General features: G+C 43.8%; 1 long non-coding RNA gene across 1 annotated transcript; it reads right to left on the reverse strand.

Annotated features, from left to right (window-relative positions):
- Positions 1–11,921: 11,921 nt before the first annotated feature.
- On the reverse strand, positions 11,922–105,023 carry LOC115089331. The gene is made up of 3 exons (XR_003856079.1): positions 104,936–105,023; positions 96,141–96,278; positions 11,922–12,286 (listed from the first exon to the last, which is right to left on the reverse strand). It is a non-coding gene; the product is annotated as an uncharacterized LOC115089331 (long non-coding RNA).
- Positions 105,024–144,179: the final 39,156 nt, after the last annotated feature.

Below are 144,179 nucleotides of genomic sequence, written 5' to 3' on the forward strand. Positions count from 1 at the left end.
AAGGCAAGGCAAGGAATAAGGCCCGAAGGCCGCGCAAGGCAAGGCAAGGCAAGGAATAAGGCCCGAAGGCCGCGCAAGGCAAGGGAAGGTCCAGGGACCAAATGCACAGCAAGCAAGGAAGGCTAGAGCAGGGACCCCAGGCAAGCTCGATGCCGAAGCCCTGAGGGAACTGTCAGGCAGGGTTATAAGGGACAGCCCAGAACATAGAGAGGAGAAGGGAGATGGACTCGGCCTGTCAGGAGAGCCAGCACTAGAGGGACCCCTGGTGGTGAGGCGGTTGCACAGCAGCCATAGCCGTAACAGTACCCCCTCCTCAAGGCCTCCCCCTCCTCCTGGGTCCCATCTTAGCAGGGGGTACTCAATAATGAAGTCAAACCCCTCCTGGGGTGATGCGGCAGGTTCAACTCCTTCCCGAGGCAGCAAGGCAGTCCATAACCCCTCCTGGGACAAGGCGGCAAAGTTAGACCCCTCCTGGGGTAGCAGAATAGTCCGTAATCTCTCCTGAGACGACAGCAGGACTGGTCTGCACCCCTCCAGGGTCGGCATTAGGACCAGCACAGACCCCTCCAGGGTCGGCGACAGCAGGACCAGTACGGACCCCTCCAGGGTCGGCAGCTGGACCAGTACAGCAGGCTCAGATGGTTGAGTAACAAAGTCTGTTGGCAGGCCCGGTTCGGACCCCTCCGGGGACTGCAGCAGGACCGGTTCGGACCCCTCCGGGGACTGCAGCAGGACCGGTTCAAGCCCCTCCGGGGGAGGCAGCAGGACCAGTTCGGACCCCTCCGGGGACTGCAGCAGGACCGGTTCAAGCCCCTCCGGGGGCGGCAGCAGGACCAGTTTGGACCCCTCCGGGGACGGTAGCAGGACCGGTTCAGCAGGCTCAGATGGCTGAGTCAGAAAGTCTGTCAGTAGGACCAGTTCGGACCCCTCCGGGGATGACAGCAGGACCGGTTCGAGCCCCTCCGGGGGTGGCAGCAGGACCGGTTCAGTAGACTCAGATGGCTGAGTCAAAAAGTCTGTTAGTAGGACCGGTTTGGACCCATCCAGGGACAGCAGCAGAACCGGTTCGGACCCCTCCGGGGGCGATACAGCAGACTCAGGCTATTCTCGGAGTAGTGCATCAGGCTCGGACCCCTCTCGAGGTGATGCAGTGGACTCGGACCCCTCTCGGGGTGATGCAGCAGGCTCGGACCCCTCTCGGGGCGAAGCAGCAGGCTCGGCCCCCTCTCGGGGTGATGCAGCAGGCTTGGATCCTCCTCGGGGTGAAACAGCAGGCTCGGACCCCTCTTGGGGCGATGCAGCAGGCTCGGACCCCTCTTGGGGTGATGCAGCAGGCTTGGCCCCTCCTCGGGGTAAAACAGCAGGCTTGGACCCCTCTCGAGGTGATGCAGTGGACTCGGACCCCTCTCGGGGTGATGCAGCAGGCTCGGACCCCTCTCGGGGCGATGCAGCAGGCTCGGACCCCTCTCGGGGCGAAGCAGCAGGCTCGGCCCCCTCTCGGGGTGATGCAGCAGGCTTGGATCCTCCTCGGGGTGAAACAGCAGGCTCGGACCCCTCTTGGGGCGATGCAGCAGGCTCGGACCCCTCTTGGGGTGATGCAGCAGGCTCGGACCCCTCTCGGGGTGATGCAGCAGGCTCAGATGGCAGAACAGCAAGGTTAAAAGCAGTGCACATGGAAGACACAGATTGCACTGCTGTGGGCTTGATACCTCAAGCCAAACTCTGAGGCTCCTTATTTTGTTTCTGGAGGAGCAGTTTAGAGAAGGCACAGGCAGTTCTAGGACGTCTAGGGAAGGTGCTCGTTAGTGTCCACTTGGCAGCTGTGGGAAGCAGAGCCCTGCTAGAGTTAATTACTTCCCTCTGCTTCTGTTTCTGGTGCTCTAGCGTGGAAGTTATCGAAGGCTTCTTAACCCGGTGAGTTCTGAGATTTTCAGAGCAAGTTTTTTCCAAAGTGTCCAGAGATGAAGTGCTAGAATGCTTAATCCATAAACTGTTACATGAAATAATGTTGTTAACTGGGCCAGAAGCTGAACGCACGGTAGTAGAGCTGACTGTTCTCCCTAATGAAGCAGCTGGTCCTGTAGCTGAACAACAGGGGCACGGTTTGCCTGGTGGTAATAGGCTGGGAATACATGAACATTTCCACCATCCTGGCTTTGGAGTAGAACAGTTTAAACACTCTTGGTAGAAAGAGACATTTCTCTTATTGCAGTTACTGCATGTCCAGTGTTCCTGACCAGCAAGTTGACAGGCTAGGCAGTTCTGATAGCTTGGGTAATTCAAGGTCTGACAGGAATTGCAGGTATAAAACTTTGAAGAAGGAGGCATCTTGTAATAGTGAAAAAGTTGACTCACCGGTTTAGCACACAGACCTATCTCTTCCCCTGGAAAATTGGTGGCTTCGGCATACTGTTACACTTGGGCTCCGGTCAGGAGTCGTGAACACCACCCAGCAGGGTGGCTCCAGGTGGAGAGAGACAGGAAAGGCTATAAACAGTGTCTGGGTCCAGGCTGGGTCAGGGCAGGTGGCAAGTAACAGTGTCTGGGTCCAGGCTGGGTCAGGGCAGGCGGCAAGTAGCAGTGTCTGGGTCCAGGCTGGGTCAGGGCAGGGCAGGTCAGAAGGCCCGTAGGCCACACACACACACCAGAAGGCCCGTAGGCCACACACTGTAAGCAGGGCAAGGCAGGTCAGAAAGCCCGTAGGCCACACACACACAGAAGGCCCGTAGGCCACACTCAGTAAGCAGGGCAAGGCAGGTCAGAAGGCCCGTAGGCCACACACACACAGAAGGCCCGTAGGCCACACACAGTAAGCAGAGCAAGGCAGATCAGAAGGCCCGTAGGCCACACACACACAGAAGGCCCGTAGGCCACACACAGTAAGCAGGGCAAGGCAGATCAGAAGGCCTGTAGGCCACACACACACAGAAGGCCTGTAGGCCACGCAAGGCAAGGCAAGGCAAGGCAAGGCAAGGAATAAGGCCCGAAGGCCACGCAAGGCAAGGCAAGGAATAAGGCCCGAAGGCCACGCAAGGCAAGGCAAGGCAAGGAATAAGGCCCGAAGGCCACGCAAGGCAAGGCAAGGCAAGGAATAAGGCCCGAAGGCCGCGCAAGGCAAGGCAAGGAATAAGGCCCGAAGGCCGCGCAAGGCAAGGCAAGGCAAGGCAAGGAATAAGGCCCGAAGGCCACGCAAGGCAAGGCAAGGCAAGGAATAAGGCCCGAAGGCCGCGCAAGGCAAGGCAAGGCAAGGCAAGGAATAAGGCCCGAAGGCCGCGCAAGGCAAGGGAAGGTCCAGGGACCAAATGCACAGCAAGCAAGGAAGGCTAGAGCAGGGAGCCCAGGCGAGCTCAATGCCGAAGCCCTGAGGGAACTGTCAGGCAGGGTTATAAGGGACAGCCCAGAACATAGAGAGGAGAAGGGAGATGGACTGGGCCTGTCAGGAGAGCCAGCACTAGAGGGACCCCTGGTGGTGAGGCGGTTGCACAGCAGCCATAGCCGTAACACATATTAGCTGTTAAAAATAAGACCATAAATGTTAAACCAATAAAATACTAAAAATATAAGTATACATTTCCAGCATTAGTAAACAGTTAAAATGAGATAACTGTTTCTCATTTTCCTTATATGCCGCGTTAAACAACCATGTTTTGAGTTCTGCTTTGAATTTACTTTTTTCTTGCTGCATCCTTAATTGAACTGGGAGTGAATTCCAAAGTTTTGATCCTGGTACATTTTACTTCCCAGCTTTGCGCCAATTCTCAAAGGGAATTTGCACACATACTTTCCTTTTGAAAAGTGTCCTGGGGACAGAGTACCTCCAGGTACGTGCATCTACTTTTTTCTGCGGGGATGTTTCCATAGAAAATAACATGCATAGATTTGAAAATGCTATATACATGTGCTATTTTCCTCTCCCTGACCTAAGCACACCGTCATGGTGGAACAACATGCCTACTTGTAGCTACACTTTCACACACTTTCAACACTGTTTAGCATTTCTCCCAACAAGTCCGAGATCTTGGAGTTGTATTAGATGATCAAATGTCCCTCAAAAAATTTATTAATGCTACCCTCAAGGAGTGTTTTTTCAAGATCCATACGCTCAAAAAACTTAAACCGTTATTACACTTCTCCGATTTTCGTACTGTGTTACAAGCCATGGTTTTTTCTAAAATTGATTATTGTAATGCTCTGCTAGTGGGCCTGCCTAAAAATTCCATACACCCATTACAAATCCTGCAAAATACTGCAGCTCGTATCCTCACTAACACGCCCACAAAGGAACACATCACTCCCATACTTAAGGAACTACACTGGCTCCCCATCCACTATCGTATACAATACAAGATTTTATCACATATCCACAAATTTCTCCACAACCCAGAAATGAATTGGCCCTCCAATTCTTTTCAATTCAATAACTCTAACAGGCCTACTAGAAATCCATACATAGCCACCCTACAAACCCCCTCACCAAAACTTTTCAAATACGCATCCACCAAAGCTCGTGCCATATCCCTAGCTGGCCCTACGCTATGGAATTCCATGCCTACTGATGTACGTCTTGAACTGTCCCCAAAGACCTTTAAGCAAAAGCTCAAGACATGGCTCTTCACTAAAGCCTACACGTGACCTTCACGTGTTCCTTTCCAGCCCTATTTACCCTCCCCTCTTTATTTCCTCAATCTTTTATCCTTTAAGTTAAGACACTGAAGATGTCACCCCCCTCCCCGACCCCTCACTCCTACCTCCACCCTACAGCAGTCAACTCCAGATTCATTCTTACCTCTCTCATCCCTAGCACCTTTTTTGCTATTTTATAAAACCGAAGAATTTGCTGTATTTAACAGCCTTACATGTATATAATCCTTTCCTCCTTTACCTTTTTCTCTTTCTTCCCCTATTTAAACTTATACCCCTTCATTCCTTTTCCCCTCCTACAGTTCTCCCTTGATACTATAATAAACTGTACTATTACAACTAATCCATATAATATTATCTTTATATAGCTATATATATCTTTATAACCTGTTTTTTGTTAATGCATTTAACTGTTTTAATGTATAGTTACTCAGTTGTTTTCATACTGTTTTATGTACAACGCAATTGCGTATTTTTCGTTCTCTGTACACCGACGTGATATCTCTGATGAGCGGCGGTATATAAAAACCAATAAATAAATAAATAAATAAATAAAGTTATAGCAGTATCTTATAAACTGTGTGATAGGAGCAGCACAGATTATAAAATGCCGTGTATCTCTGCCACCAAGTTATACACATATGTTTCAGTGCATGCATTTTTTAATGCAGGGAGTCGCTTTCTATACCCATTTATAAAAGTGCATGCATCTATTGTACATGTGAGATAATTGTAACGTGTGCATAGCATAATAGCCCACAGTTATGTGTGGAAGCAGGGAGTTTATAAAGTATGCATGAATTCTGTTCACACTTTGACTCACCAGTTCACTGAGCCCACTGCCATTTCATCCACACTTCCACCAGGTCACCCAGACCCCCTCCCACCACCACCACCACTTAACCCAGACCTCCCACCCAAAAATTGCAGACAAAAGACCAGTGTGATTTCAGTTCTGTGACTCAATTAGCAGGTATAAAAATGTGTATTTAGCTTTGGTAATGTATGCGCATATACCACTTACAAATACCAACTTGAGTGAACATCTGAACCCCAGCTCAGAATGCCACTAAACTGCCTCTTATTTTTCTCTTTATTTATAAATGCTTATATTTTGAATTCTTTATCAAATGCTTTTCGAAGCAAATCACAACAGTCATAATAAATAATCTTATACAGTTATTTTAAAAAGCATCACTAAACAAATATGTTTAGTGGTATTTACGTGTCACAGCTACTATGTGCATACTTCCAGCAGTTGTAAAATTCTGCTTACATGTGTACATCCTACTTACCTGCATAACTTCAAATTTTATGCACTGAAACCTTTTCAAAATTAACTCCTAAAAGTCCACTTTCTAACAACGATTACATATATTAATTCACACATACTTTTTGTGTCTGAGGCAAAACTCTTCTGAATATAGGGGTCAATATGGTCATAGTCACTTGAATTTAGTAAGAAAAGCTGCACTGACATTAATCTGCTGGTGCCCACCAATATGATACTACTGCTACTATTTCTTATCCTTGCTATAGCACGACTGGGTGTACGCTACAAAGAAACTCAGAAAAGACATTCTGTGGAGTTCTGCAATCTAGTGAAGACACACAGGCAAGACAAATGTGAGACTTCAGGAAATGTATTTATTTTAGAAAACATGGTTAACATCAACAAGGCTATGATTAGGGGGAGCCAAGGTTTAAGATTCCAAAGCAGCTTCAAAAACATGGGGTTAAAGTAGGATTTGATAATGAATAGAGACGGAGCACAATGCATTAACTCAGAAAAGCTGTTCCATGCATGCGGTGCAGCGTCAGGACGTGGCAGTGGAGGAGAAGGGCACAGACAGGAGCAGCTTACCTAATGCATGGGGTTTGCAAGGAGCGCTCTAAGGCAAGGTACGAGAGAGTTAATGTGGAGCTGCAGAGAGAAGGTACTTGTCAGTGGGTAAAAGAAGCCTGAATTGTGTCCAGCAATGGATGGAGAGCCAATATAATAACTTGAGAAAAGGGGGTCACCTGGTCATAATGGCAATAACTTATTTCTATCTAGTTCAGGTCTTAGTAAATAAGTAAAGGGGCAATTTTCAAAACTGTGCAGGCACAGGTGCAAAGTGTGCAGATACTTTTACCTGTGGAAATTTACTCCAGTTCTGAAAGGGAAAGTAAGTGCATTCCTCCCTTTGAAAACTCCCCAAGGAAAAAGTACCAGCAGAGATCTGCACCAACTTTTCCTGTGGATACCTTTTCCAGCCAAAATAAATGCAAAACTATGCCTGCTGTTGCCTCCTGTGGTTTAAACCTGCCTTAAGAACACCTTCACTAAAATGTGAAAAGTCTGTGCATTGTAGAACAATGCGTTTTCTTTTAACTGCATACAGGGTGGGCAATTTTCAAAAAGCCCTTTTACCCAGGTAAATATCCATTTACAGAGGTAAATGCATTTCAGAAAAGCCCTCTTCCTGAGCAAATGGAAGAAACTGTGATAATGTGGTCACATGTGTGGAAGCAGGTTGTTTATAAAATATGCATGTATTCTGTTTAATTGTGCGCATACCAGTTCATGGAGACCTCTGCCACTGTAAGCAACTCAGTAACATGTGTTACTGGGTAGCTTACAATGCATTTAATTTTTAGGCTGATGCCAAGAGAAAAGAATTTAGGGCTCAATTATTGGTTTATAGACAGTGAATAATGGGGAATGCCCAAATAGAAACAATTGCTTTTACAATTTAGGTATTTAGGTATTTAGGAGATATTTACAATTTAGGTATTTAGGAGATATTCATAAGAAAAAGAAAACCTTTGCCATAGTCTGAAAATTCATGTCTGACAAATGGAGTTTGCAAGGAGGCTTGTAGGTCATGGATAGGCAAACTATGGGGAGCTTTGATCTGGTCAACTCATCATTTAAAATTATTTAAATTGAATAAATAGATTTTTGGGCCCATCATCCTATAGCTCCATTGTTCTCCGTGCCCATGTGATCAAAGGCACAACATCGTGGACCTTTAATGATGATGTAAACAAGGACAGCCACAGAGCTATGGTGATCTTATTTCCCTGCTTGCTCTGCGATACAGGAGAAGGGAGAGGTAACTGCATGAAGAAAGAGGCAGACATCATGCAATAGAAAGAGAGGGAGCCAGAACCTACACTTTGTTCTGCTGCAGCCACTGAAGGGTCATCTTACCTTATGTTTTGGATCAATGGTTGATGAATGCAAATTCTCCTCCAATATTTTCTGTTAAGAAGCTGCATTCATCCTGTCATCAATTTTGACTAAATTTTCTGTGCCACTATAGCTCAGCCCTCCCCCCTCCCCAAAACAGCAGAGATCCACCTCCATATTTCACAGTAGGGATGCTGTGTTTCTCTTCATAGGCCTTGTTCACTCCTCTTCAAACATAGCATTTATGGTTGTGACCATAAAGTTCAATTTTGGTCTCATCACTCCAAATTATTTTGTTCCAGAAGTTTTGAAGCTTCTCTAAGTGCTATTTGACATATTGTAAGCGGGCTGTTTTATGGCCTTGGTGGGGCAATGTTTTTTTCCTGGCAACTCTTCCATGCAGCCCAATAAGAAGATACTTTTGTTTAAGTATCTCCTTATTGTGCATGCTGAAACACCCACACCACTTTGTTTCAGAGAAGCCTGTATTTCAGAAAAGTGGGTTTTCTTTGCATCCTGACAAAGTTTCTAGGCAGTTGTGTCTGAAATCTTTCTTGGTCTGACTTGCTATTCACTGAATCTATAAATTTCCACTTCCTGATCAGAGTTTGAACAGTACTGATTGGCATTTTCAAATCTTTGGCTATCTTTTTACATCTTTTTCCTAATTTATATGGTTGAACCACTTTGCTCACAGATCCTTTGACAGTTGTTTTGCTCTCCCCATGCTTCAATAAGCACCAAAGTCAGTGCAGCCCTGGATGAAATGCACAATGGATTTTCAAGGGCTAAGAAACGTATTACTATTTATACACAGACACTAATTACAATCAAACCCTTCATTGCCATCTCAACCTGTGTGTGCCAACTTTATTGTATATTATCAACCTAAACATGCAAGGGTATGCAAACTTTTGAACAGGCCCAATTTATTATTTTCTTTATCGCTATGGTTTGTTTAATGATTGTGATGTATAATAGTTTAATTTGACGTACATTAAAAATAACAAACATGTTTTGTCAGATCACTCTTGTTTTCTTAAAATGATACACATCTTACATATTCAGCCAGGGCTATGTAAACTTAGGTTTACAACTGTAGTTTCTGTAGCCCTGTAGCCCAGTCTTTTTTAAATAATACAACATTTTCTAGTTAGCCTGCAGCATCTGTTTGTCTAGCAGAAGAAAAGCATAAAATTGAAGCAGAAACATTAAACAATGTTTATTAGCAATTGTAAAGTTCTTATGATCAAAATCAAAAACTTAGGAGAACAAGAATACTGACTTCTTGTGTGGCATGTCAAAAAGTGTATCACTGCCCTTTCACTGCTCTTTATTACAAGTTATATCTAAGGGCCTAATAGCATCTACAACAATACACAGCCCACATACGCATGTACGTGGGCATTTTTTCACAAGCACCACTTTTAAAATTGTCTTCTTAGTGTTTACATTTTTAATCTAGGAGTATAAGTTGTTCTGTCCTTTCTTGAAGCAACAGCCTGACCAGATCCCCAAGGGGAGAACTGCCCCTCTACTCTCTGACAGGAGCTTTGAGGGGACCCTCTCCCCAGGCCCTGGTGCAGATGAGAACCACAAGTGTGGTCATGCACAAAAAAAAGTTTGCCCACCCCTGCTGTAGAGGATGGAGCAGTCACCATAGATTTCATTAATGACTTCCACTTGACACTCAGATATATCCTACTGGCTCTGGAAGCAGTTACTGTGAAAGTTGCAGCTTCCTTGAGATATGTTGTTCTTCCACAAGCAGAAACATGATATTTTCACAAATAGTTTGATTTTATTTATCTCTGGGAAGGAACATGAATACTTTGTTTGATTTTTAATTGTATTATTGGTTTGTTAATTGTAATGTGGGCAGATACTTGCTCAGTCATTTAAACATTGTAACTTTCTTAGTATTTGTTAAAATAAACCAGTGAGAAATATTTTTAAATAAATAAATACCCATTTATCAGAGCATGTACTTTCCATTTGTTGCCAGCAGCCCTCTGACCTCAATGCATTCACTCCAGATTGAGGCTATGTAAATGTAATCTGGAGTGCTGCTTCACTGGCACTGTTCCCATTACTTCTACTGGAACAGTTTTGGCATTCTGAAGTATATTCCATGTTTGTTGGAAAATAGGAATGTTACCTGCACTAAACTCCCTTCTCTCAATTTTGAAACAAAGCCAAATCTTTTCTATGCAAAAATCTGCTTACAGTCTTCAATTAGACTCCATGCATCATTTGTTCTCAACTGCTACAAACCAAAAAAGAGAGCTCTTTCCAGCGCTATTAGAAGAGCTGTCTTTGGTCTTAACCTCTCAAGAGAGTCTCAAGTGTACTTCCTTGTTCTCCCAAGATCTCCAAGAGTCTGACAGTGAAATAATGGACTTCATTTTTTGAACAGTTGAATCCATATGAAGTCCACTGTTTGCTGAAATAAAAAGTTTCTAAAAGTTCCTTCAGATATTTTTATAATTTCTGTTTGATTTTTATGTATGTTCACATGTACCCCACCCTGAACCATGGAAAGGTGGGTAATAAATATTTTAAATAAATAATACAAAAAAAGCTTTATTCTGTCCCCTATACAACGCAGACACACAGGACCTGATTTTGAAAAGAATTTACACGATTAAAACTGGATTTTGCACATGTAAATATACTTTACCCATGTAAGTGGGCTTTTTGAAAATTGCTACAATATATACCATTGAATTGACCATAGGTTATACAAGTGTAAGTGCAGTTTACATGTAGAAATGGCTTTTGAAAATTGCTACAATAGAATGTTATATTTACATTGTATCTCCTTTGAAAATGACCTCCATAGGGGCAGATTTTTAATATTACGCGTGGGGGGTACATTTCTGCGCGCTACCCAGAGCACACAAATATACACCCAATTTTATAACATGCGTGCACTGCCGCGCGCATGTTATAAAATCCGGGTTCGGCGCGCACAAGGGGGTGCACACTTGTGCACCTTGCGCATGCCGAGCCCTAGGGGAGGCCCAATGGCTTTCCCCATCCCCTCCAAGGCCGCTCCGAAATCAGAGCGTCCTTGGAGGGAACATTTTTTTGGGTCCCCCCCACCTTTCCCTCCCTTCCCCTATCTAACCCACCCCCTAGCCCTACCTAAATCCTTCCTCCTACCTTATTTCGTTGAGTTACGCCTCTGGCAGGCATAACTTGCGCGAGGCCCCGACACAGGCCACTGTGTCAGAGTACTCGGCCACGCCCCTGGACTGCCACCACACACCGGCCACGCCCCCGGACACAGCCCTGCCCCCAGACCGCCCCTTTTTGAAAGCCCCAGGACATACGCGCATCCCGGGGTTTGCGCGTGCTGCCGAGCCTGTGCAAAATAGGCTTGGCGCGCGCAGGGGTAGGTTTTGGGGGGTTACGCGCATATCTTACATGCGTAACCCTTTGAAAATCTTTCCCATAGTGCATAATCAACACCACGCTGAACAATAGATCTACAGTATGTAACTTGCAAAGGTGCCTTCTCTCTCATTTTATTTCAAACTGGCAAATGTAACAGAAACAAGGGAATATTAATTTATTCATGCCTTCACGCTCTGCTGATTGGTCTCTCCAGGGTCACATGTCAGTGAAAGGGCCAATACCTTTTCAGAAGGCTGTTCCTTCAGAATTTGGAAAGGAGATTTGTCCTTTCACTGACACATGACAGTGGAAGGACCAATCAGCTACCAGTGGGAACAGTCCTGGCAAAGGGGTTGAGACCTTCTCTGGCTGGGAGTCCTGGTGGTTGAGGATTTGGAAAGGTTAGAGTTCTGCCAGGCATGGATATCTTTAAGGAGAGGGGGAGGGGCTGAAAGGGAAACTGGGACCTACTGGACTGGACCTGATCAGACCCGGACCCAACAACACTGCTCCAACTGTTTCTTTTTAGGTGAGATGGATGCTTGGGAGGGGAGGGAGGACTCACTGGATTAATCAAATGGATCTGATCCAGTCTGCCTGAGTGGGGTTTGGTGGGCTCCTCTTACTATAGGAAGTTTAACTCCTGCCTCTGACCAGGTATTACATTTCCTATTGTAAAAGGAGGCACAATGGTACCCTCCCCAATAGCATTCCTCCTTGCATTGCAGGGTAATAGCTAATAAGGTTTATTACCTTGCAATTAGCATAAGCCGCGCTTATCATACAGTGGGATTTTTTTACATGGTTTTTTTGGCACTAAAAGCTTTATTGCATGCCCAGGCAAGATTAGTGCTGAAAAATCCATGCTAAAACATGAGAAAAAACCTAGGGTAGAGTCATCACTGCTTATTATATGGACCCCCAAAGTTCCTTAATCCATTCAGATCCATCTTGCTGTCTCCAGAATGTGTTCTGTCTGTATTTTTATTCTGGTCTTCCATCTAGTTCTCTTTGGCCCCTGTATGATGGAACCAGAGCAGCCAAGGCAGGTATGAACTGATGAAGATAAATCTGAAGAAAAAGGATAGTGGGTATGAGAAGCAGAACTCAATTTTTAAAAATACATATATAATACGTTTTACAATGTAAAGTCATTCCTACATCATAATACTGTCACAGCTCCAGCTCTCCTCAACACTGCTTTAAAGCAAGTTAAATCATACATCTTTTATGGACAAGCAAAACGCTGACCATGAATACGGACAAGAGAAAATCGTGTCTGGATAATAGTAACCATCTTATGAAAGATTCTTCTTGCATTTAAATGTATACCTCATGGAAGACCATTTTTTTTAAAGTAGCAAAGCTCTAGTTTAAGAATTAGCAAGTAAAAGTGGCATGGATGGCAGTGGCATATATGTATTTATTCAAACAATTGAAAAATATTTGAATAAAAATGTAAAAGTGTAAGATGGAGAACAGTATTTCGGACTCATATAATTCAGGCAATGTTATTTAATGTTTTGTATCATGTATTTAAACAGAGAATGCAATTACTATGTTAATCCATAATTATCTCAACTGAACTGAAGAGGAATGCTCATAGTTATAATCTGTCTACCTGTTAAAAGTGTATTTTCCATAGCATCTGACAATAGTATCTTTGATAAATGTACCAAAACCATCTGTCTCTTCACTGCATTATTAGAACAATTGGGTGTAGTTTGTAGAATTCAGCATATCCTCAACTGAATTTCAAAATGTTTTCAGGCACTTAAGAACTTGCATTATTTCTAAATAATGAGGTAAAGCTATATTTAGCCACTTGGAGAAATTTTCCAAAGGATTTATGCACAAAAACCTAGTTATATTGTTTGTTGGACTTTGTTAGATGTTTAAACTGTGAGACTCATCAAATGATATTTTATCGTATTTGCAGAATATAAATGTTTTAATAAATCAAACAAAATAAATCACCTTTTAAAAATTATCTGGAGCATTGTGCAAAGAAAAATAAATGTGCAACTCGATTGACTTTTCCTTGCATTCACAGTAAGCACTCCAGGGGGGAGAAGCTGGGATGGGAAAATCATTTACACACACTTTTAATTTTGGAAGCAGCATATGTGTATGTGTATGCAAATTCTGGGAACCGATACATTTTCAAAGTGGACTTATGCATGTTAAGTCCAATTTGAAAAATTAGGCTAAAGTCTGTGGGTACATTTAATAGGGTTAGGTGAGAGGAGACAACAATGCATGTAGTTTTTTATTTTCAAAATTACATGTATTGTTTAGCCTGGAAAAAGGGCCCATAAGAAAAGGCACAAATATCTTTATGCACTTTTTTTGTGCAGCAATAGTCAAAAGAATACTATTCAAGTAGTTTTGTTTTCATTACAGGTTCAGACTTCACTGATAAAAACTACTCGTGTGTGCAAAATGCGAACAGTTTAATTATTGCCTCAATGTTCTTATGCTAGTGGAGTTTGAGGTTTGAGCTTATATATTAATTTAAGGTCAATGATGTACTGAAGGGGGTCAGCCTTCAGAGTTCACCACCAACGCTGACTCTGTTCTCTAGTGGCCCAAGTCCCTGCTCTCCCTTGTGCATGTTCCTACTTCTGCCTCTGGCCTTCTCCCTCCATGCGCCAGCACCAGTCATGATAGTCCATATATTCCTAACACAATTGGTGTAGCCAAAGGCATATATTTCCTTTTTCGCTTGTACATGCATGGTTCAATGGTTGAACTGTTTAGAGCTCTATAACACAAAGCACTGCATAGTTCAAATAGCTGATCACTGAAACTCATAAGAACATAAGAAATTGCCATACTGGGTCAGACCAAGGGCCCATCAAGCCCAACATCTCGTTTTCAACAGTGGCCAAACCAGGCCACAAGAACCTGACCAAACACTAAGTAGATCCCATGCTACTGATGCCAGTAATAGCAGAGGCTATTCCCTAAGTCATCTTGATTAATAGCAGTTAATGGACTTCTCCTCCAAGAACTTATCCAAACCTTTTTAAAACCCAGCTACACTAACAGTATTAACCACATCCTCTAGCAACAAATTCCAGAACTTAATTGTGCATTGAGTGAAAAAGAATTTAGTACGATTAGTTTTCAATTTGCTACTTGCTAATTTCATGGAGTGTCCCCTAGTCCTTCTATTATCCGAAAGAGTAAATAACTGATTCACTTCTACCCATTCTAGACCTCTCATGATTTTAAAGACCTCTATCATAGCACCCCTCAGCCATCTCTTCTCCAAGCTGAAAAGTCCTAACCTCTTTAACCTTTCCTCATAGGGAAGCTGTCCATTTCCCTTTATCATTTTGGTCACCCTTCTCTGTAACTTCTCCAGTACAACTATATCTTTTTTGAGATGCGGTGACCAGAACTGTACACAGTAATCAAGGTGCGGCCTCACCATGGAGCGATACATAGGCATTATGACATTTTCTGTTTTATTCACCATTCCCTTCCTAATAATTCCTAACATTTTGTTTGCTTTTTTGACTGCCACAGCACACTGAGCCAACGATTTCAACTATGATGCCTAGATCTTTTATCCAATATGTTAACCTCTTCAAAAAAATGAAGCAGATTTATGAGGTAAGATTTCCCTTGGGTAAATCCATGTTGACTGTGCTCCATTAAACCATGGCTTTCTATATGCTCTGTGATTTTGATCTTTAGAATAGTTTCCACTATTTTTCCCAGCACTGAAGTCAGGCTCACTGGTCTATAATTACCCGGATCGCCCCTGGAGCCTTTTTTAAATATTGGGGTTACATTGGCCATCCTCCAATTTTCAGGTACAATGCATGATTTTAATGATAGGTTACAAATTTTAACTAATAGATCTAAAATTTCATTTTTTAGTTCCTTCAGAATTCTGGGATGCATATCATCCAGTCCAGGTTGATTTTCTACTCTTTAGTTTGTCAGTCTGTCCTAATATATCATCCAGGTTTACAGGGATTTGGTTCAGTTCATCTGACTCATCACCCTTGAAAACCATCTCCGGAACCAGTATCTCCCCAACATCCTCATTAGTAAACATAGAAGCAAAGAATTAATGTAGTCTGAAACCAGACAGAGAGAGTGGGAAGGAGTGGGGATTAAGGAGAGAACAAAGATTAGGGAGAGTGAGGACTCAGGGACCAGTGGATAATTGGGGAAACTGGGGATTGAGAGGCAAAGAAAGAAATGGGGATAAAGGGGGGACCGGGAAATAATGATTAAGAGGGACGTGGGAATTGGCATGATTAAGGAATCTGGCTGAAAATAGAGCAGTGCCACCCAATTCCTATGTTCTTGTTCTCTCCCAATCATGCCAAGATTGGGAGAGAACAAGAACATAGGAATTGGGTGGAGAATGGGGGACAGCAGGGACTCAGGGACTGGCTGAGAGAGTGGGGATTCAAAGATTGGATACGAATTGAGGGCAAGACCATGGATTCAGAGTTTGGGTGAGAAAATGGGAAAGAGTAAGGTCTTTGGGATAGGGAAGAGAGCTGGAGTGAGAATCGGGAGAACAGTAGTTACTCTGCAATTGGATAGAGTGAACTCTAAATGAATATACAGAATAGAGAGAAAAGGAGAAGAGACAGTTGAAAGGGAAATATCTATCTTAGAGACAGCTGTAGGGGAGGAAGTGAAGAAGGCAGGAAAGAGAAGCAATGGTAAATTGGCAGGGGACCCTGGAAAAAGAATTAGGGCAAGACAAACAGGAAATCAGAAAAGAGAGGCTGGGACCCATGCAATTAGAAATGGAAACTGCCTAGAAAACCAAAGGCAGTTGAGTGATTACAATATGTCTTCTTTGGAAATAGTCACATTGTAAATTATAGCACATAAAGAGTAAAGACCAATATGGTCCATTCTGCAGCACTTGGTCTACATTGGGTATATATGCATATAAATTCCTATATGTAATCTGTCATCCATTCCACCATCCCCCATATCCTTCTCCCAACCTAGTCCTAAGGCAGACCAGCGAGATGCTTAAGGCGTGTCCCATCTGACTCCAGCTGTCTGCAATGAAAAAGGAATTGACTCAACTGAGAGGAATTGTCTCTGATCCTCCCTCACTATGCAGCAGCCAGAAAATCTGCCAGTTTTCCCTAAAGGATTCAAAAAAAGGTATAGATGGGTTACAGTAAGCTCTGGCAGGTTAAGATCAGTGATAAAGAGAGAATCACCTCAGATAATATCCATCCAAAATGCATTTGGAGCCTGGGAAACAAATGGTATTCCAGAAATGACATCTGATGTGGTAACAGAGTTGCCAAAAGCTACCTATGGCACACAAAAAAAGAAGGTACTGCCAAAATATCATAAAAAAGGACAATAATCCTTCACCTAAGGCACTCTCTTATTAAAGGTATTAACTTGAGGGGCACATTTGGAGGTGGGGGGGGGGGGAATGTATATTCATTGAGCAGGGGGAAATGTTTAAAACCCCAAATTTACTCAGATAAGTCCCAATCTTGACTACATATTTTGAATATGAACCCCAAAGAAGCTAGATAAAGGCAAATAAAATGGTACAGGGTGTGCCCCAGAATCCATATGATGTGAACCTCTGCATATGCATATCCCAGGGGAGAGGAGTGACAGGGAGGAAAAATATGTATAAATATCTGAAAGGTAGTAATGCATAAGAAGCTAAGCTTTTTTAATGGAAAGGGTCACAATAAGAAGCTCCAAAGGGGTAGACTAAGAACAACTTCAAAAAATATGTTTTCACGTAAAGAGTCCTGGATGCCTGGAATAACCTCACAGAGGAGGTGGTGGAGTCCAAAATGGTGAGAGAATTCAACAAGCATGGGATGAGCAGAGAGGCTCACCAGCAGCAAGAGGATGGAAATGAAGCACTGGAGTAACCTGAACAAAGCAGCACACAACTTGCTGCATTGTTTTGTTTCTCCAGACATCCCTGTGCTTAATGATATTTTTAGCAGTTAACAGTATGTCAAGTTCATGCTAAAGAAAATCTCTATAGAAAATATCTCAGCTGGGTTGTAAAGAATATTGTGCCAGAGATTTTTCACTTGTACTGTAAAAATAAAAGATTAAAAAGTTTGTCTTGATTTTAATGTAAATTTATCTTTAATCATGTTCAGTCCATGCTTACTGGTGTTATACTCCCTTTGCACAAAGTAATCCTGTTTAGCTGTTAATTATTATATTTCTGAAGAAAGAAAAAGACTGGAAGTGAGTTTAGGGGATTTATTGAAGAATCTTCAAGAAAGCATAGCTAAATTAGGAAATTAAAACAGCAGCAAAATCAGAGAAAAGTGATGTCAAAATATATTATCTTTCTTATCTTATGTAATTTTATATGCGATAAGTTTATTGTTATTGACTCCCATCTGGAGCAATTGGTTGGAATGGTAGTATGCAAATTTCAGAATTAAATTAAATTTGAGGAGCTATACAAATTGCAATCGAAAAGTATTAAATAGGAAGATAAGTGGATCCAGAATGGGGACATTGGCGCTATTGTTATAATTACAGGTTCTGAATACCCCTTTTGCTTCTATATGGAGTCCTGAACCCCTGTACTTCGCACTAGAAGGTACTATAGCACCTACAGCACCTCTCATTCCAGCATTTACTCCTAAGAGCGAAAGTGACTCAAGAAACAGACTTGAATGTCTGTGAAGAACAAAATCAATAAGCACCAATGTATGTATTAAATTGGGAAAAGGAACCAGACTGCACCGGCCGGGGATAGCACTAGCAACCTTCCGTGATCCATTTTTGAGAAGGTACTGGGAAGGTGGGTGGGATTGAGGCTGGGGTTAGGGGGTTGAGGGGAGAGCAAGGGAGGCATAAGGAGGGCTGATTCTTTGAAAATGATGATGCCCTGTGGAGCAGCTGGGAGGAGGTGGACGGCAGCTCTGGACCCCTAGCTATTTCTCTTTTATAATAAATCAGAAAGGTTTGCGGAGGGTGGGCAGAATCGGCCTGGCAGGGCCCATAGGTTATTGAATAGGAGGTAGGAGTGTGCTTTGGGCCACGAGGCCCCCAGTGAGTTCTTTTTTTTAGAATCTGCTTCCCCACTTAATTGGTTACATTTTGTTTGAATATAGCCAGTTAAGGCAGAAGTTATCCAGCCACACAAGGTCAGATAATTTTAAAACTAACTAGCCATATTCAAAAGATGGCCAGTTAAGTTTTAAAGTTATCTGGCTAAACGTACTATAGCTGGATAACTTTATGTGATGGTATTCAGTGGGTCATTTATCCCACTGAATAACCAGGATAACTTATCCGGCTAACTTTAGACCTATTTGAATATTGGCCCTTACGTGTCTATCCCAAGCATGCTGAATTCTGCCAGCATTGGAAGTTTTTTCAGGCATCCACCACCCACTCAGTGAAAAAATATTTTCTCATTTTCCTTTTGAGCTTCCCTCCCTTCAGCTATATGTGATGACCCCTTGTCTTTAAACTTTCCATTGAATTAAAAATGCTAACCTTCTGGTACTTTACTGATGCCTTCTAGATATTTTAATGTTTGTATTATATTTCCATTTTCCTTCTTTCTTTTAGAGAATAGATCTCTAGCTTTTCAGTTTCTCTGTGTCTGCCTTATAATGCAAGCCATGCACCATTTTGGTGGCTTTCCTTTGAAAATCAATGCAATAAATTACGCAGTTGAGCTATAATTCAAGTCACCCATAATTCCTGTAGATGCAAATTTATTTTCACTTTTGCACATTTTGCTGCCTCAGGGACTGCTCATTGCATCTGTCCATGGGAAGGACAATTTTCAAAGTCAGTTAAATAGGTAAACAGTGATTTCCATGTATAAATTGGCAGTTTCAAAATTGCCATCCCTCAATATGGATTTGCATGCACATTCTGGAAGAATGCACATTCTTTTAGCCACATATAGGGGAGGCATTTTCACGAGAATGTTTTGGGTGGAATCACAAAACAATGCATGTGGGTTGCATTTTTCAATTCTATGCATGTTAATTTTCATAAGGAGGTACAAATTTCCGCAGATACTTTTTTCCTATGGAAATTTTCAAACTGAAATCATGTGTGTAGTTTCTCTTAGAAAACTGGTAGAGTCCATAAGTAAAAAATACCCGTGGACTTTTTCCCCAATGCTGCTAGTTTGAAACTAACCCCCAGAATGTATAGGGAAATGGCCATACATAGGAAAGATCATTTTCAAAGGGATTTCTGCATGAAGAAATGGCCTTTTGCAAAATTCCCCTCCTGATATGCAAGTGAGCTTACATGCAGGATTCATGTTTGCACGTGTTTGTCCGGACAGAAGAAAGACATTACTGGGAGTAGGGTTGGGAAGAGGCTTGCCCTTATGCACTTACTTTCGAACGTTCACAATCACACACCTAAAGTTTCCTGAAAATTTTCTATGCACAATTTAGCAGGCATAATTGTGTGTGGATAGTTTCAGCAGGATAATTGTAAAAAGGGCAAAGACACGTTCTTTCCCTTTGTAAAACTAGTGCATCTTATACACTTATTTGCCAACTAATTTATGCAGGCCTTTAAAAAATTGCCCCCACATAGACTACTAAGCAGTCTGTAGTAAAGTCCCTCTACTTTTTACAGACTCCCACGCTTAGGGGGTAGACTTTTGAAAAGAACATACGTGTGTGTTCATGTGCGCCCGCTGTAGCATGCACATGGACGTGCACAAGGGGGGGGGGGGGGCGTAATTTAGCGAATTCATGTGGCAACACATCGTCGCGCTTCCCCAGTTCCCTACCCCCTACCCTAACCTCCCTTACCCTTTCCTTAGCCCCTCCCCCCCATTTTTTTTAAACTTTTTGCTCCTGCAAAGGAGCAGGAGCAAGTTGCGCGCGCGTGCGATCCTCCGGCCCAGCAGCAAATGGCCCCGCCCCCGGACCACCCCACTGCCGAGGCCTGGCTCTTGTGTGCTTAACAACAGGGGTTACGTGTGCGGCTGGGCTCCTTTTAAAATGCGCGCGGTGCTCGCAAGGCCCTGGCCATGCGCATAACCCCCTCTGTTTTACATGCGTGGGCTATTAAAAATCCGGCCTTTAGATTATAGAAGATTTTAGAGTCATCAAGTAATGAGGATCATACATAACTATGCTTTTAGATGGTATCTTTGAAGCAGTCACACGAGCGCACATGTACGCACCTATGTCAGCTGGCACCACAGAACGCAGCCATTTTATAACATATGAGCACATACGTGTGTATGGTATAATATAGGATGTACGCATGTACATGTACGTAGAATTTTATATGGATGCGCAAATGCCGCTTCTACCATGTAAGTGAGGGAATTTTATAAGGGAAATGCGCCATCACTGGGAGTTTTCCCAGTTCATTTCCAGTTTGCCCAGTTAAGTGATAGGACTTCCCACCACCCCCCTAGTTTAATAGTCTCCCTTTCCCCCTATTGGCCCCGACTCTTAAAACCCTGCCGACTAGCCTAGATTTTTTAATTTTATTACTTAAACACCATCCATAGCAGAGGTAAAGTTACATGGCAGGGGACCCTAGTGCACTTGTGTGCATAAATACGTCTGGGACTTTAACATGAAATGTGCACATAACTCCCATGTGCACATAACTCCCATGTGCACATAACTCCCATGTCCCGCCCATGCCCCGCCTTACCTTTTTTGGGGGTTTTCTCACTTGTGTGCGTACAAGGGCAATTTTTAAAAACTGCTCAGCATGTGCTGGCCAGATATGCTCTTGTATCTCCCGATTTAGGCGTGCACCAGGATTTTTAAATTCACTCCTTAATGCTTAAAAAGATGAAAACAATGCATTTGCTGTAACCAAGAACAGGTCCTCAGGGACTGTCAATGATTTATATTATTTATTGTGAGAATGAAACAACAAGCAAACATTTCAAGAAACGAATCGTTTTCTTGACTACTTTCTCTGCAGTCACTTCATGAGTAAATGCATAGATATTGGCTGTACTGCTGTGGTGAATTCCCAGAAGACTGACTGTGCAGCTTTATTACAAGCATGCAACAGATACAATTGTTTAAAATTTCCCTACAGTTTTTAATTGCAATTTTAGTTTAAATCTGTTTTATTAGTTTTCAACTATCAAGCATATGTCTATACAGCAAATCTCCATAATTGCATTTTTAAAAAAAATGTTATTGGTATACTCTTATATTCCACAAATTTCCAATATTTTTTTCAATGCAGATCACAGAAAAATATCCATAAATACAAATATTGACATCGGCAATACAATTTACACAGATTCTGTAAAAAAAAAAAAAAAAAAAAGACATCACAGTAAAATTAAACAATTAATTATAAGCCTGCTAAAAAGAAAATGCCTTAACTTTTAGAAACTCCAATAATAGACCTCCTCCTTTAATTTACTGGGTAAACATTCCATAATGTAAGTCCCTAAAAAAAGATGACTCATTAGCTGCTATGCTAAAAAGGATGTGCTAGGGAAAAATTGTGCATCCTTAGTGCATCCATGGCATTGGTTGCCCCGGAGAAGTAGCCGTGCGCAGGTTATGAAAATGGACGCTCAATTTTGCAAGCATCCGTTTTCCTAACCTGTGCATAGCAACGGGTTATGAAAATGGACATTCATAAAATGAGCGTCCATTTCCCTAACCTGACTGCAGACAAGACACTTTTTTTTCACGTTGCTACTGTTGCGGTCCTGGCCGCGAGCACCGCGGCCAAGCCCTTACCTCTTGATTCCCAGACCTGCTCCCATCTACGGAGTCCTGGCTTGCGGCCTGTTTGGCGGCATCCCCGCTGGGGCAGCGCCGCCGTGAAGGTTCCGGTGGACGCCCTGTTCCTAGGCGCACGCGCGCGCCACTTGGGCGCCTTTGTAGCCCGTTTCCCGCCAGCACTGACTCCGCCCAATTCCTGACGTCAGACGCCGCAGCCTTGATAAGCCGGCCGCGGCCACCCAGCCTTTGCCTTGCAACGGGTTAGCATTCTGGTTTCCTGTTGCGTTGTGCCCCGGAGTGACCTGCTTGGCTACGTCGCTCTGTTCCTGCTACAGTACCTGCTTGGTTCCTGCCTGCCTGCTACAGTACCTGCCTGGTTCTAGTACCCGAGTCCTGCTACAGTTCCTGCCTGGTTCCAGTACCCGAGTCCTGCTACAGTTCCTGCTTGGTTCCAGAACCCATACCCAGTTACAGTATCACTACTGTCCTAGTCTGGCTCCAGTTACCTGTCCTGATCCAAAACCCGCCTAAGTCCCAGCGGCCGGGCCCCTATGGGCTCCTCCTGGGGGGGCTTCGGCTTCCAAGGGTGAAGCCACCTAAGTCCCAGCGATGGGGCTCCTACGCCTGCTCCCGGGGGAGCACCAGCTTCCAGGGTGAAGAGCATCTACGTCCCGCCTGAACATCTGCCTCCCGGCCCGCTGTCCATCAGAGACATTGTCCATCTCTTCCTAGTCTCCAGCAGGTCGGCCCAAGGGTCCACTAAACTGAGACTCCCACAACAGGTACTTTCTGTGGTTCCTCCAGCCTAATATTGCCATGAAATTAAGTAGGAGGAACCAGAGAAAAGCAGTATTTTCTGCTTTTCTGTAAACCTTTGGGGCTCCTCAAGACAACGCCAGCTCCAGGGCTGACGTTAATTTTTGAGGGTAAAAATGTGTGCATTAGGTGCACAATTATTTCTTACATATGTGGGAACTAGCTAATAGGGAAGTGCATTCGTTTGCGACGAAATAGGAAATATAGACAATATTTCCTATTTCATCGTGGTTCGGGGGTCCCCGAAAATGATAGGAAAACCCCACGAAATTTCATGCCATTTTCTTATCATTTTCGGGTGGGGGGGTGGGGGAGAAAGGGCACATAAAAAAACCCCAACCCTTCAGATTTAATTAATTACAATCTCCTACCCTCTTGACACCCCCACCCCCAAAAAAAAAAAACTTGCCTAAAGTCCCTGGAGGTCTAGCGGGGTCCCAGGAGGTATCTCCCCCTCTCGGGCTGTTGGCTGCCACTAATCAAAATGGTGCCGATGGCCCTTTGCCCTTACCATGTGACAGAGGCTATCGGTGCCATTGACCAGCCCCTGTAACATGATAGGAGCAATGGATGGCGCGTGCCATTTTTTAAAATGGTGCTGGCCGTCCATTGCTCCTACCATGTGACAGAAGCCGGCCAATGGCACCGATAGCTCCTGTCATGAGGTAAGGGCCACTGGCGCCATTTTGTTTACTGGCAACCGACGGCCCGAGAGCAGGCGATCACTCCCGGGACCCCGCTGGACCACCAGGGATTTTAGGCAAGTTTTGGGGGGCCAGGAGGGTGGGGGACTGTAATTAATTAAATCTGAAGGGTTGGGGTGGGGTTTGTTTTTTTTGTTTTGTTTTTTTTCACGAAATAATATGATAAAAGTTTTCCGATCTGGGGAGTGGACCGAAATGGCCCTCCCCAGACCCAAAAATCAAATGGAGACGAAACAAAATTGCATGCACACTCCAACTAGCTAATAGTCTCATCAACATGGCAGTGATATGTGATGAGCACTATTAGCTACGCGCTGGTTTGGAAGCATATTTTGGATACGCTAATCCCCTTATTACATAAGGGGTTATGGACGCGCATCCAAAATGCATGTCCAACTGTAGGTTAAACTGAGTGCTAGCCTGAATGCTTGGTATTGCTTTGGCCTGTAAATGACTCTGCCCACATGAACACAATAACCAGGCAAAGGTGCATGAATTTATGAGTTTAGTAAGACATTGCTGATTAACATCATCAAAAGTCAATTAAGATAAATTTTCTAGAAGTTGAGATCTTGCTATTCAAATAACTACAGATGTGTAAATTTAAAAATAATTTGTTTGCAAGCATCTATTTATTTGCAATCTTAAAAGTTAGTCTATACAATTCTATTGGAGTGTTGCCATCAAGGTTACAAGAAACAAAAAATTGTTTCATGTAACAATATATCGTCTGCAGCCAGAATGTTTCCCAATGGTTGGAGATAAACATTGAACAGGACAGATGATAACACCAGTCCCTGCAGAATTCCTAAATTCAATATTTTCCAAAAAGTGCATTTATTTCCTACCCGAATCAGTTGTTTTCTTCCTGACAAAAATGACATAAACCATGTGAGGACAGTGTTTCGAAACCTAAATTATCAAAGTCATTCAAGTAATATATTATGGCAAATTATATCAAGTAGATAAATCAATGTGTAGAGAGGCAAGTAAAGAAAATCACAAAATTGACCAATGGAATCTTCACCTCAAAGTTAAGATATAATGCCACTCAAAAAGGAGGAAAATAACTCAGAAAAAATATGCCACTGCTCCAAGGCATGTTGCGTTTCCCAGCCATGGCAGGCCCGCAGACAGCTCCTCTCACCCCCAATGCCTGGTCCCGGACCTGGCCCTTCCTCTTTGGTAATGGTAGGCAGTCGCCTGTGTGCTTGCGCTCCTGCCACGCTCCCAGGCTCCTCCAGCAGTTCTGCGGCCTCCTCCGGTCCCAGTCGGTGCTCCCCACGTGCATCGAGGAGAGACGCCACCATCTCCTAGTTCCGACCTGCCCACCTTAGGGGCATACGCGCACCTTCGCTGACTTTAAAAGGGTCAAGGTGGGAAACCCTCCCATGGTCCCGGAGACTTTCCTCACTCCAAATGACATCAAATCTTCACCAAGGTGTACTGTGCAGTTCATACATCTCACTCTACATGAGAAACTGGCCCCTAAACCCTAAAGCACCACCAACACCTCACCTCGACCTATTAGATGGCCCTCCTATAGAGATATAAATAGTTGCACACTGTGAGGCCCTCCCCAGAGGCTCTCTCCCTTTCCCCCCTTCCCTCCCTCCAAGCCCAGAAATAGCCAACCAAAATGCAATTCCAAAAATTATAGCCATTTTGGGCCTAATGCTAGGATAAAAGCTGTAGTTATTTCCGATGTAAAACTGTGTGATATTGCCTCTCAAACTGTTCCCTGATCCCACTCCTCCCAAAAATTTGCATTCACGCTTTGCATTAATGTTCTTATCACATGCGTTAACGCCATAATGCATTTTGATGAATGACCCTATAAGCTGGTTAACTTATTCAGTTAAGACCAAATATCCCACTTAGACAATATATTATGTGGATAAGTCGCTCCACCTCGATCCGCCCACTGCCCACTCACAACCTATGCAGCTAAAATGTTAGCTGCATAAGTGACTTATGATGCTAAGTGGCACTGTTGAATGTAGGCACATATTCATTGGCTGGCCACTTAGCCACATAAGTTATACTTATGCAGCTAAATAGCTCTGAACACACTGGGGTACATTTTAAAAGAATGTGCGCTGGATTTTATAACATACGCGAGTAGCTGCGCGTATCTTATAAAATCCGGGGTCGGCGCGCGCGCAAGGGGGTGCACATTTGGGCAAATTGCGCGTGCCGAGCCATGCTCGCACTGCCCGTTCCCTTCACCCCCCCCGGCACCTTCCCCTCCCTTCCCCTACCTAACCCACCCTCCTGGCCCTATCTAGACCCTCCCCCACCTTTATCTGAAAAGTTACTACTGCCTTCGGGCAGTAGTAACTTACGCGCGCCAGCGGGGCAGGCCCCGACACAGGCCTCTGTGTCGGGGCACTCGGCCACGCCCCCCAGATCGCCCACATGCCCCCGAACACACCTCCAATCCGAAACCACGCCCCCTGGCCACGCCCCCGGCCGCCCCTTTTTGCAACCCCTGGGACTTACATGCGTCCTGCGGCTTGCGCGCATGCTGAGCCTATGCAAAATAGGCTCGGCGCACGCAGGGGGGTTTTAAAAGGGTTACGCGCGCACCTTATACGCATAACCCTTTTAAAATCTGTCCCACTTTGAATATTGACCTACTTATCTTTAAAATAATCTGCTATATGCTCACCATTATTAAACAGAAACTCTAACTTTTCTGGCTTCTTGAGCAACTTTTTCTCTATATAAAATAGTTCATAGGTTAATTAAAAGAGTATTTTATCTGACTTGAAGAATAGTCCATTATAGCCTGCCGGACACAATTTTTATAATACTTCAATTCAGACATCTACAACTCTTTATTGCATGTTGTGGCATTTTTACACCATCTTATCTCAAGTTTCAAGAGCTCTTGTCTTCTCACTATTAAATCATGAAACTAGGGAACAATGGTCTTGTCTCTTCTGGTATGAACAGTTTTCAAATGAGCTACTCTATCATACATGTCTGTTAATGTAAAAAAAAACACCTATCTACTAGGTCTGTAATGTCATTAGTTTCAATCCCTTCAAGACACTGTCCCCAATCTTTCTGAAATTTATTCAGGTCAACCCTCAATTTAATAATGTTCTTAATGAGTTTATTAATTTATTCTTTCCCTGGGCATGAGTTCCTTCCCTTGTGATTTTTCTAATAACAATTTTTCAGTAGATGGTAGCTGGTGGTAATTGCTGGATTGAAGGTGGCTCTTAATACATATCTCTATGGATATGCTATGCCACAATGCTGGTTTGAACTGAAATAGCCTCCCCTACACATATAAGAGTAGCAATGTACTACAAATGCCTACACAGTTCAATTCTAAATTGATTTTGGGGCCAATGCAATACGGCGCATTTAGTAGAGTGCATAGTTTTACCCTTAGTTGTAGGGATATTTTTTTGTGCACAGATGTTACTCCCGATGTAGCAAGGAGTTTTGCGCACAAAAATGTGCATGTAAAATAGTGCATGCATCCTACTTAGCGCCCTCGAATGGAAATCCCATGTAAGTGATGGCATTAACTATTACCCCTCTCCCCAATGCAACAATGAGCCTTGGCTTAACTGAGCATGTTTTACTCCTGGTCAGAGATTTTACTCCTGGTCAGAAATTTTACTCCTGGTCAGAGATGAAGTAAAGTTTGCAGCTCTTGTGTCAGTTTATGGGCAGAAGCTGAAATTCTGACACCAGTACCTGTAATTGGGATTTATGCATAGAAACATGCTTTGCACTCTTATAAGTGAATTTTAAAAGGCGTTACATGTGTAGATGTAACATATCTTAGCAATTTTCAAAAGCCATTTATGTGCATAAAGTGCACTTACATGAGAATATCATATAGACAATTCAATGGCATATATTATAGCAATTTTCAAAAGCTTACTTACTTGGGTAAAGTGCATTTACACGTGTACATTTTCAAAAACATTTATACACTTAAAAATGGGTTTTACACTTGTAAATGCACTTCACCTGTGAAAGCGGACTTTTGAAAATAGCTACAATATATGTAGAGACCTTCATTTTCAGAGAATTTTGATATTACAGCAAAAATAATCAGTTTAAAAATGACTCTTCCACTAAATTTGTTCCTGTTTCTTATAAGAAAGTTATTTTTCCACTGATTTATTTATGTTATAAATTTGAAATTCCCAGGGAAAATAAAATAAAAACTGAAAGCAAAGGTCCCTAAATAATATATGCCAGCGAATTGTCCATAGGATTTACCTCATAACTGTACTTTTAGTGGGCTTTTGAAAATTGCAACATTAGTATTTTACATTTACTCCTGTAACTCCATTGAAAATTACCTCCCACAAAGCATATTTTCTAAGCATACATATGCTTTATGTCACAAAAATTCCTTTCTGCACTGAAAGCATTTTTATGTGCATAAAGCATATTTTATGTGCACAAATCATATTTTGTTCATATAAAAGTGTTTTATGCAGATAGAACATGAGTTTTGTGCACATAACTCATGACTGAGAGGGGGCGGAGTCAAGATGGCGGCAGGAGAGTCACGGCAGGGACTCGCTGGCCTCTTCTGTTTCTTTGTTTCACGAAAAAACGCTGTTAAAATGCCTCCAAAAAGGAAGGGCAGAGTGAGGGTATATCCCTCAATGCCTTCGACCCTGCCTGGCCAGAAAACGATCCCTGAATTTGCCGCAATTTATCCAAATGGGGGAGCGGACCCCATTGATGGAAAGCTGTTGGGAGCAGCAAATCTACCTGGGGAGACATCATTAAGCCCCCCAGATCTGAGAACGCCGATAGCGCCAGATTCCCTTCAGCTCCCTGTGCTGCCACGGAGCGAGCGACCACCGAAGACTGAAACTTGCAACATGGAGGGAGCAGCCTCTGAACCAGAAGGCCCCGGATCAACAATGGCGCTCGGTGAGTGTGGTTTAGAAGAAGCTGTGGCGGGAGCAGAAACAGGCCGTAGGAGTGGAGAGGTATCTTCCCCCGAGGGAGAAGAAGCGAGTGGAGGCCTGTCGGAAGAACAACTAGAGCTCCAAAAGCTCCTGGAAGTGAAAGACATACCTAAACCAACAACAGTAACTCTAGACTCCCTGTGGGAGTTACATGCCTCATATCGCCCCATGTTTAAGGGTTATTCTCAACAACTATTTTTGTTATCTGGGAAAATGGACAGAATCTCATCAGAACAAGATAATCGCTTTAAGGAATATGCAGACAAGATTGGAGTTTTAGAAGATTCAGTAAAGGAAACGCAGAATGTTTGTGCAAAGTTAATTCAGGACAAACAAACTGTGACTAGAAAGCTGGAAATCATGGAGAATAAGATGAGGAGACTAAATTTGAGAATTCTAAACTTCCCAAGAGTTATTGGTGAAATGCCTCGGGTAACTCTAAAAAAGTACTTAATAGAAGTACTGAAAATACCTAATGAAACCTTGCCATAGTTTAATAAGGTGTATTTTCTTCCTTTTAAGAGAGGTGGGAAGTTAATCAACAACAGCTAGACATTGGAAACCTGACAGAGTTTCTAGAGTCCTCATGTGAAATAGTAGAAAGATCTACTTTACTTGTTTCTTTAATAACTGAGAGTGATGTAAGCCTGCTTATGAGATATTATTTTCAACATATGGGTGAAAGTTTTCTGGGATATCCTGTACAAATTTTCCCAGTTATGGCCAAAATAACACAGGAGAGGAGGAAAGCTTTTTTGTTGATGAGGCAGGAATGTGTGGCTATTGGGGCTAAGTTTCTTCTAAGATATCCATGCAAATGCGTAGTAACATATAATAAAGATGTTTTCATTTTTTTTTGCCCCAGAGCAATTAAGAATGTTTCTTGACACAAGGAAAAGGAGCTTATTAACATCTCCCCTAGAGATAATACTGTGAATATTTCAGACAATACAAGTGATGGATAAATGATATTAATCCTTGTGAAGCCTATTACCTTTTGTTTTAGTATTTGTGTATTCTCCCAAAATTTTTCTGCCCCCCTCACAAGAAGTTAGTGGTTAAATATTATTTAAATTCAATTTCTGAGTTTAATAAATAGATGTAATATTGGCAAATTGCTGTGTTTCTGTGCAAAGATACGTATGCTTTGTATATGTTTAAAATCAATAAAAAGTAAATAAAAAAAAAATAACTCATGGCTGAGAGCCTTCCCCACTTCTGCGAGTTTAAAATGTGCATCATCCTGTGCTCAGTGCACATTTTAACTTGGGTTTGTGTGCACATTTTCCAGCCAGAGCACTTTTAACTACTGCTACAGTAGCATACCATTAGCTTACTGCATTGGGATTTTAAAAAAATATTTAACTAGTGTGTAAGGAAGGTAACTTTGAAACAGCCATGCGGGTGCACATGTAGGCACATATACTGGCTCACACCAAAGGACGTGTCCATATTATAACATATGCATGTATATGCGCACATGGTATAAAATAGGCTGTACATGCGTTCATGTGCGCACAACTTTATATTGATGCACACATGTGCGTACAAATGAGGAGATTTTAGTAGACATGTACTGATGTAATTACCAATTTCCAGAGTTCATTCCCAGTTCGTCCAGGTAAAGGATAGGACTTCCTATCGCCCCTAGCTATCTAGCCTACCTTTTACCCTGTGGGCCCCAATCCTTAAAACCCCGCTAACCTCTTTGGTTTTTTTTGTTTCAGATCTTACATGCCATCCATAGTAGAAGTAAGGTTACGTGGTAGGGGACCCTGTCGCGCACTTTTACGCATAAATACTTACATGTAGAGTTCATTGAAAAATCTAGGAATGCCCATGGCCCACCAAGACCGTGTCTATGCCCTGCTCCTTTTTTGCTAATAATTTTTTGTGTGCATACTGGGAGATAGGTGTGCCCTCATGTGCTTTTTAAAATCTGTGCAGTGCATACCGACCCAACTTCTACACTTATCTCCCGGCTTTTGTACATAGAGCTTTTAAAATTTGCCTTTTTAACCCATACATTATTTCTTCGGGCCCTGTGCAATACAGGAATTGCAAAGTGACACAATTCTTCTCACAATATTGATCATAAAGCCTCTTTGCCTTGTCTTTCTCTGTTAGCATGTATATTCATGGAAATGTATTTATTTATGAACATTTGATATTCTGCCTTTTCCCGAAATTGGTCTCAAGGCAGATTACAATTAATTTAAATGAGCAGAGATATTAGAACAGCTTACAATTGAAACAGAATTTGCAATTAACGTAGCACTGAGATCCAGCAGAGGAAAAGCCATTTGTGAACAGTTTTAAAACCTAGTTGTGACTTTGTTATAAAAATGGGCCATTCTCTATATCAAGACACTGCCATTCCTATTCATTTTCTCAGTGCTGTTTACTATGGATATTTTGTTTTAGATTCTAGAACGTTTCTGATATCATTTTATATGTAACTTCCTATCTGTTAAGGCATCTTTCTGGTGCATTTAGACTAATGATCTCATGTACAAACTTAAGCATATATAGATAAATAGATAGATAGATGCCATGAAAGAGAGGGCATTATTAAAATCCCATCAAAATTGTAGTCTATTGATAAATATAGACTGGTATTATACACAATACAATAAAGTCAAGATACAGCAGAACTTCCCAATGAAACAAGGTAAACTGCCGAATAGATTTTACCAAGCACTAATTATAATCATATATCAATACAAATCCTTTAAACATAATCAATTCCAATGTTTAGTCTTCTTATAATATGTTTTTCAATCAGGTAAAATGTAATTCCAATAAACATGGGAAAAATATACAAATACTTAGCTTAAATGCAGCTTAGATATAGAAACTTCAAAATATGGCAACCCTCCCCACCAACACCATTGTTGATGATGCCTTCCCTCCACCCAGCGCTGACCATCCTCCCATTAATAGTGCCCCATCTGTTACGCGTGCTGTCCGCGGCAGACCTGCTGCGTGGCCCCCTCACCTTCTTATACAGACTCCAGCTCCTGGTTCCTCCTTGCTAGTGGCAGTGGGCCGCCGGTTCTGACCTCGGGCCGCCCCCGGTGCCTCCGGCTCTGCCATGGCCCCCAGTACTGCAGCTCAAGATGCCATCGCTTGTCGGGCCTCTTCACGTGGTCCACGGAGAGATGCCACTACCCTAGCTGTGCCCCTCCCTAGGCATACACGCGCATCTCTGAGCCTTATGAAGGGCCCACAGCGGGAACCTGGCCACGGCCCCGGATGATGACGTCAAACTCTTCAGTGTATTTAAGCTCAGGTCTCGCTCCATAGGGTGGTCTTTGCAACAGCTCTCCTTGCTACTCGAGTACTCATTGCTGCTAGAGAATCCTCTTTTCTTTTCATTCCTGACCTCTGTTGTTCCCAGTTCCTGTCTTCTTCGTTCCTGAGCTGTCTAAGTTTTGGACTGACTCTATGGATATCAACTTTGCTTTGCTTGACTACGCTTCAGCCTATCTTCAGACCCAGACCTCTGCTACGCCTGACTATGCTACTGACTTCTCCGTGATCAGACCATTGCCTTGATTGACTACGCTATTGACTTCTCCATGATCAGAACTCAGCATTGCTTGCCTCGACCTCCGCTTTGCCGCCGGCCCTGATCCAAGCTGGTCATTGAAGCCTCTTCTAGCCTATTCCCTGGACATTGACTTATTAGGCTTCGGCCTACCTTTGCTCGAGTACCCCCAGCTAATCTCTGTTCAATTGGCGCCCGAGTTCCAGTACCATACCCAGTCCAGGATAGGACTATGCCATCTATTATCTGCTGTCTCTGGGCTGAACCAACCTCTCTTGTTAACCAACCTTGAGGCCCACCTAAGTCCTGCTGGCCCCGGCACCCAAAGGCTCAACCCACGGGGAACGAGGGCTTGTATAGGTGAAGCTCCAGCGGCCTCTACTTTCAGTCCACTCCACCTGCCAACAGTGGGGACCCGTAGGTCCTCACCTACAGGTTGCATCAACCCCACCTCGGCCCAAGGGTCCACCTCCGACACAACACCATCTTCCCCATCCTACTGCTAATACTATCTGCTGGGCCTCCTCTTTGAAAGAAGCACCCTCCATGCCCTGGGAACACCACCACTGCTAACATATTTGTCCAGTTCTTCAAATGTATACTGGGTGATTGCCTGGTGCTTGAACCTGGGCACAGTGAGCAATCATATGACCCTATCTCTTTGTGTTACGTTTTAAGTGTGTCCTTTAAATTTAAAGGGTTGGGATGGGGTTTTTTGGGGGAAATGAATACATACATAACTAATGAATGGATCGGGGTCCCCCAAGAACGAATGCAACGGATTTGGCTCTCCACGAATACGAATACTGAATGGGACGAATCCGTCCCTGCTGCACATCCCTACTATGCGCATCTCACTAAAGTGGATCAGATTCCCACATGGAACCCAACCCCAATCCTATTGTGTCCCCATTAGAGTAGCAATTGCTGCTTTGTTTGCTTTTGTTCTAGATAATACAAGTTGACACAATGAATGTTTCCACCTTTTTTAGAACCCCTAGTTTAGCATTCCCAATATTATGAATCCAAATAAAGAAGACTGCTGCTCTGATGCTCTTTATCAAACCACATATGCATAGACAACATTTATGGATCACAAACAACTAAAAATGAGCTCAGTGGAAAGAATTTTAAGAACAGGGATGTGGTCATAACCAAACACACACATGTTTTATTTCCTAATAATGGGAAAATATATGACAACAAGAAGGAAATAGATGGAAGAAGAAGTGAACTCTATTAAGGGGGTACAAGTTTTCATTATTTGGGATTCTGGAGTCTTGAATGGAAGAGTCGAGCATATAAAGGTAAATTTTAAGACTCTCGCACATGTGCGCTCATTTGCTGGCGCACACATGGACGTAGTGATTTTATAACATGCGAGGATATGCACGTACACACACGCATGTTATAAAATTGGCTATACGCACATGCACATTATTTTATATTGACATGCACATCTGTGCACAAATGTGACTCAGGTGCATAAGTGGGGGGAATTTTAGTAGAAATGCGCACTGACACAATTACCTGTTTCCCCAGTTTGTTCTCAGTTTGCCCCTGTAAAGGAGAGGACTTCCTAAAAACCCTAGTTAATTTGCCTCGCTTTTACCCTATTAGCCCTGACCCTTAAAACCTCGCTGACTATCCTAGCTTTTTTTGTTACATGACTTACATGCCATCCATAGCAGAAGTAAAGTTACCTGATAGGGCACCACGGCGTGCACTAGTGCGTGTAATTACTTACGTGTTGACTTCTTTTTAAAGACTCAGCCTGCCCATGACCCACTCATCCCCGTCCAAACTCCGCCCCTTTTTGGATAGTTGTCATTTGTGCACGTAGCGGGAGACACAAGGGTTTTAAAATCCTTGCGGCACGCACCGGGCCAAGTCATATGCATGACTCCTGGCTTGGCATGCGAGGGGTTTTAAAATCTACCAGACAGAGAATAGATTGAGACAATTGAATCTATGCCTTTTGAATTTCCCTAGGGTTGTGGGGTAAAATCCTTGTGTTTCTTTAAAAAGATATCATGTTGAAAGTTTGGCATTTTCCTCTGAGATTACCCCTCCCTAGATAAGGTGTATTTTTTGCCATCTGCTCCAGGAACCCATTGTCAATCTTTTGATGTAGATTTGTCCAACTTTCTAGACTCTTCAAATTATGAAATTTCAGAGAGGGCAACATTATTGGTTTCTTTTTTTTCTGAATATGATTTGAGTTTGGTAATGAAGAGTTATTTAAAAAATGTAGATTTTTTTTTATGGGTCAAAATGTGAGGATATTTCCAGATCTTTCCAGAGTCATGCAGGTGCCAGGAAGCTCAGGCAATAAGTGCAACTTTTTTCTTGAGATATCCTTGCAAGTGTATCATGAAAAATACTAAAGATTGTTGAGGGGTTGTTTTTTGGTTTTTTTTTTACCAGAACAAAAACTTTTTTTTACCAGTTAAAAACTTTCGTTGACTCAAAAAAAAATTTTTTGATCCCAATTGGTTTGTCTAATGTGCCATCAAATTAATTGTTAGAAAAGATATGGATTCAGTTCAAGTTATGCTAATTTCTGAATTTGTTTCCTTATTGTTTTCTCCTCTATATTTCTCTCCTCCCCCCTCAATACGATATGTGGTCTATTGGATATTTTTCTTATTATTTTCATTTTTAGCATGTATAATTTGATTGAAAACATCATGCTTTCTTTACAAAGTGTATGCTTTGTTATAATTGTTTAAAATCATTAAAATAAAAATTTTAAAAAAGAGAGAAAAAGGACTGAGGGATAAATCCCAAAGAGGAAGCAACGGAGCCAGGAAATAGACAAAGTGAAGTTTTGAAGTCTCTAGCTCGTACTGGATCCCCAAGTTTATTGTCACTGTTTGAATCTCCAGTGTATAGTTTGGTATGCCTCTATTGCTGCCATCCTCAAGAGCACAGTTCTAATGATAAGTAGTACTTCTTGTTAAAATGTCACCACCTTAGAATGAAGCAACCAATTTTATTCATTTAGGATGACTTACAAAATTTGCTGAGTTTTGTAAAAGCTGTGGCATTGCTCTCTCAGTCAGATGTAATTGCTCTTTAGAGACAATGAAAAGGACTTAGTAGAGCAATAGATAATGTCGTATTTCATTAGCATGTTAGCAGCTAAATATTGTGTTTTATGAATAAATAGTTCATTCAGCGCTCATAATTACATATGCTTGTTCTGAATCTACTATATGCAACCACTTTTTCAACTAAATTGGACTCCAGATTGCTTGATATAAACAAATTCAAATGTGTTTTTCAAGATTAATTTTAAATTGCTTTCTCAATGGCATCATGCTGTCAAAAACTGATCAGTTCAGAGACCCCACTGTCAATTTAATTTTTTTTTTTTTTTTTTTGTGGAATATGAGGAACTTGATTAATGAAACCTAAGAGGAACAGGGGAAACATTCTGAAAAAAAGGAAAAGAAAACAAACCATTTAAAATCTGTTTCGGGTATTTTATACTAGGTGCATTTTGATTAAGATGTCAAAGGAAGTCAGTTATTCCCTCAATGTCACCGATTAGCCTATGGCACATCCAGTAAATAAAAGGAACTCAATTTAATTATTCCTAAAGGAAATTTACTGTGCAGCTACCACAGCAAAAGCACACTCTTGCTTTTTAATTGAGGATGTGGCCCTGACATAAAAAAATCCATGCAACGCAGCAATTTATTAAGTAGTTTCTCTTAACTGAACTGATTTTAAAATGTTTTCAGCTGGTGATTCTGTGGTTGCGGCATTCACAGACCTTGGCTGGGAAGGAGTCCCAGCCACTGCACAAACATGACAAGATCAAGGTGCATAAGTATCGGGTTCCAGAGAGAAAACCACAATCTGTGATCCCTGGTCAGAGACTGTGATTGTGGCAGCTAGGCTGGACGGGAAGGTGAAGAGGGTTAAAAATGGGGAGTACCTGCACATGAAAACAAATGGTACCATAGCTCCAGCAGCTGAGATTTCATTTTGGGCTGGGAAAACCCAATGGCATCAAAAATGCTGTGGTGAAAAAAAAAATCTACCCTGTATTAATAAATATTTTAATTAATTTATTTGATGCTAGACAAAGGGTTTTAATCAATAGACCATAGTCCTGAATAACTTGCATAACTCAGGCCTTTTAAATTAAAGAAGCCATTTTTTTAAATGATCTCTTTATTGAATTTTTTAAACATGAAAAATGGAGAAATAGCAAAGCAAAACTTATAGGGTCATTCTTTACTGTGCAATGTGCTGGTATCGCAGATGTATTATTAAAATTAGGGGAAGGGGATGAGTGTGGGCACAGTTATGTCCCGACAGTGCTGCGGATGATAAAGATTTTTCACATTATTATCGGCAACACTGCGGGAAATAACTATACCTTTTCTGTGGTGCTATGGGGCGATAGGGTGAAATGTGACTGCACGGTGGCGGGTGAAACCACAATGTGGCCGGCTGTCCACTATCACCCCCCTGTCGCTTTTTTTTTTTGGTGAAACATCATTCTGCTGTAAATAGAGCAGAATGATGAATCTAGGGGATTAGGTATTAGCTTAGGGGGTCATCCATCAAATTGTTTGAGAGAGAGAGAGAGAGAGAGAGAGAGAGAGAGAGAGAGAGAGAGAGAGAGAGAGAGAGAGAGAGAGAGAGAGAGAGAGAGAGAGAGAGAGAGAGAGAGAGAGAGAGAGAGAGAGAGAGAGAGAGAGATTAGGCAACTATTTATACCATTTTAAGAGGGACCATTCTGAACTCGGGGTGAGATTTTGGGGGTAGGCTAGGTTTACATGCACAGTCAGAGGTACGAACAACACAGTAGACATCAGTAAAGATTTTATGTGATTTGAAGTGATGAAAAGTATAAAAAGATGAGATTTGTTTCATCTCATCTTGACCTAGCCTAATTCACTCTCTACCTAGTTGCTATCAAGCTAAGTCAAGAGTACAATGTACAAATCTCATCTCTGAATACCTTTCAGCACTCCATCAGTTTTACATGCACATCTCTGACTGTGCATGTAAAACTGCCCCCAAAACCGAGCCTACCACCAAAACCTCACCCCGAGTTACAAGTTGCCCTCTTACAATGGTATAAGCCTTATAAAGAGTCTCTCCCTCTCCCTCCCTCCCATGCAGTAAAAGCCTGCCTGGGCACTTCTCAGCTTGTGATGTGAAAATATTGCCATTGTAGTACATAATGAGATAAATCACCATAACCACAACCTTTTTTAATCAAGGGTGCTAGTTTTTTGAAATTTTATAGCAAAATTATGAATCTAGGCCTAATAGGCTTAAGATAGGATTTATTCTTAGACAAATACAAAACAGAGGATATCATTTAGAAATATTGCTAAACATTAGACCAGATAATGGAGAGACACTTCAAAGCAAATTGTTATAGGAAATACAAGGATATTTCAAACAGTCCTATGTCATGGAGTAAGACAGAGTTTACAGAAGTGGGAGGTGATCTATCCTGCTGAAAATTTTACAAATGAAACACATCAGAAAATACAAAGGGGCAGATTTTCAAAAGGGTACGCGCGTAAGATATGCGCGAACCCCCCCCGAAAACCTGCCCCAAGCTCCCCATGCGCGCGCCAAGCCTAACAAAGGTAGGGGGGGGGAGGGTTAGATAGAGCTGGAGGGTGGGTTAGGTAGGGGAAGGGAGGGGAAGGTGCAGGGGGGTGGAAGGAAAGTTCCCTCCGAGGCCGCTCCGATTTCGGTTGCATCGGTTGCATCGGTTCTTCTCCACTGGCGACAGGTATTGCTGGGACTGTCTGGAGTGCAGGTTTAGCACGAACCTCCTTCTGAACCGGTCTAGTGGTAGGCTTGAGCTCTTTCACCTTATCATGGAGCCAGTGGTCAATTCTAGTAGCCAAAGCCACTAGTTAATCCAGCGAGACAGGTGTCTCACGAGCGGTCAGCTCATCTTTCAAGCGAGTATCCAGACCTCTAAAGAAGAGGGTTTTCAGGCATTTGGAATCCCAGCATAGTTCCGCAGCAAGAGTCCTAAACTCTTTTGCAAAATCAGCCAGTGGTAGGTTGCCTTGCTTCAGATCCACCAGGGTAGAACCGGCAACAGCTACTCGAGCAAGATCTTCAAAGACGGACTTAAACAAATCCAAAAATCCGTCAATATCCTACAAAATTGGATCCTTACGTTCCCACAGCGTTGAGGCCCAAGACAAGGCCCTTCCATCAAGATAAGATAGAATGTATGTAGTCTTGGCATAGGCCGTGGGGAAGTAAGAAGGCTGTAATGTGAAATACATGCAGCACTGATTTAGAAAACCTCTAGTCCTTTGAATCTCTCCAGAGAAACGAACATGAGCAGCCAGAGGTACTAGGGATGTGAATCGTGTCCTCGATCGTCTTAACGATCGATTTCGGCTGGGAGGGGGAGGGAATCGTATTGTTGCCGTTTGGGGGGGTAAAATATCGTGAAAAATCGTGAAAAATCGTTAAAAAATCGAAAAATCGAAAAATCGAAAAACCGGCACATTAAAACCCCCTAAAACCCACCCCCGACCCTTTAAATTAAATCCCCCACCCCCAAATAACTTAAATAACCTGCGGGTCCAGCGGCGGTCCGGAACGGCAGCGGTCCGGAACGGGCTCCTGCTCCTGCATCTTGTCGTCTTCGGCCGGCGCCATTTTCCAAAATGGCGCCGAAAAATGGCGGCGGCCATAGACGAAAAAGATTGGACGGCAGGAGGTCCTTCCGGACCCCCGCTGGACTTTTGGCAAGTCTCGTGGGGGTCAGGAGGCCCCCCACAAGCTGGCCAAAAGTTCCTGGAGGTCCAGCGGGGGTCAGGGAGCGATTTCCCGCCGCGAATCGTTTTCGCCGGCCATACACGTATGGCCGGCGCCATTTTCCGTACGGAAAATGGCGCCGGCAGGAGATCGACTGCAGGAGGTCGTTCAGCGAGGCGCCGGAACCCTCGCTGAACGACCTCCTGCAGTCGATCTCCTGCCGGCGCCATTTTCCGTACGGAAAATGGCGCCGGCCATACGCGTATGGCCGGCGCCATTTTCCGTACGAAAACGATTCGCGGCGGGAAATCGCTCCCTGACCCCCGCTGGACCTCCAGGAACTTTTGGCCAGCTTGTGGGGGGCCTCCTGACCCCCACGAGACTTGCCAAAAGTCCAGCGGGGGTCCGGAAGGACCTCCTGCCGTCCAATCTTTTTCGTCTATGGCCGCCGCCATTTTTCGGCGCCATTTTGGAAAATGGCGCCGGCCGAAGACGACAAGATGCAGGAGCAGGAGCCCGTTCCGGACCGCTGCCGTTCCGGACCGCCGCTGGACCCGCAGGTTATTTAAGTTATTTGGGGGGGTTCGGGAGGGTGGGGGATTTAATTTAAAGGGTCGGGGGTGGGTTTTAGGGGGTTTTAGTGTGCCGGCTCACGATTCTAACGATTTATAACGATAAATCGTTAGAATCTGTATTGTATTGTGTTCCATAACGGTTTAAGACGATATTAAAATTATCGGACGATAATTTTAATCGTCCTAAAACGATTCACATCCCTAAGAGGTACAGTTGTCTTTAAAGTTACTTCAGGTAACTGACCTTCATTACTGGAAGTAGCGCCTTGATTCTTCTGTGCATGTAGCTGATGGTACGCAGAAGTGAGTTGCTCCAATGCGTCTTGTTATTCAGCAATGCGCAGGGCCAGGCCCAGAATGGCCTGCAGAGCATTGAGCTGTGCCAGATCCATGGAGTTAGCAATCTGTTATGTTTTGTAGGGTTTGGGGTGGACCCTTGGACACTGTGGCAGCTGACCACACCCATGGGGGGAAGTCCCGTGAGGGGCCACAGGTCAGGCTCAGCTCCGGACACACAAACACAGATTATATCTTTTATTAGACAGTTTATGAAGCCACCAGAGGTGGCGGTAGTGAGTAGAAGATGGAGCCCGGCTGGGCTAGTATTCCTCAGGGCGCTGGAAAAGCGGCTTCTCTGGTAGCCGTGCTGTAGGAAGAAGAACTGAGAAAATGAGTACACTGAGATATTCACTGAATCCCCAGTATGGAGAAGCCCCGAGATAGGGAGCGCTGGCCCTCGAGGAGCAAGTACCAGATCCCTGGGCACAGAGACTCGTTGGCAAGTACTCACGCAGCAGTTCTCCATGGAAGATGGCATTGGTGCTGGAACGGAGGCAGGCCCTCGAGAAGCGAGTACCTGGTTCCAGGGAAACAGCTCTGAGGAGTAGATGGTAGTAGTACTCACAGATGGTGTCTGTAGCGAATTCTTCCAAGTAGAAGAGGAGATGGACACAGGCAGCGAGTCAGGGAACATGGGCCCTCAAGGAGCGAGTACCGGTTCCTGGTAGCGAACTGAAAGAAGCAGAGAGGCCCCCGAGGAGCGGGTACCTCGTTTACAGCAAAGAGTCCAAATAGAAGTTGGAGGCAGAGTAGCTGGGTACGGAGAGCGAATCCCATCCGTAGGAAATCTCTTGCTATCTAAAAGGCTAGCAATAAACTACAGGCTTAAATATCCGGGCAGCGTGATGTCATCACAGGGGGATGCCCCTGAAGTTCACGCCATAGAGGAAATAAGAATGATGGCCGCGCGGCACGCACGCCCTAAGGAACCTGAGGAGCATGGCAGGAGGCAGCGCCCAAGTCGGTCCGGGGACACCGAAGAGTGCGGCGGGCAGATGCCATGGCAGCTAGACATCCACAAGGAGCAGGAGGAGTCGCAGAAAAAGAAAGGTAGGCAGAGTGAAGCCGTCGGGCCGTGACGCTTGCAACAGTATCCATCTATGTAGTAGCTTTGGCTACATAGGCTGGGGCAAGGGTGCCCCCATCCCCAATGTGGGATCCAGGTTAAGATAAGATGGGATCTGGGGAGGGGGCAGGGTGGAGCAGGGTTGGATATTAGAGTGGCTTTCACATCGTGGGGCCTGGGGGTGGGTATTGGAGTCTTCAGGGGCTGTGGGGGGTGCACTTTCACTTTCAGCAGGCAGGGGACCTGGGAGTGGGTATTGGAGTCTTTGAGGGCCAGGGGGTGGGCTTTTACTTCAGGGGGCTGGGGGGCATGGGGAAGGCTACTGCCATACTCGTATTTCCACTCATTTTTAATTTTGGAGGGAGTCAGTTGAAATAAAGGTCAGCACTGACTCCTGTCAGTCTCCCTGTTTGGCCGCAGTTTGTTTTGTTTTTGTTTTTTTTCCAAGCACTTTAAATTTGGGACGGGAGCCTTGGGACCCGTGTTAGGATCTAATGCTTCCGTAGGAGGTCTTGTTATTTTATCACAATTGACCACCTTCTCGGTTGACCATGATAAAGTATTTGCATCAAATTGCTTGCATTTGCATTATTCATGCATGCAAATCACATGCAAAGAAAGTCATTGTAATAAGGGATGGAATCTAGGTGGGGAGATGCAAAAATATCATTTATACTAGAGATGTGAATCGTGTCCTCGATCGTCTTAACGATCGATTTCGGCTGGGAGGGGGAGGGAATCGTATCGTTGCCGTTTGGGTGTTTAGAATATCGTGAAAATCGTTAAAATCGTGAACCAGCACACTAAAACCCCCTAAAACCCACCCCCGACCCTTTAAATTAAATCCCCCACCCCCAAATGCCTTAAATTACCCTGGGATCCAGCGGCGGTCCATAGCTAAATTGGGGGAAGGGGGAGGGCAGGAAAACCGGCACACTAAATCCCCCTAAAACCCACCCCCAACCCTTTAAATTAAATCCCCCCCTCCCGAACCCCCCCAAATGCTTTAAAGTACCCTGGGGTCCAGCAGCGGTCCGAAACGGGCTCCTGCTGTTGAAGCGTGTTGTCTTCAGCCGGCGCCATTTTGCAAAATGGCCGCCGCAAAATGGCGGCGGCCATAGACCAACACGATTCGACCGCAGCAGGTCGCTTCCGGACCCCCGCTGGACTTTTGGCAAGTCTTGTGGGGGTCAGGAGGCCCCCCCAAGCTGGCCAAAAGTCTCTGGGGGTCCAGCGGGCATCCGGGAGCGATCTCCTGCCGCGAATCGTTTTCCGTACGGAAAATGGCACCGGCAGGAGATCGACTGCAGGAGGTCGTTCAGCGAGGGTTCCAGACCTCCGCTGAATGACCTCCTGCAGTCGATCTCCTGCCGGCGCCATTATCCGTACGGAAAACGATTCGCGGCAGGAGATCGCTCCCGGACACCCGCTGGACCCCCAGAGACTTTTGGCCAGCTTGGGGGGGCCTCCTGACCCCCACAAGACTTTCCAAAAGTCCAGCGGGGGTCCGGAAGCGACCTCCTGCGGTCGAATCGTGTTGGTCTATGGCCGCCGCCATTTTGCGGCGGCCATTTTGCAAAATGGCGCCGGCTGAAGACAACACGCTTCAACAGCAGGAGCCCGTTTCGGACCGCCGCTGGACCCCAGGGTACTTTAAGGCATTTGGGGGGATTTAATTTAAAGGGTCGGGGGTGGGTTTTAGGGGGATTTAGTGTGCCGGTTTTCCTGCCCTCCCCCTTCCCCCGATTTCATTTAAAGGGTCGGGGGTGGGTTTTAGGGGATTTAGTGTGCCGGTTTTCCTGCCCTCCCCCTTCCCCCGATTTAGCTATGGACCGCCGCTGGACCCCAGGGTAATTTAAGGCATTTGGGGGGGGGTTCGGGAGGGTGGGGGATTTAATTTAAAGGGTCGGGGGTGGGTTTTAGGGGGTTTTAGTGTGCCGGTTTTCCTGCCCTCCCCCTTCCCCCGATTTACGATTTTTTGACGATAAATCGGGGGAATTGGTATTGTATCGTGGCCCTAACGATTTTTGACGATTTAAAATATATCGGACGATATAGTTTAAATCGTCAAAAAACGATTCACATCCCTAATGTATACCATGCAATATACGTGATATAAACTGTGTTAGAACCCTAACACTGTGATGAATGACCCAGTAAGTAAGATGGATAATTCTTAAATAGTGCTATTTATCAGGCTATGTAAGATAAGTTTTAATTAAATAGTGCTACTTATCCAGAAAAGTGGAACTTTTCAGACTTATCCAACTGACTTACTTAGCCAGATAAGTAGCACTTTTCAGACCAATTCTGCTATCTGATTTATCTGGATAAATGGCACTTTTAAGACTTAATCTGGCTAAGTAGTGGCTTTGTTGCTTTTTAGCCAGATAAGTCAGAATTTATTTGTATTAGTAATGGCTTTGCTGCTACTTAGCTGGATAAGTCGGTACTTAACCAGATTAGTTGTGTGCAACTATTATATCTGTGTATTTTTACTTATAACTTTAAAAATATACATGTGGAGATTTTACCCATGTAATTTATTTATTTATTTAAGAACTTTTACTATACCGACATTCGTAGGACACATCACGCCGGTTTACAATAAACTGAGGCAGGCGGAAATTACAATTTATATACTTTTAGCCACTGTAAGTGGGGTTTTTACGCATGTAAGTCAGGAGATTTTCTAACATACGCACGGCAATGAAATGACCAGTGTTACCAATTAGTCTACCAGTTTGCCCAGTCCATCTGCAGGTCATCAAGATCCTTCTGGTTTTTTAGCCTCAACTCCCCCCATGTCACCTAGTCCCCCACCTAGTCAGTATTTCACTTTTAAGACAATTATAATCACTTTACCCAGATTACGTGTAGATATAAATATATGTGAGTAAACTGCAAATCTACACACTTAAATCTCTTATAAACTAGCAACCTACATGCAGAAATGTTGGCCCCACCCAGTAACATTCCTGGATGCCCTTTTATACATGCGTAGATTTACTTGCACACCCATACTTACGCGTGTATGTTGTAAGTTTCTAAAATAGCATATGCTGATTTTTATGCATGCAACTTTTGAAAATTCAGCTTATTGCTTGCATGGAAAGGTAATTCTGATTCCCTAGTTGATTTAAGAAAAACAGGACTACATCTCTGTGTATCCATGGGGTAAAACCAGGACTGACTCAGCTCATTCCCTTTGACATGAAGCTACGGTAAATGGTATTATTCACCCATCGTATGCTGAACCCCATCAAGAGAAATTCCATGAAACAGTTAAAAAATAGCTGCCTTATGAAGGGTTGCATTTCCAATACATAGATTTTTTAATTTGATTATTCGGGTACAGACATGTTGCAGATGCTTACTGAGATAATTTTAAAATATCCTAAGGAAGACAGAAGCTACTGGACAACTACTTGAAATGATTATTCACACTTCTCAATGAATTCTTTTACCTCAAGCAAGAACAACTATGTAGCCACCCAATTAAAATTAATGCAAGTAGAAAATTGTTGTGTTTCTGGCCACTGCATGGCCTGCCCTCCATCAAAGGACCCCGGTGAGTCCAGCTCTGAACTACACTCTTCAGCATGTCTCTGTTTGCTCACCTCAGCCAGTTCTTCAGTCTCATTGCCACCAGGGGACCTCCATGAGCCCCTGGTTGGCCAAGCCCCTCTCTTTTGCCTGCACCACACTCTCTTCTTGGCTCCCTGCTCCAGCCCCCCATATCTTGCGGCCTTCCCAGGCCTTTCCTGATTCTGTCCTGTGGCCTCCGAGCCTTCAGATCTCTGTTCTGTCTTACTTGCTTCTGTGGCCTTTGAGCCTTCTATTCCCAATTGTTTCCTGCTTGTTCTGTGGCCTGCGGGCCTTCTGATCCTGTTTCTACCCCATGGCCTCTCGTCCTTCAGCTCTGCCTGACCTCTGACCTAGCCTGAGACCGCCCTAGGTCTTTTCTGATTCTAGGTCTTTCTCTCTTCCCTCACTCCTGGCCTAGCCTGAGACTTCTTAGGTGTCTCCCTTGTTTCTAGGCCTCTCTCTGCCTTGTCTCTCAAGGCCATCCTATTGTAGCCCTTGGGTTTTTATGTTTCATATTCTGTGTAGTTCTTGTCCTGGTTTGTCCTGTCTTGCCCTAGTTCCAGTGTTCCAGTTCCAATGCTTAACTGCATCCAGTTTCATGCTTATCCATATTCTGTTGCAGTGTTCCTCAGTTCACCCTTACCTTCATACAACTTCAGTCTGTTCCTGAACTCCAGTCCAGCCTACACTTCTCTCCAGAGCTCTAACTCAGCCTGTACTCCACTCTACAACTCTAGTCTGCACTCGTTCCTTGTCCTGCCTCACTGGACTACATTTAGGAAAAATGGCCCATATTATGAAGGTCATGAAAACTATTGAGCATATGAAATAGCCAAGTTTCAAGCTGGACAGACAGGCACAAAGTTTGAGGTCAAGCCCTTGTAGGGATGTAAGGCCTGGATGGACAGGCACAGCATTTGAGGTCAGGCCCATGTAGGGATGTAAGGCCTAGACAGTGGACGTACAGGCACAGCATTTCAGGTCAGGCCCTTGTAGGTACGTAAGGCTTGGAAAGTGGATGGACAGGCACACCATTAGAGGTCAGGCCCTTGTAGGGACATAAGGTCTGGATGGACAGGCACAGCATTAGATGTCAAGCCCTTGTAGGGACATAAGGTATGGATGGACAGGCACAGCGTTAGAGGTCAAGCCCTTATAGGGATGTAAGGACTGGGCAGATAGGCACAGCATTTGAGGTCAGGCCCTTGTACGGACATAAGGCCTGGGCAGAAAGGCACAGCATTTGAGGTCAGGCTCTTGTACGGACATAAGGCCTGGACAGACAGGCACAGCGATAGAGGTCAGGCCCTTGTAGGGACATAAGGCCTAGATGGACAGGCACAACGTTAGAGGTCAGGCCCTTGCAGGACATAAGGGCTGGACGGACAGGCACAACATTAGAGGTCAGACCCTTGTAGGGACATAAGGTCTGGGCAGACAGGCAGAGCATTTGAGGTCAGGCCCTTGTACGGACATAAGGCCTGGACAGGTAGGCACAGCGATAGAGGTCAGGCCCTTGTAGGGCCATAATGCCTGGATGGACAGGCACAGCATTTGAGGTCAGGCCCTTGTAGGGACATAAGGCCTGGACAGTGGACAGGCAGGCACAGCATTAGAGGTCAGGCCCTTGTAGGTACATAAGGTCTGGACGGACAGGCACAGCGATAGAGGTCAGGCCCTTGTAGGGACATAAGACCTGGACAGACAGGCACAGCGATAGAAGTCAGGCCCTTGTAGGGACATAAGGCCTGGATGGACAGGCACAGCATTTGAGGTCAGGCCCTTGTAAGGACATAAGGGCTGGACGGACAGGCACAGCATTAGAGGTCAGGCCCTTGTAGGTACATAAGGTCTGGACAGACAGGCACAGCGTTAGAGGTGAGGCCCTTGTAGGGACATAAGGCCTGGACGGACAGGCACAGCGATAGAGGTCAGGCCCTTGTAGGGACATAAGACCTGGACAGACTGGCACAGCGATAGAAGTCAGGCCCTTGTAGGGACATAAGGCCTGGATGGACAGGCACAACATTTGAGGTCAGGCCCTTGTAAGGACATAAGGGCTGGACGGACAGGCACAGCATTAGAGGTCAGGCCCTTGTAGGTACATAAGGTCTGGACAGACAGGCACAGCGTTAGAGGTGAGGCCCTTGAAGGGACGTAAGGCCTGAATGGACAGGCACAGCGTTTGAGGTCAGTCCTTTGTAGGGACATAAGGCCTGGACAGACAGGCACAGCATTAGATGTCAGGCCCATGTAGGGACATAAGGCCTGGACAGTGGATGGTCAGGCACAGCGATTGAGGTCAAGCCCTTGTAGGGACATACATCCTGGATGGACAGGCACAGCATTAGAGATCAGGCCCTTGTAGGGACATTAGGCCTGGACAGTGGACAGGCAGACACGGCGTTAGAGGTCAGGCCTCTGTAGAGATGTAAGAGCTGGACAGACAGGCACAGCGTTAGAGGTAAGGCCCTTGTAGGGATGTAAGGCCTGGACGGCCAAGCACAGCGTTTGAGGTCAGTCCTTTGTAGGGACATAAGGCCTGGACAGACAGGCACAGCATTAGATGTCAGGCCCATGTAGGGACATAAGGCCTGGACAGTGGATGGTCAGGCACAGCGATTGAGGTCAAGCCCTTGTAGGGACATACATCCTGGATGGACAGGCACAGCATTAGAGATCAGGCCCTTGTAGGGACATTAGGCCTGGACAGTGGACGGACAGGCACAGCGATTGAGGTCAAGCCCTTGTAGGGACATACAGCCTGGATGGACAGGCACAGCGTTAGAGGTCAAGCTCTTGTAGGGACGTAAGGCCTAGATGGACAGGCATAGCGATAGAGGTCAGGCCCTTGTAGGGACATAAGGTCTGGATGGACAGGCACAGTGTTTGAGGTCAAGCCCTTGTACAAACAGAAGGCCTGGATGGACAGGCACAGCGTTTGAGGTCAAGCCCTTGTAGGGATGTATGTCCTGGACAGACAGGCACAACATAAGAGGTCAAGCCCTTGTAGGGACATGCGACCTGGATGGACAGGCACAGCGATAGAGGTCAGGCCCTTGTAGGGACATAAGGCCTGAAAGGACAGGCACAGCGTTAGGGGTCAGGCCCTTGTAGGGACGTAAGGCCTGGACGGTCAGACACAGCCTTCAAGGTCAGGCCCTTGTATGGACATAAGGCCTGTATGGACAGGCACAGTGTTAAAGGTCAAGCCCTTGTAGGGACGTAAGGCATGGATGGACAGGCACAGCGTTTGAGGTCATTCCGTTGTAGGGATGTACGGCCTGGACAGTGGATGGACAGGCACAGCATTAGAGGTCAGGCCCTTGTAAAGGTGTAAGGCCTGGATGGACAGGCACAGCGTTAGAGGTCAGGCCTTTGTAGGGACATAAGACATGGACAGTGGATGGACAAGCACAACTTTTGAGGTCAAGCCCTTGTAGGGACTTAAGGCCTGGATGGACAGCCACAGAATTTGAGGTCAGGCCCTTGTAGGGACGTACAGCCTAGACAGTGGATGGCCAGGTACAGCATTACAGGTCGGGCCTTTTAGGGACGTAAGGCCTTGACGACAGGCACAGCATTAGAAGTTAATCCCTTGTAGGGATGTACGGCCTGAATGGACAGGCACAGCATGTTATAGTTAGTGAGGTTTGGGTGGACCCTTGCACACTGTGGCAGCTGACCACGCCCACTGGGGAAAGTCCCGTGAGGGGCCACAGGTCAGGCTCAGCTCTTGGACACACAAACACAGATTGATTTTTATTTAGACAGTTTATGAAGCCTCCGAGGTGGCAGTGGTAAGTAGAAGATGTAGCCCGGCTGGGCTAGTATTCCACAGGGCGATGGAACAGCGGTTCCTCTGGAAGCAGTGCTGTAGTGGAGAGAACTGAGATAGTGAGTACAATAGAACATTCACAGAGTCCCAAATATTCAGAAGCCCCGAGATAGGGAGGACTGGCCCTCGAGGAGTGAGTACCAGATCCCTGGAGACAGAGAAACTTGTCAGCAAAGTACTCACACAGCAGTTCCACGTAAGAGATGGCACTAGCGCTGGAACTGAGGCAGGCCCTCGAGGAACGAGTACCTGGTTCCAGGGAAACGGCTCTGAGGAGTGGATGGTAGTAGTACTCACTGATGGTGTCTGTAGCAAATTCTTCCAAGTAGAAGAGGAGATAGATGCAGGCAGCGGGTCAGGGAACATGGGCCCTCGAGGAGTGAGTACCGGTTACCTGATAGCGACCTGAAAGAAGCAAAGAGGGCCCCATGGAGCGAGTACCCCATTAGCAGAAAGAGTCCAATGGAATTGGAAGGCAGAGTAGCTGGGTACGGAGATCGAATCCCATCCATAAGATTACCCTTGCTAACTCAATGGCTAGCAATAAACTGTAGGCTTAAATATCCGGGCAGCGTGACGTCATCATGGAGGCACGCCCCTGAGGAACGCCCCAATGAGGAAATAAGAATGAGGGCCACGCGGCACGCATGCCCTAAGGTACCTGAAGAACATGGCGGAAGGCAGCGCCCAAGCCAGTCTGGGGACACCGGAGAGGACGGCAGGCAGACGCCACGGAAGCCAGGCATCCGTCAACAGCACGAGGAGCCGCAAGAAAGGAAAGATAGGCAGAGTGAAGCCGTCGGGAAGTGACGTTCTTTGTAGGGACGTAAGTCCTGGGCGGACAGCCACAGCATTAGAGGTCAGGTCCTTGTAGGGAGATAAGGCCTGGACGGACAGACACAGCATTTGAGGTTAGACCCTTGTAGGGATGTAAGGCCTGAACAGTAGACGGACAGGCACAGCATTTGAGGTCAAGCCCTTGTAGGGACATAAGACCTGGACGGACAGGCACGGCATTTGAGGTCAGGCCCTTGTAGTGATGTACGACCTGGACAGTGGACAGACAGGCACAGCGTTAGAGGTCAGGCCCTTGTAGGGACATAAGGCCTGGACGGACAGGCACAACATTAGAGGTCAGGCCATTGTAGGGATATAAGGCCTGGACAGTGGATGAACAGGCACAGCATTTGATGTCAAGCCCTTGTAGGGACATAAGACCTGGAAGGACAGGCACAGCATTTGAGATCAGGCCCTTGAAGGGACATATGGCCTGGATAGTGGACAGACAGACACAGCGTTAGACGTCAGGCGCTTGTAGGGATGTAAGGTCTAGACAGACAGGCACAGCGTTAGAGGTCAGGCCCTTGTAGGGACATAAGGCCTGGATGGACAGGCACAGCGTTTGAGGTCAGGCCCTTGTATGGACATAAGGCCTGAATGTACAGGCACAGCATTAGAGGTCAGGACCTTGTAATGTCATAAGGCCTGGACAGTGGACGGACAGGCACAGCATTTGAAGTCAAGCCTTTATAGGGACCTATGGCCTGGACGGACAAGCACAGCATTAGAGGTCAAGCCCTTGTAGGGACATAAGGCCTGGATGGACAGGCACAGCGTTAAAGGTCAAGCCCTTGTAAATACCCAGAAGCTATTAACTGTACTTATGCACTTCAGCTGATGACAAAAGAACTTGCAGAGCTCTCAGAAATAAGAAAACCGCTACTCAAGTCCAAATCTACAATATCAACCTATGTTGACTTTGTAGTTTACACAGTTCCTCTGTAAACTATGGGAACCCAGAGGATGAACTAGAGTGCAACTACCACCAGTTTTCTATAGTACTAGAAACATTAATTTAGCACCTAAGAAAGATTTAGGGAAAATGGCTTGACTGAAGGTCATGAAAACTATTGAGCATATGAAATATGCAAGCTCCAAACATCTTAAGTCAGCTTTTTATGTTCTTACATTCCAAATGTTGCAAAACAGGAAAAAGAATATTCTGGAAAGAAGTGATGCACAAATACATGAAACTGAAATTAGAAATACTAGAACTAAACTCAGACAGGCACAGCGTTTGAGATCAGACCCTTGTAGTGACGTAAGGGCTGGACAGACAGGCACAGCGATTGAGGTCATGCCCTTGTTGGGACATACGGCCTAGACAGTGAACAGACTGGCACAGTGTTTCAGATCAGGTACATGTGCTGATATTATCTGGAGCATAGGAGGCAGTTGGAACTGCTGCAAGGCTTTCAATTGCTTTTATTCATCTTGCCATTCACAGGGAAAATTTGGAAACCCAAGCAAAGGAATGTTTATTTTCAAAAACACTAGCATTTCCATCAACTCTGGTGCCAGCCTTGAGTGGTGAGGGCTCAAGATATTTCCTGTCATTGAAAATACACGTTCACTGGGCACACTGGTTGGTGGACATGACAGATATCACTGAGTCACTTTGGCTAGGTGTGGCCAGACAGTGGACTTGTGTGCACAATATGCTAGCGGATCTGTCTGCATGTGCTCTGTGGGCCCTGAGAGGTACCGTGTCACTGACATTTGTGCTGGTGTCTCCTTTGCTTGGGTGGGCTAAGAGTCACTCATGCCATCTGCTTTCTCTCTAGCCTGTTCCAGCAAAGATGATTTTTTATGGGCAACATGGCTTTAGCATACTAAAGTGGAGGAGGAAGTACTAGCTGTCGCTGACAGAGTGCTGCTCCTGCTTGGGCTAGCACTACTCTCTGAAGTGCCCACTGTTTCCTCCTCTGCTTCGTGCTTAATCTGTCTCTGCCTATGGCGCTCCTGTTCACGGACTTTTACTAACAGCAGGTCCTTCACCAATAGGAGACAATCGTACTGTAGGGTGAGTTTCCATTTCACACAGGGATCACAGACTGTGGCGAGCATATATGTGTGGTCTTCTGTTAAAGGCCTTAATCTCTCTTACACCTGCTTCTGCAAAATGTCCAGACAATGCAGCACCTCTGCTGTCATTTCCTCTTCCTGTTTAAAGCCATCCAAATTTTCCTCCAGAAAATTAACTATAGGAATGATGTCAGCCAAGATAGCACTTCTGGAACTCAGCTTCTCCGTGGCATCCTTGATTTTTACCAGCTGACTCATGACTAACCAATCATGATGCCCTAGGGGACTATGCACACCTATGTCCATTGCCGCCAAAAGTTCATGAAGGGTTGTCTGCTGCTCCACTAACCTCTGCAGCATCATATAGGTGGAATTCCACCAGGTGGCAATGTCTTGAATGAGACACTTGTGAAGCATCTCCAAAAGTCTGCTTTTGCGGGAGAACCTGCCCCGCTTTCACAATTCTGTGGAAATGTCTTAATATTTGCTCACTGCATATCATACTATTCACAAAATTTCAATATATAATATTTCTTTATTAATAATTACCTTTCTTCAACATTGTATATAGCCTTAATAAATAAACTAACAAAGTAGACACTACTTCAATATTTTTTTTAAAAACCCTAACTCTCATTCATCCCGATTCAAATCACACAACATTTATACTCACCCCCACCCTATAAAAATTCAACATGTAAGTGTTACAGATATATTAGATTGAACAAACAATCCAATCAATTTCTCAAACCAAGCTTTAAATCACAGAGTTATTCAGAAAGCTGTTCTCATCATGTTTGCCAACATATTAAAGAAGATTTGGTATATATCACAGAATTAAAAACTGTAGAAAACGGGGGGGCGCTGTCTGCGTTGGATGCGTGCCAACTGTGAGAGCTCGGCTCCGGTTCCCCACCCGCTAAAAGACCCGAGAAAACGCTCGCATTGGTGCCAAACTTGGTGAATCTACTCCCCAACGTGAGTGGAGGCTTTTTCTTATTAGCAACATGTCTACGAAGCGAAAAACAGCGGACTTAAGGCAGTTCTCCTATGAGAAGCTGCCGCCGGAGACGGGCCAAGATGGCGCCGAGGCCATGGGCCTCGAGGCCCAAGCACTGAGAGACATGCCTGCACCGTCGGAAGACCTAACTCCCGTGACTAGATCTGACAGCCCGGCACTCTTAACCCACGATGAAGCCCGTACTTGGTTTATTGAATTAAGGGCGGATCTCAAACAGCACCGGAAGGAAATCATGGCGTCAGTGGCTGACCTGAAGGAAGACATTGCCGCTTTGGATAACAGAATGGATGGCACTGAAAATCGCATAGATGGACATGGAGATTCCATTACTTCCCTTATTTCTCAACAATCATCTTTTTCTTCCACTATCATAGACTTGCAAAACAAGGTCAAAGACCTTGAAAATAGAAGCAGACGCAATAACTTGCGGATATGTGGCGTGCCGGAGACCCCGGAATATGCTGAGGTGGGTGTCACAGCCACACAAATCTGCAATTTTATTTTACTGCAGAGCACCGAGGGCGATCAAGCGCCTACCCAGGTACCGGCTGAAATCAAATTTGAGAGAGCGCACCGCGCACTTGGCTCCAGGCAGGACCAACGTCCTAGGGATATTGTGCTATGCTTTTACAGTTTCCCTATCAAAGAACAGGTATACTCTATATCACGGCGGCTGAAGGAAATTCATTGGAACAATCACACTATTTCCATATACCAGGATCTTTCACCCGTTACATTAAAGAAATAGTATGAGCTCCGTGAAGTCACAGCCCAACTACGGGAATGGAATATCAAATACAGATGGACATATCCCTTTGGGCTCACGTTTCAGATACAGGGCACTTGCTACAAAATCACGTCGCTTGAAGATGCGAATGCGGCCTTCACTAAAGCCCAACTTCCAATTAAGTTCCAGCAAGCCAGTACATCGCAGCACCAACCTAAACCGGATACGGCGCCTCGGTGGCAGAGGGCGGACAAGGGAGGAAAGAGGCTCAGACGTCAGCCTGATGTTCGACGATCGATGGCACAGGACCATGGTTGAACAATTGCTCTGACCAGGTTTCGTTTAATAAAACTGGGCATACTCCTATGTCACTGTGGTGAGCTTACGTGATGGACTCTACTAAAGGTTATTGACTGAGTCTTTACACGCTAAGCTGAATTCTAAGCTGTTTCACTTGCATGAGTTTTGGGGAGCACCCTTAAGTTCGTTTCTCAAGTTTGTTCACCAAGTTTATCTATTAAGATGGGTTTTTGATAATTCTAGCAAATGGTATTCTTATTTGGGGTGGGGAAATCACAGAGATCGGGGGGGCACGCTCCATATGCGTAGCAGCAGATCTCTAGAGGAGCAGTATCCCATGAGAGTTTGTAGGGATACTAATGGACTAATCTGGGGTTGTACTGGAGCTCATGACCTATTGACTTGTCACTTGTACTTATTGTTGGGGGTAGCAGCTCTCTCCCGAGGGGGAGCAGTGGATAAATGTGCTGGATGCTGTACAGGTGGGCGGGCAAACAAGATTTTGGATGGGAGCCAGGCCGCAGTGAGAGGGATGGGATTACTAATTGATGGGATAAATGGCGACAAAATTATTATCACGCAATGTTAAAGAGCTTAATACTCCGCGGAAGCGCTCACTCCTACAGAGGGAACTACAACGTCAGCAGGCTGGAATAGTATTTGTAGAGGAGACTCATGTGCGGAGGCACCATGAACGGCTTCTGCATTTATCCCAATACCCCATTACATATTGGGCAGCTAGTACTAGATCTGCTAAATATACGGGGGTGGGTATTATGTTCGCTTCCACCTTTGTACATGAAGCATTATCACATGTTCGGGATACCCAGGGTCGGTATATTTTGGTAAAAATTAGAGTGGGAAAGCACATCTTTACGCTGCTCAATGTATACTTTCCTATTACACACAGGACACAATTCGTATCCACTCTCCATGATCTTTTGCAGCAACATCTTGAGGGAGACCTTATAATAGGAGGGGATTTTAATTTTGTACAGGACCCGGCCCTGGACTCCAGCTCGGGGAAGATTTCTGATTCTCAAACCCGCAGAAGGTGGCACACATTTTTAGAGGATTGGAGTTTAATTGACATCTGGAGGGATAGATATCCTTCCTCTTGCTCATACACTTTCTTCTCTAACCCACACGGCACCTACACCAGGATAGATCACTTTTTCCTCTCTAAATCAATACAAAACTTAGTCTCAAAAACAGATATCGATAACATAACGTGGTCAGATCATGCCCCCATTTGGTTGTCCTGTTGTTTTAAAGATACAGATAAGGGGTTTCGACCGTGGTGCCTTAATGATAGTTTACTTAAAGATACTATCTTTACCAGCTAGGTAGAGAAGTTACTGCAAAACTATTTTAAGGAAAATCATACAGCTGGTATGTCACCTCTGATAATATGGGAGTGTTTCAAAGCGGTGGTACGAGGTGCTTGTATAGCCCGCGCAGCACATTGCAACAAAGAGCGGGAGAGCAAGCGACAAGCCTGGCTGTCGGAACTGACTGCCCTAACCCAGTCCCATAGCCGCACCCATTCGGGAGTGACTTACCAACGAATACTGCGGGTTAAGGATCAACTACGGTCTCTAGAGGATACTGCTATCAGTCATCAACTTATGATACTGAAACAGCAGTTTTTTGAGGGGGGAAATAAGGCGGGGAAATATCTAGCTCACCAACTTAAAGCAGCGCAGGCTTAAACGGTGGTGTCTAAAATCCAGAACACTCAAGGTCAGACAGTTACTTCGTCTGAGGGTATCCGTAAATCATTTACTGACTTCTATTCTACCCTCTATGCTAAGGACTCCTCCATTAGCTGGGAGGCAATTGAGCAATACTTGAGGTCGGTGACGCTCCCAGCATTGACTGAGGCACAGAAGGCATGTCTGGACAAGCCTATAGAATTAAGTGAAGTGCTGGCAGCCATTAAGCAACTTAAGGCCGGGAAGACGCCCGGGCTTGATGGGTTTACTGGCACTTATTACCAGAAATTTGCTGCTTTTCTGGGGGACCCATTAACAGAGGCCTTCAACTCCTTGCTAGAGGGAACCTCTTTCACTAACAAATCTAACACGGCTGGTATTACCGTCCTGGCCAAGCCCAGTAGAGATCCTTCTAAATGTGGCTCCTACTGCCCAATCTCATTAATAAATATAGATCTGAAAATACTGGCTAGAGTGCTGGCGGCTAGGCTTAATGGGGTCCTTCCTGGGTTGGTTCATAATGATCAGGTGGGATTTGTGCCAGGGAGGTTGGCTGCTGATAATGTTCAGAGAATTGTTGACATTCTCGATTTAGTACTTCTTGCCCTGGACGCTGAAAAGGCATTTGATCTCGTTCATTGGGAGTTCCTCTTCAAGATGCTAGAAGCCATGGGTTTCGGAAATACTTTTACGACTTCGTTACGAAAACTGTATGAACATCCACTAGCCAGGGTAAAGGCAAATGGTGGTTATGGGCCCCCTTTTACAATACAGAGGGGAACAAGACAGGGTTGCCCATTGTTGCCTCTCCTGTTTGCCCTATTTTTAGAACCCTTTGCAATTAGGGTCCGAGAGGCCGCAAGTATCAAGGGAGTTATGGGGGGCACTGTTCACTCAAAAATTTCACTTTTTGCTGACGACGTCATGATGACTCTTAAGGACCCCCAGATATCTTTGCAGGGCGTAATGGAAGAGTTGAGCCATTTCTCCGCAGTTTCTGGTATGAGAGTCAATTATGACAAATCGGAACTTCTCAAATTAACTTTATCACCAGCTGAAGCCCAGGACTTACGGCAACGATTCCCCTTTGTGTGGGCCTCTTCCTCCCTTAAATACCTGGGTGTCAAGATCGGGCCTCATATTAACCAATTGTTTGATCTAAACTATAAACCCCTTGTGACCAAGATGCATGATGACCTACGACGGTGGGAACGATACACGCATTCATGGCTGGGGAGACTGGCCATAGTTAAGATGAATATCCTTCCTCGTTTTTTGTATTTTTTTACCACCATTCCTATTAGCATTTAGGGATGTGAATCGTTCACATCCCTAAATGCTAATAGGAATGGTGGTAAGACGATATGGAATGCTAATAGGAATGCTAATAGGAATGCTAATAGGAATGGTGATAAGACGATATGGAAAATCGTTTTCCATATCGTCTTAACGATAGAAATCGTGTGGCAGGGCAAGAAAATCGTCTTAGGCACGATTTTTTAGTTAAAAAATCGTTAAAAATCGTTTTTTCCGATTAGTGCGCACTAACTCGAGTTAGTGCGCACTAACTGGGAGTTAGTGCGCACTAACTGAAAATGATACAATTTGACACTTTTCAGGTCAGTTAAGGTCAGTTTAGGAATGAATATGTATTCCTATTGGCTGCCCTCTTATTTATTCATGTTACCAAGTTTCCTACTGACAGTATATGGGGGATGGGAAATGGAAACAGTTGGTAGCTTGACAAAACAAGTAATGTGATCAGTCAATGTGACTAGAACTTGTGCCCTAACCCTGATACCAGGGGTATTGTGATCTTCCTGCACACAGTGCCCTATCCCTACTAATACCAGGAGTGTTGTGATCTTCCTGCACACAGTGCCCTATCCCTAATACCAGGGGTGTTGTGATCTTCCTGCACACAGTGCCCTATTCCTGATACTGGGGTGTTGTGATCTTCCTGCACACAGTGCCCTATTCCTGATACCGGGGGTGTTGTGATCTTCTTGCACACATCCCGGTATCAGGGATAGGGCACTGCATGCAGGAAGATCACAACACTCCTGGTATTAATAGGGATAGGGCACTGCATGCAGGAAGATCACAACACTCCTGGTATTAATAGGGATAGGGCACTGCATGCAGGAAGATCACAACACCCCTGGTATCAGGGATAGGGCACTGTGTGCAGGAAGATCACAATACCCCGGAGGAGTGAGGGTCAGGCAGCTCCCCCCTGTCTGTGAAGCCAGCCTCTCACTAGTAATGCAGGGAGGGAGCTGTCTCAGACTTCACCATCCTCCCCCCCCCCCTTACCCACACACCATTCACTAGCTGGGACATGGGGGAAGTCAGGAGTGAGGGTCAGGCAGCTCCCCCCCGTCTGTGAAGCCAGCCTCCCACTAGTAATGCAGGGAGGGGGCTGTCTCAGACTTCACCATCCACCCCCCCCCCCCCCCTCACCCACACACCATTCACTAGCTGGGACATGGGGGAAGTCAGGAGTGAGGGACAGGCAGCTCCCCCCTGTCTGTGAAGCCAGCCTCTCACTAGTAATGCAGGGAGGGAGCTGTCTCAGACTTCACCATCCTCCCCCCCCCCCCCTCCCCCACACACCATTCACTAGCTGGGACATGGGGGAAGTCAGGAGTGAGGGTCAGGCAGCTCCCCCCTGTCTGTGAAGCCAGCCTCTCACTAGTAATGCAGGGAGGGAGCTGTCTCAGACTTCACCATCCTCCCCCCCCCCCTCACCCACACACCATTCACTAGCTGGGACATGGGGGAAGTCAGGAGTGAGGGTCAGGCAGCTCCCCCCTGTCTGCGAAGCCAGCCTCTCACTAGTAATGCAGGGAGGGAGCTGTCTCAGACTTCACCACCCCCCCCCCCCCCCCTCACCCACACACCATTCACTAGCTGGGACATGGGGGAAGTCAGGAGTGAGGGTCAGGCAGCTCCCCCCTGTCTGTGAAGCCAGCCTCTCACTAGTAATGCAGGGAGGGAGCTGTCTCAGACTTCACCATCCTCCCCCCCCCCCCTCACCCACACACCATTCACTAGCTGGGACATGGGGGAAGTCAGGAGTGAGGGTCAGGCAGCTCCCCCCTGTCTGTGAAGCCAGCCTCTCACTAGTAATGCAGGGAGGGAGCTGTCTCAGACTTCACCATCCTCCCCCCCCCCCCTCACCCACACACCATTCACTAGCTGGGACATGGGGGAAGTCAGGAGTGAGGGTCAGGCAGCTCCCCCCTGTCTGCGAAGCCAGCCTCTCACTAGTAATGCAGGGAGGGAGCTGTCTCAGACTTCACCATCCTCCCCCCCCCCCCCCCTCACCCACACACCATTCACTAGCTGGGACATGGGGGAAGTCAGGAGTGAGGGTCAGGCAGCTCCCCCCTGTCTGTGAAGCCAGCCTCTCACTAGTAATGCAGGGAGGGAGCTGTCTCAGACTTCACCATCCTCCCCCCCCCCCCCCCCCACCCACACACCATTCACTAGCTGGGACATGGGGGAAGTCAGGAGTGAGGGTCAGGCAGCTCCCCCCTGTCTGTGAAGCCAGCCTCTCACTAGTAATGCAGGGAGGGAGCTGTCTCAGACTTCACCATCCTCCCCCCCCCCCTCACCCACACACCATTCACTAGCTGGGACATGGGGGAAGTCAGGAGTGAGGGTCAGGCAGCCCCCCCCTGTCTGCGAAGCCAGCCTCTCACTAGTAATGCAGGGAGGGAGCTGTCTCAGACTTCACCATCCTCCCCCCCCCCCCTCACCCACACACCATTCACTAGCTGGGACATGGGGGAAGTCAGGAGTGAGGGTCAGGCAGCTCCCCCCTGTCTGTGAAGCCAGCCTCTCACTAGTAATGCAGGGAGGGAGCTGTCTCAGACTTCACCATCCTCCCCCCCCCCCCTCACCCACACACCATTCACTAGCTGGGACATGGGGGAAGTCAGGAGTGAGGGTCAGGCAGCTCCCCCCTGTCTGTGAAGCCAGCCTCTCACTAGTAATGCAGGGAGGGAGCTGTCTCAGACTGGTATCAGGGTTAGGGCACTGTGTGCAGGAAGATCACAACACTCCTGGTATTAATAGGGATAGGGCACTGTAAGAGATGACTGTAGTAGATTGAATAAAGATCTGATGTTTCTGCTCTCCTCACACCAAACAAAAACAACACACAAGCAGAGAAGCCCTTCTTACAAAGCTGAGCTAGTGAGTTAAGTAGGAGGAAAAGTAAACATACTGGTGCCAGTGTGGCTACTTAAAAAATACACTTACCAACAATCAATTACATATATTTGAACTGTGTACAGTTCCAGCCAGGACCACCTTTCTAAAATGCACAGTGATTGGCAAATTCAACATGCACTAGCATTTCAGGTGCCTGCTAACAAAAATAATAAACAAACAAGTTCTAGTCACGTGAGTGCTGATCATTACATTACTTTTTTTGTCAAGCTTCCAACTGTTTCCATTTCACATCCCCCCAACCATATTGGTAACATTAATAGATAAGAGCACAGCCAGCCAATAGGAATACATACATACATATTCATTCCTAAGTGACCTTTACTGACCTGGGAAGTGTGAACACTTTGTTTCATTTTCTGTTGGTGTTCGTTAGTTTCCAGTTCCATTTCCCATCCCCCCAACCATCACCTCAGTGGTAACCTTGGTAACATCAATAGATAAGAGGGCAGCCAGCCAATAGGAACACATATTCATTCCTAACTGACCTTCAGTGACCTGGAAAGTGTTTATTTGTATCATTTTCAGTTAGTGCGCACTAACTCGAGTTAGTGCGCACTAACGGGGAGTTTGTGCGCACTAACTCGAGTTAGTGCGCACTAACACGATTTAACGATTTTTAACGATAAATCGTTAGAATTTCTATTGTATCGTGTTCTATAACGATTTAAGACGATATAAACATTATCGGACGATAATTTTAATCGTTGAAAAACGATTCACATCCCTATTAGCATTCCCACTGCCCTTCTTAAAAAATGGCAGCAAATCATTGGCAGCTTTATATGGAGAAGGAGGCTGCCTCGTGTTGCTAGGGCTATAATTATACCTGCTCAAGGTTAGGGGGGGATTGCAACTGCCCAAGCTGGCCTGGTATTATTATGCTGCCCAACTTCGTGCCTTAGTGGCTTTACACGGCGCCCAAGATGTACCACAATGGGTTCAATTTGAACAGGGGCTGTTGGGCAACTTCCCCATTTCTGCAATACCATGGCAACCTAGCTCATCCTGGGGTACTTTTACATTTTTCCCATATGCTTTGCGTACTACAATGCATGTATGGCATCGCTGGAGACACTGGTTGGTGGGCAAGGAATGCTATTCACTGATGTCTCATTTGTTCACTAACACAGTATTGCCCATCTCTGAATGCTCTACGACTACTAAACGCTGGTTAGCAGCTGGGATCCAGCCTCTGGGCCATGTTATTCAACAGGGAACGCTGTTAACTAGGGAACAACTTAGTGCATTGCACCCAGGTGAGCTACTGATTTTTTTACGTATGCCCGGGTCTCTTCCTTTGTACATAAGGGCTTGAGGGCGTGCACTGTGAGATCCACAAATACTTTATTTGAAACTCTATGCCAACATGCTTTGTCCATCAAGGGTATCATTTCAAAAATTTACGCAATGTTCAATAGCAAATTGGCTGGTGTGCTTAAACATAGGGCGCTCTGGGAATGGGATTTTCAGGCATCCCTGGCAGATGGAGACTGGGACCTTATTTATACTATGGCCAGTAAATGTTCTATATCAGCCGGGCTCCAAGAAAACTGCTACAAAATGCTTTACAGATGGCATTATACCCCAGTAAAGCTTCACAGGTTTTTCTCACATATATCTGCAATTTGCTGGCGGGGTTGTGGCGAACAAGGCACTTACTACCATATTTGGTGGACCTGCCCTTATATCCAAAGCTTCTGGCATTTGGTGTTTCAGTGGAAGGGCAGCTGCTACATTTATCTTTTGATGCAAAGCCTTGGCACGTGCTACTAGGTCTCCCCATGACCAAATACACCACACACAAACCGAAATTGGTCTTGCAAGTTTTTATTGCAGCAAGGACAGAGATAGCGGGGCACTGGAAACAAGTGAACGTACCAACTCTAGCCGAGGTGCAACTCCGACTGCTCTCCTACTACCAGCTAGGGAGACTCACTACTATACATTGGAGTCGGCTACCGTCTTTCCAGGCCATATGGGAACCCTACCGGACATGGTTAGACGTGCAGACCCAAACCTGCAGGCCTTAGTTACTAAGAGGGCGCCTGGCCCGTGAATGCCTGGTTCACAGTGGTCTTACCCATCAAGCTCCAAAAATATATCTCTCTTTCTCCTAGGAGTCTCTAAGTACTGCACCTTTGTCATAGCTGTTACTTCCCCACATGATATTGTTTACTATTATGTTCATATGTATTACTACTGCACATTGGGATCAGGGCCCCAGTAGGGATGGGGGGGGGGGGAGTGGGTTGGTTCCTTTCAGCTTTGCCCTGTGAGGTTATATTCTTACTCAGATTTATGCTTAATACCTATCTGTTTTTAATAAGTGGGTTATATTATCATTCAGGCATGGTTACATTTTATTGTTCTTGCTTTTATGTTGTGTAATTGGCTGTGACCGGACAGTGTTTTTTTGTATTGCCTTTTTTTTCCTGGATTGCCAATAAAAAACAGATTACAAACAAAAAAACAAAACTGTAGAAAACTATGCTCATATTGTCCATGTCGGCAATGCCCCGATACCTTGCTGTTCGTGTATCGAAATCCTCTTTTATTCTCCTGTGCAGGACTTATATTTCTTCTTTTAGAAGTTTCAAATGGAGTCCACTTTCACATATTCCTTTATCAAACCATGCCCGACGCCATGGTGTTTCAGCGGCTCCTTGCCACCTGCATCAGGGGACAGTTCCAAATAGGGCTTCCAATGTTGCCAGTATCAACAAATTCCACAGTATTTCTCAAAAGCCATACGACTTAATTTTGTAAACAACAGTGTCCCAAAGTACTTTCATCCGTGCTCTCAGCACTTCAAAATGCTCTCTGCTAATGGCGGCTCTCTCTGCCCCTGATGCAAGTGGCAAGGAGCCGCCGAAACGCCATGGTGTCAGGCATGGTTTGATAAAGGAATATGTGAGAGTGGACTCCATTTGAAACTTTTAAAAGAAGAAATATAATTCCTGCACAGGAGAATAAAAGAGGATTTTGATACATGAACAACAAGGTATCGGGGCATTGCTGACATGGAGAATGGTCTGATAAAGGAATATGTGAGAGTGGATTTCATTTGAAACCTATAAAAGAAGAAATATAATTCCTGCACAAGAAAATAAAGAGGATTTAGATATACAATCAACAAGGCATTGGGGCATTGCTGACATGGACAATATGAGCATAGTTTTCTATAGTTTTTAATTCTGTGATATACCCCAAATCTTCTTTAATATGTTGTGCAAACATGATGAGAACAGCTTTGGGCCGGATTTTAAAAGCCCTGCGCGCGTAAATCCGGCCGGATTTACGCGCACAAGGCACTCGCGCGCCGGCGAGCGCATAGCCCCGGGACGCGCGTAAGTCCCGGGGCTTCGTAAAAGCGGCGGGAGGGGGCGGGCCCGGGGGGCATGGCACCGGCCCGGCGGCGTTGCCGAGGCCCCCGGTCGGGTGATGGCACGCCAGCAGCCAGCTGGCGTGCACAGATTTACACCTGCTTCAGGTAGGCGTAAATCTGCCGACAAGGTAGGGGGGGTTTAGATAGGGCCGGGGGGTGGGTTAGGTAGGGGAAGGGAGGGGAAGGTGAGGGGAGGCGGAAGGAAAGTTCCCTCCGAGGCCGCTCTGATATTGGAGCGGCCACGAGGGAACAGGCAGCGCGCCGGACTCAGCACGCGCAGGTTGCACAAATGTGCACCCCCTTGCGCACGCCGACCCCGGATTTTATAAGATACGTGCGGCTACGCGCGTATCTTCTAAAATCCAGCGTACTTTTGTTTGCGCGTGATGCGCGAACAAATGTACGCGCGCACGCTGTTTTTGAAAATGTACCCCTTTCTGAATAGCTCTGTGATTTAAAGCATGGTTTGAGAAATTGATTGGATTGTTTGTTCAATGGAATATATCTGTACACTTACCTTATTAGTTGAATTTTTATAGGGTGCGGTGAGTATGAATGTTGTTGTGATTGAATCAGGATGAATGAGTGTGGGGTTTTTAAAAAAAATATTGAAGTAGTGTCTACTTTGTTAGTTTATTTGTTAAGGCTATTTACAATATTGAGGAAAGGTAATTATTAATAAAGAAATATTATATATTGAAATTTTGTGAATAGTGTGATATGCAGTGAGCAAATATTAAGAGCTTGTCTTTTGAGGTTTTGAATTGATAAATAGTATAGCATCAACAGGAACAGCGTCACAGAGCACTGAGTGAGAGCGGTGATTGGCTGCATTAGAAAAATGCTTAGCTTTGTTAGGTTGCATTATTGTCTCCTTGCCAACCTGTCTGATCCACTCTATGACAGGGCTGTGAGGTCACTTATGACTCACAGGAAAGGGCTGGTTTTTGCTATGGATACTCCCACATGGCCTTTCCTATTTCATAAGAACATAAGAACATAAGAAATTGCCATGCTGGGTCAGACCAAGGGTCCATCAAACCCAGCATCCTGTTTCCAACAGAGGCCAAACCAGGCCACAAGAACCTGGCAATTACCCAAACACTAAGAAGATCCCATGCTACTGATGCAATTAATAGCAGTGGCTATTCCCTAAGTAAAATTGATTAATAGCAGTAAATGGACTTCTCCTCCAAGAACTTATCCAAACCTTTTTTGAACCCAGCTACACTAACTGCACTAACCACATCCTCTGGCAACAAATTCCAGAGCTTTATTGTGGGTTGAGTGAAAAAGAATTTTCTCTGATTAGTCTTAAATGTGCTACTTGCTAACTTCATGGAATGCCCCCTAGTCCTTCTATTATTCGAAAGTGAAAATAACCAAGACACATCTACTCGTTCAAGACCTCTCATGATCTTAAAGACCTCTATCATATCAAATGGCCGCTAAGAAATCACTGCGAACCAAAAGAATGAAACTAATATGATATGTTTTATTCGTGGGGGATTGCCATGCGTTTCGCGAACCCATGAATACAATGAATAGGGACTTATGGTTGCGAATTGAACATTCGTTGAAAACGAATGCACATCCCTAGTAAAGGTAAATTCTTATTCTGTATTGTGGTGTAGAGGGTGACTATTAGGGATTGGTAAGACCAGGGGCTTGAGGACCACTGAATGAATGGTAAGTGGGACCATGGATGGAGGACCACCAGGGGGAGGTGAGGAAGAAGAAAGGATAGAAAGAGGAGGGACCCTGGAGGTTGAGCACTGGTGAGAGGTGGTGGAGCTCAAGAATGACTGAGGAATTTTAGGACAATTGGGGTAAAGATATAGGGGAGACTGGAGATGGAGGAGCACTGTGAGAAAATAGGAAGACCCTGGGGGTTGAGCATTGGGAGAAGGCAGGGAATTTCAGGACAACTAAAGATTGGAGGGGGGGGGTCCAAGGATCACTGAGGGATAGAATGGGGCCGGTGGATGAAGTACTGCTAGAGGAAAGAAGAAGAGACAGAGAGAGAGAGAACAAGAAACTGAAGATTGGGTACAGGTGGGAGGCTTGAGGACTACTGATGGGATCAAGGACCACATACATTATGATATGGGAGAAGGGACTGGGGATGGGGGACCACCAGGAGTAGAGAGAAAAGGGGGACCCTAGAGCTGAGTATTGAGGGTCTTGAGGATCATCAGGGATGGAGGGGAGGGCTCAAGGACTACTGGGGAGATAGGAAGGAGGGGCTGTGTATGGAAAACTGTTGGGGAAAGGGGAGCATAAATATGATTAGCTGCCCTGGTTGCTAAAATACCTAATTAAGGCACCTTCTCTCCTCTCCTCTAAGGTATACATATTTAGATCTTTAAGTCTTTTCTCATAACGTTTTGTTTTTTGTTTTGTTTTGTTTTTTTTGCAAACCCTGAACTATTTTAGTAGCTCTTTTCTGAACTGCCTCTACTCTGTCTATTTACTTTCAGAGGTATGACCTTCAGAACTGGTCATAATACTCCACATAAAGTCCTACATGACCTATACAAAGGCATTCTTACCTCCTTTTTTCTATTGGTTATGTTACTCCTAATGATCCTAGCTTTCCTCTAATTCTGGCCAGAGTCTTGTTACATTGCTTCACTATCTTGAGATATTCACATATGATTGCCCCAAGGTCTTTGTTCTGCATGTTCCACCTCCCCCCTACCCTCACCCCACCCCAGGTATGGACCATTTCTTTGAATGTCTGCACCACAAATAAATTACCATGTATGTTTTTTACATGGAAGCATAGCTGCTAAGCCCCTCAGGCTTTCCTAGATCTTTCCTCATTCTTTCACCTCCTTCAGCGGTATCCACTCTGTTGTAAATCTTAGTGTTATCTTCAAAATTACAAACATTTCTGACTAACCTTTTGCAATAACACTCACAAAGCTATAGATCAAAACCTAGCCATAGGACAATCCCTGGATATTCCACTAATCACCCTTCTTTCCTCAAAGAGAACTCCATTTACCATTATCATGTGTTGTCTATTCCTAACTAGTTTCCAGTCTAATGATCTGCCTTGGGGTCCACCCACCGGCTGCTCAGTTTGTTTATGAGCTTCTAATGTGAGGCAGTATTAAAAGCTTTGCTAAAATCCAATTAAATCACATTCAGCCTGAGTTCAAGATCTAATTCTCTAGTCACCCAATCAAAAAAAATTGATCAGGTTTAACATAATCTCCCTTTGGTAAAATCGTGCTGAATTGTAGAAACTTCATTAATCCTTTCTTTTAGTTGACATCAATTTTCCCACCACATGATAAGACCAGGTGACCTGTAGTTCTAACCTCTGTTAACAAATTTATGTCCAGAGATTGAAGCTGTTGTTTCTGTTGTTTATTTTCATTTGGTTTTATTATTATTATGTATGATTTTATGTGAGCTGCTAAGGATGTTGGATTATGCGGTATAGAAATATTTTAACATAAATATGAAGAGGAATGACATCTGCCTTTCTTCAGCCTTGTAGAATCAGTTCTGTTTCCAAAGACTGACTGAACAGATCTGTCAGTAGATCCACTGGAACTTCTCTGAGATTCCATAATACCCTAAAATATATCCCAGTGGTATCCAAATGTGATTCTTGAGAGTTTCAAATTGGTTTTCTGCATATCCCTAATGAATATACATGAGAACTGCATGCACACTGCTTCAATTATATGAAACGCATCTCATGCATATTTGTTAGGGATACATTGAAAACCAGTTTGCATCCCTTCCGGATCACAGTTGCAGCCCCCTAGTGTATTTCATCTAGCCCCATAGCTTTGTCTTCTTTTAGTTTTGTTATTCTATATAAACCCTCTTTTCTGTAAATGGTGTGTCATCTAACCTGCTACCTAATGGTGGTCCTTCTCCAATCCTTTCTTCAGTGAATACTAAACAAAAGTGTTTGTTTAGTGCTTCTGCTTTTTTATCACATCCCATTCTTTCTTATCTCCTCTTAAAATACCACTTCTGCCCTTCATCCTTTTATTGAAATTCTTGGAAAAGTCTTGTCACCTCATTTTACCTTGTTAGCTATTTCTTCTTCTGTTGTGCCTTCACCATCCTGACTAAATTCCACACATCTCAGGTTTTCTATATCTTCCTTATACTCTAGCATTCAAAGAAAGTAGTCTTTTTGCCTTGACTTTTGTAGACACTTGCTTTGAAAATGTACTGATCTTTTATGCCTCATACTTTTACTTACTTTTTTAAAAGATGTGTTGCCCTTTTCGAAGCTCATTTTAGTTTCTCCTGCTTCATAAAAATGTTTCTATTGTCTGCTCCTCATTAAGGTAATTTTACATTTTCACAAAGCTAGTATCCTTGAAATCCAAGACTTTGACTTTTATGTGCCCTTCCTTGCCTTTCATCTTACATTACACCACACCCTTTAATAATCAAGTGATCTCAGTATATCACCTACCTATACACTTTCCTTGTTGGTAACTACCAGGTCCAGTATCACCCCCTTTCCTCATGAATTCCATTATCAATTTTCTGAAGAGTGCCCCTTGAAGGGAGTCCATGATTCTGTAGATGATATGCTCCAATCAATATTGAAATTTCACACCAGCAACACCTCCCCTTCGTTTGCAGTCCTATGTACATCATGAACTAGGTCAGTTTTTCCCAACCTTTTCAAGCCCAAGTCACTGCTACATTAACAAAAATGTTGTGTGGCACACCAACCTCCACAGAGCAGGCAGTGCGGAAATGGAGAGGATTCATATTGTTGTGGTCCCGGTCGCTAGACTCGTGACCGGGTCCTTACCTTTTACCTGCGCTGAGGCCGCGATGGGGTCCGGCGTTCTTCGGGCCTGCCAGGCTTCTCCGCTGCGGCGTCTCCACGAGGGAGATGCTGCCGAGCTCCAATTCTGACTCCGCCCCCCCTTAGACACATGAGCGTGCAAGGGGAAGCCTTTTAAAGGCCCAGCTGCACGAAGTCCCGGCCAGCCCCCTAGATGATGTCAGACGCCGGCAAGGTATTTAAACCCGGCGTCTGACTAGGGAAATTGCCTTGCAACAGAGTTCACTCCTTGGAGTCACTAGTTGCCTCACGTTCCTGTGTTCCTGCCTTGTTTCCTGTGTTCCTGCTTCAGTTCCAGTGTTCCTGCTTCCGTTCCTGTTTCCTTGCTTCAGCTCCTGAGTTCCTGCTTCTGGGTCGGTTCTTCAGCTTCAGTACCTGGTTCCTGATTTTCAGACTGTCTTCCTGGCCTCGTCTTCGGTACATCTTCATTTGCTGTTCTGCTGCCTGCCTTGACCTCGGACCGTTCTACGGACTACGTCAGCTCCTGGGGGGACCACGGGCTTCCCAGGGTGAAGCTCCTGCCTGGTCTCCTGGCCCCGAACTGCCTCCCGTCAAGTCCTCACGGTGGTGGTCCACCCACTGCCATTCCTTCATCTTCACGGCCGGCCCAAGGGTCCACCTCTCCAGTGATACAGTTCACAACACATATGGGCAAAAGAAGACCTAGGGAAGCACTGAAAGCCCCACAAGTCTCTCTTCCAAATTGTAAAACACAGGGAGGGGGGGACAGAGGCACATATATACTCATTACAATGAGATAATTCCCTCTTTGTACAAGTACAGGAGAAGGGAGCAGCAGATGCGGTACAGGCAGCCATATTCTTAGTTACCTTGGTCAAAGCTTCTCCACTGCTGCTGCTATGAAACCGATAGCAAGCCATAGCCAGTGCTTAGTGCATTGTCCCCATTTCACTCAGTCTGGGGTTATGACAGAGGCTGAAAGGACTCAAAGAAGGAGGCTCAGAAAGGAAAAAAGATGGTGGTTCTGTTTGCACTAAACACGCTGCACAAAACAGGGCCCAGCTATCTATTCCCTGCATGCAGCCCATTAATTACCATACTCAGTAACTCATGCTGAAGCTAGAAAGAAGGGGCATGCATAATTACACATGTTCTCAGGAGGGAGCTCCTACATGTTTGAGAGTTATGCTGGTGTTTTTTGTTGCTGTGAGGTGCTGAGAGCAGAATCCAGGTGCTGATCTGGATCTGAGCTTCCAGCAGTGGTGACTTCTCAGTGGCATACCTGATCAGTTCTGTAGCCACACCAGTTTGGTTGGGAAACACTGATTTGGGTGTCCATCCAGCAGTTCTGTCTACACTGAAAGTATGTAGATCACGCCAACATAGATGGAAGTGCCTCATTCCAAGATAACCAATAGAACCTCATTTTACCAAACTCTCTGCATTTCAATTGCTTTGATGATATTTTTTTTATATAAAGCACTACTACTTCCCCTTATCTGACTACCCTATCCTTCCTGAATAGATTTTAGCCTAATCCCAATCTTTGTAACAGGAATATCTAGATCTACCTCTACTTGTCTGGAATTTTATTGCCTAGACCAGAGGTTCTCAAACCTGTCCTGGAGGTGCCCCAACCAGTCAGGTTTTCAGGATATCCACAATGAATATGCATGAGATAAAATGTAGATGCTATGGAAGCAGCACATGCAAATGTATCTCATGCATATTCATTGTGGATATCCTGAAAGCCTAACTGGCTGGGGGTACTCCAGGACAGGTTTGGGAACCACTGAGCTAGACTTAGTATGAGAATTTGTGCTCATAACCTCCCATTTCCCTTTCTGCTGATTACAGGTAGTTTTGTGAGGTAATCACTATCGGTCGAATTTTTAATCCATCGTACGCGTAAATACAGTGGTTATGCGTGTGGCCGGGCCATGCGTGCGCCACGTGCATTTTAGAAGGGATCCAGCTGCGCGCTTAACTCCCGTTATGTGCAGAAGTGCCAGGCCAAATAAAAGGGGCAGGGAGGGGGGCGGGGAGGGGTATGGCTTGAGGTGCTGGTACAGCAGCCATTTGCCGCTGTGCCGGGGAAGCACATGCCGGCAGGGTGCCAGAGCGTGCAACTTGCTGCTGCTCCTTTGGAGGAGCAAAAGGTAAAATAAAAAAAACTGAGGTAGATAGGACTCTCTACCTGGGTAACATCAAGCTAGGTTGAGAGAACATTGCACAAATCTCATCTTTGAGTGAGTTTCCTCACGCCAAAGGTCATCAAATCATCACAAGAGAGCACTGTTCTGTGTGCAGTACTGGATGTCCCATCTCAAGAAAGACATAGTGGACATAATAAAAGTCCATAAACATTTATTAGCCAGGTAGACTTTGGAAAACCATTGCTTATCATTAGAAGTAAGATAAGAAATAGATCAACAATTTGGGATCTGTTGGGTACTTGTGATCTAGGCTGGCCACTATCGAAGACAAGATGCGAGGCTCGATGGACCTTAGACTGAACCAGCATGGCACTTCTTATGTTCTTATTCAGATGCCCAATCTCCTAATCGTATATGGTCCTTCTGCACTTCTCTACAATTTACTGCTGTTTTAACAAATTTGAATAATTTTGTGTGATCTGAAATTTGATCATCTCACTTCTCATTTCCTTTTCACGATCATTTTAAGAATATGTTAAATAGCACAATTCAGTACTGATCTTTGTAGGGATGACAATCCAATTCAATCTGCTTCTGTTCACCAGCTTCCCTCCCCACCCCCACCCACACACATACACACACACATACATAGTTTAAACTCCTGCTAGTCTATGTTTGGAAGTGTAAATCTAGGATAATGGAATCCCTCAGGTGGGTGGAAGCCACACAAATATTTTATATAAGAGGTTTGGGGATTCTAAGCCTCTGCAAAATTTCCCTGAGACAGGGTCATGAAAAAGACACTGGGCAGCTGGAAAAGTCCTCCTCACCATCTGTTGAAGAAGAGAATGAGACATGAACAAGATTAATATGGCTGATCCACAAATTTTGAAAATGCTCAAGTGATGCTGGCAGGCTTAGATGGTCGAACCACAGTACCAGTTAGAAGGTCCATGCAGTTCACCCCACCTCTGTATTTTCTTTGAGAGCTGTAGGAATGGGATTCACCAGCTGCCCCAGTCTCCTCTTCAGCAGCTGCCCTGAGCCTCACTACCTGGGAATTGGTGACAATGAGGTAGATTATATTGGGGTATATAAGAGAAGGGGAGAATAACAGTAAGGCATTACATTTCAAGACGAGTAGGGGGTATTATATTATAGGAAAATTTGCAAGAAGTGTAGGGGTAAATTTTAAAAGCCCTGCGCAAGTAAATCCAGCCGGATTTACGTGCACAGGGAACTTGAGCACCGGCACGCCTATGTTGCATAGGCCACCAGCAAGCACAAAGCCCCGGGTCGCGTGTAAGCCCTGGGGCTTTGATTGGGGGGGTGTCGGGGGCGTGTTGTGGGGCGTATCGAGGGCAGCGTGGCATTCGGGGGCATTCCAGGGGCAGGGCCGTGGGCATGGTGCCGGCCCGGGGGCATGGCCGAGGACTCCGAAGCAGACCCCGGGCCGGGGAATGCCGCGCCGGCACCCAGCTGGCGCACGCATGTTATGCCTGCCTCAGTCAGGTGTAACTTTTTCGACAAAGGTGGTGGGGGGGATTTAGTTAGGGATGGGGGGTGGGTTAGATAGGGGAAGGGAGGGGAAGCCGGAGTTCCCTTCAAGGCCGCTCCGATTTCGTATTTCCTATGTTTAACAACTGTTTGAACCTTTTTTGAAACCCTGTTAATCCCCTTAACCTTGTAACTTTCATATTTTTTGTAAACCGTTATGATGGCTTTATGATGATGAATCCGAATGACAGTATATAAAACTCGATAAATAAATAAATAGAGGAGTTCCAGAACTACAAACTGTAAATGGAGGCTAGATTAATTCTTCTCAGGGAAAGCAAAGGACAGGAAATTAATTTACCTCTGTATCAGATGCTGTCTGAGGAGTTCAGATGCTGTCATGTTTGCCTCTTGACTGAGCTCAACAAACTTTTTTATTTGTTCAGTACAAGAACAGTAAGTAAAATTGATGTGGTAAATCATACGTCCTAGGATCCTGTGATAGTCTTTGTTTGAGAAAAGTGAAAAAGCCCTACATTATTTCAGAAGTGGGCAGAAGATAAGACTCTACGGTATGTAACTGACTGGGTGGAAAGTCAGTAATGATTGTTTTGAAGAAAGAGAAACACTTTCTTAGTCAAGTAGTATTCACATTGCATTTATAAAGATACATTTTTTGGAAACCTGCCCTTCAGAATAGAGAAGCAGAAGAACTGTAAATAAGTATCTACTATATAATATAATATAATATAATGTAAAAGGCAAAATCTCTGGGAATGTCAGCTCTGTTGTGATTTATTTGTGATATCAATTGGAATTAAAAGTGAGTGAGTCCTCCACTGGAGGACCCTGGAAATTATTCTTGCCTTCCCCCTCCTCCTCCCCAATGGACAAAAATACTGAGCCCATCTCTTGTTAAAGAGTGAGCCAGTGTTAAAATTAATATTCTTTTTCTTAGGTAGAAAATTACAATTTTACCTTCTGTGCTATAATAATTCTTCATATTTATGGATGTTCAGTATCAGTGTGAAATAAGCTCACTCACAGGTATTCAAAATAAAGAGAAATGCCAGTGTACACATAGATAAATGGCATCCATATCTTGACTATGTAACAAGCTAAGAAGAGAAGGATGCTTCAGAGTTCACATGTGATTATATCAAGAGTGTAAAAGTAATCTCTATCTTTCTTCTCTTCTACATTTTTTTCTTCATTATACTTCCTCTGAGAAGAAGAATACAGTGTATCAGAAAGTTCAATGAGACTAAAAGGTACAACAATTGTACCCAAAACATTATTGGCTAACTTTGATAGGCAGGCAGTTTTGAAAGCCTCAATAAAAGAAGTTCAACAGAATTAAAAAAAAACCCTGTTATCTTCTATAATTATAATTAATACACAGTTTTGGTCTGTCTGGGAAATGCATGCACATCGCACTAATCGTTACCATGGTAACAATGTTGAACAGTTACCAGTCTGGCTCAGATGGCAGGAGGAGACAGATTCAGCATGAGGCATACCTGTTCTTCTGCCAGTGAAAGGAAGGACTGAATCAGCTGGGAGGGAGGCAAGAAGGAGGACAGGTCCAGCGGGCAGCAGAAAAAGGTGACAGGATCAGCATGGTGTGGAAGCAATGAGATATATTTAAAACATATACATGGTAATAAAGCAAACCTTGGGCTTACTCATAGCCACAATGTGTACCCTCTTCAGACTTTGACTCCGAATATCCTCACACTCACACTAACACACTCACTCACTCACACACACACACACACACACACAGATACACATACACACACTATACCCAACCACTCACTGTCACCATTACCTACACATCTTCACATCACCCACGCCAGTTTCCACACAAACAGAACAATATTCCCCAAAACCCTCAGCATCCAATTCCATACCTAGATGGTCATGATCGAATCTGATGCTTGCCAGCTTGCACAGACCTGACCCTATCATCAGGCATTTCTCAATTGGGAATCACTTTATAAGAAAAGGAATAGGAGAAGCCAGTAAGTTGGGGTATGATGAAGGGACAATATACTTACACAGTTTCAGCTGTAGGCCTCCTGCAGATAAAAACAATTTAACAGATAAATTAAGAATTTAACTGTTAAAAAAGAATTAACTTCCAATGTAAACAAATTAACCTAATTTTAGGTAATTTGTTTCAAAAACCAAGATAGAAATAGGAGTTGGAACCTCTTAGAAAGCAAGAGAAATGTAAGCACAGGTACTACTTTATGTAAATCAGAAATGTTGCAGAAAGGTCTGTCCTCTGAGGGGTAGATTTTAAAAGGTGTGCGCGGTTTCCGGCATACACACATGGATGCGCAGATTTTATAACATGCGTGCGCCGGCACGCACATGTTATAAAATCTGTTGGCCTCCTGCACATGCGTGCTGGATTTTATAATCCGCGCGCGTGTGCGGGTAACACACGCAGGGGGGCCGAATTTTGTAAGAGTGTGCGTGGTGACACAACCGGGCTTACCCCAGTTCCCTACCCCACCCCACCTAACCTTCCTTCCCTTTCCCCTTTCAACCCCGACCCCTAATGCCCATCTAGCTATCCCTAATTTTTTTATTTTTTTACTTCCTGCTCCTTGGGAGCAGAAGCAATTTACAGCTTGCCGGCCAGTTGCCAGCACGTGCTTCCCCCAGGACAGCATACAATAGTGCTGTCCTGGCCCATCGCTCCCCCTGCCCGCCCCTTTGAAGAGGCCCGGATCGTGGCCAGGCCCATTTGAAAATGTGTGCGGCGCCTGCAAGGCCCAGCCATGAGCATCAACCTCGGGTTTTACGCACGCAGGCTTTTGAAAATTTGGCCGTGGGAGTGCATATAAGACAATTTGAAAGTAGAATAGTTGGGACCATAAACTGAAAAAGAAAAACATCAGAAACACTGTAAGCACTAGAGATGTGAATCGTGTGCCAGATCGTCTTAACGATCAGGTTCGGCTGGGGAAATCTGATTGTTAAGATATGTGAATTGGAATCGTTTCCGATTCCAAATCACATCGCTAATTTTTTTTTTAGGGAGGCCCATGCCGCTAAAAAAAACCCCACCTGACCCTTTAAATCGACCCCCTTAGCCTCCCCCACCCTCCCGACCCCCCCCCAAAACCTTTTAACATTACCTGGTGGTCCAGGGGGGCCTCGGGGGACGATTTCCCGTTCCCAGGCATCAGCTGCGCTAAAATAAAATGGCGCTGATGCCCCTTTGCCCTTACCATTTGACAGGGTATCCGTGCCATTGGCCGGCCCCTGTCACATGGTAGGAGCACTGGATGGCCGCCCCCCCCCCCCATTGGACCACCAGGTAATTTAACATTTTGGGGGGGTTCGGGAAGGTGGGGGAGGGTAAGGAATTGGTTTTAAAGGGTCGGGGTGGGTTTAGGGGTTGTTTTGGTGTGCCGGTTTTCCCGCCCTCCCCCAAATAATTCCCGTGCCCTATTTAACGATTTAGGACGATTTATGACGATAAATCAGGGGCATTTGTATTGTATCGTGCACTCTGATGATTTAGGATGATTTTAAAATTATCTGACGATAATTTTAATCGTTCAAAAATGATTCACATCCCTAGTAAGCACCTCTCTATACTTCAGCTTCTTCACATAGAAGCTGATATTACAATATATTGGAGTTCTTAAATTTAGGATCAAACATGTGCTGTCAATATCTCATGGCCTGTCTGAACATTAAAATCGTATTTCCTTTATTATTTAATTTGAACAAATCTATATATTTTTTATTTATTTATTAATTTTTTGGGTTTTTTAAATATATTAATAATAAGAGGAAAGACCTCAGTACTGGCAAAGGATCTGATTTACACAGAAACTATATGGCCAGTTGGTTCAGTCACAGGTCTTATTACCTCTTTTTTTAATTTTTACTTAAAATTCTTCATTTGATTAATGTTTCTTCTTTCATGTCTTGATTGTCTATGATTTACAACTTGCAATAATATTGCTTATGTTGCAATTGAAAGTTGAAAAAACTGGTGTTTTAGATATAATCAACTTAGTAACAGCAACTTGTGTTTGACATATGGCAGTAATAATTCATTAATAGTTTAGTTAAAAGCATATTCAAACTCATAAACTATAACTTCTAAAAATGGCTTGTAAGTGCTGGATTTTTGTACCAAAAATTGAAAAAGGAATCCCTGTAACTAATGAAATGGCACCTGTGATGGCTAAACCTGCATTTTCTTAGAATTAAGGAAATCTAACTGTTGCAATTCTCTCTTCAATAGGGAATAATTAGAGCAAATATTTGGAATTACAGACAAATTTGGAGAATGTGTGTGTGGAATAAAACACTTTCACTGAAACAAGTGCTCAGTATGCTTTGTGTCCTTATACAAAATAATGTCCTTGGAGGGCTACCAAACCACCTGGGTGAGTGCACAGGAAAGTAAAGAAAGTCAGTAAAATAAAAACAAGAAATTAGGGAGAAAAATTATATACCCCTCTTGAACTTTAAATGTGATCAGACTAGCTTCCATTGATAAATATAGGAGGGCTGACTCAGGAAGTGAATGCATATACATATTAAAAGTTATAGGACTGGAAAATGCTGCAAAACATTTGGAATGTAGGGACTAATAAAACAGCATTAATTCAGACAATAATGACATCTGCAAATAGGTACCCAACTAAATATTGACTAGGTATATCATAGCAATATTTTTGTTATGACAATCAGTTATCACATGTCAAATAAAAATACATTAACTCATAAAAGCAAAGAAAACAGCATATGGGTAAGGCATAGAACAAGACAAACATAAAGAGAAAATCAGGCCAGAAGTGTGATTTCAGTCCATATAATGAAGGGTACAAGATGGCTTCTGTGGCAAAGGATGGAAAGGATGGGATTATCTCTGAAATCAATAACATATGACATATACAGTTCTCCCAGTATGGTATATTTCTTTATTTTGACATCAAAGCATGGCATCTTAAACAGGGGTGGGCAATTCCAGTCCTCGAGGGCCACAAACCTGTCGAGATTTTAGGATATCCTAATGAATATGCATGACATAGATTTGCATGCAACTGAGGCAGAGTGCATGCAAATCTCTCTGCCCACCCCTGCTCTTAATTCATTAGTTAGATGTGTATGTTACTGATCAAAAACCTAATATAAGAGTAAAACAAATTCAAATTAATCAGTAAGAAGATTTAATCATGACATTACTTCCTAGTAATCCCTACATATAACTTATTACTACCCACTTTATTATTAGGTAACATGCAAGAACCACAAACAAGTTAAGTGTTCAAACATTACAGAGACACATATATTTCACTGAACTGACACATAAATTCATTTATTGCATTCTTCAGGTGTCAGGACACACAAATAACACATAAGACAAACAACAATTAACACATATTTGAGCTAAAAAAATTAGACCAAAAGGTGTTTGGGAAATATTTGGATTGATCCAGAATAAAACAGGAGTCAGATTTAAAATAGATCTGTTTAAAAATAAAAAGAAATCAAACTAGGAAAAAGTGTCCGAAAAATGTCATCTTCAAACGTCACATCTTTCATGGCAGAGTCAACCTAGAAAAATATAAACCTGGCATACAACAAAATTAAGTAATGGTTAAAGTAAAATTTTAAAGTGACATTACAGTTTTCCTTGAAGCTAAACATTCTGATATGGCTTAATTCAGCAAATAGCGTTCATGAAGCTAGTTTCTTGTCTCTATTGTTATGCCTCTAGGAGGCACTGCCGCAAGTCATGGTGTAGAATAATACCAGTTTTAGTTTTTAACCTTGGAGAATAAATTCTTTCAGCAGAATCTCTAAGGGGAAGGCCTCCTCCACTCTGTGAAACAGCAAATCATTGTTAGTGCATACATGTAATTTTGACATAAAGGCAATTCATATACAATTTGGATTTGCAAAAAAGGGCCTGGTGTTACGATTCCTCCCATAGCTGTGTCACGGGAGGCCTCTCACCTTCTCTGGACGCTACTCCAAAGCCGGGGCCTCGCCTGAGTAATCCTTCAGATCTTGCTCCACAGCCTGGGAGGCCTTCGGTGTCAGCAGGACCTACCTGAGGCCTACTCCACTGTAGCCTGGATGCTCTTGTGGGGGCCATGCCCTTCTCCTATGGGGCGAGCCCGCGGCTCCTCTCCACTCTTGTAAGGCCAGAGAGGTGTGGCCCATCTGGACTCCCCCCAGGCAGTTGCCTGCTCCTGGGGTATAAAAGCTCTTCTCCAGCACTCATGCATTGCCTTGTATTGGAGTTACTCGTCTCTGGATGTCTCCTCTTCCAGCGCTCCATCAGGCCTTCGTTCTTTGTTCCAGCTGGGTGTCCAATATCTTGCACGTTCCTGATATTTCCTGATGTTCCTTGATATTGGTTCCTGTTGTTCCTGTCCCAGTCCTCGCTCCTGACTGCCGGTGTGCAGTACCTCGCCTCTGACTGCCAGTGTGTAGTACCTCGCTTTGATTGCCAGTGTTCAGCACCTTGCTTTGGACTGCCGGTGTGCAGCATTTTGTTCCTGATTCCTTGTCTTTAGTACCTCATTACCTTCCTCCACTGGTCCCACTCCCGCGGTTGTAGGACAGGGTGGTCCGTGATCAGACCAGTGGTACTGGCTGTGTAGGGTGCCCTGAGGGACCGTGCCAATGTCTGAACCTTCCAAGTGTACAGTTCCCGAGTCTTTATCTTCAGTTCCTGAACCTTCGTTTGTTCTCGTCCTGCCCTGGTTCCGCTCCCGCGGATGTAGGACAGGGTGGTCTGTGACCAGACCAGTGCTACTGGCTGTGTAGGGTGCCCTGAGGGACCGTGCTAATGTCTGAACCTTCCAAGTTCCTGAGTCTACGTCTACAGTCTATGGTTCCCGAGTCTTCGTCTTCTGTTCCTGAACCTCTATCTGCCCACGCCCTGAGTCCAGCCTGCTGCCTTTTGCCATCCCAGCGGCAGGTCCGAAAGGGCCGGGAACGGTCGGAGGACTGTTCATTACCAACATTCCATAGTTGGTTCCAGAGGCATGCAGGTCCGGCTGGGGGTCAGGCCATCTCTCGCCACCCACACTGACACACGCTACACCTACCCTTGGTGAGGACCTGATCCATCTGGGATTGTGCCAGGGGCCCAAGGGCACACTCCCTCTAAGGGGAACTGCTCTCCCAGCACACCTCATAACACCTGGGGGGTGCTTTAAGTGTGTCGGTGTGATAACCGACACACTGGTATTATAAACTGATAAAACTGGTATTATTACTGATAAATAACTGGTATTACTGATAATAACTGGTATTATTACTGATTATTACTGGTATTATCACTGATAAAACTGGTATTATTCTCTTACCTGCATCGCCATGCAGAAGAAGGAAGGGAGGCCTGCGCGATCGGCGCCCAGACCCGCCGGAGTAAGGCCTTTATATCCCTTACCCACGGCGAGCCCAGACGCTGACCATGAGGCAAGTCCGCTGCCGCTGCACGCACCACCGCACCGTCCCTCCGATCGGCCCTCCGGCCCTCCCCCGGCAACCCGGCAACTGATCCAGCCAATCAAAAAGCTCGGAGAGGGAGCTTTAAATCAGCAGCTCCCCCGGCGCCGCTTCTCTTACCTGCATCGCCACGCGGAAGAAGGAAGGGAGGCCTGCGCGATCGGCGCCCAGACCCGCCGGGGTAAGGCCTTTATATCCCTTACCCACGGCGAGCCCAGACGCTGACCACGAGGCAAGTCCGCTGCCGCTACACGCACCACCGCGCCGCCCCTCCGATCAGCCCTCCGGCTCTCCCCCAGCAACCCGGCAACCGATCCAGCCAATCAAAAAGCTCGGAGAGGGAGCTTTAAATCAGCAGCTCCCCCAGCGCCGCGCGCCAGAGTCGCGCACCAAAGGAGCGCGTCAAAGGGGCCGGCCCCTTTGTGCGCCCCTTCGTGCAGCCACTGAGTGAAGGAAAAAAGAGAAACTGCTATCCACCTTCTGCACCGGCTCACGCAGCATTGAGAGACACCTCCAGGCTTCCTAAAAAAGTAGGTTGACGGAAGCCAAAGCCTGCCCAATTCATTTCTTTGGCAGTCCTTCCCCTCACCTATTACACATACTACTACCTCCCACCACCTATTCCTGAAAAGCAACCACTCCTCTCCTTGCAGGCTCTTACGACCATTCCAACGCTCACATTAATTAACATGCTACAAACCTTCCCTATCCCTATTATCCCACACTCATCCCTCAACAGAGTTAAATCTCCCTTATTCAATCTACAACGTGCTAAGAGATCTTTGATCCCCATCATGATATCCCCTCTAACACAATTCCTGGGCCTATCTCTAATCACACTAACCCTCCTCAATTCCCAATCCCTGGCAAAAAAATCTCACTTACTCAATGACTACCTCCTGGACAACCAACCGGACCTGTGCGCTATTACTGAAACCTGGTTAAAAAACATGGACACACCCCTAATAAACCAATTACCAACACATCTATTTGACTTTTTCTCTATCCCCAGAATTAAAGAAAGAGGAGGAGGATTACTGCTAGCCGCAAAAAAAGATCTAAGACTAGCCCAAAACACAATTAAAACTTCGACCAAACTGGAAATCGGACTATTTAAATCCACCCAGCTCCAAATCTGTCTCATCTACGCCCTGCCTGGGCTCCTAGACTCTGACCCATCGCCCCTCATAGAACTTGTAGCTAAACATATTAACACCAACTCACCGGCTATCCTCCTAGGAGACTTCAACATTCATGTTGATTCCCCGTCTCCCTCCGCCAACTGCGAAGCACTCCTCTCTTCCCTCCAGGCCATGGGATTCAAACAATTATCAACAAACCCACGCACAAAGCAGGACACACGCTTGACTTGATATTCACAAACGATCTGATCTCACCCACCTCTCCTCCTTCTTGTACCTCTATCCCCTGGTCTGATCACTCGATGATAGAAACTGAACTATCCATAAAGAAAAAACCGACCTCCAAGATCCCCAAATCTGCAATCCTTTTTAGAAAACTATGCTCCATTGAAACCCTCAGCAATGCTCTCACCAAGGAATTAACTAACCTAGACCTCACAAATGCAGACACTGACATGAACTCCTGGCTAGCGATCACCCGTTCAGCTGCTGACAAAATATGCCCCTTGACTTCCAAAGATATCAATCCTGGCCGTACTAATAAAAAACCCTGGTTTTCTTCAGAACTAAGAAAACTCAAACAAGAACTACAACATAAAGAACAACTCTGGCGGAAGGAGCCCTCCACCTCCACACTGGCTATCTACAAAACCGCAATGAGCTACTATAGAGCCTCCATTCTTCGTACAAAAAGGGATTTCTATGCCAAAAAGATACACGGCTTCTTGTACGACCCTAAAACACTTTTCTCATATGTTGCAGCACTCACTACCCCGATTCCCCCAATCATCCCAGAAGAAGACGCTCAAAACAAATCCTCTGAGCTAGCAGTCTTCTTCGACAACAAAATCAAAAACTTACTAACTCCGCTGACATCTTCCAACCCCTCTTCAAACCCCCAGCCTCCACCTACTCAAAACCACGCACCATCGATTCACAAACAGTCTCTAGAATTCTTCGAGCCCACTTCATCCTTGGAAATCGAATCCATCATAAAGAAAATGAAGCCCTCATCGCACCCAATAGATTAAATTCCAACAAAATACCTTCTCACTATCCCAAACATCATCGCCAAACCTCTGGCTGACATTATTAATTGTTCTCTTACCCACGAAATTGTCCTGGATGCTTTAAAAACAGCCTCTCTGAAACCATTGCTAAAAAAACCTAACTTGGACCCATCCAACCCCACAAATTTCCGCCCCATTGCCAACCTACCTTTCATAGTCAAGCTAATGGAAAAATTGGTCAATACCCGACTCACAGAATTCCTCGACTCCTACGACATTTATTTATTTATTTATTTATTTATTTATTTAAAAATATTTCTATACCGTCTTTTCAAACTAGTTTGATCAAGACGGTTTACAAGAATCAATTATATAGATCAAGTTAACCAAAAGATAAATTAAATTAAATATAATAAAAAATTAAAAATAAATCAGCAAAAAGTTAAAGAAAAGTACAGAAAAAAAAATACAATAAACCATCATAATCCCTGCTCAAAAATAAATAAACTAATTTTTTACAAAAAACAGATAAAGAAAGAAAGGAAATAAGAGAGCCTAAAACTTCAACTTGTACAATCCAGGTTCCTAATAAGTGTATAATCAAACAGTCAAAAACTGCAAAGTACATGGCTTATAAAGGTGGGGTGTTCAATTTTCAAGATGACCATATGCAATCTTAAATAAATAAGTTTTTACTGCCTTCTTAAATTCATTGTGACTGGAGATTCGGATTCAGGAAATGCAGAAACACTGAATCCCTCCTACTCTCCTTAACGGACAACATCCTGATGGGCCTCGACAAAGGTCAATCCTACCTGTTAGCACTGCTAGACATCTCAGCAGCATTTGACACAGTTAACCACCCAATCCTCATCAACCGTCTGATAGAAATAGGTATCTCAGGCTCGGCACTCCTCTGGCTAAAATCCTTTCTAAGCAATAGATATTACAAAGTAAAAATAAGTAACAAAGAATCACCTCCTGTAGCTTCCAAACAAGGAGTCCCCCAGGGTTCCTCGCTCTCACCGACCTTATTTAACATCTATCTTCTCCCCCTATGCCAACTACTCAATAACCTCAACCTCACCTACTTCATTTATGCGGACGACGTGCAGATCCTAATCCCCATCAAGGATCCCATCACAGACACTCTAAACTACTGGAAAAGCTGTCTGCACGCTATCAACCTCCTTCTCACAAGCCTCAATCTTGTCCTCAACACGTCCAAGACTGAACTGCTGGTCATCTCCCCCAATGATAATAACCTACTAGCCAACACCACAATTACACCTCTAGTAAATCAAGTAAGAGACCTCGGAGCCATCCTAGACTCCAGAATGAACCTGAAGAAATTCATCAACAACACCACCAAGGAAGGCTTTTATAAACTACAGGTCCTAAAACAGTTGAGACCCCTATTACATTTCCATGACTACCGCTCAGTCCTTCAGGCCATATTATTCTCGAAGATTGATTACTGCAATGCGCTTCTGCTTGGTCTTCCAGCCTCATCTACCAAACCTCTTCAGATGCTGCAGAACTCTGCAGCCAGGATCCTCACAAACACTCGCCGTATGGACCACATCACACCAATTCTCAAAATACTTCACTGGCTAACCATCCACTACAGAATTCTCTTCAAGACACTGACCATCATACAAAAAACGATATTTCAGCAATCATCTCTCCAACTCAGCATAGCCCTCAAACTTCACTCCTCAGCAAGACCAACCAGATCAGCATACAGAGCCTCGCTACAGACTCCTCCTAACAAATCAGTTATACACAACACAATTGAAAAACGAGCGCTATCAACTGCTGGCCCACATCACTGGAACAATCTCCCGCCAGACCTCCGCCAGGAAAGCTGTCACTTCACATTTAGAAAAAAATTAAAAACCTGGCTATTTGCCCAAGCATTTCCTTGAAGAAACCTATCTTGTAACCCACACAGTCCAACACCCATCAGTAGCATCTGTTTTTTCACCTCACGGAAAAACTGTTTTCCGGTTAATTTACGCACTCTTATAACTTGCCTTGTCAACTTATTTAAACAGTAACTCGTAGGGATGTGAATCGTGTCCTCGATCATCTTAACGATCGATTTCGGCTGGGAGGGGGAGGGAATCGTATTGTTGCCGTTTGGGGGGGTAAAATATCGTGAAAAATCGTGAAAAATCGTGAAAAATCGAAAAAACGTAAAATCGCAAAACCGGCACATTAAAACCCCCTAAAACCCACCCCCGACCCTTTAAATTAAATCCCCCACCCTCCCGAACCCCCCCCCCCAAATGACTTAAATAACCTGCGGGTCCAGCGGCGGTCCGGAACGGCAGCGGTCCGGAACGGGCTCCTGCTACTGAATCTTGTTGTCTTCAGCCGGCGCCATTTTCCAAAATGGCGCCGAAAAATGGCGGCGGCCATAGACGAACACGATTGGACGGCAGGAGGTCCTTCCGGACCCCCGCTGGACTTTTGGCAAGTCTTGTGGGGGTCAGGAGGCCCCCCCCAAGCTGGCCAAAAGTTCCTGGAGGTCCAGCGGGGGTATGGGAGCGATTTCCCGCCGCGAATCGTTTTCGTACGGAAAATGGCGCCGGCAGGAGATCGACTGCAGGAGGTCGTTCAGCGAGGCGCCAGAAACCCTCGCTGAACGACCTCCTGCAGTCGATCTCCTGCCGGCGCCATTTTCCGTACGAAAACGATTCGCGGCGGGAAATCGCTCCCTGACCCCCGCTGGACCTCCAGGAACTTTTGGCCAGCTTGGGGGGGGGCCTCCTGACCCCCACAAGACTTGCCAAAAGTCCAGCGGGGGTCCGGAAGGACCTCCTGCCGTCCAATCGTGTTCGTCTATGGCCGCCGCCATTTTTCGGCGCCATTTTGGAAAATGGCGCCGGCTGAAGACAACAAGATTCAGTAGCAGGAGCCCGTTCTGGACCGCTGCCGTTCCGGACCGCCGCTGGACCCGCAGGTTATTTAAGTCATTGGGGGGGGGGTTCGGGAGGGTGGGGGATTTAATTTAAAGGGTCGGGGGTGGGTTTTAGGGGGTTTTAGTGTGCCGGCTCACGATTCTAACGATTTATAACGATAAATCGTTAGAATCTCTATTGTATTGTGTTCCATAACGGTTTAAGACGATATTAAAATTATCGGACGATAATTTTAATCGTCCTAAAACGATTCACATCCCTAGTAACTCGCCCTATTGACTTCACTGCAAATATAGTATTCATTGTATATATTTTTACCATGTTCGCAACTGCTTCTGCTTACATGCGCTGCTCTCCAATTAGAAATTGTTAATCTTTCCTTTTTACTTCTCTTCAAAAGCCTTGTTGTACTTTCCCTGTTGTAATGTAACTTTCGCTCTCAATGTTTTTTACTGGTTTAAATGGTTTACCCCCTAGTTTATTGTAAACCGGTACGATAAGACCTGGTCTTGAGCATCGGTATATTAAAAGAATTTAAATAAATAAATAAATAAATACCCAAATCTTTGGAAACTTTATAATAGCCAAAACCCTGACTGCTGAGACCATCCCCCACCAATAATACCATGCCAAGGAATGCTCATAACTTTTTTCAATGTTCAGGGAAGCTGTACTTTCAAAAACAGCCTTAATTCTCTCAGTAGACATTTAATACTGGCCAAGATTTATATTTGTGTGATTAACTCTTATTACAGACACTTTGAAAAACAGGGATGTGATCTGGCATCATTAGGATATAACATACTCTTTAACTAACTTGCTGCAACATTGAATAACATCACCAGGCCATAACCTACTCTATCAGATTCACTTACGCGCACCTTCAAAAAACTTTCAGTAATAATTTTTTTTATTCACTGTAAACGAAATTAATCATTCTTGCTAAATCAAGGCTATTTTTATTCTCAATATCTTTTAATTCTTTGCCAATATGTTTTTAAATTAAACACACAAATTTCTGTTTTTAAACTAAAAGATCAATTCATGAAAATGGAGTTTTCTCCTCTGTTTATGCCTTCTTCTGAGAAACTGCATTCCTCCACTAGCCCCCCTTTCTCACTCTCTGCAGCTAACCCTTTAACTGCCTGTGTCCTTTCAAGTTCTAAACTGTAACATTAGTAACTTCTCCTTCAGCAATCAAATTGTCAATATCCCCAGTAGAGGAGCTCTGATGTTCCCCAAACAGTTTTTGAAAATACCCACTCTTCTGTATAAACAATTTCAAACATCCACCCCACTCAAAGAGAAAGGCACCCAGAAACTAACTGCATGTTTCACCTCATCCCATCATATAGATTCTTTCCCGAAATAAACAAAAGACAGGGGCTGAGAAACTACAGTCTTCAAACAAAACTATTGTTGTCAAGAGTGCAAGGAGTCAGTATTAAGGTATTTACCTTGATAATTATTCTTGAATAGTTGGCTGGTAATTCCTTCCTCTTTGGGATGCCACACACAAAGAGGAAGGCAAAATTGAGAGAACTTTTCTCTACACCAAATGTAATTGCCTACCAGCCAAGAATTGAGGACTGCTTTGCAAAGACCCCTACAACAACACCAGGAAGTGAAGTCGCAGGAGGATTACACCGGGAGCAGGGGACGATTCTCCAGACTCATGAAACATCTTTAACCCCTGGTGCACCAGCAACACCAGAGCCACCATCCGGAAAGAGAGAGGGGGATCTTCTTTTTGAAGACCCCAAATTGAGAATGGATTTCACACCATTAAGTGACCAGAGAGAAGTAGAGGGGATGATCTGCTCCTCGGAGAGCTCTGGTAGTCAGGGCTCCAGGGAACAAAATGGTGCTTCTTTGCAACATGATGAATCCGGGTAAGCTCCAATGGAGAAAGGAAGTGGAGAATTCCAAGTAAGAACTTTGACTGAGGTACCTTTAATTACACCAAAGAACTTTACTCTAGAAGAAATTGGGACTATGCTAGTTTCAATGCAAAAATCTATAAATAATCTTGCAATTAATATTCAGGATGCTTTAAATAAAAATGTGGTTTTACAGACCAAGGGAGAAAAACTAGATAGTTCAGTAAATTCCTTGGAGAGTAAATTTGATGAAATTGAGAAGGTGCAGGTTAATCTAATTAGGTCAGACAAAATTCACTTAGAAAAATTAGAAATGTTAGAAAATCAAATTAGAAAAAATAACCTTAGGATATTGAATTTTCCTAAAACTCATTTGATTCCCCTCTAGATTTATTTAAAAGTTATTTGACAAATATATTGAAGTATACAGACAATGCAGTTGTTATGAACTGCGCTGCCCGCTGGCTTTCCCGCGAGCAGGCACTCACCGTGTCGCTGCCCGAGATTGGTGCAGTCTGCAGATGAGATTGGTCCCTGTGCTCCGGAGCCTCTGTTCCCACCAGCCATAGAGGGAGCTTCGGGTGACACCGGCGTCATCATTGGCGTTCCTCCATGCCTGGGTCTTCCCTGCGCTGTCCCGTTCTCCTCGTGGTCCGTGACCAGCCTCCAAGGGCTGTGTAGGGTGCGCAGTGGGACAGGGTGGTCCGCGACTCAGTCCCGCGGGTGGCCTGAGTAGGGTGCCCTGAGAGACAGTGCAAATGTCCTTCCGCCCAGCTGTTGTCAAGTACCAAGTGTCTTTGTCAGTGATGCTGTCGCATCAGTCAAGTGTCTTCATCAGTGATGCCGTCGCATCAACTAAGTGTTTTGTCAGCGATGCCGCCGCATCGACCATAGTCCTGTCTAAGTGTCAAGGCCTCCGTCTGCCCTCAACCTCAGGCCAGGCCTGCTGCTCCATGCTGTTCCGCAGCAGGTCTGAAAGGGCTCGGAATGGTCGGAGGACCATTCAGCTTCCTTGGGTGTTGGCCTTGGGAGCTTGCAGGCCTGGCAGAGGGTCAGCCCATTAGCCATGCGGAGCCCACTGTCAACCCTCGGCTCGGCCCTGAAGGTCTGGGCCCGGGCTGAGGCCCAAGGGCACACTAAACCATCAGAGTGTAACAGAATGCAAGGCCTTTAGAGGCCATTCCGACTACTACACAACAGAAGTACCTGCAATCTCTAGAATTTATTATAGTGCCCAACATCAGGGATCAGAAAATTTTCAAAATCAAAGACAGGGTAATCAAATAGATAATTTGAATCTCTCAGAACTATTGGAAAAATCTTTTGAAACAAATATCGCAACATGAGCCATTCTTATAGTGCAATTCTCTTTTGTATCAGAAAGAGATTCAGTATTAAGACTATTTTTTAGATATCAAAATATGAAATTCTATGGCCAGAATGTCAGGATATATCCAGACATTGCCTGGGACACACAAATTAGGAGAAAGAAATTCATACTTATGAGAGGAGAGGTACTACAAAGAGGGGCTAAATTCTTATTAAGATTCCCGTGCGGTTGTATTGTTACCTATCAGGAAGTGAAGTATTTCTTTAATCAACCAGAACAGCTGCAGTCATATCTTGATTCCCAATCCTAGAATCTTCATTGCTCTGGTAGAGTAGTATTTATGGTGGGAGCCAGACACAATAGTAGAGTATGAAAATGTATAATGTTATCTGCTTCTTTAGTCTTTTATTTTTTCCTCCAACTCTCTCAATTTTCTTATGATTGTATACTAAGATAATACACAGAATGTTAGTATGAGATGTTTGAGGTCATTTTCGAGTGGGAGTATTTCTTAACATCTGTGCAGTGTATCTTTAAGATTTGTAAAATTTAATAAAAAGAAAATTAAAAAAAGAAAAGCTAAGTAAAGTACAGAACAGATTAGGAACAGCAAGAAACGATACAATGCTGAAAGAATACATTGCCGAAAGGATACGGTGACAGTGCTGAAAGGATACAGTGACCGCATTTCTCCACCAAAATGTTGAATGGGATCATAAAAATGTTAAAAACCTTGAAACTTACCCCGCCTGGCTTCCCTCCCAGTGGTAGGCAGTGATGAGACAGACTTTCAGTTTCAAAACATAACATTTATTAAATAGCTTAAAGATCTTATAAAAGCTGGCAGGATCTGTTTATTTCATACATGCATACAAAATTAAGATAGTGGAAAAGATAAGGAATCAGATTGTGTTTCCTTATGAAGTAAATGGAGCCCATCTTACAGAATATACTGTTTCGAGAGCAACGCCAATTTACTCAACGTTTAAAATTTGCCTTAAATTTTTATACCCTACTGTTAAACATGGCTCCTATGCTTACCCCTCCCTTCTCTCATACCTTACATTTCCTGGTAATTTTCCTTCATGTACCTCTCACAGTCTGCTTACTCAGTACTTTGTTTTGTTTCTTTTTAACTTTCTTGGCACCTTTCCTATCAGGAATTCACTCAACACTCCCATGCCATTCTCAGTCTCAGTTGTTCTGTTTCTGGGCAGAATATTTTCTCTTCAGGCCTTGTTATTCCAGTTACTTGTTAACATGAGGTAGTAATTTCTTAAAGCAGAAATTAACAAATAACTTAAATCTCTTCATTAGTCCATAGTTCTTCCAGGAGATGAGATATTGCAGCTGATTTTGGAATCTTTGAGAATCTAAATCTCCTAGACCTTGAATTGAGCATATTCCTCTATAGGAACTTCAGTGGTCTCTAGGGGTGGTCTGCCTGACCAAGAAAGAATGGAAAGCTTCATACGTGAAGCATGGAAAACATCAAGAATTTGGCAGTTTGAGCTTGTAAAACAGAGAGCCCAGTTGTCGTTCAATGGGGAATGGACCCATGAATCATAGTGTAAACTTCAAAGATCACATCTTCAGTTTTTGATTTTTAGTGTTGAGCCAACCTAAGCTTCCTGAATGAGGCTGAGGTGCAGGGCAGCATTTCTTGTCAGTGTGTTTTTTAAAATGCTCAGCCACTTGCTCTAGATGATGGTGTGTCTTTTGCCACAGTTCCTGGAATTCCTATCTCATCAGGTTAGCTGCTGGGCAAGAGTCAGAGACTGGACAGTAATGGCTGTATGGGTATGATGTCCAAACATGATATAGAAGGGTTATGACCCAGTGGGACTGTTCATGTGGTTATTATGTGAGAATTTGGCCTATGGAAAGAGGAAGGCCAGTTATCCTGCTGTTGGTTCATGTAGGCTTGTAGGAAAGTTGCAAGACTTTGATTTACCTACTCAGTTTGTCCAATGCTGTTGGGGTGGTAAGTTGAAGTGTAATCCAATGTTATTCCAAACTTCCTGCATAAGTCTTTCCAATAGCGGGCTGTGAACTGAACCGTTTGGTCAGAGAGGATGTGAAGAGGGAGCCCATGCAGATGGAAGATGTTTTGGACAAAGAGTTTAGCCAGTTCAGGCACAGATGGGAGACCCAGGAGGGGTGTGAAAAGGGCCATCTTAGAAAATCTATTCACTACCACCCATATGGTAGTGTTACTGCCAGAGAGGGGAAGGTCAGTGATGAATCAGTGGCTAAAGGGGTACAGGGTTCCTTGGGGGCTGGCAGCAGCTGTAAAAATCCCCCAAAGCTCATCCTCACATACTTTAATTCATGGCACATGTGGGGCAAGATTCTACATAATGTTTCACATTGGTCTTCATCTGAGACCACCAGAAGTGTCGAACGACTATTTCCAAAGTTCAGGTGCTACCTGGGTATTCTGCCAAGTGGGAGTGATGGCTCACTGAAGAACATTCTGTTGTAGGCATTGGGGATCCACGGTCTTCACAGGAGGAACTGTAAATGTAGCAGCAACCACAACCTTTGCAGGGTCAATGATATGCCATAGGGATTCCAAAAAGCCCTCAGAATCAAAGGAACATAAGAAAGCACTGGCTCATCGGTTCTTCTCAGTGGGATGGTACCGCAACTTGAAGTCAAACTGATTAAAAAACAATAACCAGCGGGTTTGCTGCGGGTTCTGTCTCTGTGCTTGTGCTAGATGTTCTGCCGGAGAGAACTTATTTGAGAAGTAGGAGCAGATCATGAATGTACCATTATAGTTATGCTGTAGGTGGACAGTGCCTACCCTAAGGATAGATGCATCTACCTCCAAAATGAATGTCTTGGATGAATTTGTATGGCATAGGCACAGATCAAGGGTGAACTCTTTTTTGAGATGCTTGAAAGCCTGGACACCAATCATGATCCAGTTCTTGGTGTCCAAGCCCTTTTTAGTTAAGGTTGTGAGTGGGGCCACTAAGGAGGTGTAACCACAGATAAATTGCCTACAGTAATTTGTGAACCCCAGGAATCACTGCAGCACTTTAAGACCCACTGGCTGGGGCCACTCCAGTATGGCTTTTAATTTATCTGGGTCTATACGGAGACCTTGACGTCAGATAATATATCCCAAGAAGGGAAGTTCTTCCTGGTCGAAGGTACACTTCTCTAACTTGGCATAGAGATGATGCTCATGGAGTCTCTGGAGGACCCATTTCACATGATGATAGTGCTCCAACAATAACTTTGAGAAGATTAGAATATCATCCAGGTAAACGTCCACATAGGAGTTGAGAAGGTACTGGAAGATCTCGTTTACCATAAATTGGAAGGTTGTGAGGGCATTGCACAACCCAAAGGGCATCACTAGATATTCATAGTGTATATCACATGTGTTAAATGTAGTCTTCCGTTTGTTGCCCTTTTGGATTCAGATCAGGTTGTATGCCACTTAAAGGTCACTCGAAGGTCCAGCTTGATAAATATTTGCAAACCCTGAAGGCAGTTAAAGAACTCAGAGATGAAAGGAAGATGTTCACAATTCTTCTTGGTAATAGAGTTAAGAGATGATAATCAATGCATGGATGTAATGACCCATCCTTCTTTCCTATGAAAATGAATTCAGCCCCTGCAAGTAAGGAAGAGGGGCAAATGAAGCCTCAGTCTAAATTCTCTATAATATATTTGGTCATAGCCTCTGTTTTGTGAGGAGAAAGTGGATATACTCTGCTCTAGGTGGAAACTTGCCAGGGGACCAAGTCTATGGCATTACTGTAGGAATAATGAGGTGGCAGGAACTCCGTCTCCTGTTTGCTAAAAACATCTGCAAATTCGGTTTATAGTGCTGGCTGGCCCGGAAACCCTTAGGTAACTGTTCAAACCACAGGGGATGCTTTGGTAAGCTATTGCTCATGACAGCTAGAACCCCATCAGATAATTTGTAATGTAGTCCAATTGATGTGGGGCTGATGTAGCATGAACCACGCAGACCCAAAAATCACTGTGTTAATTGTCTTGGGAACCACGAAGTAACTGATCTGCTCTCCATGCAGGATCCCAGTTTTCATGGTCAGTGGTACTATGGCTCTTGTGAAATGTCTGGGTAAATGTTCCCCTTAAATAGAGGAGATAGAGAGTGGGGTGTCCAATGAAATTGCTAGTATGCAGTAGTGTTGGACCAGAGCCTCGTGGATAAAGCTGTCCCCAGCACCAGTATCCAGAAAAGCAAGAGCATCAGCAAGAATGTCCACAAGGATTAGATGTATTGTTACTAACAGGTGTGGAGATATGCAAGGATGATCTAGGGTGTCCTCTCCGACCAGGTCTAGGTCCTTGAATTTCCTGGTTTATTCAGGTAGTGACTTACAAAATTTGTTCCATGCAAAATTTGTTCCATGCAAATGGCCATGTTAACTGTTAACTGTTCCTCGTAAACTGTTCCATGTAAACTGCCACCCGGCAGTAATTATTACTGTTCTCTGTGAACCGGAGCGATATGTATTGTATACAGGAGCTCCGGTATATAAAAACCATAAATAAATAAATAAATAACAAAATGCCTCGATGCTGAACAGTATAAATGCAGGTTCAGGTTACAGCAACTCTGCTTCTCTTCTGCTGATAGTTTGAAGTGATCCACCTGTATGGCTTCCTTTGCTGCAAGACCCAGCTTCAGAGGAGAGAGAAAAGTTAAAGGAAGCTGGAAATTTGGGGCGAGGCAAAGGATGTGGTGAGCCAAACCTCACTCTCTGGCCTGTAGCTGGAATCTCAGATCTAGCAATATGGCTAGTCTAATCAGGCTTCCAAGGTGTCCAGCAGGTCCCAGACAGCCAGCTCATCTTTAATGCTCTTCAGGAGTCCTTGTCAGAAAATTTCAGTCAGGCTAACACTGCCCCAATGAAGTTCAGAGGCCAAGTGTGGAAATGCACTGCGTACTCTCTTACAGATCGGGAGTCTTGCCTAATCTGTAGGAGTTCAGATGCCTTGAAAGCCATGTGAACGGGCTCATTGAATATTTGCCAGAATTTTGCAGGAAGCACACTAGGTAAGGCCCAAAATGAACCAAAAAAATGAAATGGGGCCTCCCAAGGCCTACCTTCCACATCATCCTTCCCTCACATCCGGAAAAATGCCAGGGCCAGGATCTCCCTGGCGCCTACTTACCCAGTCTGGTGGGGATCCACCTGCAAGGCCTAGGCTCTGGATGAAGCCTCATCCTTGCATAGGCCAAGAAAACAGTAGGTCACCATGACCTCAGCTTACACTGGAGCCCAGGCCCAAACCCGACATCGGACCTCAGCCAGCATGCTGGGTCCTGATGCCTAGCCTTCAACTTCAGCCTAAGCTGGAACCCTGTCTGGGCCCACTGCCAAGACCTAGAGGCTGTGTTCCAAGACCCAGGCCCAACATACAATGCTGTACCTCAAAATGGTGCTGTCTGCTGGGGTGAATACGCCAGAGTGGCTTCTGTTTACAAAGAAAAAAGAGGAAGCTGTCTTCACTGCTCCGAGGCCTAGGATCTGGGCCTGGGCCTGACCCTAGGCCAAGACCTAGGCATTGAGACTTGGCCTCCAGGCCAGGCCCCGGTGTTAGGTCTGGGTCCGGGCCAAGGCTGAGGCATAGTGACCCAGCCTGGCAGCTTCCTGGTATACCTGACAGATAAGGTAAGTGGCAAGGGCTCAGGTCTCGGCCAAAGCCCCGGTGTCAGTTCAGGTCTAGGCTGAAACCCCATTGTCGCACTCGTGCCTTTTCTGCGGCCCCTGCTTTGGGCCTCAGCCAATCTCCTAGTCAAGGCCTCGGCTTCAGGCCTAGGCCTAGGCCAAAGCACTGGCATCGTGCTCGGGTGTATGCCATGGCCTTTGCTTTGTGACTTGGCCTATGCCCTAGGTGAGGCTCTGGCCTTGGGCCTAGGCCTAAGCCCGATGCAATCTTTTTAAACAAATGCAACAAAAAAGATTTGTTTTATTCGGGGGCCCCGCAATTCATATCAGTGCCCCCTAATGAAACAAATTGTCCTTATTTATTGTGTTTTACACATTTATTTAAAACAAATACACATTCCTTGGTTTTTTTTAACCCGGCTCAATAGGAAGAGAAGCCTATTAGTTGTATTGTTGTCTAAGTTTGTTTCATTTATTCTTTGTGTGAGTGCCTTCTCCTCCCCACACACACTATAACTTTTATATGGCTGAATCTAGCTCAATGAAACGTGGTGTGGAGCAAGGTTGTTGGGGGAACATTATAGTGTTTCAGTTTTGAAAGTTGATGAGTACTTTCAGAGGCATAGTGGCTATAGGACATTGCCACTTTTGGCACACAAAATGCATTGGGACTAGAAGCAAGGCTGTATATAAAATGTTTTGCCTTCTACTTGTTTTCTCTGTTATCTTGATCGCAATACAATCAGGTCAAGCAACTACATATTTTCTACAAACAAAAGGTTCATTGCAGAGTAAATATATTTTATCTATTTCTGTATTAATATAGTTTCATTTACATTTTCTATAAGGTTTTCTCAGTCTGGGTAGCAGGACTTGAGGAGATGGCTTATAAAAAGTCTTACACATCCAAATTTTCAATTCTTTTCCCTATGTCATCTCATACAGAATGAAGCATATGACAGAAAAATGCACAGACCTTGAATCAACTGCCATATGTTATATTATCAGTCGAAAATTTTAAATGACATCACCTACTATATAAATGAATATTGCTTTATCAAGGCTGGTGTCTTTATAGAATTCTATGCAGCAAATATGTATTGCAAATTAACGCCCGGATTTTAGAAAGCCTGCACGCTTTAAATCCAGGGTTTACAAGTGTGCCGGGCCTTGTGCGTGCTGAGCAAATTTTCAAAGGGGCCCAGCCATGCGTTTAAACCCTGGTATGCGCACAAATGCCGAGTCTCCTGAAAGGGGCAGGCCGGGGGGGGGGGCGTGTTCTGGGCAGCAGGGTGGTCCAGGACAGCACCATTGAACACTGTCCCGAAGACTTGCGCATCAGCTGGTGCACATAACTTACTTCAGGTTGGGCCCTGAAGTAAGTATGAAAACAAAATAAATCAAGGGTATATAGGTAGGGTTTAGGGGATGGGAAGGAGAGGAGAGGAGAGGAGAGGGGAAGAGGGAGGGAGTTTAGGTAGGGGAATAGGGAAGTTCCCTCCCAGACCACTCCAATGTGCACACGGATTGTAAAATCCGGTGTGCATGTGCATGCAGCCACCCGATTTTATAATAAGCGCAGCACATGGACTCACGTGCGCACATTATAAAATCTACCCCTAAATATATTTCTGTTCATTCAGAATAGTTTTCCAAAAAATAGACTGTGCAATATTGAGAATGGACTGTTCAGGGACAGAGCAAATTTTTTTGGTTGTTTCTATGACATGGATAAAGGGTTATAAACAGAACCTTCATAGCAGAATTCCTTCGTTCAACCCTTTAACCCAAATACAAGTTTTAACCATTCATTTTTCTGTCATCTCATTTCTAATTTTAGTAATAGTGGCTGCCACTTGTATATGCAAAAATAAAAATCAACAACCAGGTTATTCGTGATACCTTTTTATTGGACTAATTTAATACATTTGTGACTAGCTTTTGAGAGTTATGGTCCCTTCATCAGGTCCATGCACTGCATTGATGGAGTATAACTGACGATCAAGGAAGCATAACTCTCAAAAGCTAGTCATGAATGTATTAAGTTAGCTCATAGGGAGAGTAATTTTATAATAGCCTGTGTAGGTCTCACGTTCATATGTACAAAATACACCTGGACTACAGCCCTAATTTTCAATGCAGACTTACACGTGTCAAACTGGTTTGAAAATTAAGCATGTAATCGTGGAACTGTGCATGACATACATGCAAACATTGACGGCATGCTTTTGAAAATTGAAAGCATGCACATAAATGGTTTCCTTAACCCCCAACTCTGCACCTGGGAATGCTTCTTTCAAATATGCAGAAAAATGCGTGTGAAATCACTTGTATGCATACTTTTACACATACAACCCCCCCCCCCAGGGTAATTTTCAAAAATCTTAATTATACACATAACATTGTATTATGCAGATACATGCATTTGAAAATTATACCCTGAAAAGGTACCATATTAACTAGAACTTGTTTGTTGAATTTTATTTTTTCATAAAATTATAGAAACTCTGCTACAAACCACCCACATGTGAAGAATTCATAGACACTAATAATAGGTTAATGTATACTGTTAAAAGAAACCAATTTAACAATGTTACCATGTGTCCAATAACAGTGTCAGCGGTAGATGCCACATATATATCAGGCTCAAAGAGATACTAATGAGTAATGAGATGACTCTCTACTGGTGTATATCAGTGTTTCTCACTCAGGGTGATAGTAAGAGCATATCTTGAATTTCCCAAGATTTAACTGAGCTATAAATGTAAAAAGATGACTTTAATTATCTTGCCAACAGACTAAATATATTCCACCCAACATTCTCTTTTCTACAGAGTGACTTTTATCAGGAAATAGCACCACATAATTAATAGCATTGTTATGTGAGGAGAAAGAAGATTCTGCATTACAACTAATAACTTTAAAGTGTTCTAAAAAGATAGTTTTAAAATGTGATATAGCACAGATAGAAAAAAAGGACAGCATGAACAAACAGCAGGTCACTTTTTATGGAGAGCAAGTCAATTTAAATTATTAACCTAATTTATGCATTCAGACTGACATTATATCAGTATAATGTCTATGTTATTTTTGTACCCTAGTTGTAGTATCTAAATCATTGTTATAATAAAATGTGTTTAACTGCTGCTTAGAAAATGGATTTTATCATAATATAAATCTGTTTAACAGATCTTATTGCACAATGTCTGAGAAAAATTGTTTCCATGGCACTTGGAATTACATAAAAGTAGCATTTATAACTGTACACTCAAACTGAGTACTTAAGGACTCCAGCCTCTCATATTTTCTCCCCTCCCAAAACTCACACACATGCACATATCACATTTATCACAAAAGTAGAGCTCCAGATAACCATTATTCATATGAACATCAGTGATACATTTATGCTTGCTGGGTTTTGTTGTTTTTATGTGATTTTTTTATTTGTGGACCTTAATTTTATGAGTGAGCTCTATATTTTAGATATTTTTTTATTTTTATTGTTTTTATTTATTGAACCTTTGTTTTTGTGTCCACTCCTTTAAGCTTTATGGAAAAGTGGTTAATTAAGTATGCAACATAATAATAATACCTCATATCACTGTTAGCTAATCAAGAAAACTTTCAAGAAAGAATATATTCTCATCAATAAAAATTATCAGAAAGAATATATTCAAAATCTCAAAATTTTAGGTGCTACATAAGAATACAGTTAGAATACTCATAAAATAGATGTATTTAAAATAAAGATATATTAGGGGAGATCAAGATGGCAGCTTAAGGGAAACTGCTCAAAGCTATGTTCCTTCTTATTTCCTGATCATTGACTATTTACATGGGCAAACAAAAAGGGAAATGCTGGACTTACCCCACAGAGCCTGGGATTTTTCCTTCTCCTGGCCCCATGGATAGGTTTGTGGTGTGGAGTTCACTCTAAATCAATCTGGCTGGCAATTTTGAGTTTAGGCAGAGCTCTCTCTGAGCAAATTGTCCCATTGGCTGGCAGCTGAAGGGAAACAGGAAGAACACTTTTGAGATGTGACAAAGCAATTACTGATTGTAAAGAGTGTATTACAGTTTTGGAATCTAAAATTGAAAAGCAATAGATGGTAGATAATGTCTTACTTGAGGATAACTTGTTTTTGAGGAATAAAGTAGAGAATTTGGAGGATATTGGGCCTCATTTTCCAATATCGCATTGGTATTGCATGTGATACCAAAAAGGGGTGTACCTTATGCTAATAAGCATGTGTATTGCAAATTGTACTATCAGCTATGTGAAAGGCTGTTACCACAAGTTGTGCTATTAGCCCAATTTGGGCTACATTGTGGTTCAGTATGATGAATGAGAGAGAGAGAGAGAGAGCGAGCACCTTACCATAGAGCCTCCTCCCTAGGCAGGTATTTGTATCCCTATGGGAGGCCCACCTAGTAACTCGAGGTGAGGTTTAAGTATTAGTGTAGGGGGTTAGGGGCCACTTTCATATTCAACGTGAGACGTACGAACAGAACAGTGGTCTCGTGAAGATTTGATGACCTACGGAGTGAGGTAACTCACTCCAAGATGAGATTTGTGCAATGTTCTCTCCACCTAGCCTCATCAATACTTAAACCTTACCTCGAATTACTAGGTGGGCCTCCCATAGGGATACAAATACCTGTCTAGGGAGGAGGCACTATGGTAAGGTGCTCGCTCTCTCTCTCTCTCTCTCTCATCATATTGAAACAGGCCTGTCAGGAGACATTGTGAACCAGTTTGTGGAATTATCACACCCAGTAACTCCTTGGAAAATGAGGCCCATTGTTAGATGTTGTAATTTACATTTGATTAATTTTCCCCACTTGCCACTGATATCTCCATTAGATATGTTAAAAAATATCTTACTGAGGTACTAAATATTCCATCTCAATCTCTTCTTCTTGTTGCCAGAATGTACTGTCTTCCAAGAAAAAGATAGACAACATGGAGAGTGGGCTCCAGGCAAATGTAATTTTCTTGTCTTGCAAGATGGTATAGAAATGACAGATTTCCTACAGAGTTCGGAGGAGAACAATTCGACTGCTGCAACTTTGCTTGCTACTTTTGCATTACATCCGAAGACTAAATTTTGTGCCTTTATTTCAGACAGTGTGATGTCATGTTTTGTAACATGAAAATAAGTGTGTTTCTGGATCTTTCTAAGGCAACACAGAGGGAAAAGGAGTCTTTTCTATAAATGAGAGCTAGGGGTGCACACTTGGGTACTTCTTTTTTCTTAAATTTCCAGGCAAATGCTTGGTAAAGTATCAGGAATCTAATTTGATTTTCTTTGAGCCAACCCAGTGTTCTCCATTTCTAAGTGACAGGATAGTTAAGGAAGCTGGAAATGCCATCTGGCTTGTTTTATATCTGTTATCTCTGTTCAGATAGGATCCTACATGTGTCATGCCCCTTTCATGCTTCCTTTTTCCCTGCTTTTCTGCTCTACTTTTGAATGGAAATTATTCATTGTGGGTTGGAACCTGGATCTTTCCAAAACTGTGGACTGGCAACAAAGGGTCCTGGTAAATGGAGTTCTCACCAAGAAAATTAGAGCTACCTATGGTGTGCTGCAGGGATTGGTCCTCAGTCTGGGTCTGATTAGCGTTTTCATAATTAATATTGCAGAAGGGCTATCAGGAAAGGTTTGCCTTTTTGCACATGAAACACAAATTTGTAACAGACAACCTTGAAGAAGTGGGAAATGTGAGCAGAGATATAGTGAAGCTTGAGAAAGTCTAGACTTTGTAAGCTAAGATATAATGCTAAGAAATGCAGAATCATGCATTTGGGTTGTCAAAACCCTAGGGAATAGTACAGTATTCGAGGTTAAGTTCTTTTGTGCACCAAACAACAGCAAGACCTGTGGTGATCAGAGATGATAGGGATGTGCATGCTCAAAAGTTTTGGTTTGTTTTGTTCAATTTATTTTCATGGGACTAATTCATTTTGTTTTGTTTCATTGGGGGAGAATTTCCTGGTCATTTCAGGTTTTTTTGTGCATTTTCAATAAATAGTGCACCTATTTACTCATAGTGTACCCAGTAGGCATTTAGGCAATAAGTGTTTAAAGGCCTCTCCATCGTGCATCTTGTTAAAAAATCTCCCTGGGATCTAATGTCCCACCTCGCCAACATAATACAAAAGAGCCTATTGGGTCTAATGTTTCCTCTTCCACAGGCTTACCATAGTTCTAGTATCTCTGGGGTCTCGTGGGGACAGGAGCGATCTCCACTCGCTCCCTCTATAACTGTACCACTTTTCAAAATGGCACCTGCTGACATCATACGGTCCCGTTCACAGAGCCTGAGGTTGACCAGTGCCAGCTGACAACATACATACCTTAACTCACCTCATGGAGCCAAAATAACACATGACATTGGCTGAAGTCATTGTAAAAAATGGGAAGAGTTTGGTGGGAGCAAGTGGGGGTTTACCCTACCCCCCACTACACCCCAGTGATGCTCTGCTATGACAGGAAGCACTAGACCCCAGGGCTTTTTTGTAATGGGTTTTTAGGAAGAGACACTAGACCCCAGAAAAGTTGTGAGGTGGAGGGGGCTTTGCTTGAGCCATATGGCCCTTAAGAAATTGCAATCCAAAAAAACAAAATTTATTACAATTCTTGGATTAGTCAATTTTTAATTTGTTTCATTCATAACAAATCAAAAATTGACTCATTCATCACATTTTCCCATTCAGGTGAAAATGAATGCACATCCTAACAGGAGATAAAAAGGAGATACTAGACCATGAGGGAAGACGCTCAGAGGTGTATGGTTCAGAGTGGTATCTTCTGAAGATATTTGCAAGACACGAAAGTTAGACTATACCAGTAGACAGGTTGTGGTTCAAGCTGAAGTAGCCAAGATGGATGTAAATATAAAGCACACAGATGTGAATAACTCTAAACTGCCTGAAAGCAGGTGGTGAAGACTAATAAAAAAAAGAAATATATTTTAAAATGTCTCTATACACATGCCAAAAGTCTGATCAGTAAGATTGGAGAGTTAGAATATATTGGGCGAATTTTCAAAGGGCTGCGGTGTAAAAATAGGGACTTACACGCGTGGCCGGGCCTGTGCGCATGTTCAAAAGGGCCCGGCCACGCATGTAATTCCCGATAGACGCATAAGTGCCGGGTCCTACAAAAGGGGCAGGCGGGGACGGGGAGGGACAGGCTGGGACAATGCCCTTAGCCATTGTCCTAAGAATGCGCATGCCGGCAGCCAGCCAGTGCGTGGAGATTACTTCAACTGGGAAGTAAGATGAAGTAAGTTGAAATAAGTAGAAAAACTAAAACAAAATAATAATTAGGAAGGGGGTGTAGGGGTCGGAGAGGAGAGAGGAAAAGGTAGGAAGGTTAGATAGGGGTATAGGGAAGTTCCCTCCCAGTCCAACTAAGCCCTACTCATATCACCGCACGTAATTCACAAAAATTCATTCCCCTGCAGACGCCACCCACACATGTGCATGTGGATTTTAAAATCCAGTATGCACGGGCGAGCGCACACGTTATAAAATTGGCTCATCCTTTTAAAATCGACCCCTATGGTATTAATCATTGATTATAGACATAGGTATCTCAGAGATGTCATGGAAGGAGGATAACCAATGAGACACTGTGATAACAGGGGATAAATTATATTCATAGGATCGGGCAGATCAAATTGGTGGACAGGTGGCATTATATGTCAAAGATGATATAGAGTCAAGCAGGATAAAAATCCTGCAAGAAACAAAATGCACTGTGGAATCCTTATGGATAAAAATTCCATGTGTGATAAGTAAGAGTGTAGCGGTATTCTACCATCCATCTGGCCAAAATGAAGAAACAGACTATGAAGTGCTAAGAGACCGAGAGTCCATCAAGCCCAGGATTCTGTTTCCAACAGTAGCCAATCCAGGTCAAATGTCCCTGGTAGGATCCTAAAAAGAACATCCATGCTGCTACTGCCGAGGCATAGTAGAGGCTTTCTTAAAGTCTACCTCACATGCTTCTGAATCATTTACACATCAGATAATCCAAGTTCATTTAAGAATTCAGAATTAAGTCACACCCTTTTGAGGTAGATTATAGGTATTTATATACAATGATTTTGGTTTGTTATCCAGCAGCCAAAGTTCATTATTTTATTCTTATTGAAATTCTTGGAGATTAGCTCATGTCTTCTTAATAATATCAACTTGCACTTTAAAGATTCTAAATACCAAGCATAAAAGTAGTGTCCAGGTGGTTTTACATGTGTCTGGAGATGTCCAAGCAGTCTCTACCTTTCTGCAGCAATCCTGGCTGTCCACTCCAAGGCTTTATAACCAGTACAAAATTAGATCAGTGTCAGGAAATACTTTAATAAAAAGGTAAAAAACAATGCTCGACTCAGGCTGAGTTTCGCCCACACAACGTGGGCTGCTTCAGGGGCTATACATATAAGAGCAACGTGAAAAAGAAGATGACCGTTCAAATAATGTTAATTTCTTCACAGTAACTAGTAGTGCAGCTTGCAGACATTAGCTTAGACATAATAGCTCAACGCACAGTCTGTAAACTGATTAACATCTCGGCAAACAGGAAGTCAGTATGCTAAGATGCCGACTTGTGCATTTGTGCTGTTCTGTACTATAAATTTAAGATTCCTGTGGTGGACAAATACAGTAGACTCCATTTTCAGGCTGACCTGCTTATCTCTACAGCTGGCAGTCAAAAAGCAAATAGAATGTTAGGAATGAGTCTAAAAGGAATGGTGAGGTCAATATTCAAAGCCATTTAGATGGATAACTCACAAGTTATCCATCTAAATGGCAAGTTTTCTGATATTTGACCACTTAACTAGCTAAATTATAGCCAGATAAATCATTATACAGCTATAATTTAGCTGGATATAAAAGAGGAGTTCTGGTGGCATTCTGAGATGTGATAAACTTATCTGGCTAACATAGCTGATTTTCGATTGTAACTGGCTAAGGCCTGGATTCTCTAAGGTCACAGACCTTAGAGAATCCGGCGGTAATGGAGGTGGGGAGGTGAAGCGGGGGGCAGGCCTGCGAAAGCCGGCAGCCATCACACCACTGCAGTGTGCTGGCTGCCGACTTTCGCACCGAATAACTACACCATAAAAGGTGTAGTTATTCGGCATGAAACTGACGGCAATAAGGGTCCTTACCTTTCACCGCCAGTGATGTCTCTGCAGAGTTGGCCCCGGTGCCGCCCCGACTCCTCCTCTTCCGGGGCCAACCCCACCCCGACTCTGCCCCCATTTTTTTGCGTGCGAATAGTCCCTTTTCGCGTGTGATCGCTTTTGAAAATGACCCCCTCAGTCAGCTAGATAACTTTAGACCTTCTTCAGAGCTGGATAACGTCCTACTTAATCAGATATTTTTAAAAATTATCAGGTTAAGTTGTGCTGTTAACATTTAAAAAAAAAAAGAAAAGTGCCAGCAGCTCAAAGCCCTCTCTCTCCCCCCAAAAATCGTGCATGGTCCTGTGAGGCCGTGACCCTCATCCCCTCCCCCAACCCCTCTTACATATAGTTTAGGTCCGGGGACTTCAGGTTGGTGGGCCCCCTCTTCCGCGGTTCCTTTAAAAGAAGATAAGGCTTCTCCCTAGCCCCCCACCCACCCCCAATGTGCCATGCTGAGCCCCCATCACGTGACACTACCCATACCCCTCTAATACCTTAAAATTCCCAGCCGGGATCAAGGTAACCAATTCCCTGCTCCCAGTGCTTCAAGAGCTGCTCTGTCAGAGTCAGTACAGGAAGTGCATCCAGCGCTGACTGTGACAGAGCAGCGTTTGAAGCACCAGGAGAGGGGACATGTTAATCTTGCTCCCAGCTGGGCATATTAAGATATTGGTTAATACGGGGAGGGTCAGGGGAGATGCAAGGGGGTCAGCTAGGCACATAGATAATGCAGATAGGTGAGCTGGGGGGAGTAGCCCAGTCTTCTTTTAAGGGAACCGGGGAAGAGGGGCCACGGCCTGCAGATCCTGGGACTTTAACTATATGTAAGAAGGATTTGGGGGGGGGGGGGCGGGGTGGAGGCTGCCAGCTGGACAGGTCCATATTTGATATTTTGGGTGGAGGGTGGGGATAAAGCCACTGGCACTTTTATTGTGATGGAATTTCGCATCCCTCAGTAGACATTACCCTTTGATACCCCTTATTGAAGACTTTTGCACCTTGGGGATACTCCCCTTAGCTTTTGACTTTCCTCTTTCTGAGATGGGCTCGGGGGATTCACATATTCTAGCTGAGTATGCTTGGGAGGGATTCCCTCTGGATCCTCTTGAGTTGGTGCTGAGAGATGTTCTGGAGAGCAGGGTTTGTCTGGACGTATTGATTTTTGCTAGGCCTTACAGCTTACATGAGGAAGAAGCTGGAGCAGTAGAAGATTTTGAAGACTTTTGAGAGGATTTGGGCAGTATTTTAAATTTTTGATCAGTCTCTAACAAAGAGGGCCATTTTACCCCTTTCTGAAAGAGCTGGATTTCACAGTGGTTTCAACCTGCACAAGTTAACAATGGGGCAGACTACTGGAGAATAGAGCTTTGCAACTAGTGATTCGTGACCAATTGCCCTCAGTGAGGACAATACCCCTGGATGAAAGGAATATATATTTTTCCCAGTCACTTTGCCCTTCCACCTGTGGCAATAGAGAATTCCTGGGTTTTGAGGAGTTGAGTCTACAGTCTTGAAGCAAGGAGGATATTTTTCGCTTTTTACAAGTTTTTCCAAGCTTATGACAGTGAAAGGGGAAAGTGTTACTAGCCTCTATAAGGAAGGATTATTGGACACTGATTCAGTTGAAGATCAAAGAGCTAAAAGAGCTGGCACCCTGGATAATGAAATGGTGGCTTTTACAGTTATGTTTTTTATTCTACTGTTTATCATTTTTTGCAATATTAGCATGGATCTTGCTTTTCAAGTTAAAGTAACATTTCTTTTCTGATGAACAACATTACTGGCTCCTTGCTGAGATTTTTTGTGCCTCTCCAGCCTATTTAACTCTTCCACAGTGAGTATATACTGGTCATTAATTGAGATGTGGGTGAGACTGACTGTGTTGCCGATTCCCATCACTGTGCTGAGGGCCCTGGAATTCTATACCTCCTCCCCGATGGTGAACCCCCAGCATTCGAGAAGCTACTTGTGTGATATCATGGCAAAAGAACATAAAAACTTGCCATTTTGGGTCAGACCAAGGGTCCATTCAGCCCAGTATCCTGTTTCCAACTCTGGCCAATCTAGGTCACAAGCATCTGGAAAGATCCTAAACAGTAAATAGGTCCCATTCTGCTTTTGCAATTGATAAGCAGTGGCTATTTCTTAAGTCTACTTCTTGAATACAGTTTATTGATGTCTCCTCCAGGAAATTGTCCAAAATTTTTTTTTCAACCCAGCAACTCAAATTGTAAAAAGTCTAAGACACAATCCCACAGTCTCCTGTGACAAAAATGTGAAAATTCTGAAGCACGTTGACAAACCTTTCCAATTTTTATTTTACATTACATACCTTGCTTGTGTCTGTATAATTTATTTTCTTTTTACAGGTTGAAAAAATGGGATCTCAAGTATATCTCAATGACATGGAAAAAAGAAGAGGATGAGAATGAGAAAGGGAGAGAAAGGGAGAAGAAACAGGAATGAATAAAGAAAAGGTGAGAGGACAAGAGATGGGAAAAGAGAGAGAGGATTGTGAATAGAGAAGATGGAAGATGGGAAAGACAGAGAAAGGAGGGAGAAGATCGTGAATCTGGTATGGGAGAAGAAGAAGAAGAGTGAAGAAGATTCTGGGACTAAAGAATGGAAAGAGACAGTAAGAGGGGGCTGGTGCTGGAGCCAGGCCTGCATCTAGGGAGAAGGGAGAGGTAGGAAGGAAGAAAGGTAGATTTCAGGATCTGAGTGATAAAATCCAAGCTCAAGGGAGAGAGGATCTGAACTGCTTTAGTGGGAGAGAAGAGGAGGCAGGTGTTCATACCATGTTCCAGTCCTGCTCCTCCTCACTCCCAATCTTTCTATTTTCTAATTGTCCCCAAAATTCCTTCAATTAGCTATTTTCAGTGAAGTTTGGAAATTATTAATATTCCAAACTCATGGGGCTGATAATGCTACCTTTCAGTCAAAAATGTTTTATTTCACTAAACTTCACACAGACAATACATTTTCCTCATTCACACTTAAAAGACTAAATTCCTTACTTTGCAGTGTCTGTATTAAATCAGTCTCTCTCTCTCACAATTTTGGATTCCTTACAATTTATTTGATTTTTAATTTCTCCAATTAAAAAGAATGCAGTTATGATTTCCAGTTGAAATCCTTTTCTCTTTCAGTAGGAAAATTCCACACTGTACTGCCTTTTTTTTCCCTGTTCTGTCAAGTACCCAGTAAGCTGTGCCACTGTTTCAGTATTCTATTCCTGTCAACATTTCTATATTTTAACTCTCTCTAATGAACAGTGTCACAGTGACAACCCTGAAACTCTTCTAGTTCTGTGCTGAACACATTCTTTCAGTGTCAATTTTATTAAGAGCAGAGTTATTCATTTCTGCTAAGCAGAGCAGGGTTATTCATTTCTGTGATTCTGCTAATATATATATATATATATATATATATATATTATAGAGTTCTCTCATACTTCCTTACCTGGAGTAAATGTTATTTGAGGGATATCTTCTCTTACATCAGTTTTAAAGAGTTTTTGCTTTGTTTTGTTATGTTTGTTTTTGTTTAGGTATAACCAGTGCCCCTAGGTTCACATGATTGTGTGATGGTAGGAGAAACCACATAATTAGCTTATTATTATGTCATTGACAACCATTTTTTTTTATTTTATTAAAATTTATTAATCACCTAACACAAACAGGCCTAGGCGATATATAATAAAAACATACATAATATGAGATGTCATACATATAATCTGCCACATATTTGACAAACAAAAATACCTTTAGTTTCATAGAAACTATGATGACCAATATCTTACCTAAAGGTAAACTGAATAAAGTTTAGTGCTGTATCCCTTATAAATTATATCAATCACATCAGATAAGGGGATCATCTCACTTGTATAGCTCTTGAATACATTGTATAGCTCTAGAATACATTAAAGGCACGTTGGAGTAGAAACTCTTTCAATAGGTTTTTAAATCTTTTTACATTGTCTGAGGAATGGAGTTCAAAGGGAATAAGATTCCATAGAGCTGGTGCAGCAATAGAGAATGAGGTATCTCTAGTGAAAAACAAGTGTGCTTGATGCACTGAGGGTATTTCCAAAAGATTCAACTGAGAAGATCTTAAACATCTTACCGGTTTATAAATACACAGCAATGCATTTGACCAATATGAAGAGTCTGAATATAAAAGTTTGAAAACAATCATGGCAAGTTTGAAAACAATACGCTCTGTAACTGGTAACCAGTTAAGTTTACATAAAATGGGAGAAATATGCTTAGAGCGTTTAGTGTGAGAAATGAGCCGTGTGGCAGAATTGAGCAGTAATTGAATGGGGTGTAATGTAGCCTTAGGTAGTCCAATGTAAAGACTATTACAGTAATCTATATGAGGAAAAATAATCACTCGTACAACTGTAAGCAGATCATGATCAAACAGTAAATGCCGTAATTCCGCAATAAGCCTGAGTTTGAAAAATCTGGTTTTAATTAAAGATCTGATCTGTGGTTTAAATGAGAAAGTTGCATCAAGTAAGATACCTAAACTCATAATATTTTATTTATTTATTTAACAATTTTATATACCGACCTTCATAGTAGATTACCATATCGGATCGGTTTACAGTTTAACAGAGGGAAAAAAACTAGAGTAACAAATTCACGTAAACGAAAGATAACCAAAGCAGGAATAAGTCAAAGTTACAATCAACAGGGGGCGGGAACTTGGAAGCTTGCAACAAGCTGGAAAGAAGAAAAGGCCAGTAAAGTAATTTTACCGTAGAGTACAAGTTACAAACTTAAGAACGGTGCTTTAATCTATAGGTTAATCTTTAATAATAGGTTAATCTTTAATAATAGGTTTATCAAGAGAAAATGAGATATTTTCGATGCAAATGGAATCATAAAGAGGTGTGGAATGGGGATGGTGAATCAAAAGAATTTTGGTCTTATTAGTATTTAATGACAATTTGTTTTGTTTTAGCCAATGCTTAATGGTATCAATACACAGATGAATAGTATCAACTGTTTTCTGCCAAGAATTTTGAACCTTAATGTAGAACTGTATGTCATCAGCGTAGATTTTAAAACCATCAGTAATGATTGCCAGAAGTTTGGCAATAGGGGCCAGATATAAATTAAATAACATTGCCGACAAGGCAGATCCTTGCTGCACCCCAGCTTTTAACAATTGGGGCGAAGATGATTGTTGATTAAATCTGAAACATTGATGACGACCAGTAAGGTAACTATTGAACCAAGAAAGAACTGTATCTGATATACCACATTCACGAAGACGAAATAGAAGAATCTGATGATCAACAGAATCAAATGCAGAAGAAATGTCTAATGAAACCAAGAGGAATTGTTGTCCTCCATCAAGACTACGTTTAATGGAATCGATCAATGAAATAAGGAGTAATTCGGTACTCAAACTATGACGAAACCCAAATTGATGAGGATTTAAGACTTCATTATTCTCGAGATGACCTGTGAATTGCTTTAACACAGTACCTTTAATAACCTTTGCAATAAGAGAGAGTGAGAAAATAGGTCTATAGTTTGCTAAATTATTAGCATCTATATTTTGCTTTATTAAGAAACTAGAGCAGTTTTTAAAGCATTAGGCATCACTCCAGCTGATAATGAGGTGTTTACTATATATGTGTAATAGACACTTTCAATAGTTAAAAAATGGCTTTGAAAGTCACAATAGAAACATTTAAAACAGGACACATCGTATTATTTAGATGTGAAATTATATTTGCAATTTCCAGTGAAGAAACTGTCTCAAAATCAGACCAAACTGCTGACATACACAAAGTGTTATCAGAGAACCAAGGTGTGATATCTTTAAAAAGCAGAGTTAGATTCTCTAATTTCATAGAAAAATGTTTAGCAAACAAATCAGCTGAAAGTGTAGTGGTGCTCAATCTTTTTGCCTTTTGATATTCAGTTAACTTTTGCACTAGATGAAACAATGCTTTAGGACTATTTCCCAACTCATTTATTTTTTTCAAGTAGTACAATTTTTTGGCTTTAAGGGTATCAGTTTGATATTTTGCTAAGGATGTTCTATAAAGAGATGCATTCTCAAAAGAGGGATGCTTTGACGATTTACGCTCATTTTTTCTCAAAAGATGTCGAGATGAAATTAAAGATGGAGTATTCCAAGGTTGATTTTTTTTTCTTTTTTTTTTTGAACATGAAAAAAATTTCAATGGTGCAATATTATTGAGAGTGGTATTTAAATAAGTTAATCATTCTTCTGAATAGTTATTGACATCATTAACATCTGAGGGATCTGAAATTGAATTAAGGCTTCTTTAAGTTTGCTAATGTCAACAAATGATCTTTTAGAGTAACTACCACAAGTATTGGAAATCCTAATATCCTCATGCATGTCCTTTAAAGAAAAACTAATCAATGAATGGTCGGACCATGGAACAGTCTTCACATCCGGAGTATTGGTTAACTGAAAATTTGCACAGTCATTAATAAAAACTAAATCAAGAATATTACCCAGACGATGGGTAGATGTGTGAATCATTTGAGACCATCCTAATGAACCCAGGATATCATTGAAAAGTTGAATCTGATTGTCTTCTAAGATGTGATTAAAAGATAAATTAAAGTCACCTAATAAAATCATGTTACTCAAGTTGGTTGAAACTAATAATAATTGCTCAAACAACAAAGATAAATTTGATTGTAACACTTTAGGTGGACAATAAACAAGGCAAATAGAGAAATTTGAAGAATAAACAAGTAATAGTTCCTGGTTCGATACTCCACTGAGATTTCGTGATTTCAGATTCAGAGATTCTTTAAAAATAATAAGTAACCCTCCTCTCCTTCCCTTCACTCGTGGCTGAAAAAAAAAGGCATAGCCTAAAGGACATATCTGATTAATAGTGACTATATCAGAATCTAAGAGCCAACTCTCTACAATACAGAACACATCAGGTTTTTCACGTTCAATCAAATCATGTAGAACTTGAAATTTCTTTCTTACTGACTGAGCATTGATTAACAAGATTTTCAAATCTAATAAAACTGGTTTAGCTACAGATAAAGTGGGTGAAATACTCACTAAACATGTGGGTCGAGGTGGAAGCCTTTTCCGAGAGGTTACCATAAATGCCTTTCCCTACTAAAACAGGAATAGAATGAGAAAAAGATTGAGCGACATCATTAACAGCAGTCCATTGCTCATCTGCACTCAACCAGCCACAGAATCAACATACCTGTAAATTCAGTCCTTTAAAGAAAGCTATAGGATGCCTGCCGGCCTTTAGTCTCAGTCTCACTCTGCTGCTGCTGCTCCAGCCCTTCCCTTTGCCAGCACCCTGACAGGAACCCTCCTCTTAAATCCTTATCAAACTGAAGATTATTTTAATATAATTAAGTGAATGGAGTGATGTCCCTTTTGAAGAATATCATATTTATGCAAAGGTTTTGTACCTGCCTATATGGTAAACCCCAAATCAAAGACTTGGATGTCTGCAACTGCTGGCCTCCCACAGCTGGCAGAGAGTGCATTCATTTCAATTCGTAAACAATGACTGGCACTTTTGCTGACAAGTTTCAAACTTATTTTAATTCAACCCCTTTTTGTATCTATTACTATGTGCACAACATATGCATACATATTTTTCTCTGTAATTATCGGCATGGTAAATTACTGAACCTGAGGGCAATTTCAGCATACATAAGCTCAGATATTTGGAAAGACAAGAACTTTCTCAAGAATATATAAAAAGGATGGTTACACTGTATTTCAGTTCAAAGCAAAAGTGACATTTCAGAGTGAAATGTTTGTAATACAAGACCTGTTGCTAAGGTACGCAGTGAGTGGTATGGGCTTCTATATATCATCAGTCAGTGCCTCAGGAAGTTCAGGCCTATAAAACCCAGAAGTAGCTGAGTGCCCCGGGAGGGCGATTGTAGAGCAGAAACCAGATGCCAGGAGCCATTCTGGAGGATCTCAACAGACCACAGGATTCAGCAGTGGGACCTGGGTCACAAGGCAGGAGTGCATGGTCAGTGGTATGTTACAGTAACTCTCCTTCAATGCCCCTCCCAATGCCCCCTTCTAGTTTCCTCTTAATAGGCTTGAGGAGGAAGAGCCAATGGAAAGCAAATGTTGCTTACCTGATGTAACAGGTGTTCTCACAGGACAGCAGGATGTTAGTCCTCACAAATGGGTGACATCGAGGATGGAGCCCACCACGGAAAACTTCTGTCAAAGTTTAAACAGAACTTTGACTGGCCCCTACTGGGCATGCCCAGCAAGGCACTGACCCTGCAGCCAGCAGGGGTCTCCCTTCAGTCTGATTTTCAAAGCTACAGGCAGTGCCTAGAAAGTAAAAACAAAACGAACCCAACACCGCGGGGTGGCGGGCGGGTTTCGTGAGGACTAACATCCTGCTGTCCTGTGAGAACACCTGTTACATCAGGTAAGCAACATTTGCTTTCTCACAGGACAAGCAGGATGGTTGTCCTCACAAATGGGTGAGTACCGAGCTGAGGATGTCCTGACTTGCACCAAATGCACCCAACGACGTGCAACAGGCAGTACAAGTGGGGTGGAATTTGGGAAAGGGCATCCGCACCCTACCGGGAAGGTGGAAGGGTGTTGGTACATCAGGTTGGAAAAAGGTTACGCAAGACAGATTGGCCGAAGATGGAGTCCTGTCTTCCAGCTTTGTCCAAACAATAGTGGGCTGCAAAGGTATGGAGAGAACTCCAGGTTGCAGCCCTGCAGATGTCAGGAAGCGGCACCGATCGAAGGTGTGCCACTGACGTAGCCATGGCCCTCACAGAGTGTGCTTTGACACGGTCTTGGAAAGGAATGCCAGCCTGCTCATAGCAGAAAGAAATGCAGTCCGCCAACCAGGAGGAAAGAGCCTGCTTACCCACAGGTTGTCCTAACTTGTTAGGATGGAAAGAGACGAATAATTGAGTGCTCTTCCTGTGAGAAACTGTACGGTCTAGGTAAAAGGCTAGAGCTCGTTTACAGTCTAGGGTATGCAGGGTCTGTTCTCCAGAGTTGGAGTGGGGCCTGGGAAAAAAGATAGGTAGTATGATGGATTGATTGATATGAAACTCAGAAACTACCTTAGGTAAAAATTTAGGGTGAGTGCGGAGTACCGCCCGGTCCTGCAGGAGTTTAGTGTAAGGCGGATAGGTAACTAGGGCCTGTAATTCACTAACCCTGCGAGCTGAAGTGATAGCCAAAAGGAATAACACTTTCCATGTGAGATACTTTAACTCACAGGAGTGCAGAGGTTCGAAAGGAGGTTTCATTAGACGACCAAGAACCAGATTAAGGTCCCAGGATGGGGCCGGAGGCCGTAAGGGTGGCTTCAGATGGAGCAAGCCTTTAAGAAAACGTGTTACTAGGGGTTGTACTGAAATAGGGACACCCTGTACACCTTTATGGAAGGCGGCTACCGCACTGACATGCATCCTAATGGAAGAGGTTTTAAGACCTGATTCAGAGAGATGCCATAAATAGTCCAAGAATTTGGAAATTGGACAGGAAAGGGGATCAAGGGACTGAGAAGTGCACCATGATGTGTACCTTTTCCATTTGTATGAGTAAGACTTTCTTGTGGAAGGCTTTCGTGAAGCTATCAGGACTCGAGAAACGGAATCTGAAAGGTTGAAAGGCTGAAGGACTAACCTTTCAACATCCATGCCGTCAGGGACAAGGCTTGGAGGTTGGGATGGAGGAGGCATCCGTCGTTTTGAGTGAGCAGATGCGGGTCCTTTCCCAGAGGAATGTGCCTGCGGATGGAGAGATCCTGGAGTATTGGAAACCATACTTGGCGTGGCCAGTAAGGTGCTATCAGGATCATGGTTCCTCCGTCCTGGCGTAGCTTCACGAGAGTCTTTGACACAAGAGGAAGTGGGGGGAATGCGTAGAGCAGACCGGTTGTCCACTTGAGGGAGAATGCATCCCTCGGCCGAGAGTTCTGGCTCCGAATGAGAGAGCAGTAATCGTCCACTTTGTGGTTCTGAGGGGACGCAAAGAGGTCTATGCGGGGAGAACCCCACTTGTGAAACAGAGAGGTCGCTATCAGAGGATCGAGTGACCACTCGTGCGGTCGGAAGACACGGCTCAGCCGGTCTGCCAATACATTGTCTACTCCCGGCAGGTAAGTGGCCCTGAGGTACATAGAGTGGGAGAGGGCTTCCGCCCAGATCTGCGCAGCTTCCTGACACAGAAGGAAGGAGCCTGTGCCTCCCTGCTTGTTTATGTACCACATGGCCACTTGGTTGTCCGTCTGGATTAAGATTATCTGATGAAAGAGATGATCTTTGAAAGTGCGGAGCGCATAGCGGATTGCTCGAAGTTCCAGGAAATTGATCTGGTGTTCGGCTTCCTCGTTGGACCATAACCCTTGGGTTTGAAAATTGTCCACATGGGCCCCCCAACCGATGTGGGAAGCGTCGGTGGTTAGGATAACTTGCGGATCCGGTGGAAGAAAGGGTAAGCCCTGAAGGAGGTTGACCTGAGTCGTCCACCAAGTTAAGGATAGGCGCAGCGCTTGTGTGACTGTGATTATGGAGGACAGAGGCTGAAAAGCTTGAATCCATTGTTGTCGTAGAGTCCATTGTGTTACCCTCATGGCTAGTCTGGTCATGGGAGTGACTTGAACCGAGGATGCCATGTGTCCTAGGAGAACTAGGAATTGGCGAGCTGTGGCAGTGTCTTGAGACTGGAGCTGGTGAGCTAGGGACATGAGAGTTTGGACCCGTTGTAGCGGAAGGTAGGCCTTTGCCTGTAAGGTGTCCAAGTCTGCCCCAATGAAAGATAAGGTTTGAGATGGGACGAAGCAAGATTTCTCGTAATTGACAAGAAACCCTAAGGAAAGGAGTGTGTTGATTGTCAATTGTAGGGAGGACCGGGCAATCTGAGGGGTGGAGGCCCTGATCAGCCAGTCGTCCAGATAGGGGTATACGTGGACACCTTCCTTCCTGAGGAATGCTGCTACAACTACGAGGCATTTGGTGAAGACCCGTGGGGCAGAAGCTAGACCGAAAGGGAGGACACGGTATTGATAATGTTCGTGGCCTACTAGAAACCGCAGATATTTGCGATGGGATTGTGTGATCGCAATATGGGTATAAGCGTCCTTGAGGTCGAGAGAGCACAGCCAATCCCCTCTTTGAAGCAGAGGGAGCAGCGCACCTAGGGTTACCATTTTGAACTTCTCTTTTTGAAGGTATTTGTTGAGGGCTCGAAGGTCCAAAATGGGACGTAGTCCCCCTGATTCCTTTGGTATTAGGAAGTATCTGGAATAGAATCCCTTGCCTCGTTGAGAGGGAGGAACGGGTTCTATAGCATTTGATTGCAGAAGAAGGGATACTTCTTGTTGTAATTGAGCCAAATGGGTGGATAGACTCCACGCTTGAAGAGGCGGGGAGTCTGCCGGAAGAGTTATGAAGTTGAGGTGGTAACCCTGTGCGATAATTGTTAGCACCCACTGATCTGAGGTGATCTGCAACCAAGGTTGTAGAAAATGGTACAGTCGACCTCCTACAGGGATGTCCGGAAGAGGTGTTTGGCATGTGTTCCCTACAGGGGAGTCAAAGGCCAGCCGCAGGCCCAGGAGGAGGGGCTACAGTAGGCCTTTGTTTCCTAGGCTGACGCGGCTGAGGCCTAGTAGAGGATCGAGCTGGACGAGGCCTGGCCGATGGAGGGTAATAACGGCGTGGTCGAAAGAATGACTTCTTAGAGTCTTTCTTTTGCGGTTGCTTGGAGGTCAGCTCAGGTGGGACGGATGAGAGTTGTTTCAACGTCTCATGGTGGTCTTTCAACTCCGCCACAATCTGCTGAATTTGCTCTCCAAACAAATTATCGCCTAAGCAGGGTAAATCAGCAAGACGATCCTGAACCTCTGGGCGAAGGTTGGATGATTTTAACCAAGCCCAACGTCTGGCTGAGATGGCTGTGGCTGAAACTTTTGTGGAAGCATCGAATATGTCGTAGGCAGTTCGAATCTCGTGCTTCCCTGCCTCAAATCCCTTGTGAAGAAGGGCTTGAAGCTGCGGTTGGTATTGGTCTGGTAACGTGTCAGCATAGTCTTGCATCTGCTTAAGGATGGCTCTGTTGTACTGAGTCATATAAAGTTGATATGAAGCTATGCGTGAAATCAACATAGCTCCATGATAGACTTTCCGTCCAACACTATCTAGGAACTTGTTGTCCCTGGTAGGTGGAGTAGAAGAGTGTGGCTTAAGACGCTTGGCCTTCTTCTGCGCGGACTCAACCACAACAGAGCGATGATCCAGTTGAGGTTTTTGGAAACCTGGTGCTGACTGGACAAGGTAGGTGGAGTCAGCTTTTTTGTTAACTGGGGACACTGATGAGGGAGATTCCCAGTTTTTCTTGAGCAGATCCAAAAACACCTGGTGTATAGGGATGGAAGCGATGATTTTTGGAGCATCCAGAAATTGAAGGAGTTCCATCATCTGGTGTCTGTCATCAGCTTCAGATTGTAGTTGAAAAGGTACAACTTCTGACATCTCTTTCACAAAATTAATGAAAGATAGATCCTCAGGAGGAGATCTTTTTCTACTCTCTGTAGGAGATGGAGGCGAAGGCAAATCCGTGTCAGAAGATGTATCATCATCATCACCCCAGGTATCGTAGGGATCAAGTGGGGTTTGAACCCTGATGGACCTGGCTGAGGTTCTAAAGGCATCGATGGAAACCGAGGTGGAATCGGTGCCGTAGGTGGAACCAGAAATGGCATCGATGGCTTTGGTGCTGTCGATGGAATCGGTGCCTGGCGTGGAATGGATGGAACCGAAGGATATATCGGTGGAGATATACCAGAAGGCACCGATGGAACCACCCCGGAAGGGGGAATCCGGAACGGTGTTTCTCCTGCCGATGAAAATCCAGTCGGAGACGGTGGTGTTGTCGATGGCACTGGAATCACCGATGGAAGGGCCGTCATGAGCGCCTCCATGCGGCTCAGTAGCGGTGCTAGCGCTTGTATAAACGGCTCGGTGGTCGGTTCCCTCCTCGGTGGCGAAGCCGGTGCCGGTGTCGGTGCCGGGGGCGGCACTGGAACCGGTGCCGGAGACGGTGCCGATGGAGGTTGCAATTTCTTCATCGCTTTCTCGATGGCCTCCTGGACCAGCCGGTCCAGTTCTGCCCGGAGACCAGGGGTAACCATACCCGGCTCGACGGGAGAGGGAGGCTGAGGCAGGGCCGGAGGGACCACCGTAACCGGTGGGATCACGGCCCCCGCACCCCGGGAGGGTGAGGGTTTCCTCGATGCCTGCGAACGAGACGTGGAGGGTGTCCGGTCTGTTCGTGGCTTCTTTGTCGGTGGCTCGGCTTGAGCAGAGGTCGATGGCTGTGGATCCTCGACAGGCCGAGATTTGTGCCGTCGATAGCGGTGCTTTTCCTTCCGATCCCCTCGCCCATCCGGGGAAGGGACGGGAGTCGACGGCCGAGAAGCGATCGATGGCGGGCGGTCACCGGAGGGTTGACGATGATGGTACAACTTCGACGGTGCCGGTTCCGATGACGTCGATGCTATCGATGGCGTTGGGGTGGGTGCATGGAAGAGGAGCCCCATCTTCTCCATCCTGGCTTTGCGACCCTTGGGTGTCATTAAGGCACATTTGGTGCAAGTCAGGACATCATGCTCACTACCCAAACACATCACACAAACCCTGTGGGGGTCTGTGATGGACATAGTCCGGGTACAATCCGGACAACGGCGGAACCCCGTTGCCATGGCCTGAAGCCAAAATTTAGGCTGGGGATCGGTAAGTGCCAACAGGCCTCAAGGGCCAAATTCGACGGTAGTCGATGGAAAAAGGCAAAAAACTTACCGGGTTCCGTAAGATGACTAAAAATTTGTCGAAGGGAGACCCCTGAGGGGCAAATTTTCTTAGGAAATTAACTTCCAAATTCCTGTCAGGAACGTGGTTAGAGAGCTCCTTTCACCGCGTGGCAACTGCTGCGCGGAAAAAAGAAGACTGAAGGGAGACCCCTGCTGGCTGCAGGGTCAGTGCCTTGCTGGGCATGCCCAGTAGGGGCCAGTCAAAGTTCTGTTTAAACTTTGACAGAAGTTTTCCGTGGTGGGCTCCATCCTCGATGTCACCCATTTGTGAGGACAACCATCCTGCTTGTCCTGTGAGAATCTTCTCATCAGAGCTGGGGTATTAAGATTTCTTACCAGCATGTCAATTATTTCATTAACTTCAAATTCCACACTGGAGTCAGATGAGACAATCCCTCCAGTGGTGGAGGGATTGTCTTAGTGTATCTCTTAAGAATTAATGGTTTAAGTAATGAGACATGGAAGACATTGGAAATGCAGAGGGGGGGGGGGGGGGGAGGATCTTGATTCTACAAGGTAATCTGTTTTAGGACTTGATAATGCCCAGTAAATCTAGGGACAAATTTAATGGAGGGACATTGAGTTGCATGTTATTTGTACTGAGCCACACCTTATTGCCCAAACAGAATTGAAGGGCAAATCTGTGTTCCTTATTTGTTCCCTTCTTGTAGCAATCAAAAGTCTTTCTGAGCAGAGATTGGGTAGATGATATTGATTCAGCCTCCAGGTTCTCTATTGACAGTTGGAGCAGCAGTAGCAGGGAAGGGGAAGGAACTTGAAGATATGCTGTCAGGTTATTACAGTAAAACTCGGCCCATGGGAGTAATTGCATTCAAACATTCTGCCTAGCAGAGATGTAGGCCCTGAGGAAGCTCTTGAGGATTAGATTGACCCTCTCTGTCTGGCCAATACACTGCAAATTGTAAGCAAAGGAGAAGTCTATGGTTATATCCAATTTTTTGCATAGGGCACGCTAGATTCTTGAGGTAAATTGTATCCCTCTGTCACTGGCGATGCATTCTGGGAATCCATGTAATCAAAAAACATGTTGAAAAAGTGATGAGGAAGTGTCAAGGCAGTGGTTAAGATTTGAGGGAGACGAAGTGTGCCATTTTAGATAATTAGTCCACATGTACCCAGATAATCATGCACCCTTCAGAGGGACGTAGGTCAGTGATAAAGTCCATGGATATATGGGTCCAGGGTTTCTGAGGAATAGGAAGCAGATGTAGAAGTCTCAAGGGACGCTAGTGAGGCTTCTTGCTCTGGACACAGTTGATGCAAGAGGATACATAAAGCTGTACATACTTAGTTAAATTGGGCCACCAGTAATTATGGGAAATGAGATCTATGGTCTTGCAGATGCCCTGATGGCTGGCGAACTTAGAGTCATGAGCCCATTTTAGGACTCTTTGGCAGAGGTGTTTGGGCATGAGTATCTTCCCAGGAGGAACCCAAATTAGTACCATAGCAGTGGTTGCAATGATCTTGGCTGTATTGCTGAGGAGCTAGGGATACTCAGAGGTGTTCACCAGCTTGAAGGGTGTCAGCTCTGATATTTTTCTCAGCTGGCTGGTATTTGGGCTGGAAATTGAACCAGCTGAAAAACAGAGACCACCTGGCCTGCCAAGGATTAAGTCTCTTAGCCATCTGAAGATAAAGGAGTTTCTTGGGATCTGTGAAAATAGTAAAGGGTTACAGAGCTCCCTTCAAGATATGGTGCCACTCTTCCAGGGATAGTTTAATAGTGAGTAGCTCTCTATCATGATGCTATAGTTCTTTTCCACTGGAGGAAACTTCTTTGAGTAGAAGGAGAAAGGTAGTAATTGGCCGCTAGGAGCAGACTGGAAAAGAATAGCACCCACACATACAGAAGAGGTGTCAACTTTCAAGATAAACGGGTGAGTGGTATCATACCTGTGCAAGACTGGGGCAGAGAGAAATGCGAATTTTAAAAGGCTGAAGGCTTGGCTAGTGTCAGGCAACCACTCCTTTGTATTAGCCACATTTTTGGTAAGGGCGGTAATGGGAGTAGTGAGCATGGAGTAATGAGAAATAAATTACTGGTAGTAATTACAGAAGCTCAAGAATTGCTATAACAGTTTTAAACTGACTGGCCAAGGCCAGTCCATGATAGTGGCAAGCTTGCAAAGGCCCTCTCAAGATATGATGTACCCAGGGAAGGGAAGTTCCTCCTGTTCGAATGCACATTTTTACAACTTGGCATACAGACCATGTATGCATAATTGCTGTAGCACCATCTATAAATGTGACTGGTGGAAGTGACAGTTAGATGAACATAAGAACATAAGAAAATGCCATACTAGGTCAGACCAAGGGTCCATCAAGCCCAGCATCCTGTTTCCAACAGTGGCCAATCCAGGCCATAAGAACCTGGCAAGTACCCAAAAACTAAGTCTATTCCTTGTAACCATTGCTAATGGCAGTGGCTATTCTCTAAGTGAACTTAATAGCAGGTAATGGACTTCTCCTCCAAGAACTTATCCAATCCTTTTTTAAACACAGCTATACTAACTGCACGAACCACATTCTCTGGCAACAATTAGAATATCATCCAGGTGCACTATTACACAGGTATATAGCACGTTCTGAAATATGTCATTAACAAAGTTCAAGAAGACCGCTGAGGCATTGCACAAGCCAAAGGCCATCATTAAATATTCATAATGGCCATAAAGGATATTGAAGGTGGTCTTTCACTCATCTCCCTTGCATATGCGAATGAGGGTATCTGCCCCGCCGCATATTGAGCTTGGTGAATATTGAAGCCCTTGGAGTCAGTCAAATATTTCCAATATCAGAGGAAGAGGGTACCTGCATTGATTGCTGAGGGCATTCAGCCCTCAGCAATCAATGCATGTTTTAGTGATCTGTTCTTCTTACCTATATAAAAAAAGAATTCAGCACCAAATGGGAACGAGGAGGATCTAATGAAGCCCCATTCAAGATTCTCCTGAATATATTGTGACTGGGCTTAAGTTTCAGGGATGGAGAGCAAGTAAACTCTATCCCGATGAGGGAAGGAGTGCCTTACTAGGCAATAAGTCTATAGCACAGTCATAAGAGCTGTGCAGGTCTCAGTCTGTTTTGTTACTAAAGACATCCATAAATGCTGTGTAGAATGAGGGCAGCCCAGGCAGGGATGGAAGGTCTCAAATGCTAAGCTGCAGAAGCGGAACTCAGGAATTAAAAAGGTCTTTAATGTAAAAGTATTTGTGCGGAACTGATATTAACATTCCTATACTGAGGAAAATAAAGCTCTGAACAGTCGGTATATATATAGTAAGACTCAGTTACAGAGGATTGCAAACAGATGGAGTACAGAGGAAACTGACAGTAGCCCTACAATAGAGTGCCTGAGGAAAGTAATCCCTAGTTTCAGGATGTCTACACAAAAGAACAACCCTGCAGTTGCTGTAGAATGTGCAGTTGGCACAGACACTGAGCATACCAGGTGAAAGTATAGGAAAGAAGATTTTGTATGAGAGAGTGCCTTGACACACACAGCAATTCACTTTGTTAATTCCTCTGTCCTATAGCTAGACTAGGAAAAGTGAATTTATTTCTTTGGACACACCCAGTCTAATAAGTCATTGTGGACAACATTAAGGGAACATTTAGCACATCAACAGAAGAATTATGGTGTTAGTGTAGATAAGAAACATTCTATTGTGTTTAGTTAAAGCATAGTGAGGGAAAAGATTTCAACTTTGAACCAGGAAACAACGCTCCCTAGAGGAAACATAACTTCAGAGAGACAGCATAGAGGTCCTCTAACTATGCCAGCCACGCCCACTAACTGTGCTCACCAACTCTGGTAGTTAGCCTTGGTAGAGGGGATGAAAACTCAACACTATACCTGCTATGGCTAAGTGTACACACAAAAAGACACACAAGTCTAGCCAGACTCCAGGACTGGAACATAACAACAGAGTAAAGAGAGAGAGAGAGAGAGAGAGAGAGACATTAAGATAGCAAATAAGTAATCTTTCTACAGTCCTAGAAAGGAAAGAGAACACAAGACAAAACAAGAATCAGAGAGAGAGAAAAGAGTACAAAAGAAAAGAAAGAATAAGGGAGACATATAAAGACAGTCACAACAAAATAATAAACATTTACCATACTTACCTCCACACTTGCTGGTACACATAACTGCTACACCTGAAAAGAGAAATTGAACAAACAATATTCACATAATATGGAAAATTGATAGCCAGTATATGATTTTCAGAAAAAATAAAATTTAAAAAGAGTATTAATTACTTATAAGAACATAAGAACATAAGAAATTGCCATGCTGGGTCAGACCAAGGGTCCATCAAGCCCAACATCCTGTTTCCAACAGAGGCCAAACCAGGCCACAAGAACCTGGTAATTACCCAGACACTAAGAAGATCCCATACTACTGATGCAATTAATAGCAGTGGCTATTCCCTAAGTAAACTTGATTAATAGCAGTTAATGGACTTCTCCTCCAAGAACTTATCCAAACCTTTTTTGAACCCAGCTACACTAACTGCACTAACCACATCCTGTGATCATCACATTCAGATATATAGGAGAACCAGTTCTCATTGGTTTAAATGTATATAATAAAGGGAGAGAACATTAGTTAGATGTTTTATCTTATATTGTAAATACAAACATTATATCCATTGCTGTTGGGTAATTAGATGTTATAATAAATTGAAAAACTTCAGGCCTGATTTTAAAAAGCATTTATATGCTTAAAATTGATTTTTACTTATGCAAATGTACTTTATGCATGTAAGTAGACCTTTAAAGATTGCTAAAATATATGCAATTGAATTGTCCATAGGTGATACACATGTAAATGCACTTTACATGTGTAAATGGCTTTTTAAAATTGCAATGATAACATGTTACATTTATGCATGTCATTTCTTTTAAAATTATCTTCTTAAGTTTGCTAATTCCATCTGATTTCATTATTCTTCAAGACTGTCTTCCTTCTCAACCCCTGGGATATTGACTGGTAGGGATGTGCAGATGGAAAGTATTTGTTGAATTCGGTTTCGTATTCGTCGGGACCCAAATATGTTGCATTTGGTCAATGGGGGGGAAACCCAATCCCAAACTTTCCCATTAAAGTTGTAAAAACAAACAAACAAACAAAAAAATACCACCCCAACGCTTTAAATTTAATTTACTACAATCCCCCACCCTCCTGACACCCCCAAGACTTGCCAAAAGTCCCTGGTGGTCCAGCTGGGGTCCTGGCGCGATCTCCTGCACTCGCGCCGTCAGCTGCCAGTATTCAAAATGGTGCCAATAGCCTTTGCCCTTACTATGTCACAGGGGCTACTGGTGCCATTGGTCTGCCCCTGTCACATGGTAGGAGCAATGGATGGCCGGCGCCATGTCTTTGTGTTGCTACATGCAGCCAGATAACTGTAGGACTGCTCTGATGCAGTCCTAAAATTATCAAGCTAACTAGCCAGATATAGTTCAAAATTGTCTAAGTTAGCCAGAAAACCTTACCCCCATCTCAGAATGCCCCCAGAATGCCTCTTTTATTGTCCAGGTAAATTTTAGCTGGATAATGACTTATCCAGCTAAAATCTAGTCAAATAAGGAGCTTAATATTAAAAAGTTACTGTTTAGCTAAATATCTTATGAGTTATCCAGCTAAATTGCTTAGAATGCTGGCCCTTTACATTTTAGTGAGAGTTAATTTTGCCATTATTTATGTAAGGCTCTAATTGACTCCAAGTGAACAAAATTGTTCCAATTAAACAAAATTGTTCCCTGTCCCCGATTTTGGGAAATAGTCTATAGATGAGGATTTTAGTCTGGGATAGCTGGGAGTTAAGATGGTTGGGAGGAATAAACAAACATCAAGGACTGGTAACTATTCAGCTTTACACTTTAAAATGCTCACCTCCCAGTAACAATTCAATCGAACAAAGTATGGGCATTAGATTATCCGCGTAAATGTTTGCATACAAGGTCATTTCAAAAATCACAACTTAGAAAAGTAATAGACAGGTTTAACCTAATGCTGCTTTCCATATACACTCAGACACTCACTTGATACAGTTGGGGATCTGCTTATCTCTACACTTGAGGCTTTTTTTTCTTTTCAGATTGCTATGCATGTAGGATATCTCTTTGGAATATAAAAGTTTGTGTTTGTTTAAAAAAGATTGTTATAATGTGCAAAAAGTAAAGACGACCTTTCAAAGCCTCATGGTACTCTAAGAGCTCAGTGTCTTAGACGTTAATGCTTTATAACCTTTATGGCTGGACAAACTTAACGATATATCATTGTCATCATGCAGAAGGGCTGCTGTTCTCTGTGAACAATGGAAAACATGAAATTTGTCAGCTACAAGGAAGGAATTAATAAATCCCATGAGGCAGGAATCCATTACATTATAGATTTACTTTCTAAAATTTTCATTGTAGAGATTGCTGCTTTACACACTAATACCAAGGCCCAAGAAAACTAGGTTTTGAAAATCTATCAAATAACAGAACTCATACTTCCTGCACTATGTAGAACTATTCAACAACATTGTTAGTAGTAATTGAGGTATATATTGTATACACTGAAGTTACATTTTGTTGAGAAATGAGAGCCGTAGTTAAGTAACCTCTATCACTATGATCAGGCTTTTATCAATCATTTTTACTTCTCATTGTTGGGTTCTTACATCAAATCAAAGAATTTATATACATAGTGAAGGAATGCCTTTATAAACTGACTCCTGGCAGAATCAACTAAAGAGCAAAAGGATCCATATATCCCTGGCTCTCTTTGCCTGCAGGAGGTGAATACTAGCAACCGAATAATGTCCTCCCATCCCCTCCATCCCCAAATACCTAGAGGTCAATATTCAAACACTAAATAGCCGGATGAGTAGGACTTAACTAGCTATGTAGCAGCCACTGAATATCTGGTTAATTTGTGGGCGGACTGGGTCAGTTGCAGTGGCACTACTTAACCAGAAACGTAATCTGGCTAAGAGGTGATATTCAGCCTTAGGTGGATAGCATATCTGGGTAAGTTAGACCTACTCAATAGCAGGTCTAAATCTAGAAATATATGACCTATCCACCTAAGTTGTGCTTGCTATGGGGATATTCAGCAGCATAGCCATGCTGCTAAATATTCCATCTAAGTTAGCCAGACATGTCTAACCTGATAACTCAGATAATTGTCTAGATTTTGACTATCTACCCCCTACTGTCCTAAAAGGGGACATTTAGCTGCAATTTGGTGTGTTTTCAACCTTTCAAAAAATTATTCTCAAGGGCCCAAGCTATTCAGAGTATACTGGAAGTGGAGACCGCCTATACATTCCCAGGCCAATATTCTTTAAGCCAGTTAATGGTCCCAATATTCTGTAAGCCAGTTAATGGTCCCATATATTCAGCAGGATAAACGTCCCATTGAATATATTTGCCTAAAGTTATCAGGCTACATGTAGCTGGATAACTAAAAAAATCTAACTAGTTATGTTTGAAAATAACAGGTAAGTATTTTTAATTATCCATCCTGTGTGCCTGGATAACTTGCAAATTAATCAGGTATCTTCAAAAAATATCCAGCTAAGTAATGCTGTGCAATAATAATAAAAAAAAAAAGAAGTAAAAGAGTTGGTGGCCCAATTTCCTCCCTCTTCCCTACCATGACTCATGGATGGCCCTGTGGTGCATGCAGCCGCCACCCCATACTGCCTCTGAAATATTAACATTGCTTCAGGATCCACAGATTGTGCCCTCTCCTTGCCCCCACTCACTTGTTCTCTTTAAGAAAGAAAATTGCATTCCCACACCGGACCATGTCCCTACCCTCCTGTTGTGGATAATTACTATGCTGTCCATCCCCCACCACTGCTCGGACCCCTTCCATCCTCCCAACACTTGCAAAACCCTGCCAGGAACGAAATACAGTCCTACCAACTCCCCGCGCTTCCAGCACAGCTTCTGATAGAAGATGCTCTGGAAAAGTAAGTTATAATTAAAAACCAATTAAATTAATCAAATAACTCCTCCCCAAAATGCCCCTGGAACGCCTCTTTTTTCTCTGGCTAGATTTTAGCCAGATCCATCCACCTGGCCAAAATGATGAGACGGACATAGAAATGCTAAGAGAAATTAGGGAAGCTAACCAAACTGGTAGTGCAGAGATTTCAATTACCCCAGTATTGATGGGGTAAGTGAAACATCAGGACATGCTAAAGAGATAAAGTTCCTGGATGGATTAAATGACAGTTTTATGGAGCACTTGGTTCAGGAACTGACAAGAGAGGGAGCTATTATAGATCTAATTCTCAGTGGAGCACAGGATTTAGTGAGAGAGTTAACAGTGGTGGGATCCCTTGTCAATAGTGATCATAACATGATCAAATTTGAATTAATGACTGGAAGGTGGACAGAAAAGTAAATCCATGGCTCTAGCACTAAACATTCAAAAGGGAAACTTTGATAAATAGAGAAAAATAGTTTTAAAAAACTGAAAGGTGCAACTACATAGCTTAAGAATTCCACACATTAAGAAAGGAGGAAGGAAGGTCAAACGTTTGCTGGCATGGCTAAAAAGTGAGGTGAAAGATGCTATTTTAGCCAAAAGATCTTCATTCAAAAATTGGAAGAAGAATCCATCAGAAAATAAAATAAAGCATTATAGAAACATAGAAACATAGAAATGACGGCAGAAGAAGACCAAATGGCCCATCCAGTCTGCCCAGCAAGCCACGCAGTTCATCCATTTATTTATTTTTTTTTCCCCACCCTTTTTCTCCCTCCCACCCATCACTATTGGCTTCCAGCACCCTCCGGCCCCAACTCCCTTCCACCCCTCCACCATGCAGAGAGCAGCGCCGTATCCGCATCCCAGTGAACATCCAGCTCAATCAGGGGTAGCAACCGCCGCAACCAGCAGGCCACACCCCTGCCCCATACTCTTACCCACCCCTGCTTTGTTTGTTTGTTTCTTGTTTTTGTTTTTTTTTGGAGATGGCAGCCCTCCGTGAAGGCGGAACACCAACCACTGGCCACTGGCATCCCACTCCGTGAATGCCTCTGTGGCTACTGCTGCTCTGTGCAGTGTTTTGCTGCCTGAAGGTGGAACACCAACTACTGGCCACTGGCATCCCGCTCCGTGAATGCCTCTGTGGCTACTGCCGCTCCGTGCAGTGTTTTGCTGCCTGAAGGTGGAACACCAACTACTGGCCACTGGCATCCCGCTCCGTGAATGCCTCTGCGGCTACTGCCGCTCCGTGCAGTGTTTTGCTGCCTCCTCTTTATTTACGCCCACTAGACTTGATGGATCCACAGTGTTTATCCCACGCCCCTTTGAAGTCCTTCACAATTTTAGACTTCACCACTTCCTCCGGAAGGGCATTCCAGGCATCCACCACCCTTTCCGTGAAGAAATACTTCCTGACATTGGTTCTTAGTCTTCCTCCCTGGAGCCTCAGCTCGTGACCTCTGGTTCTGCTGATTTTTTTCCAACGGAAAAGGTTTGTCGTTGTCGTTGGATCATTAAAGTTTTTTAAGTATCTGAAAGTCTGAATCATATCACCCCTGCTCCTCCTTTCCTCCAGTGTGTACATATTTAGATTCTTCAATCTCTCCTCGTACGTCATCCGATGAAGATCCTCCACCTTCCTGGTTGCCCTTCTCTGTACCGCTTCCATCTTGTCTTTGTCTCTTTGTAGATATGGTCTCCAGAACTGAACACAGTACTCCAGGTGAGGCCTCACCAAGGACCTGTACAAGGGAATAATCACTTCCCTTTTCTTACTCGATATTCCTCTCTCTATGCAGCCCAGCATTCTTCTGGCTTTTGCTATCGCCTTGTCGCATTGTTTCGCAGACTTCATATCATTAGACACTATCACCCCAAGGTCCCTCTCCTGCTCCGTGCACATCAGCCTCCCCCCCCCCCCCATCGAATACAATTCATTCGGATTTCCACTCCCCATATGCATGACTTTGCACTTCTTGGCATTGAATCTCAGCTGCCATATCTTCGACCACTCTTCCAGTTTCCTTAGATCCAGTCTCATTCTCTCCACTCCTTCCGGCGTGTACACTCTGTTGCAGATCTTAGTGTCATCTGCAAAAAGACAAACCTTACCTTCTATCCCATCCGCAATGTCGCTCACAAAGATATTGAACAGGACCGGTCCCAACACCGATCCTTGCGGTACACCACTTAAAACCGCTCTCTCTTCAGAGAAAGTTCCATTTACCATCACACATTGTCTTCTGTCAAACAGTTTAACCTGGGACAAGCTGGGTAAAGCAGGGCACTTCCTGGAACATTAATAGTCCTTTATCTATTAAATGATCTCTCAGTACTTATGTGCCAATATTAAACAGATTATAAAGATAGCTCTACAATAAGAGAAATGCAGGTATACTGAATCTTAAAGCAAACGAATTAGCAAAGAACCAGACCAATAATATACTCCAGCCTGTGCACTGGACCACAATGGCTCTCCTGCTCTAAGTTTACCTACCCCAAGGTCTGAGACACACCCAATCCAGTTAGATTAGGTCACTTCTGGAAGGTTGTCTGTCCTTTTTGGTCAATTGTTTTAAAAAACAGTCTTTATGCCCCAATATTAAGATTTGAACAGATTTGTGCCAGCTAACTCCAAAAGAGAAAGAGATTTTAACAGATTAAAAGCTGGAGTGCTTTTTTGGGTTTTTTTTTTTTTTTCTTAACTTTATAGTAGCAACCAAACAGCAAATTAACTTACTAGAATAATATCTTACTATAAAGAAGTGAAACACAGACTATAAAGAAAATTAAAACACAGACAGGAATTATTCACAGAAGCTTTCTACAAAACTTGAAAGTAATAAGCAAAAATACTTAGCCACAATGCAGATTTCACAATGCAAAATTCACTTCCACCAAGAGAAATCCCTCCAGCCTGTGCACTGGACCACAATGGCTCTCCTGCTCTAAGTTTACCTCCCCCAAGGTCTGAGACACACCCAATCCAGTTAGATTAGGTCACTTCTGGAAGGTTGTCTGTCCTTTTTGGTCAAGGTTGTCTGTCCTTTTTGGATAGCATTAGCAAGTGAGAATTTGAAAAGAAATTGGCCATAAAGACAAAAACTCATTAATAAAACCTTTTTTAAATATATCCAAAGCAGAAAGCCTGCAGGGAGTTGGTTGGACCGTTAGATGATCTAGGAGTTAAAGGGGTACTTAGAGAAGATAAGGCCATCGCGGAGGGACTAAATGTATTCTTTGCTTCGGTGTTTACTGAAAAGGATGTTGGGGAGATACCCATTCCAGAGATGGTTTTCAAGGGTGACGATTTAGATCAACTGAATCAAATTATGGTAAACCTGGAAGATGTGGTAGGCCAGATTGGCAAAATTAAGAATAGTAAATTACCTGGACTGGATGGTATACATCCCAGAGTTCTGAAGGAACTGAAAACTGAAATGTCAGATCTACTACAATTAATTTGTAACCTATCATTAAAATTATCTGTTGTACCTGAAGACCGGAAGGTGTCCAATATAACCCAGATATTTAAAAAGGACTCCAGGGGTAATCCAGAAAACTATAGACCAGTGGGCCTGACTACAGTGCCGGGAATAATCATGAAACTGTTATAAAGAATAAAATCATAAAACATTTCTTTTGAAGGAGTTAATAAACATGTGAATCAAGGTGAACCGGTAGATGTACTTGGATTTTCAGAAGGCGTTTGATAAAGTTCCTCCTGAGAGGCTTCTAGGAAAAGTAAAAAGTCATGGTATAGGTGGCGACGTCCTTTCGTGCATTACAAACTGGCTAAAAGACAGGAAACAGAGAGTGGGATTAAATGGACAATTTTCTCAGTGGAAGGGAGTGGGCAGTGGAGTGCCTCAGGGATCTGTATTGGGACCTTACTTTTCAATATATTTATAAATGATCTGGAAAGAAATACGATGAGTGAGATAATCAAATTTGCAGATGATGCAAAATTGTTCAGAGTAGTTAAATCACAAGCAGATTGCGATAAATTGCAGGAAGACCTTGTGAGACTGGAAAATTGGGCATCAAAATGGCAGATGAAATTTAATGTGGATAAGTGCAAGGTGATGCATATAGGGAAAAATAACCCATGCTATAGTTATACAATGTTAGGTTCCATATTAGATGCTACCACCCAAGAAAGAGATCTATTTATTTATTTTTATTTATTTTATATACCTAGGCATCATAGTGGATAACACATTGAAATCGTCGGTTCAGTGTGCTGCAGCAGTCAAAAAAACAAACATAATGTTGGGAATTATTAGGAAGGGAATGGTGAATAAAACAGAAAATGTCATAATGCCTCTGTATCACTCCATGGTGAGACCCCACCTTGAATACTGTGTTCAATTCTGGTCGACACATCTCAAAAAAGATATAATTGCGATGGAGAAGGTACAGAGAAGGGCGACCAAAATGATAAGGGGAATGGAACAGCTCCCCTATGAGGAAAGAGTAAAGGGGTTAGGACTTTTCAGCTTGGAGAAGAGACGGCTGAGGGGGGATATGATAGAGGTATTTAAAATCATGAAAGGTCTAGAACGGGTAGATGTGAATCGGTTATTTAGTCTTTCAGATAATAGAAAGACTAGGGGGCACTCCATGAAGTTAGCATGGGGCACATTTATTTTTTTTTTTTTAGATTTTTTATTTTTTTTAAACGAATCAGAGAAAATTCTTCTTCACTCAACGCACAATTAAACTATGGAATTTGTTGCCAGAGGATGTGGTTAGTGCAGTTAGTATAGCTGTGTTTAAAAAAGGATTGGATAAGTTCTTGGAGGAGAAGTCCATTACCTGCTATTAATTAAGTTGACTTAGAAAATAGCCACTGCTATTACTAGCAATGGTAACATGAAATAGACTTAGTTTTTGGGTACTTACCAGGTTCTTATGGCCTGGATTGGCCACTGTTGGAAAAAGGATGCTGGGCTTGATGGACTCTTGGTCTGACCCAGTATGGCATGTTCTTATGTTCTTATGTATAGCCAGCATGGATTAAGCCAATGGGAATTCTTGCCTCACAAATCTCCTACATTTTTTTGAAGGGGTGAATAAACATGTGGACAAAGGTGAACAGGTGGATTTTGTGTATTTGGATTTTCAGAAGGCATTCGACAAAGTCCTGCATGAGAGGCTTCTAAGATAACTGAAAAGCCGTGGGACAGGAGGCGATGTACTTTTGTGGATTGTAAACTGGTTAAAAGAAAGGACACAGAGAGTAGGATTAAATGGTCTCTTTTCCAGTGGAAAAAGATAAACAGTGGATTGCCTCGGGGAGCTGTACTTAGACCGGTGCTTTTTAATATATTTATAAACAATCTGGAAAGGGGTTCAACGAGTGAGGTAATCAAATTTGTGGATGCCACAAAATTATGCAGTTATTAAATCTCAAGTAGATTGTGATAAATTGCAGCAGGACTTTGTGAGACTGGAAGATTGGGCTTCCAAATGACAGATGAAATTTAATGTGGACAAGTGCAAGGTGATGCATATAAGGAAAAATAAACCTTGCTGTAGTTACACAATGGGGTAGATTTTCAAAGGGGTACGCGCGTACGATATGCACGTACCCCCCCGAAAACCTACCCCAAACCCCCCCTGTGCGCGCCGAGCCTATTTTCCATAGGCTCGGTGGCGCGCGCAAGCCCCGTGACGCGTGTAAGTCCCGGGGCTTGCATGGAGGGGTATGTCGGGGGCGTGTCAGGAGGGCGTGTCAGGGGGCGTGCTGTGAGTGACGCGGCGTTTCGGGGGCGGGCCGCGAGTGACGCGGCGTTTCAGGGGCCGGCCCAGGGGTGTGGTCGAGGCCTCCGGACCAGCCCCCGGGTCGGGTGATGATGCGCCAGCAGCCCGCTGGCGCGTGCAGATTTACGCCTGCTTTCCACAGGCGTAAATCTGACAACAAAGGTGGGGGGGGTTAGATAGGGCCGGGGGGGTGGGGTAGGTAGTGGAAGGGAAGAGAAAGTGAGGGGAGGTGGAAGGAAAGTTCCCTCCGAGGCCGCTCCGATTTCGGAACGGCCTCGGAGGGAACAGGCAGCGCGCGCTGGGCTCGGCGCGCGCAGGTTGCACAAATGTGCACCCCCTTGCATGCGCCGACCCCGGATTTTATAAGATACATGCGGCTACACGCGTATCTTATAAAATCTAGCGTACTTTTGTTCGCGCCAGATGCACGAACAAAAATATGCCCGTGCGTACATTTATAAAATCTACCCCAGCATTAGGTTCTATCTTAGGAGTTACCACCAAGGAAAGAGATCTAGGTATCATAGCAGATAATACATTGAAATCATCAGTTCGGTGTGCTGTGGTGGTCAAAAAAGCAAACAGAATGTTAGGAAATATTTGGAAGGGAATGGTAAATAAAATTGTGGTTGTCATAATGCCTCTGTATCGCTCCATGGTGAGACTGCACCTTAAAAACTGTGGCATTTCTGGTTGCCACATATCAAAAAATATATAGTTGCACTAGAGAAAGTGCAGAGAAGGGCAACCAAAATGATAAGGGACATGGAATTGCTCCTAATTGAGGAAAAGCTAAAGAGGTTAAGGCTGTTCAGTTTGGAGAAGAGACAATTGAGGGGGGATATGCTAGAGGTCTACGAAATCATGAAAGGACTTGAATAGGTTAATGTAAATCGGTTACTCTCTCAGATAATAGAAGGACTAAGGGGCACACTATGAAATTAACAAGTAGCTCATTTAAAACAAATCGAAGAAAATTCTTTTTCACTCAGCGTATAGTTAAGTTCTGGAATTTTCTGCCAGAGGATATTGTTATAGCAGCTAGTGTAATTGGGTTTAAAAAAGGTTTGGATAAGTTCCTAGCGGAAAAATCCATAAATTGCTATTAATCAATAAGGAATAGTAGCTTGAGATCTATTTAATGTTTGGATACTTGCCAGGTACTTGTGACTTGGATCGGCCACTGTTGGAAACAGGATGCTGGGCTTGATGGACCCTTGGTCTGACCCAGTAAAACCGAAATACTCCTCATCACCCAAGACGGTAGCCATGCAATAACTAACACACTCCCTACAAGGCAGCCATCCTTCTCTTCTCAAGTCAGAAACCTTGGAGTCATCATGGACAATCAACTCAACCTTAAGAGATTTATTAATAATACTACTAAGGAAGGCTTCTTTAAATTGCAAGTCCTAAAAAGGCTTAGACCTCTTCTACACTTCCAAGACTATCGTTCAGTTCTACAAACAATCATTTTCTCAAAAATCGACTATTACAATTCCCTTCTACTCGGCCTCCCAGCTAACACCTTAAAACCCTTACAAATGCTTCAAAATGCCACAGCCAGGATTCTAACTAAAACCAACAAAAGAGACCATATCACCCCCATATTGAGAAACCTACACTGGCTCCCAATCAAGTTCAGTCACTTACAATATCCTTACTATCATTCACAAATCAATTCACAAGCTCATCCCACTGGAGCTCAACATCCCATTTTGACTACATATTCCCGATAGACCGGTGAGAACAGCCTACAGGAATACTCTCCTTGCCCCAGCCATCAAATCCTCTTTAAATAAACGATCTTTATCCAAAGCGGGCCCCGAGCAATGGAACTTGTTACCTCCTGAACTCCAGCCGGAACAATGCCAGATCACCTTCAAAAAGAGACTCAAAACTTGGCTGTTCGAGCAAGCTTTTAATCTATGCCAATAATCTCCCACTATTCACGCCTTTTCCATCTTACAATTACTCTCTCAGATTATCCCCATGATGTCATTTCAGATAGCACTCCTACATTGCAGCTTATCAATCCACAGTTTTATCCAGGTTGAACCATGTTTAGCCGTTGCTACACAAAAGTATCATATTATTTATTGTTTATGGTGATACCACATTCCCAGTTCAGTTGATCCAAGTTATTCTTCCTTGTTCAATGTAATCTCATTCTTACATGCCTGTTAATGTTAAAATGTAAACCAAACTGATTTGTAACTTTGCTTCATGAACTTCGGTATATAAAAATGCTAAATAAATAAATAAATAAATAAATAAATAAATATCTTATGTTCTTAAATGGCTTTGATATTGATCTCTCCAGAGTCAGCTTCCTTTCTTTCTCTAGAAGTTAGTACTACTCACAAATAGATATTTACCCACATACACCGACAGCTTTTATTCACTTTCCTGATGCCCCTAACCCAGCTCGGAGCAGGAGTATCTTTAACCAGTTTTCCTTTTGCCATGTTCCTTCCATTATTTCAAATTTCCTACATTTTCTTTTCTTTTTCTTCTATGAAACATCATGGGAGCTGGCCTGTACAATAATGTTTCCTTTCACTCTAATTCCATTGAAGTTTGAATCTGTAAAAAACAAAGTTTCAGTACAAAGTTGAAAAATCTTGTTTGGATTCATTTCTGGATGAAAAGAGATAGTATCTGTGAAAGCTGCTGTACAGTGCTGAAAAGCAGGATTGACAGTCCCTACTGCACAAGGATCTCAACACACTTTGAATACTCTAAGTAGTCAGGGGAAAAGGGAAAAAGTGAGAAAAAGCTCAGATACAAAGGGATAACACACTAAGAGGCATGAAGCATGAAAAGTCAGGATGCATAAAAGAGATAAAACATAGGGTCCATAGACACAAAATAGGAGAAAACCTTCAGCAAATGCAATGTAACCAAAAAAAGACGAAGATAAGCCACATCAAAGGAAGACAGAAACAGCATATGCCTTTTCATTGCATTCAACAGAGATCTGTATCCAAAGCATAGAAAGGAAACATCACTACAGTATATACATAGGCACAATAGACAGGGACAAAAGGAGGATGCAGAACCAAATGGTAAACAAACAAGACAGGAGAACACAGCACTTGTTACATCAGCATGCCAGAGGAAGACATTTGCAGACCACATACATCTGACTCTGTGATGGATGGACAGACAGACATGCATAGAAATAGTCATGGAATGGATGATGTCCACTAACTCCTGTCTGTGGAGTTAGTGAAAGCCATCCATTGGAATGGTGGAGTAACCCAATGGTTAGAGCAGCAGGCTAAAAATCAATCAGGGAAATGAGGGTTGAAATCCGACTACTGCTCTTTGTGACCTTGGGTAAGTCACTTTACCCTTTGTTATCTCTGGTACAACCTTAGATTGTGAGCCCATTAAATATAATCCACTTTGAAGTGCACAAAAGCAGAATATAAATAAATAAATCTGTCAACAAGCTCTCCTACCCCTGACATATCAACCATCAGGACACCTGTGCCCCTCTAATTCTGCCTCCTGCTGTCCCCTCCCAGACCTTGCTGATGTCAACAGGATCAATGGTATAGGACTCCAAAGATGCCAAAAGAAGTGAACATCAAGGTAGTGTCTCAGAAGATATCTATTGCCTTCCCTTTCAGTATCTCCACCCAGGCTCGCTTGACCATCTCCTCCTGGCTCCTGCTGACATCTGAGGAGACAATGATACAGGGCTTAATGCTGAAGGCATGCTCACACAAATGAGCTCCTTTGTACACTCCATGAACATTTTCGGGCACAGTGATAACTGTTTTTCTTTGGTTGAATTTCTGCAACCCTGTTATGTCATTTTTGGGGATATTTGTGTCATCATGGGAAACGGAAAGTACTGTGGCTTAAATTATCATAGGTGTTCCATCACACATTGTAACTTTTCTAAATTGATCTCTATTAAGCCCTGACCTTCCTCTGTGATCTCACTAACTTTTGCAGTTTCATTTCTTTTGATTAATGCTCAGTCAGTTACTCAAAAAATTCCAATTATTTATGATCTGATAAAATAATAATCATCCAGACTGAGTCTGTCTTACCAAATCTTAGTTAACTAACACTGATATTTATTTATTTATTTATTTACTTATTTACGGTTTCATTTATACTGCCTTATAAATAAGAGTGCGGTGGATCAGCTGGGCTCCCCTGGGAATTTGGTTTTATCCTAATCACATGATGCTACAAGAGGAGGTGGTCTTGTAATTATTTTTAAACAGGACTTGAAATTTTCAAAAATATCTATATGTATTTCCTATCCATATGACATTTAGATGGTAACCTCCTCTAAGTTGCATATCTGTCTTTTGTACTCTCACCTGGGCCTTTTGTTACACAATGGTTTTCCACAAATTGAATTACTAATAAATGTTAATATCAATCTGCATTCTACTGTCATAATGGGTGATTTAAATTTACATAAGAACATAAGAAATTTCCATGCTGGGTCAGACCAAGGGTCCATCAAGCCCAGCATTCTGTTTCCAACAGAGGCCAAACCAGGCCACAAGAACCTGGCAATTACCCAAACACTAAGAAGATCCCATGCTACTGAAGCAATTAATAGCAGTGGCTATTCCCTAAGTAAACTTGATTAATAGCCGTTAATGGACTTCTCCTCCAAGAACGTATCCAAACCTTTTTTGAACCTAGCTACACTAACTGTACTAACAACATCCTCTGGCAACAAATTCCAGAGCTTTATTGTGCGTTGAGTGAAAAAGAATTTTCTCCGATTAGTCTTAAATGTGCTACTTGCTAACTTCATGGAATGCCCCCTAGTCCTTCTATTATTCGAAAGTGTAAATAACCGAGTCACATCTACTCGTTCAAGACCTCTCATGATCTTAAAGACCTCTATCATATCCCCCCTCAGCCATCTCTTCTCCAAGATGAACACTGTGGTCCCTTTATCTTAACATTGTAAAACCTTTTTGAACACAATGGTTTCCCTTGTTTGAGAGCAGCTGATTCCCCATCCTACTCATAAGTTTGGTCAGGTTATTGACCTTATATTCTGCATTCCTCTATTTTTTTCCATGATCCTTCTAAAGTCATGATAACACAAGCTCCATGGAAAGATCACAATTTGATATCAGTGAGCATTTCTCTGAGAACACTGAAGAGTGATAATGGTAATATGTCTCACACTATTATGAAAAGAGGTTATGCTGATATTGATCAATTGAAATATACTTTAAATGCCACTCTTTATAGCTACTAATGTGTCTTCCTTACATCATCTCTCAAACAAACATCAGGCAGTGGATGCTTGGCATTTGATGCTTCAGTTCACTGTTGATCAGTGAGCTCTTTTGAAAATTGTTGTGATCCATTGTAAGCAATCTGTACCATGGGTTACTGGGGACTTAAGATCAATCAAAAGACTGCTGCATAAAATGGAACACAGATGGCATCAAGCACCAACATTTGGAAATATTGAATGCTATAAGAAATGTTTGATGAATACTGATCTAAGATAAACAACGCTAAGAGGATAACTTGTAAAGAACAATACTTGGCACCATATACATGCATTATATGACCATGTGCAAATTTATCCTATTATGTTATAACCAGCACGTATCATATACTCATGGGCTAAAAAAATACACAAGAATCTACCCTGCAATATTCGCATGTATGTATAAATACTTGCAAATATATAATTAAGTAAGCCGGAGAGTCTGAAAAAAAAGCACTAATTATCTGGCTAAGGCATAGATTCAGCAAATAACTATATTTATCACAGGAATATGGTGCATTAATGTCAGCGAAAAGGGACATGGCTATGCAAATGTTTGAGATTTTGCATCTCTTACCTAAAAATCATAACCAGTGATAACTTTTTGTATCATGGATCAAATTATCGTGGTATATGATGCAATAGCACGTTCCACGCCCAAACCAGGAAATACTCTACAAGTCGGTACGATACATACAGAACGGTTTTAAAAGCCACCCGAGTACAAGAATATCTCCCATATGCACACACACGTGAAAAGTATCAAAAAAGTGGAAGAATGTAGGCGTGTAGGGGAGGCCAATAGATGTGCATGTATATACTTAAGCTGCAGGAGCACGCCAGGATACCCTACCTTGTAATTTAACCACTGCTATGGATGGCATGTAGGGCATAAAAGACAAAAATCTTGACTATCAACATACTATTACAGGTTATGACTAATGGGGGGAAAGGAAAACAAAAAGGAAGTCCTATCCCTAATTTGGGCAAACTGGGAACAAACTGGTGAAACTGGCAATGGCATCAGTTGCCAAAGTAACTACCGGTAAATACACAAACCTTCAGAGTGCAGTGTGTCTTATGCACTCTAATGAAAAAATAAAATTAAACATTTACCATTTTCAACTTCTTGTTTACTCTCAACCCATCCCCTCCTGCAGCCCAGAACAAATCCATGTAGCCCCCTATCTCATCCTTAAAATCTCTCCACTTACGTGGCATAAGGGGGATTTACACACACACATGTGTGCACACATTTCAATAGGGCGCACATGTTGACACCTTCAGCCTATTCGATACTATGCGTATATGTACGCGCGTATATAAATAAATGGTTGCAAGCATTATAACATGGGCGTGTATTTGCATGATTGGTATCAAATAGGCTGAAAGCACCTACATATGCTCCCTATTTGAAATGTGCATTAAAATCCCAATTCCATCACGTAATTGGACCAGTGAAGCAGCTAGCATCCCACTGCTGGTACAGTTCCCGCTGTCATAGAATATTTTGGAAGATAGGGCAGGTAAGAAAAGGTATTTTATTTGGCCCAATTGGGCTGTGTAGGTGTGTGTGAGAAAAGCCCTTGTTTTCGCAACTGCGATATTAGCAACCTGCACGTGCCGACACCCGCGGCCTTCCCCATTTCCTTCCCAGTCCACTCCAATTTAGGAGCAGCCTGGGAAAGAACTTCCCTACCTCCTATTCTAACCTTCCTACCCCTTCCCCTAACTGTCCTGCCCCCTAGCTCTATCCTAACCCCCTCAAATCCTTATCTTACCTGTTGCGCCTGCTTCGAGCAGGCGCAGGTTGCGCGTACCAGCACCCTGCCGGCACGCAATCCCCAGGCACAGGGGCAAATGGCCGCTGTGCCGGGGTCCTCTAGCCATGCCACGCCACACCTCCCAGACCACCCCACCCCGCCCCCTCCCCACCCTTTTTTCGAGACTCTGGGACTTACACGCGTCCCAGGGATTTGTACGCGTGGCCACATAAGGCCACCTACGCGTAAATCCCCGGGATTTACACTTGTAAGGTTTTTAAAATCTGACCCTTGTTGTATACCTTTATTAAAAGCTATTAGAGATGATATCAGCCCATTTATTACTAATATTGTTAATCTGTCACTATCTGAAGAAATTATACCAAACTCATTGAAACTGGCCTCTGTTTGACCCTTGTTAAAAAAAAACAAAACTGGGTTGGATCCCAGAGTATTAAGGAAACTTACATCCTATCATTTCTTTGTCATTCTTATCTAAAATTATTGAATCCGTTGTACTGCAGCAGCTTTCAGAATTTATGATCATTTTATTCTTAATTCTCAGCAATTCAGTTTCAGGAAACATTATAGTACTGAGACATTGCTTCTGTCAGCTGTGGGTACAATATGATGTGGATTTGATAGTGAAATTATGTATATCATGGCACTTCTGGATTTATCTGCCGCTTTTGATGTAGTCAGTATCACAGCTTAATTTCAAGGTTATCAGAAGTTGGGGTAGGCAAGACTGTTCTCTCATGGTTTACTATTGAAAACAAGTCAGAATAGTTTCTCATACCTCTACTCGGCAACATCTGACTAGAGGGGTTCCTCGGGGGTATGCACTTTCTGCAGCCTTATTTATAAGACACTACTATGCAGACTGTTAGATGACAGAAGCAATGTCTCAGTATTATGTTTCCTGAAACCGAATTGCTGAGAATCAAGAATAAAATGATCATACATAAATTCTGAAAGCTGCTGCAGTACAATGGATTCTATAACTTTAGATGGGAATGACAAAAAAAATGATAGGATGTAAGTTGCCCTAAAACACTGGGATCCAACTCAGGGTTGTTATTTTTTTTTTAACAAGGGTCAAACAGAGGCCAGTTTCAATGAGTTTGGTATAATTCCTTCAGATAGTGACAGATTAACAATATTAGTAATATTTAAAAGGGTTCCAGGGGTGATCCAGGAACCTATAGACCAGTGAGCCTGATTCCAGCGCTGGGAAAAATTGTGGAAAATGTTATAAGGAATAAAATCACAAAACATTTAGATAGACATGGTTTAATGGGACAAAGCCAGCATGGATTTACCCAAGGGAAGTCTTGCCTCACAAATCTAATACATTTTTTGAAGGGGTAAATAAACATGTGGACAAAGGTGAACCGGTATATGTGGTGTATTTGGTGCTCCTACCATGTGACAGGGGCTGACCAATGGCACCGGTAGCCCCTGAGACATAGTAAGGTCAAAGGCTATTGGCGCCATTTTGAATACCGGCAGCCGAGGGCGTGAGTGCAGGAGATGGCTCCTGGACCCCCCACTGGACCACTAGGGAGTTTTGGTAAGTCTTGGGGGGGGGGGTCAGGAAGGTGGGGGGTTGTAGTTAATTCAATTTTAGCTGGGAAACGAATAAGAATTAACGCATGAACATATCGGGAGCGCCCTTGCCAAATGCAACGTTTCTGCCCCCCGACAAATACAAATCCCGAATGCAATGTATGGCGTCCCTCTGCACATCCCTAGCTCAGGGATCTGTACTTGGACCAGTGTTTTTTAATATATTTATAAATGATCTGGAAAAAAGTACGACAAGTGAGGTAATCAAATTTGCAGATGACACAAAATTATGCAGAATACGGTAGTTAAATGTCTAGCGGATTATGATAAATTGCAAGAGGACCTTGCGAGACTGGAAGATTGGTGGATGAAATTTAACGTAGACAAGTGCAAAGTGATGCATATAGGGAAAAACTTGCTGTAGTTACATAATGATAGGTTCTATCTTTGGAATTAACAACCAGGAAAGAGGGCATCATGCTGGATAATAGGGATGTGAATCGTGTGCCCGATCATTTTAACGATCGGGTTCGGCTGGGGGGGGGGGGAATCTGATCGTTACGAGATGTGAATTGGAATCGGTTCCGATTCCAATTCACATCACTAATTTTTTTTACTGAGGCCCACGCCGATAAAAAAAACCCCACCCCGACCCTTTAAAATTACTCCCATAGCCTCCCCCACTCTCCCGACCCCCCCAAAAACTTTTTACACATCCCTGGTGGTCCAGGGAGGCCGCGGGCAGTGATCTCCGGTTCCCACGCTATCAGCTGCGTTAAAAAAAAAATGGTGCCGATGGCCCTTTGCCCTTACCATGTGACAGGGCAAAGGTAGCGCCGGCGCCATTTTGAATATTGGCAATACGGCCCGCGTGCAGGAGATCGCTCCCGGACCCCCGCTGGACCACCAGGGACTTTTGGCCAGCTTGGGGGGGCCTCCTGACCCCCACAAGACTTGCCAAAAGTCCAGCGGGGGTCCGGGAGCGACCTCTTGCACATAGTGAGGGCAAAGGTAGTGCCGGCGCCATTTTGAATACTGGCAATACGGCCGGAGTGCAGGAGGTCGCTCCCGGACCCACGCTGAACTTTTGGCAAGTCTTGTGGGGGTCAGGAGGCCCCCCCAAGCCGGCCAAAAGTCCCTGGGGGTCCAGCGGGGATCCGGGAGCGATCTCCTGCATGTGGGCCGTATTGCCAATATTCAAAATGGCGCCGGCGCTACCTTTGCCCTGTCACATGGTAAGGGCAAAGGGCCATCGGCGCTATTTTTTTTAGCGCAGCTGATAGCGTAGGAACGGGAGATCGCTGCCCGCGGCCCCCCTGGACCACCAGGTATGTGTAAAAAGTTTTTGGGGGGTGTCGGGAGAGTGGGGGAGGCTAAGGGGGTAATTTTAAAGGGTCGGGTGGGGTTTTTTTTTATCGGGCCATCGGCGCCATTTATATTAGTGGCAGCCAAAATGGCGCCGATGGCCCGAGAGCGGGAGATCGCGCCGGAACCCCCCCACTGGACCACCAGGTAATTTAAAACATGTTGGGGGGGTTCGGGAGGGTGGGGGATTTGTTTTAAAGGGTCAGGGTGGGTTTTAGGGTTGTTTTGGTGTGCCGGTTTTCCCGCCCTCCCCCTCCCCTGATTTACGATTTTTCACGATAAATCGGGGGAATTTCTATTGTATCGTGACTCTAACGATGTTTGACGATTTAAAATATATCTGACGATTTTTTTAAATCGTCAAAAAACGATTCACAGCCCTACTGGATAGTACAATGAAATAGTCAGCTCAGTGTGCTGTGGCAATCAAAAAAGCAAACAGAATGTTAGGAATTATTAAGAAGTGAATGGCAAATAAAACGATGGATGTCATAATGTCTCTGTATCACTCCATGGTGAGACCGAATCTTGAATACTGTATGCATTTCTGGTCGTCACATCTCAAAAATGATATAGTCGCACTGGAGAAAGTGCAGAGAAGGGCGACCAAAATGATAAGTGGCATGGAATGGCTTCCCTATGAAATAAGGCTAAGGAAGTTAGGGCTGTTCAGTTTGGAGAAGAGACTACTGAGGAGGGATGTGATAGAGATCTTTAAAATCATGAGCGGTCTAGGACAGGTATATGTGAATCGGTTATTTACACATTCAGATAATAGAAGGTCTAGGGGGCACTCCATGAAGTTAGCAAGTAGCACATTTAAGACTAATCGGAGAAATTCTTTTTCACTCAACGCATAATTAAGCTCTGGAATTTGTAGCCAGAGGATGTGGTTAGTGCAGTTAGTGTAGCTGGGTTTAAAAAAAGTTTGGATAAGTTCTTGGAGGAGAAGTCCATTAACTGCGATTAATCAAGTTGACTTACAGATACATTTTAAATCCCCTGTGCTTGGGGAAAATGGGGTTTACACACGGGGGCGGGCCTTGTGCGTGCATTTTAGAAGAAGCCCAGCAGCACTCATAACCCCCGTTACACGCACAAGAGCCAGGCCTTGAACAAGGGGCAGTTCGAGAGCAGGGAGAGGCGGTCCAGGAGGTGGGTTGGGGAGGAGCTGGAGGCACCGGTATAGCGTCCATATGCTGCTGTGCCGGGGGATCATGCGGTGGCAGGCACCAGCTCAGGAGCTGGTGTAAATTCGGAAATATAAAAATAAAAAAGGTAGGTCCTTCGAAGGGGTTGGATAAGAGAGCAGAAAAGGGAGGGAGAGTAAGTAGGGGGGTAGGAAATTTCCCTCCCAGTCCACTCTTTCATTGGAGCAGACTGGAAGGGAACTGGAGGAGGCCCGATCTAGTCACCGCGTGTAAACTGGGCAAATCTGCCCCCCCCCCCTACGCATACTGGCCTGGATTTTATAACATGCGCACGTTTTATTTATTTATTTATTTATTTTTAATTTTTCTATACCGAAGTTCCTGTACGAATACAAATCACACCAGTTTACATAATAACAAAATTCGCTTTGGAGCATTACATAGAACAAGGAAGGCATAAAAATATGAAATTAATTTTAACTTAACATATTGTAAACTGTAACATATCCTATCATATCAATTAACTTATCATAAATATATGTCTCGGAGGAAAGCTTTGGAGAGGTGGGTGGGAACAGGGTGGAAGCGAATTGCGGTAGAACGAGAGGAGGAATAAACAGTCAGATGTTGCAAGGATTAGGAGGGCTGGAATCTTGAGAGTGGGAAGAAGAGCATTAGGAGTCAAGGAAGGCTAGGCTGAATAGCCATGTTTTAAGTCTTTTTTTGAAGGAGGATGGACAGTGCTCTTGTCTGAGGTCTGGTGGTAATGTGTTCCATTGATGAGGTCCTGCTGTCGAGAGGGCCCTCTTTTTTAGGGCTGATTTTGCTTGTGGGGCAAACAGGGTGTCTTTATAGGCGCTTCTAATGGGTCTGGATGAGGTGTGAGGTGTGAGGTGTGAGTTGAATAGTGGTGTCGATTGATGTGAGGTTGTGTTTGGCTTTGTGGATAATCATGAGGACTTTGAAGAGGATCCTGAACTTGACGGGTAGCCAGTGGAGGTGCTGAAGAACGGGGGTGATATGATCTCTTTTTTTGGTATTGGTGAGGATCCTGGTGGCTGAGTTTTGAACCATTTGAAGAGGTTTTATGGTGTTGGCTGGGAGTCCGAGCAGGAGGGAGTTGCAATAGTCCAGTTTTGAAAGGATGATGGATTGCAATACCAGTCTGAAATCTTGGAGGTGAAGGAGAGGTTTTAGATTTCTGAGAACTTGTTATTTGAAGAAACAATCTTTCGCTGTGGTGTTCACAAAGTTCTTTAGGTTGAACTGATTATCTAGGATCACGTCTAGATCTCTGATGAAAGGAAATGATTTGATCGTTGAGTTGACCGAATGAGATGGGGGTGGTGGTGTTGGAGGTTTGGTGAGGATTTCCTTTGAGATGATAAGAATCTCAGTTTTGTCACTGTTTAGGACCAGGTTGAGCATGGAAAGTAGTTGGTTGATTTCTTGGAGGCAGGTGGTCCAGTGGTTCAGTGTTTTTTGAAGAAAGTCTTTGATCGGGATGAGGATTTGTACATCGTCTGCGTAGAGATATTGGGATAGTTTTAGCCTTGTGAGAAGGTGGCAGAGTGGTAGAAGGTATATGTTGAAGAGTGTTGGAGATAGGGCAGATCATTGTGGGACACCCTGGTTGGAGCGAACAGGGGGAGATTCTTTATTGTTGATCCTGATTTTGTAGTACCTGTTGGACAGGAAGGATCTGAACCAATCATGGGCAGGGCCTTTGATGCCTATGTTAGTTAGTTGATCAAGAAGAATGTTATGGTTCACGGTGTCAAAGGCGGCTGACAGATCAAGGAGAGTGAGAAGATAGGTTTGTCCTTTTTCCAAATTTAATAGTATAGTGTCTGCTAGGGATATGAGCAGGGTTTCAGTACTGCGTGTTTTGCGGAATCCGTGTTGTGTGGGGGAGAGAATGTTATGCTCCTCAAGATAATCTAAAAGCTGTTTGTTGACTATTTTTTCCATGATTTTTGCTATCATGGGAAGGTTGGCTATTGGGCGGAAATGGGATGGTTCTGTGGGAGGTAAGTTTGGTTTTCTTAAAATAGGTTTGAGAATAGTGAGCTTAAGAGGGTCTGGCACTGATCCTTGGGATAAGGAGAGGCTAATGATGTCGGAGATTGGCTTGGAGATGGTGTTTGGGATGTTGAAGAGCAGGTTAGGCAGTATCGGGTCCGAAGGATGAGAGGAAGGTTTCAGTTTTTTGAGTATATTTTCTACTTACAGTGATGAAGTTGGATCGACTGCTTCGATCATTGAGTTCGGTTTTGGTGGAGAGGGGAGGGCGTGAGAAGGTATTCCATGGGTCGTGTGCAACGTGGCGGTTAGGTTGTTGATTTTTTTCTCGAAGAATTGTGCAAGTTCAGTGGCTTTGATGAGTGCAAGGTCATTGGGAATGGTAGGGGGAGCTGGCTTAGAGAGTGCTGAGACATATGCGAAGAGAGCTTTAGTGTCGTAGATGAAATGTTAGATGAATGTAGATGAAATGTTAGATGAAATGTAGATGAAATGTTATAAAATCATGTGTCCATGTACACGCGCTGGGTAGCACGTGCACATGGAGGCGTGTGCATATTTTTTAAAAGTCTACCCATTGGAGAATAGCCACTGCTATTACTGGTATCAGTAACATGGGATCTACTTAGTATCTTGGTACTTGCCAGGTACTTGTAGCCTGGATTGGCCACTGTTGGAAACAAGATGCTGGGCTTCATGGACCATTGGTCTGACCCAGTATGGCAATTTCTTATGTTATTATGTTCTTATGAGGACCTGTAGAGGATCTCCCAGGCTTGGGCTTTGAGGCCTTGGTCTGACCCTGGCCCGAGGCCCAGAAATCAGGATGCAGCCTCCTGACCTAGTTTCTGGACAGGTCGTGGTGTCGGGCCTAAGCTCAGGCTCAGACCTAGGCCAAGGCCCAAGTGTTGGGACCTGGCCTCTGGGTCGGGTCATGGCCTCATGCCTGGGACCAGGCCTGGACTTGGGTTCTGGCCTAGATCAAGGCCCAGGCATCAGGACTTGACCTCCGGTTCAGGTTGCGGTATTGGGCCTCTGTCCAGGCCGAGGCCCTGCATCAGGAACCAGCTTCCAGGTTGGGTCATGGCATTGGGTCTGGCTCTGGGTTGAGGCCCAGCAGCAGGACCCAGCCTCTGGATCAGGTCGCAGCATCGGGGCTGGGCTTGGGCTCTGGCTTAGTCTTAGGCTGAGGCACCAATGTCAAGACTTGGCCTTCATCAAATTACCCGATGGGTCAGGTAAGCATTATTTTTTTTTTAATTGTCAGGAGGTCGGATCTGAGACTCCGTTGTCTGCCCATGCCTCTGCTGAGACCCCAACTATAACAAAATCGTATTCACCAAAAATGACACATAAATAGTATTCTTCTATGGGACCATCATATAAACCCCAGATTTTAATATCTTTTAGAGCATTGGATATGCTCCATCGATAAATCAAAGGGGTGTGATTTTAATCATTGGTCCAATTTTTTAGGGATTTTTTTTAAAGCATTTCACAAAAAATTATGCATTTATTCCCCATTAGACAAAATGAATTCATGCCCAACATGGTACCATGTTTCTCAAAGCTTTACACAATAATTACATTAGTTAAATGTTTGTTTAACTAATGTAATTATTGTGAACCGTTATGATGGTGAAACTGAATGATTTTATACAAAACATGTTAAATAAAATAAATAAATAAAGTTGCTGCTTCAGGGGATGGAATCAGCATATTTCAGAGTCCAAAAAGTTCTCTCTTTTCTTTTCCGTACCATAATTTTTTATGGATTGAGTCTGAGTTTGTGGCGGGTAAAAATGCTTTCTGAAGAAATAAGCAGCAGCTTTGCTAAACATGGTACCGTGATGGACATGAATTCATTTCGACTAATGGGGAAGTAGTGCACTTTTTAAAAATAATTTTTTGTGAAAT

This window comes from Rhinatrema bivittatum, chromosome 4 (genome assembly GCF_901001135.1).
Source record: "Rhinatrema bivittatum chromosome 4, aRhiBiv1.1, whole genome shotgun sequence".
Classification (NCBI taxonomy): domain Eukaryota; kingdom Metazoa; phylum Chordata; class Amphibia; order Gymnophiona; family Rhinatrematidae; genus Rhinatrema; species Rhinatrema bivittatum.